General features: G+C 45.7%; 7 protein-coding genes and 2 long non-coding RNA genes across 15 annotated transcripts; 4 read left to right on the top strand and 5 right to left on the bottom strand.

Moving 5' to 3' along the window:
• The first annotated feature begins 9,007 nt into the window (after positions 1 to 9,007).
• On the top strand, positions 9,008 to 12,851 carry LOC131084131 (uncharacterized). The gene is made up of 8 exons (XR_009114514.1): positions 9,008 to 9,083; positions 9,276 to 9,411; positions 10,444 to 10,517; positions 11,445 to 11,502; positions 11,579 to 11,620; positions 11,716 to 11,776; positions 11,861 to 11,904; positions 12,107 to 12,851. It is a non-coding gene; the product is annotated as an uncharacterized LOC131084131 (long non-coding RNA).
• Positions 12,852 to 12,870: 19 nt separating this feature from the next.
• On the top strand, positions 12,871 to 34,972 carry LOC131084130 (uncharacterized). Of its 3 annotated transcripts, none has more exons than XR_009114513.1 (11): positions 12,871 to 13,218; positions 14,243 to 14,335; positions 26,630 to 26,697; positions 27,768 to 27,882; positions 28,506 to 28,643; positions 28,939 to 29,128; positions 30,342 to 30,467; positions 32,084 to 32,236; positions 33,112 to 33,179; positions 33,994 to 34,094; positions 34,852 to 34,972. It is a non-coding gene; the product is annotated as an uncharacterized LOC131084130 (long non-coding RNA). The 3 variants fall into 3 exon arrangements; XR_009114511.1 differs by having other exon boundaries at positions 32,081 to 32,236; XR_009114512.1 differs by having other exon boundaries at positions 28,936 to 29,128; positions 32,081 to 32,236.
• A 3,304-nt stretch (positions 34,973 to 38,276) lies between these two features.
• Positions 38,277 to 39,873, bottom strand: STBD1 (starch binding domain 1). The gene is made up of 2 exons (XM_058024786.1): positions 39,636 to 39,873; positions 38,277 to 39,525 (listed from the first exon to the last, which is right to left on the bottom strand). The coding sequence occupies exons 1-2, from the start codon at positions 39,871 to 39,873 to the stop codon at positions 38,723 to 38,725; spliced, it is 1,041 nt and encodes a 346-aa protein (XP_057880769.1). The 3' UTR covers positions 38,277 to 38,722.
• An 11,408-nt stretch (positions 39,874 to 51,281) lies between these two features.
• SCARB2 (scavenger receptor class B member 2) lies at positions 51,282 to 67,674 on the top strand. Of its 2 annotated transcripts, XM_058024763.1 has the most exons (13): positions 51,282 to 51,465; positions 56,197 to 56,354; positions 59,612 to 59,759; positions 60,745 to 60,933; positions 61,543 to 61,634; positions 61,879 to 61,998; positions 62,789 to 62,967; positions 63,132 to 63,250; positions 63,898 to 63,971; positions 64,742 to 64,793; positions 65,395 to 65,553; positions 65,706 to 65,776; positions 66,818 to 67,674. In XM_058024763.1, exons 1-12 carry the CDS (start codon positions 51,349 to 51,351, stop codon positions 65,733 to 65,735), a joined length of 1,437 nt encoding a protein of 478 aa, XP_057880746.1. In that variant the 5' UTR covers positions 51,282 to 51,348; the 3' UTR covers positions 65,736 to 65,776; positions 66,818 to 67,674. The 2 variants fall into 2 exon arrangements, with proteins under 2 accessions (XP_057880746.1, XP_057880745.1); XM_058024762.1 differs by lacking the exon at positions 65,706 to 65,776.
• Positions 67,675 to 69,148: 1,474 nt separating this feature from the next.
• On the top strand, positions 69,149 to 81,188 carry NUP54 (nucleoporin 54). 3 transcript variants are annotated; one of them, XM_058024759.1, is made up of 13 exons: positions 69,149 to 69,279; positions 70,792 to 70,953; positions 72,907 to 72,990; positions 73,096 to 73,245; positions 73,878 to 74,107; positions 76,179 to 76,366; positions 76,817 to 77,013; positions 77,786 to 77,840; positions 78,421 to 78,514; positions 78,983 to 79,090; positions 79,460 to 79,579; positions 79,924 to 80,034; positions 80,364 to 81,188. In XM_058024759.1, exons 1-13 carry the CDS (start codon positions 69,228 to 69,230, stop codon positions 80,490 to 80,492), a joined length of 1,680 nt encoding a protein of 559 aa, XP_057880742.1. In that variant the 5' UTR covers positions 69,149 to 69,227; the 3' UTR covers positions 80,493 to 81,188. The 3 variants fall into 3 exon arrangements, with proteins under 3 accessions (XP_057880742.1, XP_057880743.1, XP_057880741.1); XM_058024760.1 differs by lacking the exon at positions 70,792 to 70,953; XM_058024758.1 differs by lacking the exon at positions 69,149 to 69,279 and having other exon boundaries at positions 69,684 to 70,953.
• Positions 81,189 to 82,653: 1,465 nt separating this feature from the next.
• PPEF2 (protein phosphatase with EF-hand domain 2) lies at positions 82,654 to 95,583 on the bottom strand. The gene is made up of 16 exons (XM_058024757.1): positions 95,523 to 95,583; positions 92,290 to 92,417; positions 91,692 to 91,749; positions 91,029 to 91,204; positions 89,900 to 90,014; positions 89,014 to 89,060; positions 88,446 to 88,612; positions 88,326 to 88,362; positions 88,096 to 88,245; positions 87,108 to 87,428; positions 86,182 to 86,367; positions 85,417 to 85,559; positions 84,791 to 84,897; positions 83,706 to 83,869; positions 83,066 to 83,153; positions 82,654 to 82,835 (listed from the first exon to the last, which is right to left on the bottom strand). The coding sequence occupies exons 1-16, from the start codon at positions 95,581 to 95,583 to the stop codon at positions 82,654 to 82,656; spliced, it is 2,130 nt and encodes a 709-aa protein (XP_057880740.1).
• A 6,031-nt stretch (positions 95,584 to 101,614) lies between these two features.
• Positions 101,615 to 110,561, bottom strand: NAAA (N-acylethanolamine acid amidase). 2 transcript variants are annotated; one of them, XM_058024765.1, is made up of 11 exons: positions 110,360 to 110,561; positions 110,061 to 110,225; positions 108,432 to 108,558; positions 107,593 to 107,683; positions 105,776 to 105,852; positions 105,149 to 105,321; positions 104,776 to 104,838; positions 104,161 to 104,227; positions 103,647 to 103,675; positions 102,666 to 102,762; positions 101,615 to 101,923 (listed from the first exon to the last, which is right to left on the bottom strand). In XM_058024765.1, the coding sequence occupies exons 1-10, from the start codon at positions 110,527 to 110,529 to the stop codon at positions 102,687 to 102,689; spliced, it is 1,038 nt and encodes a 345-aa protein (XP_057880748.1). In that variant the 5' UTR covers positions 110,530 to 110,561; the 3' UTR covers positions 101,615 to 101,923; positions 102,666 to 102,686. The 2 variants fall into 2 exon arrangements, with proteins under 2 accessions (XP_057880748.1, XP_057880749.1); XM_058024766.1 differs by lacking the exons at positions 101,615 to 101,923; positions 103,647 to 103,675 and having other exon boundaries at positions 102,680 to 102,762.
• Positions 110,562 to 111,325: 764 nt separating this feature from the next.
• SDAD1 (SDA1 domain containing 1) lies at positions 111,326 to 123,956 on the bottom strand. Its single transcript, XM_058024756.1, has 22 exons — positions 123,808 to 123,956; positions 123,613 to 123,717; positions 123,364 to 123,462; positions 123,144 to 123,254; positions 122,552 to 122,623; positions 122,362 to 122,462; positions 122,033 to 122,090; positions 121,095 to 121,169; positions 120,621 to 120,722; positions 120,320 to 120,389; positions 119,821 to 119,924; positions 119,107 to 119,164; positions 118,518 to 118,576; positions 118,131 to 118,207; positions 117,719 to 117,816; positions 117,244 to 117,320; positions 116,753 to 116,885; positions 115,759 to 115,856; positions 115,099 to 115,295; positions 114,513 to 114,597; positions 113,941 to 114,102; positions 111,326 to 112,423 (listed from the first exon to the last, which is right to left on the bottom strand). Exons 1-22 carry the CDS (start codon positions 123,895 to 123,897, stop codon positions 112,373 to 112,375), a joined length of 2,082 nt encoding a protein of 693 aa, XP_057880739.1. The 5' UTR covers positions 123,898 to 123,956; the 3' UTR covers positions 111,326 to 112,372.
• A 3,775-nt stretch (positions 123,957 to 127,731) lies between these two features.
• Positions 127,732 to 132,942, bottom strand: JCHAIN (joining chain of multimeric IgA and IgM). Its single transcript, XM_058024770.1, has 4 exons — positions 132,862 to 132,942; positions 130,305 to 130,440; positions 129,042 to 129,122; positions 127,732 to 128,829 (listed from the first exon to the last, which is right to left on the bottom strand). The coding sequence occupies exons 1-4, from the start codon at positions 132,923 to 132,925 to the stop codon at positions 128,628 to 128,630; spliced, it is 483 nt and encodes a 160-aa protein (XP_057880753.1). The 5' UTR covers positions 132,926 to 132,942; the 3' UTR covers positions 127,732 to 128,627.
• Between the last annotated feature and the right edge of the window lie 2,151 nt (positions 132,943 to 135,093).

Below are 135,093 nucleotides of genomic sequence, written 5' to 3'. Positions count from 1 at the left end.
TGGATTGTAATAGTCTCACAAGTTGTCTGCTGCTGATGTTTTTGTCTCAATGCTGCTTTTCTCTTCAAAAACATCTACAGAGCAGCTGCAGTTTCAAAGGTGGGTCCTAGATCTTGGTGCTTAAACTTACATCTGGCTGTGTGTAGGCTCATCTAGCCCTCCCTAAGCAAAATGCTCTAATGTAAATGCTTTCAAACAAACTAAAAACCCCGAGAAAGATAATTGAACAACAGGTAGGTAATTAGTACCCCCCTAACTTTTCCAGTTTTGTTTTCTGTAGAGTGAAGTAGCCTGGCCTCGGCAGACAATGCTGGGAGCATGGGGGAGAAGCAGCTAGAGAACCTGGCAAGGACAAGGCTGGAGCCTGGATTTCTCTGCTTTCAAGTATGTGGAACATTCCTTGTAGATGTCTCAGCTCTGATTCATATCCTTTGCACTTTAAATGTGTAGAGAGGAGACAGAGGCTTGACTGCTGTGCAGGACTGGGAGCCCTGGTTCCTGACTGGGCTTGTCTGCTCTCGAGGCTGGGCACTCCTATCACAAGGGCAAACCTGTGACTGAGAGTTTGTTTCTATGCTTGTTGTGCATGAGCCTCTGCCACCAGCTTCTCCTCCCCTTTTCAGTGACCAGATACTTGTGGAAGGGAAGAGTGGCTGGGGATCCAAGGAATCCATGAGCTGTCCCAATGGCCCTGCCATTTCTGGCAGGGCTGGGCAAAGAAAATCCCTGACAGTAGTGGCCAAGGGGATAGGTAGCCTGGGTTTTGCTGCTGACAGGTTGGAGATATGGTGGCAGGGAAGCTGCTGGCTTTGTGTCCTGCTCAGGAGATGAGGCAGCTGGGCCCATCTCTGAGCTCCAAATCCTCAGCTTTGTTCTGCTCTCCTGCACCATGGAAAAAACCTTGGGTTTTCCATGGAGATGGCTGCTCATCCTCCTCATCTCCTGTTCCAGCAGATTTCTTGGAGCTGCCCACCACCTAGCAAGCTTAGTGCTTAAGTAACTAATGAATGGTAGTGTAGTATGTTTGTTATTAATTTTATTTTTCTAGTTGGGTTTTGGCCAAACCACCTCTTCCTGTGATCTCCAAGGAGGGAGCACAGAAGGTTTCCTGCTTCCTGCTGTACTGCATGTGTTTTTCTCTGCTCTCTTGAGTGCTGGCTTTCCTTAGCCAATTAGTGTGCCCATGCTTGCGTGACAATAAAAAAGGCATTTGTAAAAGAAAAAGAAGTTCCCGATGAAGCTGTTCTCAACACACACAGGCTCTGTTCCCAAGATTGGGAACAGTGGTGATTCACCTCCAAAGTGTGACTCAGTGATTGCTTGGCATTCCTTGGGGGTGATTCAAGAGCCCTACTAGCCTTCTATGGAAAATAGAATCCTTCTGAAAATACACAAAAGATATTATTAATTTTAGGTGCACGTGACTTGGTGAAAAGAGAGAAGTTCCTTGAGGAATTGATCTCAGCTATCCCATGTGCATCTGGCTGATGTTTGCACAAGCTGAGATCAGTGAGCAAATGGAGAGGAGGGGTCCAGGTGAAAGGACAGTCTTCTTGACATCATTTTTCTTTCCTTGCTGCTGTCTGAGCTCCTGTTGAAAAGCAAAATGATGGAGAACTGTGGTATCAATACAGGGATGCCAAGGACCTTTGGCTGGGCTCTGCAATTGTCATGTAAAATGATGCCAGTTTTCATCTTTGGAAGTAAATGCAGCTTTTATTTTTCACGCTCTGTTACCCTGGTTTCATGGTGCCTTGGTGCCTCAGTAAAGAAACCTGCCAGCCATGGGTTTCCAGATGATGAATGTGCAGTTGGAGAGGGACTGTCACACAGAGCCGGCAGCCAAGCCCCGGGCTGGACTTTCCCCTGGGGTGTGCTCAGTGCAGGCGCTCTGGTTGGGCAGCTGGAGGGGGGCTGCAGGCAGCTCCAGCTCCTGGTGCCATCCAGGCCTGGCCAGAAGCCAGCTGTGCCTGCGTCACGGCCCTGCCGCTTGTGTAAGTGCCCCTGTCACCGCAGTGACCCCGGGCAGCGCTCGGCGGGACTCTGCCCTCTGCCCGGCCCGCACCCTGCCCGTCCCAGGGCCTGTGCTCAGCTCTCACCAGCTCAGCAGGAGCTGGGAAGCCTGAAGTTCAGGCTGGGAAGCTCTTGGTGCTGCTGGAAACGCAAAATTGGAAGCTCCCTCTCGGGCGTCTGGTGGAATGTTCAGCTCCTCGTGCTGTCTGCAGCCACCCTGCCCTCCCGCACCAGGCTGCAGGTGCCTGGGCAGCCCCTGAGCCCCCTGCCCTGGTCCAGCCTGAGGTTTTGCCAGCTCTGAGCCATGGAAACAAGGGCTGGGAACTGGCCACTTGCCAGGTGGCCGGCTGGGCTATGCCCTGTCCCCGGCTGTGTGCTGCTTTGCTGAGGCAATGAAAACAAGCCATGGCAAAGGCCACCTGGGCCGTGCCCGGGTTTATCGCCCTGCAAAAATGAACTGCTTATTCAATAGCAAATTCCTCTGTGAGTTCCCTGCTTGACTTGCGTCAAACATGGATTTAATTATTAAGAGATTTTTGTCCTCCAGGGCAGCTTCAGAAGACAAGGAAAGGTTCTCTTTTCTCCATGGGTGCACCCTGGAGTTTGGGTGAATCTGCTGTTTTACTCACAAAACAGCTGTACTTTCTGCCTTTACTGTGTTCTAGTTTCTTTTTTTGAAAGAACTTCTAGCTTCACCTCTATCCCGGGGATATCAGGGGACTGATTAGGGCTCTCCCAACCGACTTTCTGTAGCTCCAAGTCCAGAAGACAGTTTGCAGAGAGAGTCCAATTGGGAGCTGATCCCTGCAGGGTGGAAACATCTCTCTGCTTGGCAAGGCATGCTTCCTGTTTTCAGGGAGCTGTCAGGGTGTCTTCTGCATCCCTTCACTGCCACGTGTCAGTGTCCCGCAGCTTCTCCCCAGCCTGTTTTGGTGCTTTGCCTCCCTGGGGTTCCCTGTGTCACCACAGCTCAGAGCTGGCTTTTGGAGCAGGTGCCACCTCCATCTCCTGCTCCTGGCTGTGTGGCACGGAGCAGGCAGCCCGTGACTGGCTCTGACTGGTGCCACAGAAGTGCTCCAGGGCAGCAATGGCCTGAAGAAACACTGGTTTCATTATCTCTTGGCTGTTTGGTGTGTTGCCCAGGACCCTTCTGGGATCCTGCTGAAATTGTTTAGATGGTATTTAATCCTTGACCTGCCGACATAAAGCAGGGATGCACTCTGTGATGAACAAGTGAAAGAGTTTTTCAATAGATGATCCACGAATGTGATACTTGAAAAGCCCCAAAGACACTTCTGGGGTAATTTCAGGACTTCTGTCTGTTGGGTGGACAAGGGGCAGTTTTTAATAACTTGTCCTTTGCAAGGGAGCAGAGACTGCCGTATGAAAGACCCTTCATCTCAGGAGATTAGGACCTTGTTCAACACTAAATCCATTTCCCCTCCACTGAGCTGAGTCAAGGTCAGCAGAAAGTTCCTCCTGAGAAGGACAACAAGCCCTGGGCACTAAAATTCACAGTGGGAGGACTGTCTGGGCAGCTCAGAGGCAGCCCAGTAACCCAGTCCAGCAGCAAGGCAGCACAGGGCCAACCTGTGAAACAAAACCCACGCTTGCAAATGCAGTGAAGCCGGGGTGGTTGATCATTAGCAGCTCCAGTGAGGCTTGAATGTGTGTCCTGGAGGGGAAAGGCTGCTTGGCAATCCGTGACCTAACTGAGCATCCCTCCTGTGGTGCCATTCAGGATCCAAAGTCTAGCAAGGCAAAGGTCTGATTTTCACTCCAGCTTGGGCTTTTAGGGCATTGTCAACGGGCAGCATCCTGGGCTGGTGTCAGGATATAGAAATTCTGGAAGCATTTATTCTTTGTACAGTGCAGGGCAGACATATGCAAGAAGAAAAATGCACTCACCACAACTGACTGAAAGCTTGTCTGGCTGCTGGTGGTAGCCAAGCTCACATTATCACCAAACCTTCTGTAATTGCTGTACTGACTGTTCTGGTGAATGTAGGAAATGACCATTTGATTGTCCCCATGAAACAGCGTGGCTGCACCCCTCTCAGTTGTTATGGCCTCTGGCAGAAACTGTGCCTCCTGTGCTGTCACCTTCATTCAAATGGCTGAGAGTCATTATGGAGACCAGCTCCATCTCCAGGTCCTGAGACATGGTTTGGAATGGTGTTCCCCAATCTAATGTTCCCACTGACACACCCCAGACCTTGTGCTGCCTGCTCACTTTCTCTCTGCCGCTCCTGCGATGAAATGGGGAGGAGAATTGAAGGCACAAAAAGCTAAAGATCGCAGGTTGAAATAAAAGCAATTTCCTAGAAATAGCAATGGAATAAAAATATTAAGAGTAGCAACAAGACACTGATAAGAGAGTTAAAAGATAGGCAAACTATTTACATGTGATTGCTCACCACACAATTTGGTGTTCCTGCTGTAGCACCCCAGACCACAAACTGCTCACTTCCTTCCCGTTCCCTGGGCCTCAGGAGAGAGAGGAGAACTGCAGGCACAGCAATCTGAGACAAGAACAATTTACTAGAAAAGGCAAAGAAATAGGAAAAACTGTAACAACAGTACCAATAGCAGAGTGTGCAGATCGGTGCACAATTAACCTGTGACTGCTCACCTCGTGGAATCCAGGGTGATGTGACCATGCACCACCAAAGGAACACCACCACCACCACCCTGTGTCCATGGCATGAGGGGGCATCAAATAATTGCAGGGCCGTGCCCTTCCTGGCTGCTGCAAAAATTAACCCTGAGATTAAAAATTAATAAATTTTTAAAAATAAAATAATAAATAAAATTAAGGATAAAATTAATCCTGAGACAAGCAGGATAAATGAAGTGCCTCTGCATCTCCAGGTGAGGTGTCCAGCAAAGGGCAGAGCTGGCATTGCTTTCAAATACTCTGCATGTATTTATTCCCTCAGCTAGAAACAGTGGAATTTGACAGAAAAATAAACACAGCCCTGGGCCCTGTTCTTCTAAGTTCTTCTAAGCGTTCTGATGTTTACATGTTTGTAATGGAGTTTCTCACACTCTTTTCATGTAAATAACGATCGTTTTGCCTTCCTTTATGGAGGAGGAGAAATTTGATGGACTTGGTTTGACCAGTGTGGCTGGAGAGGTGTCAATTTCATCCTCCAATCCACGGGTGCTTTTGAAAGTCTATAAATATTGGAGTTTGGAAATAAACTTCCTTCTTTTTATCTTGGACGTTTCAGCTTGTGCATGTCATTTATTTTATGTCCTATTTGTGAATGGGAAAAACCTCACAAACTCATATGCCTGATGTTTTCAGGTCATGGATCTGTTTTCCAGTAACTGTCCAGCTGCCAGCTATCTCTGAGACAAAGCTTGAGGCTGCCTTCATTGAGTGCGGAGTGTCGCAGACATCTTCTATGGAAAATCCTTTCCTTAGGATTTTTCCTCCTGAGAAGCTGAGAGGCCTCAGGAACAAAATGTAAACATTGATTATCTATAGTAGGAGTCCCAGTAAAATATCAGTATTGTATTTGAATATCTGTACATTGGCCTTGCCCTGATGAGCCCTGGTTGTTCTTGATGGGCTGCAGCTGTGGCTAGTGAAGATAACTGGGATAAAAGGGGCTTGGCCAGGTAGTGAGGGCCTGATGAGGGAGGAGCAACATGCAGAAGTCTGTGCTGTGAAGAACTGCCCCCAAGAAATATTGCCCAGAGGGTACGGGACTCTACAAATATAATAACAACAATTATCTGCTGCTGTGGAATGCAGACCAAAACCAAGAATAAACCCACTGATTGACATGAAGGAACAATTTTCACCTAGTTTTGGGAGTTTCTTACAAAAAAAATTCTGGGTTGAAGAGAATTTTAATTAACCCTTCAAGCAGGTAGGATGAATAGACTACAAAGCAGTGAAGTGCATATGATGGGTGGTATTTGCTGGCCACATTAACCCTTGTATTTGTGTTGTCTGAGTTGGAAAGAAGAAATATTTCATGTGTGACATCATGTCATTCCTCATCCTCCTTTTGCTCCAGTTTTTTAATCAATTCAAAGGATGCTTCAGCCAGCTGGTTATTGAATGTATGCATAGTGCTTTAGGCAGCATTGAACAAGGTAAATTGGCTTTTGCTCCTTTTTATTTTCATTCTGGTGTGAGTTTAGCTTCACAGGTGTCTTTGAAGTTACAAAATTTGCTTCCTTAAAGATTTTACCTTGGAAGAGAGCATGGACAGCTGGGCTTTGCTACACTGGTGTCAGAGTATGAAATATTATAGCTTATTACTTAAATGTTTCCATGAATGACTTTTAAAACTTCATTACATAAGCTACAGAGAATACCACCACACCCTGAATGGGACTCTGAGAGACCCTATACTGTTCCCTGATGAAAATAAGAGCTTTTATTTATTTGGTTTGTTTGATTGTAGTGTATGTTTTATTGTTATGGATCATTTGGGAGACATTGTTTATGGTTATGTTTGTCTTTAGACTTTGTGTTTGTTTCTAGGCGGTATTTTTATTTTGATAGATTGAGGCACTATGGGTTTATTCAGTTGGGAATAATTTTTTTCTTGTAAATTTAAGTTTATTTGATTTTGGAGACGTTTTTGTTGTTGGTTTTTTTCTTCTTTTTATTTTTTTGTTTTCCTTGTATGTATTTGATTGTTGTTTATCCGGTGTTTTTTTGGGAACATGGGTATTTATATGGTGGGTTTTTAAAGTTTTTTTTTTTAATTGTTTATTATTTGGCTAGTTATTTTCTTAGTTTTTAGTGGTTGAGATTTTTTTCTATTTCGTTAATTAGCTCAGTTTTTAAAGTTATTTTTACAGAGTATTGGTTATTCTTTGAGTTAGTGTAGAGGTAGAATTTTGTTTGGTTTTTTTTTTAGTGACGTTCAGTGGCACTGTTTGGAGTTTATTCATTTTTTTCAGTAGTTTTTGTGATTTGCTGTGTGTGTTTCTATAGGGTTTTCTTTTATTTTGGTTCCATTTTTCTGATGAGAATTGTTATTGAAAAGAGTGTTGTGTGGTTTTTTCGCTGACAGTTGTTTGGCTGGTGGAGGTATCTTGATGTTTTTGGAAGATATTGGTGGGAATTCAATGCTATTTGTTTTGTCATTTTATTTAGGAATTGGATTTTACATGTACAATTATAACTATATTTAAACAAAACAAATACATGTGTAGAAATGGGAGTAAACCACTCTTATTTTTACGTATTCGGTCTATTTTCAAAATGTAACATGTAACATAAGTCATTATATATTATAATAAGGTATTCTATTTTTAATAGAGAGTTGTGTATATTTATAGATATATAAATAGAGAAGCTAAATATACACACAAGCCAAACTGAAATATAAATATAGAAATGTGTTGCAAATATATGCAGATATATAAAAAATTACTAATAATTGTAAATATAAAATAACATAAATCAATACAATACATAATACAAATAAAACTGTATATATCTTATTTAATATATTATAAGAAATAGATATAAAATAGAAATAGATATAGTATATCAATATGATATAGAAAACCAATTGTAGATATGATAAATATAAATATTAAAATATTTTTGAAGTTTAAAATAAAGGATGGTTTTGTTTTTTATTTGGCAAAAGTAGGGGTTTTAGTATAAAAATTATAAATGCAAATAATATAAATGTAGAAATTTAAGTTCGGAAATATATCATAGATACATAAATATTTCTATGAAAATTAAAAATATAAGAAAAATTTGTATAGATAGATATGGTACATAATATAAAATTTATCTAAAATATTTGAATGTGATGCATATTATATATAATTATTCGTATAATGCATCAATATAAACTATAGCTATAAATGTGACTATAGTCATGAAAGCTATAAATATAAAAATATTTCAATATAGCTTAAAAGAAGAGGGTTTTGTATTTATTTCGTTAGAGATGGGATTTTTATTTTAAATAATATAAATGTTATGGAATGTTATTATAAATTTAGAAATATACAATCAATATATAAAAATACTTATAAAACCACAAAAGATAAATAAATATTAATAATGGGAATAGACAGAATATAGTATATAAATTACATACTACATCAATGTCCACTATAAATATGGATGTGAGTATAAATACGGAAAATAGGAATATAAAATTTATTTAAGTATGGTTTCAAAGCAAGGGGGCTTGTTTGGCTCTTGTCGGGTAAGAGGCAGCTTTTTGGCATTTATTTCGGAGCAGTTTTTGGCTGGGGTCGCCCCTGTTCTTTTTTGCCGCCTTCCCTGCCCGCAGCCCCGAGGCGCGCTGCGCCCCGGCTGGGGCGGGCGGCAGTGCTGCCGCCTTGTGGGCACAGCGCGGTACTGCAGCCCTGCGCCGACAGGCGGCCGCGAGGCCGCCATCTTGGGAGTGGCGTGTCGCGGATGTCGCGGACTCGCTTGACCTTCTCAAGATGGCGGCGAAAAGGGCGGGGAAGTCGAGGACCCCAGTGGGTATAACTGGACTGCCTGTATGGAACACCGACGCCAGCGCGGCCCCAGTGGGATTTTCTGTGGCGTTTCAACATGGGCCACATGGGCTGTGGGCTCAGCGAGGCCGCGGGCGGGCGCATTCCGGCAAGTTTCTGACAGGCATCTGAGTAAACGCCTCTTTATGCCGAGGGTCCTCTTTTGGCCGCCATGTTGGGAGTGGCGTGTTGAAGATGTCGAGGATGTCGCGGACTTTCTTTGACCTTCTCAAAATGGCGGCCAAATGGGCGGGAAAATCGCACACCCCGGTAAATCTGCCGCCCTGTGGCCACAGGCGGTACTGCACCCCCCGAGCCAGCGCCCTGCCCCTCGCCGCTGGGTGCCGGGGGCGGGGGAAGGACGCGGCTGCCGAGCGAGGGAAGGGCGAGGGGCGGGAGCGAGCGGCGTCGGAACGGGGCTGCAGCCGCCGAGCCCGCGCACGCCCCGTTCCAGGCGCTGGCAGCGACCGCGGGCCGGCCAATCCCGGCGGGGCGGCCCCGGGCAGGCGGCGCAGGAGGCGGAGCGGGGCCGTGGCGCTCCCCGCCCTTGCTGCCGCCGGCTTTGGAAGGTCGGTCTCTATAAACTCCTTTCTGGCTTCACAGGTCCGTGCTGGAGAGTGGGAGAAAGGGCCCTGCTGGTTGGCGTGTCCTCGGTGGGCGGAGAGCTCTGACCTTGGCCGCTTGGGCTACTGAGTATTGGAACAATGGGGATGCGCTTTTATGTATTTAGTGACCTTTACAGATTTATTCCCCTCCTTCAGGTGAGCGTGCATCATTGCAGGCTTGGGATTGATTGAAATGCGCTGAGGAAATCAGCTCTGGGGAGGGAAATCCTCTCAACATTTACCAATTCTTCTGTCAAACTCATCACGGCAGGACAGCGTGAAGACTGAAAGTGTAAGAACATGTGGAGGGAAACAGAGAATCTGACAGGAGCGGCGAATGCACAAGTGCACGAATTTTGCTTCTTGCTTGGATTTAAACTCAGGAGTTGAAAGGAATTTGGGAATGAGAAGGAGAAGAAGAAGTTGTTGTTACAGCCCTGACAAAATCTTTTGTTCTAGCTAATAAGTTAGTTTAAATAAAAAAAAAGAAAAAAATTGGTTTTTTCCTTTCACTATTATATTCATTGGTGGTATATGGTGTGTTGTTTTATTTCTTGGTATTATTAACTCTGTGTAAGTTGTTTTTTGAGTGAAGCTAACTTTCTGGATGAGTTGGTTTGTATTTGAAGTAGGATTAATTTCAATAGGTTTCTTTCATAGACTTCTGATAGGTATTACTGGGATTTTGGTTTTGTTTGCTGTATGTATAAACAGAGATTTGGTAGGACCAGCTGGGCTGCTGGAGTTTTGGGTGTGGATTTATTAGATGGCTTTTGTTAAACACAGAATAATTATGTAAGTTAACAGCAAATTACCCAATTTATCTAGCTATGCTACCTAAACACAAAGTTTTACGTCTTATCAGCTTTCTGTTGTTCTGCTCCAAGTAGCTGTTGTAAAAAAGAAAGCACTCTTATTTTTCTGAAGAGTTTTCTTCTATAACAAGCCCTTTGCTGCCCTTGAATTCGAGTCAGAGAGGCCAAACAGCTGCAGCTCCTCTGAGGGCTTCATTCCCTCTCTGGGATGTGCTGGGGTAAGAGCTCTCCTCTCATTTCAGTGAAGAGGCTCTTTCAGCTCATCTCAGCTTGTTTTCAGCAGGTGTTTCTGGGCATCTAAAGCAACAGAGACTTGGAAGAGACTGTGGGGAAAACAGTGTGGAATACAGGGAGTATTTAAGTTCATGATTTTGGGTTTTGTGCTTGGGAGTGGTAAAGCTCCTTTGCAATTTCTGGTGCTGTTCTTGTTTTGTTGTTTTATTGTTTTGGGGAGGAGCACAGCTTCCAGAGGTTCCCAGTTGTGTCAATTACAACACTTTTTTCAGCAGATTCATCATGTCACACGAGGTGGCCTTTCTTTGTGCCTGACATGGACCAGCATCCCCAGATGTCTGAGAAGTAAGTAGAGGGCCGGAACCCACAGAGGGGATGAAAGCAGGGTGCTGGTTTGGGAATTACAGGGAGGGGTTTTTGAGTCTGCTTTGGAGGTGGGGGGTGTCCATGAAGTGGCCTCTTAGGCCCCATAAAAGTCAAGTCTCACTTTTGATCACAGAGCTGAGGTGTGCAGGGCAGAGCAGTCCCGGTGTGTCTCGTGTCACTTGTCTATTGTGTATTGTGTGTTGTTTGGATGTGTTATGTCCTTTACCTTAGGCCTTTGAGGGGCCTGTCAGAAACCTTGGCACCATTCTTAGCATCCTTGATCTCAGTGTTCCTTGCCCTGGGACCCAGGCTGTGGACCTTTTGACTGGGGAGCTCAGACAGGTATCAGAATCTCATCTCTCTTTGGAAGCATCCAGTCAGATGTCTTGTCAGGTCTTGTTCTGAGTTGTGTGGACAGCTACGCCCCACCTGGAGCCATCATGGTGGACTAGGACTTGTAAGAATGCAAGGTTAGGGAGAGGATCCTGACTGTAGGATTCTCGGGCATCCATCTTCACAGTTCTTGGAATAAATCATTCAGTTAGCATCTTCTTCCTCCAGGGTTCTCTGAGCCTCATCAGCTCACCATCGGTCTCACCTCGGTCATCTCCTTTTGCATTCTCTCAGTCCTTGCAGCCATTTTCCTTGCCAAGAGATTTCTGTTCCCATTGTGTCCCCTTTGTCTGTCCCATCCTGTCCTGTGTCACGGGTGTCAGCACACATTTGTGCCGCAGCTGCTCTGCCCTGCCGCATAGCCTGGTGCAATGGCAGAAGTCCTGGGGGCTTGGAATTTGTAATGTGGGGTGTAGTTGGACTCTAGATGGGATTTGTAGATGGACATAGGATATCTGGAGCCCATAAGTTATCCTGCAGCCCTTTGACTTTCATCCTAACTTTCTTTTAGTTGCAGAAGGATAAAATCCAGGGCAGAGCCACGCATCCTGGGTGAGGTGATTTCCCCTGTGCAGGTCAGTCACTGTTTGTCTCTGCAGAGGAAGTATAATTGGTGGCTATTACAGCTCTGCTCTTTGTCTTTATTTTTAGGAAGTGAAGGCAGAGAGCAGCTGTCAAGGCTGAGTGGGCAAGGTGAGCATTGAGTAGGGTACCGAAGCTGTTGTTTTTGCTGAGGTCTCAGTTTTTGGTGCAGCTCTAAGTATGTATTATTCTTCTTTTTATTTTAGATGGTCTGCTTGCCATCTATCCTAGCCCAGCATGCCCATGCCAGATGGGTTCAAGCTTAAGGTATTGGTGTGGCATACTTGTCAGGGTTGGGAGGTTGTGTTTTCACAGTATCTCAGCATGCTTTTCTGCTTTGTTTCTTTGCAGGTGCTGTTGCTGCCCTAGGCATGCCCAGGAACGGAGGAGGGCAGGTGAGTCGGGGTTTAGGCAGGCTGACTCATAGGCGAGCGTTATGCAGCAGCATGCTAAGCGTGTCCCTTTTCTTTTTGCCAGTACCTTCTGAGTGGCCTCCGGAGTCAAATCAAGACTTGAGGTGAGCTTGGGCAGGGGTGCGGAGGAGTCCCGGGGATTACTCTTTTTGAGGGCAATAGTCACCTTTTTGTTTTGCCTTAGGTACCTGTGGGAGGCTTGTAGCCACAGCTTGGAAGCGGCAGCACCGAAGCACACACATTGAGAACATCTCAATGTCCACGTCCGACCGACGATGGCTTTTGTCCACTCGTCTTCCAAAAGCTAAGTGTCGGGGCCAGTGGTTGGGAGAAGGGGGAAAGCCTTTACTATCACAGGAGGCAATCTGATGTCAGCTTAGCGGAGAGGGCTGTAGTGGGACGGGCTCTGTTGGTGAGGATGGAACAGGAAAGCCTTATAAATATGATTGCCTGGCAAAAGATTTTGAGAATATAAAAACTATAAGCGAGATTGAAATGAAAGCAAGTTTTGAGATCCCTTAGTTACTGAACAACTGGAAAACAATGGTGTGGCCAGCCGAAGGTAATCCCCTCTTGATGAAACAATACCCTCTGCAAGCAGGCAGGTCCAAGGGTCAGAGCAGACCCTACAGCTTAGCAGATAGGGCCCAAAGAGTAAGATTTAGGGTTTAAAATGTAACACAGTATGGTAATGTAGTGATTCTTATAGGTTGTATGGAAATGTTATAGGATATGCATGCTGTAGTAGATTGGTTGAAGAGAATATGAATATTCAACACTGAAGATGATTTATTGTATTGTAACGGGAACTTTGCCCTTTTTTTTTTTTCTCTTCTCTTCCACTGCTCTTCCTCTTCTCTTTTCGCGCTCACCTCTGCACTTCTTCACCCCCTCCTTTCTACATGCTCTCCACTCTTAAACCTTTGCCGTTGACTCTTTTACACTTTAAGCCTCTCTTGTCTCGGCCCTGCTCCGAGCTGCAGCTGGCAGCTCGCAACAAGGCCCTGCACCCACACCCTTTGTAATAAACCGATAGTTTCACGACTTGGCTGCAGAGATCTCTCATCTCTGTCCGTCCCGACCGTGCGTGACCCCCGTCTCTCCTACAGACACTCCCACAGACGTTCCTACAGGGCTCCCTGGAAGTAAAGGGAGAGGGTTTCTCCTCAGCCTCACCAGAGCCTTTTCCGGGCAGGGCAGTTCCGACCCATCCCCACATTCTCGTGAACTTTGCGTTGTCTGCCTTCCTTGACTCGACGTAGTCATGGCTCTTTTCCCCGAGGAGCTCGCCTTCAGGTCCGGAGCTATAGCCGCGGTCACCCGGCAGTCCGCTTCCTTCTCTAGGCTTGCTGAGCCTCTCAAGCATCCTCCTAACTGCTTTGGCCCTAACTTCCTTTAATGAGCTGCATTTCATCATCACGTGCTGTCATAGGGCTTCCTTTCCCTTGGCCTCATCGGCCTCTGGCTCGTCTTGTGCTAGGACTCTTGGGTGCCTAAGGGGAAAGTGCCAAGCAGTTGCAACTTGTCTCTGTGTTATGTCATCTGTGTCTATGTTATGGTGTCTGTGTCTGTGTTATGTAGTGTGTGTCCATTGTCTTCATTATCTTCCACATCATAGGCCTTTGTTACATCTTGATGCTTTATCGGCACTCTTCTGTGCCATATAGGCCGTGTTCTACTCACATTCCTTTCCGGATATCCCTTATTCCGGCATCTTTACATTTCTACTCTTTGAGACAGGAATGTCTCACAGGGACAAGATGTTCTCGTCCATCTTCCTTCTCACTACCAGCTTTGGTAGTGCCTTTTCTCCATTTTCTTGGACTTCTAGAGTGAGCATCTTACACCCTCCTCACGTGACTGCAGTAGTTCTATAGGTTCCATCTTCTCAAAGGGTATAGGGCTCAAGAATTCATCTTCCAGAGTGTTATCTCCAGTCCTGGCTTGTATTGTATGTACCTATATCGTGTGTACCTATATTGACCTATATTGTATGTACTCACACTGTATGTACCTATGCTGGCTTGTACTGTATGTACTCACATTGTATGTGAGTGCATTGCCCTATATTATGTGTATTTACACTCTGTGTATACTTGCACTGTATGCATCAGCTTATATTGTGTGTACTTACATTGTACCACTTATGATTGGAGCTGCCCTGCCCTGGTACGTAGTCACAGTTAGGTAGAACAGTTATAGAAATTTTACTGTTCATCTGTCTTCTATGGGATTTTGGGTAGAAAATTTATCAGTCCAGAGCGGTGACAAGTCCTAGCTGTCAGATAGCCACTCGTTGACCCTTCCTCTCGTCTCACAGGTCCCCGAGGCTGCTGATTTCCCCAGGATCTGCCATTTACGTCAAGGAGCGACAGCCAGAAGATGTGTCAAAGCACGTTCTTCAGCATCTCAGGTAAGGGCTGCAGCGAGCGTGTAAGTGGAAAGAGTGTGTGGGCGTGTGTGAGAGCACGTGGCTGTGTCTGTCTGTGTCTGCTCGTCTCTGCATGTGTGAGCGCATGCTGACTGGATTTAACCTTGTGTATATGACTTTTGCTTTTCAGGTTTTGCAACTAATTGTTAAGTTTAGAATAAAAAAATCCCCAGCCGCCTTCCCCCCCCTCATCCTGGCTGTTTTTTCTTTTTCTTCGTCCTGGTCGGGTAAAAACCCAGAAAAATACCCCAAGATAGGCTAGAAAAGACCCAAAAAACCCAAGATGGGCAACAAAAAAAACCCCACAAAAACCCAGGGAAAAAAACTCAGGATGGGCAAGAAAAAAATCAAGAAAAAACTAGAACAAGCCCAGGAAAAAAACCTCAAAATGGGCAAGAGCAAACCCAGAAAAAAACCTAAAAAACCCCAAAATGGGCAAGGAAAAAAAAAAAAAAAACAGAAAAAAAAAACCCAGAAAAAAACCCCAAGATGGGCAAGAAAAACCCAGAAAAACCAAGAAAAAAACCCCAAGGTGGGCAAGAAAAAATCAACAAAAAACGCAGGAAAGTCACAGAAAAAAACCCCAAGATGGGGAAGAAAAAACCCAGAAACCACCCACAGAAAACCCAGGAAAAAAACCCCAAGATGGGCAAGAAAAATCCCAGAAAAAAAACCCAAGATGGACCAGAAAAAACCCAGAAGAAACCAAGAAAAAAACCCCGGAAGAATAAAAACGGAAAAAAACCCCAAGATTGGCAAGAATACACCCAGAAAAAAACCTCCAAGACTGGCAAGAAAAAACCAGGAAAAATCACAAGATGGGCAAGAAAAACCTGTTGTAAAAGGTGCCGTAAAGCACAACTGTTGTAAAAAACGGGCGTAAAGCGCACCTATGGCTGAAGTGGACAACTGGCTCCTGAAATGCTGCTATATGCAGGTACGTTCCCAGACCCAAGGTCAGGCTGGTTTGGCAGTGCCAAGTGCCTCCCGCAATCTGCCATCAAGAACCAGAATATGTGTGTTTAGTTTGCCAGGAAAAATTGGCCAGCAGTTCTCTTTGGGGGCCTGTGGCTGAGAGTGGCCAGCTAGTCCCTGCAATTCCACAATACGCATGATGTTTCCCAGACCCAAGTTGGCAGAAGTGCTGTCGGGCAGGTTTGACAATGGCAAGTGACTGCTGCAATCTGACATCAAGAGCCGAGGCTGGTGAGTTTAATTTGCCAGGCAAAACGGACCAGTATTTCTCTTCGGAACTCTGTTGCCGGAGTGGCTTGCTGAAATTTTGCAATATGCAAGATGGTCCCGGATCCAAGGTGACATCAGTACCAAGACGGGCTGGTTTGAAGGCCCTACTGGCTCCTGCCATCTGCCATCAAAAACTGGGGAAGGTGCGTTTAGTTTCCCAGGGAAAAGATCTGAGGTTTGTGTTTGGGTGCTGTTGGTGGCGTGGCCGACTGGCTCCTGCAATTCCGCCATACACAGAGTGGTTCCTAGACCCAAGGTGGCACCAGTGCCAATTTGGGCTGGTTGGACATTGCCAAGTGGCTCCTGCAATCTGCCGTCAAGAACCAGGAGACATGAATTTTCTTTTCAAAGGAAAATGGCCGATGTTTGAGTTCAGGGGCCTCTGGGTGGAGTGGTCGACTGGATGCTGAAATTCCACAATACGCAGGATCGTTCCCAGACCCACGCTGGCACCAGTGTCCAGTCAGGCGGTTTTGACAGTGCCAAGTGGCTCCTGCAATCTGCCATTATGAACCACAGCAGGTGAGTTTAGTTTGCCAGGAAAAACGGGCGAGGTTTTTATTTGTTGGCCTGTGGCCGGACTGGCCCTCTGTCTCCAGATATTCCACATTATGCAGGCTAGTGAGATTAAGAACAGCCATTTTAGACTCTAGGGATTTTTGTAGCTGCCTTTTAAATTTCACCATTTTGCAGCTGCCTTTTCAATTTCTGAGCCACTAATGAAAGAAAGGACACGTATCTACACTGTTTTCAACGTGGAAACCATCCACTACTGCCCATGTGCCCAGATTCAAAGCCTAACAATCCTGTCTGGCCTCATTGGGAGGAATTATTTGCATTCAAAATACTAGACTAGTATTTGATTTCCACCAGCAGAGTCCATTGGGCAGCTTCTATCATCTGCATTTCAATATTTAGTCCTCCTCTATGTTTACAGTGCAAAGCTCTTTCAGAATGATGGTGTGCCCACTGTCTCACCAACTGTGATGTTTGTACCAAGTCTCCCATGAAAAGGAGCTGTACAAAAGGCAAGCCAGGGCAGTGATTTCTGTTGCTCACTTGCAATACCCACAAATCAAAGCTATTTAGACTAATTTAAGACTGAAGAAGAACATGCCTTCAAAGGATTCAAAAAATCATAAGTCAATACCGGTTCAGTTCCGTATTCAGGACAAGAGCACATCCCACAGACTGAGGGAATTGGGGCTGCTTAGCCCGGTGAAGAGAAGGTTGCATGAAGACCTCATAACACCTTCTGGTATCTGAAGGGAAGCAGGAGAGGGACTCTCGTATTAGGAACTACGGAGACAGGACAATGGGCAATGGCTTCAAAGTGAAAGAGGGCAGGCTGAAACTACATCTTAGGAAGAAATTCTTCCCTGTGAGGGTGGTGAGCTGTAGCAGGCGCTGGGCCTGCTAGGGCTCCTGGAGGGCAGAGGCTTAAAGATAGAAAATGCCATGTACTGCTGAAATAGCAAGCCCCTCTCTTCCCCCTTTCAGACCCCAGCTTATGTCTCTGTAACCCCATAGGTCACTTTCCCTTAGCCCCTTCCATTGGCCAATTCTGGGTACCCCTGTACCCTATATATTGGGCCGTTTTATCCCATTCTTGAAAGAGGAGCCATCGCTGGAACCCTTCACAGACCCCCAGTAAAGACATCGCTGTGGAACACCAAGATGGCCTTCTCCTCTTTCTCCAGGACCTGCTGGTCAGCCTGCAGCGCCCTAGCAAGCAAAAGAGCTGAACCCAAAAAGGCTGATAATCAAGAAAGAGCTGATATCCCTTATGATTACTAAAGGCAGCCAGCGACTCAGAGCTGCTTGGTTTTCAGGCAGGCTGTCCCTGTAAGAGAACTGAGCTATCTGGCCCGTGCAGCCTGCTCGGGGGCAAACCTACTCACAACAGGAGGCTGAGATAGTGAGGCACTGGCACAGCTTGCCCAGAGAAGTTACGAACACCCCAACCTGGTGTTCAAGGCCAGGCTGGATGGGGCTCTGAGCAACCTAGGCAAGTAAAAGGTGTCCCTGCCCCTGCCAGAGGGTTGGAACTAGATGGCCTTTAATGTCTTTTTCAACCCCGGTCATTTTATGATCTGTTGAAGTGAGGGGAGAACGACCATCCTGTGATGCATCGAACTCGATTTATTGATCGATCAGTCAGCTTAAATAACAGTGTTAACGAACTTCATGCATATTCCGAAATACAGGTTTATGATAGGCTAACAGAGAAAACTCTAACCACACCTTTTGTTTTACTACACCGTTGATTGTTTACACAAAACAAAACCAGTGTTCTCACTGTGATGCAAACGGTTCCCAAAACTTCCACATCTGTTCTCAGGGTGCCATCTTTTCCCAGAGAGAGTGTTACACTTGTTATGAGAAGACTGCCTGAGAACTTTATTGTTTATACAATGATGCCCGAAAGAGTCTAATTGTTTATAGAAGTCAGGCTGGGAACTGCTTCACAGCTACCTGTTACTTTTCTCTCAATTGTATGGCTTCATGGCCTTTTTCTTTAAGCCATGCTTGAACTAAACTCCCGACAATGATCCTGGGATTCTTCTGTGGTAGCGTTCAGGATGGAGCGTGTTCTGCATGTTGGCCATTTCCAATACACCATTGGTTCCAGGTGCCATACACTAGCTTGCTCCCTGAAAATTCTGTCAGAATGAAAAACATCTCTCTATATATTATATATATAATAAATGAACAAAAGGGTTTACACGTTTGTCCACTAAGTTGTGGATGAGATTGCTGTGAACTTTCATTTGGTTTTCTTGTTTGCTCACGAGGCTGACGGTCCTTGTGTCAGCTGCGTCAAAGGCAGCATTTGCCGCCTCCTCCCTCCTCTCTCCTCCCTCTTGCAATTTCATTCTGTTGACAATTTAATGTCGTTTTCCCTTTCATACCTGAAAAAATCCCTGCATGCTTCTGGGTTTTCTCCTTTTTCATGCAGATCTTCTTCCACCCTTGACAATCCATACTTTTCATAAGATAAGGGCATGCTTGCAGGCATAAAAGACTTTGATTCCTTATTACATCGATGGGAATATAATTATTCACTTCATGCCTTTTCATAGAAACCATAGGGAATTGATAGCTTGCTCCCTGAAGCACATTAGGAAGAGAATGAAACCTTAATCATGTGGAGTGGAAAATTGCTATCTATTTTCTTCCAAGAACTACCCCAAAAGATGCAGGGGGTGATGAAGCCTGGCTAGATGAGTTTCCCTTCAAATGGAAGGAAACAACCATGCCACTTCATACAAGTCAGTCTTATAGAAGAGAGAAATTCACTTCTTGGGACGTTGCAGGATTTGAATGCAGAGTCACACTTATCTTTTGTTTCTTTGTTGTCTGTTTGGAATGGAAAACGCTGCTTTGAAGAGGGAAGTTCCTAACAGACATTCCTCTTTACAAACACATATGCTTCCCTCTTCTTCAGAGCCCTTATTGGCGTGGTACTTCAAGGTAAGAAGGAGCAAGCAGAGAGCACTGCGAACTGACCACGGTTTGCAGGTTGTATAGGAAAGAGGACTGCCCCTTGAATGTGGTGCAAATGCAAACTTCCACCAGTTTCAGGGGTACGCTCCAGCCAAGCTTGTTATCCTGACATATTTTCTCTCTGTGAAATGCTTTGCGGTATGATCTGGACGACAAGAGACGCAGAATACGCAGGGGCTACGTAGTGCTGAGAATGTAAGTGCCTGGCCTGAATGTCTGTTGGCAGAAGCAGTGCTCTAGAGCCCTTGGCTGCTGCCACAATTATCTGAGTGGGAAATAGATGCCTATTCCCCTCTGGAAGAGTAAATGCAGGACTGGTTACAAGAGTCGAACACCACCGGACTGGTGGCTTCGGCATACCAGCTGTAAAAGGAGCATGACTCTTACTGGCCTACCAATCAAACTCACAATGGCTGTGGTAAGGATTAAAGTTCAGTGAGAGCTATTTGTGCTGCTACCTATGGCTCTTCCAACCCTTCTGTGGAAACAACTGTGCCTACCTTTAGGTTCTGAGATCCAGAGAACACAATGGTAGTTGCAGTGGAGAAGGGAAGGACAGAGTGCATTGGTGAGTTTGATGTGGCTTATGTGGGGCAGGCGGAAGGTGTAGCCCAAGGCTCGCTTTCATTTCTAGAGCCTTTTACTATGCAAACAGCTGCTGGATGTTTGCAACAAAGATGTGAGAGTGAAAAAGTGAGGACAGGTCTATGTGGGAAAGAAGATACAGAGCATTCTGCACAGCTTAAAAGTTGTTTAGAAAACAAAAGGAGGTATTTTGAGAACATGACACTTCCACCTGTGTGACCTCTAGCTGCTTGGATATGGCCACAATGAGAGAATGTGAAAGTATTTGCGCTGCCAACATCAGCTTGCACAGGAAAGAGGATAGGTTGGCAAATGCCTTCTGTCCTGGCACATCTGTCAGACAGGCAGCTGAAAATGCTTGGCTGTAGCGATAGTCTCTGTCTCTTTCAGAGGATGTGCTGAAGCTATATATATATGTATATATAATTGAGAAAGAATCTGCAAATTGCTAGTATGTTTCATTTGGTTGACAGACTGCAAAGGGACTGCTGTGGCCAGCACTGCCTTTTTGTTGTAGGACTTTTTCTTTGAGAGCAGCTGCTGGACATTTTGAAGCTGTTTGGGATCTTCAAGCGTTAGAGTGCAAGACAGTATATAGATCTTGAGGGAAAGTGCATATCTCGAGGGAGCTGGATGCAGTTCACTGGGTGAGAGTTAGATGTTGAGCAGCTGATGGCCCAGAAAACGTTTGAAAATGAAGAGACCATGCTGCAATTGCCTTTTATTTTGAAGCTTATAAACTGTGCAGCCAACAGTGAAATGATTCCTCTTCCTTCTCTGCTACACACAGGATCCCATTCTGTCAGTGCCCAAGAGCCTGGATCCACAGCAGAACTCTTGCCCCCACACTGCTCCCACACAAAAGGGCTGGGCTAGAAAAGTGCTTGTCTTTTTCCTGGGCACTGTCAGTATTCACCTAAACAACCACACCACAGCATTGTCAACCCACAAAACAAGGACACGCACCGAGCCCTGCTCGAAACCACCACCAGGACACAGCCAAGTCAGAAATGTCCCTGCTCTCCAATCAACTGTGTCGGGACAAAAAGATTTCACCCATCTTCCCCTTCCAAGTGGATACTCTTCTTTGCCCCACACTCAAAGGCCAACACCGGCTCTTCTGCCCTAACAAACTTTTCTCTCTGGTAGAGTCTGGTAACAAACTTGAAAACATTGGCCGAGCTCGCAACAGAGCTTGCAAAACTGTTGGTGGAGAAAGCTCTTTGCTGCCTAAGATTTCAATTGTATCCATCAAACTATAAACACACAGCCTGCTATCGCCACTTTCCTTCTCAGCTCTAGGTAGCACTGTAAGCCTCCAATCTCTCCAAGTCAGGATCCAAATGGGATTGCACCAGGCACTGCTCACACTTGTCCCTAAGGCTACAAGGGACAAAAACCTGTCCTATAGAGGCCTGGCCTCTGCATTCCCACTGACAGTTCAACAACTCTAACCCAGAGAACTGCCTATTGGGAAATGCCTTTTAATTCACTGAGACCACCCAAAATGCCCATCCAAACTTTGCCAAAGAGAGGAGGAACTAGAAGCCAATCTCACAAGAAATGGCGTCCCCTCCTCCATAATCCAAAACATCCAGGGCCTGATCCTATACCAAGGTGTCAGAACACTGCTATTGGGCATTACCTGCGTGGGGCACTAGCTAGGCTGCACACCAGGACCCAGCGCAGCTCTTTACCTTGTCCAAAAGAAATGTGCTGGCAGAATTTTAAGAAGGCTGCCTCGAGGAAGTGGAAAACACATGCCAAATGTATTCTTTCAGAAAGGAGACTGCCTTCCAAAGATGGACATCGACTCCATGATTGTACACATTGAGTCAGTGCTTCCAAACAAAATATGCCAGGATAGATAGTTGCTGCTGCTATTAAGCTGCAGGACACAGCTTCTTATCTGCACCTCCAACACTGGGGCTAAGTTCTTTCCTTCCCATGAGAAAGCATTGCTGTTCTCCTTCAGGAACTTACCAAGCAAAAGTTGCATACCACGTCCGGTACTGACTTTGTCCAGCAATGGCTCCTACACAGAAGGAGCCAGGACAGAAATGTCTTGCTGGACTATACCTCCCCACGATACCTTATCAGCTGCCCTACCAACATTGCCTGTCACCGTGGTCACAGGGGTTTTCAGGATGAGAGAGAGATGAAAATGTTGACTCCATAATCAGAAGGCTTGATTTATTATTTTATGGTATACATACTACATTATAACTATACTAAAAAGAAATTGAAGTAAAAGGTTCTCAGAAGGCTTGCTAAGGTAAGAATAGAAAAGAATGAATAACAAAGATCTGTGTCTTGGCAGAGAGGGAGAGCAGCTCTGCTGTGAGTGGTCAGTAAATCAAAACATCCACAGGAGACCAATCACGGATCCACCTGCTGCATTCCACAGCAGCAGATAACCATTGTTTATATTTGTTGCTGAAACTTCTCAGCTTCAGCAGGAAAAATCCTAATGAAAGGATTTTAATGAAAAGATGTCTGCCACATGTCACCTTGTCACCTTTTTTTATTTAGTTAAATTAAAAATAAATGTGTTTGTAATTTTCTCTGCTGGGCACATGCAGAGGAAAGAACAAACACTTGACTGGTTATCTGTTGCAAATCAAAACCTCACTCAAGTGCTGGTGTGGAATGAACAGGGAATTTCTTCACCTGTAGAACATAAAATTCTACCAAATCACTAAGATAATCCCACAATATAAGAAAATGCAAAAACAACACAAAGAAAATTCAAGTCCAAGCAGCTGGGTTTCAGGAAAAGTCCATGGACTGAAAATGTTCCTCTTTGCCATCTTTGAAACTCCTTTTTGGTCCTGAAACAGGCTTGCTGCAGAAAAGTCCTTAAATAGTTATCAAAAGTCCATTGGCAGTCACAAAAGAATTTCAAAGAATTTTGAGACAACTTCTGGAATGTCCTGGCCAGAGCCCTTTATTGAACAACTTGGGCTGAAGCCAACCTTAGGCCCTTCAATGTTTCAGAGCTGCTGCCAGCTATTTTTTTGGGGGGTTTTTTTTTGTTTGTTTTTGGTTTTGGTTTTTTGTTTGTTTGTTTTTGGTGGGTTTTTTTTGGAACGACAAGCAGTAGCAGCATTGGAGCCAGAGAAAGGCTCTGTGGAGCCCTGGCCAATGTGGAAGGATCAGGAACCCCAGACCTGGCCCATAGAAAGGTGGCCCAGGACCAGAAGGGGGAAGCAATACCCCCAAACCAAGCAGAAGGCCAAGAGGGGGCCCTGGTCCAGGGTCCCGAGCCCAACAGCCCAGACCCAGCCCGCCAGGCGGACTCTGCATTCCCACAGCCTGGCACCACACTGCCAATGGAATGGCAGAATGGGTGACCAAACACTTCCTTTCCCTAAAATCACTGAGACATGCCAGCAGCAGGGGAATAGAAGCTGTCCCAGCAATCCTCATTTTGGGTCTAGGAATGTTTGTTCCCCACAGCAAACAAGCCATGATCTATTCCCACTGTGCCCTCTGCCTCTGCAATGCAAATAGTGTTCCTCTCATCTGCCTCCCGGCACCACGCCAACCTTCTCCGACCTGGGGACAGGAGGCAGAACTTTCGGACCCACCTGCCCCTTGCCACTCTTACCCCGAAGGAGTTGCAGCTGGGCTAATTATCAAAGACTAGGAACAGGCCTGAGTTTAACAGGCCACAGCTGTAACCAGTGAGAAGAGGAGTCTATAAAAGAGTGGGGTGGCTGGTTGAGAAGGGAATTGGAGTCAGGTGGCTGCTTTGTGAAGAAAAAGGAGTCAGTGCTCTGAGGTACTGCCCATGAGAAAGCACCAAGAAGGTCTGAAACTTTTGCAATAAGGAGATGACAGTATGGAACCCCTGCAGTAAGATGACAACATTTAACCAACTGTGAAGTGGCTGGTAGGTATGGCCCAGCTATGTGAGTAGTCTCTGCTGGCATAAATCCCCAATCCCCTCCTCTGAAGCTCTACCCCCTCAGGGAGGAAGGGATTATTTTAAACACAAGCGGTTGATACTTGCATCTTGATACCTTTTCAGAGGCACTCCCAAATAGGAGGAAAGTTACACAGGAATTTGATCCTAAGAGAGTTATTCTGTAACAAGAATGACAGGGGCTGCTGGGTGCTCCAGACCTGGACTCCTGGGAAAGAAGGGATTAAAAAAAATGCACCTGCAGTCAAGACAAGTGGCATTCTGCAAAAAAAGCACCTTGCCAGGATCCCGATGGGGAAAAGATATCAAGTTTCCCACTAAAGCCAGGCTTTGAATGACACTTGGGGGAGAAATCAAGCCCTGGGTACGGAGTTTATTGGCTCTCCATCATGCACACGATCAGCTGCTGAGGGAGGAGTTTGTTCCCAATGCTGCTGAGGGAGCAGAAGGGTGGAGTAAGGAGCAGGTGGCTCCCAGCAGGGCTTGGGAAGTTGGATTGGCAGCCCACAGGATGGAAAAGCCAGGAGCGAAGGCGGGGTGATGAGTGCCTCCCTTCTTTCCCAGCCCCACAGTGAGGAGCAAAACCTCAGTGTCCCATCCCAAATCCCAGAGAGACAAAGTCCATAAACTGCCTGCCAGAGGTAGGTGCTTGTTCCCTCCCAGGTGAGTGTTTGTGCTTTATTAACACCTGGGACTGTTGGAGGATTAAAATATCATTTCAGGATATCATAGAGCTTCAGGATATTGTAGGGCATAGTATTTACCTAAACACTCATTTATCTCTTATTCCTATAGGTAAGAAAAATCTTTTTGTTGCTGCCTCTTCTGCATGGTGCGATAGAAGTCCTTTCCTTGAGCTGTTTTCTACTTGGGATTGTAGTGCAGCAAGTAGAATGGAGAGCTGAGGTCTGTTTTCAGCTGGATAATTCTTACTTTGTAGTAGTTAATATAAAACTACTTTTCTCCTTTTTATGTCTTTCAGCACCAGGTGGATGGTTTTTTATTTGTAAATGAAAATTGTGTGGTACCCTTGAGGAATAGTTATGTGTTTTAAATCTTAGTGACATATTTAAACAAATTATCATACCTCTCTGTCTTTTGAGTTTTCTTGGTCTTCATCTCTCCAGCTGAGGATTTTGTTTTGGGCTGAGTTCATGCACCTGTCCCTGGAAATTTGTATCAAGGTCGTCTTTTGAATAATCTGAAATAAGTGACAACCTGTGGACACCAGTGTGTTCATTCCTGAAATTGAGATCCAAAATGGCACAGTCAGACAATGTAATTTCCTTTGCTGAAGTGATTACTTGTTGAATCTACACCCTCTCCCTCACCTTGAAAATACCAGGGAAGACGGGAACTTGTCCTCTCTGCTGAGATTTGTGTGAAATTCAAAATATTCTAGTTTGTATTACTGAACTGAATTTAGGGCAAGATGCCTTTCAATCTTTTGCTTCTGACCCTTTATCTTCTCTTTGGCGGGAGAAAGTCTAAGTCCCCTCACACGACTTCTGCCTTCAATCGGCTCACGGTCACCCCTCCAAAATATCCCACCTTACTGGCCAAATATCATATGGGAAATAATCTAAGCCCTACCCTACCCCTGTGAGGGGATTTTTTTTTTTTCAAGCCTCAAGAACCAGCATCGCGAAACCACCTTGGACCCACGACCACAAAATGGTGCCCACGCCGTGAGGGGACAGCGGCCATGTTGGGCCTGAGGGGCTCGGCGCCGTGATCCCTGATGGAGCCAGCGGGTCTTCCAGAAGGAGCCAGCAGCTCGGGATGACTCCCGAGGGGAGGAACTTGGCGGCTCTCCCCGGGGCGGGCTGGGTCGGCAGCAGCGCGGGGAGTCCCTCGAGCGCGGTGTCCCGGCACACTGAGGGGACGGAGCTGCCCGGGTGCCCCTCACGGCCAGAGGCGGGAAGCAGAAGGCGGGAAAACGACGGGGCCCGGCCTGCCTGAGGGCAGGCAGCTCCTGGCGGTGCCTCGGAGCTGCCGTGCCTGCCATGGCGGGGCTGAGGGGCTTTTCTCCTCTGTTCGCCTTTCGGGCCCTTCAGGGCTGGACTCTGGAACCAAGGGCTCCAACTTTTTCCTCAGTGAAGCACCTTCGGGGCGGCTATGTCAGGTTTGTTGAAGGTGTTAAGTTAGCCAGATAGCACAGCAGGTGCTGCTGGGCCTCTTGGCCTGCGGTGTAGTCACCAGTGCTCCAGAGGACGAGTAACTCAGGAAAATCCAAATAAACAGAACAAGAAACCTGTCAATACCATCTGATTTAAAAATGCACTGATTTAAAATTGTCACTAACACGTTCCTCTCCTTTCGTACTCCCTTTCTTTCTGTCTGTCTCTTTTTGTACTCCCTTTCTTTCTCTCTGTCTCTTTCCTCTTTGTTTTCTCTTTTTTCTCTTCTTTTTCTCTTCTGCCTGCATCTGGATCTGTCCTAAGAAAACAAACCAGAGAATTGCGAAAAGGAGAGAAACTTACTTCCCCATAAATACCTTAAAGTCCTCCTGCAGTTTTAAAGTTAGGTGGGCAGAATTAATTTTGTTACATAAAGTTGCCTCTTAATAGATTAAAAAGTAAATGCATATCTTTTCTTTGTAGGTGCTTTTGTTCCAATGAACAAAAATATCCAGGAATTAAGGCAGTACACAGGATTTGTTAGCTATTAAAAAATTCCTATTCCTGCTATGTGTTGTTATTTTTTTTCCCAGAAGATAGTGCTCAAATTTATTGGCTTTCATACACACTTGTATATCTAAGATTTGAAAGCTTCTCCCACAGAAGGGTCGTAAATTAGTTTGAAAATTGATGGCAAACCGTGATTTGATTTACTGATTGACTCAGACTTATGAGTCAAACTGACACCACACCCTCAGGAATGGAGTAAATAATCCACTGCCTGATCAATTCCAGTAAAATAAGACAGTGTGAATTGGCTCAGGTTTCCTTCCTTTTGTAATCAGGGTTTTAGATAACCAAACTTTCCTCTTATTCTACCGTTTCTTTCAGAAAGGTGGAGATGTGCAGAAGGGGCTGCATGAAGTGAGATGAAATTTGGGGCAGCTTCTTAAATTTAGGTGAGTCTTTGTCACTGCTGAGTCTTTGGTCAGTTTCACCAGCACTATTTTGAGCAGCCTCTTTTTGAGTGAAGTCATGCAGCAGCATCATGTGAGGTACCCATTCTCTGTTTTTTTATTCTTAAAGCATAACCAGACATTTTTCACATGTTCCATGGAGAATTTCCTTGGGGTGGGGTGACTAGGAAATAGCAAGCAATGTTTTTGAGGAGTTCAATGATCATTCCAATAAAAGATGTTTATTTGTTCATGACTTTCGGCTGCTCTTTCCTTCCACGCTGATCGTCTCCTGGTTTAGTTACTGCCACAAAAATTCTGTTTTGGAAGAAAATTACTTTTTGAAATGTTGCTTAGGTGGACACGTGGAATTTGTTGGGACATCAGTTCCACCATTAAAAGAAAAGACTGACAGTACTTTTGGTGGTTAAATCAGTTTTTCTTGCTGGTTTCACTAAGAGTTTTGTCCTTTCTTGTTTGTGATGTCCTAATTTTTGCCCCGCCGTCCACTTGAGTTACACAGTAACCCCTTCGAATTTAAAAAAATCCATAGCTTGATATTTAATAACAGAACATCGAAATTGCTGTGTTTGTGACAAGTGAAAGAAGTTACTTTTTGCCAAGAGGAAATAATAGCCAGCGTTTTCTTTCGGGAGGAGAATTGAGCAGCTCAGAAATGACCACGAGGTGGCAGCACCACCTCGTAAAGCTGTCAGTTGCCTGCAGCTTGCAAATAGTAGCCAAAGCCTGCTGGAGACAGGTTGTTAAATCTGGGGTTTGATTGTTGTGTAGGAAATGTTAAAAGTAACATTAGTTTGAGAAAAAGCTTAATCTGCTACTACACTCCACTCTCTGCCCTATTCTTTTGCTTCTTTTGTTTAAGTGAAGCACTGATTGCACAGATGGTGAAATGAAGAGCAAACTGATAAAAACAGAAACCCTACAAAACTACACAATATAGAGGAGAGAGAAAACATCCATGTGTTAGGCAGGCTCGGAATGAGGAGGCTGAGGCTGCTTCTCCTTTGATGGTTCTTACAGCTTCTAATTTTTCCACCTCAAACTTCTCATAGAGAACAAGAAAGGACCCTGAATTTGATGCATCCACATCCCATCTGTCACCTGGAATCCACCGTTTGTCAGCTCTATTCCCAGTTGGGAGAAGTGAAGAGGATCTGTGAAAGCAAGGTATGTATGGATTTGCCTGTTAGCACTGGTGCCAGATCTGAAATGTTCCAGAGACATGAGTGAAGCCTCTTGATGAGGGATTGTTTCAGAAAAACTGTCTGGACAATAGGAAAAATTTCATTAACTTAAACTTGGCACATAAGAGTATCTTTATTTAATAGCCTTATAGACTGGTCCATCATCTCATAAACTGGCAGAAGTTGCCTCCTTTCAGAGAAAGTGAACACTACTTGGTACAAAACATGTTTGCCTGGAGATTTCTGAATGAAGCCATAGTAAAGGAATAGTCCTTGGTGAAAAAAGGACTTTTTTTCCCCAAAGGGTAATTTTACCATTTCAATCAGCATTTATGTTGTAGATAAGGGTCTTCTGAAGAGCTCTGGATCAGGGTGGAAGCCAACTTACTTTCCAGAACCTCAGCTAACTCTGAAATGAAACTGAGCTTGATCACTAAAATAAGGCAACACAATTAGGAGTACACCCAGGGAATAACTCTGCTGGGCCAAAAGATAACATTTGTGCTTCTTTCAAGTAGGACCTGGAAGCAAACTAGAAGAAATGGAATTTACTGTTTAAATAGAATGCTTTAAGATAACTCATCATGAATATTTGCCCTTTTCTAGGTCCAAGACCTTGAGAAGCAGTTCTACCTAGCTCATTCTGAGACAGCAGAAGCTCAGACAGGCAGCACTCAGAATTCCAAACTGAGGACCCGTGTTATTTCTCAGACAAGAAATACGGGACATGGAAGCCCCATGCAGGTCAGCATCTTGAGAAGAAAAATCACTCCAGACAGCATTTAATTCTTCTTGGTGAGAAGGGATTTGAGTGCACATGGCGGGGCTGCTACAAGAGAATGGCAATAATGTTCATAAGCTACACCTGGTAAGATTAGTTATTCTTTCAAGCCATCAGCTATCAACAAGTAGTTGGTCTGTTTCACTCTGGTTTTCTTTCTTGCCCTAAACTGGGATTTTAAGTAGTGACGTCCATACATCTTTGTGGTTATTTTATATAATTACGTATATTACACACACTTGTTTTTTATGTAAGCAGAGTGTCAAGGATGAGAAAGAAGCTAGAATATGTGAAATGGAGGCCAAGCTGAGCAAACTGGAGCTGGAAAAGGTTCAACTGGTTAGCACATGCACCAAGAGGCTCCAGGCACTGATTGATGCAAAACTGGAAAAAGATGATCTCCTGCAGGAACTCTGGGCTGGCCAGAGGGAGCTAGCTGGCCCTGCAGGTAGGGAGCCTCAGCTCAGCTCCCACAGCTGCTAATTTGGGCTCATGTTAAAAATAAAAGAGCAGCCTGCTGGCTGAATCCAAATATGGCTGCTGGTACAGCATGAGGTTCCTGCCAGCCCAGGATGGTCAGATTGTTCCAGGGAGCTATGTGGGATTCTGGCACTGAAGGGGGGGGAACACAATCTTAATGGCCCATCTCACTATGAGCAAAAATATTTAAAACTGGGTGAGTCAGGAGATGAAAAAAGCAGATCTAGTAAATCATAGAATAGCAACCTGACCCTTTTTTCAAGAGTGGTATGTAACAGCAGTACCGGATCCCATTAACTATCTATGGCCACATTATAGTGCAACTTGGTTTTGTTGCAAATTTGCAAGCATGGAAGGATATTGTCCCCTTCTGGGACATTTTGGTGTGCATGTTATGGCTGCCAGGTTTGTATAAGCCGTTGCTTTTGTGAGCCTGTCAGCAAAGGCATCCTGCAGTATTTCTGTGCTGATAGCAGGAGGTGAATACAGCATCCCTGTGTGCACCTTGTTTTTGTCAGAGAGAGGACAGCAAAGAGTGCAATCCCTAGAAGGTTAGCACAGCACATTCATGCCCTTTGTGTGTTCTGTTGCAGGCATCCCTGCAGTTTGCAGAGTGCCAGTGCATTGTGCAATGCCAGGAGCAGGAAGCCATGCAGGCTGCAGCACACCTTGGATGTGAGCGAGTGCCTTCCTGGGAAGTGTGGGCCCAGCCTCAGCTTCATTTGCTTTGGGGCCTGGCTTTAGGTTTAACCTCTTCTGTGCAAACAGCTCTCAAAAGTCTGTATTCTGAAACCCTTTTCTGTGTGGAATTCCTCAGTGCTGCACATGTCCATAATTCCAGGTTTTTGGAGTGCTATTTCCAGTAATGACAACAAAATATTAGATGGAGTCCAATCCCTGTCTATACTCCTTAGATGAATAGAGGATATTTTTTACTTTTGCCTTATTTCTGACCATGGACTCTTCAAGCTGCAGTGAGGCTACTGCTCTAAATGAAGGGTACCTTGAGAGCAGCAGTTTTATCGCAAGAAGTTATCGTTCATTTTAGTGACTCACCCCAGCTGCTGGCTTTGAAAGAGGAACAGAGTGCTATATTCAAAATACAATTCTACATAAGCAATACAAAAAGTGCTTCAGAGGATGAATGACCAAGGTGGGTAACTTTTATTGTTTTTCCCCAGGAGCTGCAGGGCCCAGGCTACTCCTCAGCTTCTGCCTCAGGGGAGCTGCAGCACTCTGTGCCTCGGTCCCACCTGCTCTCTGCTGTCTGGCCACATGCCCTGCACCTGCCCAGCTCTGCCCCCCAGGTGAGTGCCTGCCTCAGCATGGACACCAGCATGTCCCAAACAGCAAAAATAACATGGAATTTCTTCAGGGAAGAGCATCTGCTCAGAACATCTGAGAGCAAATTCCTAACGCCCAAGGTGAAATAATTCCTGTAGCTTCTCATGTGCTGGGTCCTTTCAGATTTTTTTTTTTTTTGTTGCAAAAACAATGTGACAACTATAAAATCCTATAGACTGTGCTAAGTTTATCTTACCTCTACCACAAATAACATTCATGAACGATCAAGTCATGAACTATTAAGTCTGAAGGTAAGTGGTTCAGTTTTCACTTTTTTTTGCTGTTTATCACATTTGACAGTGAAAATAGATTTGTGCTTAGCTGTTGAAACATTTAATCATCTGCTTGATATTTGAATCTTCCTCCAACCTAACTTTTATGATTTTGATCAGTTTTATCCACACCGTTTTTCTTCCTTTTGATTTTGTACGTCTACCTTTAGATTGAAATAAAATACACTGATTTTTCATTACAGAAAACATCAACTTTAACCTCTCATAAAAAAATTTTTTAGCTACTTTCTTCATAGTTTTTGTGTAAATCTCCTGAGGTGACTCAATGTTTCTCCCAGGTATTTTCATTAATTTCAGCCTCAAAACCTATAGGAGGCCACAAGTTAGTGCAGGCAAGTTTCAGGAAGATTTTCTGGTTTGCTTCCTGATGTGGTGGCAAATATTTCCATCAAGGAACAAAGGATAGTTCCTTCTGTGAAATCCCTGCAGCACCAGGCACTCCCATTCTCTCTTCTCAGAGTTAATCAATTTATACTTCTGAAGATAAAGAAGGAAAAAGGACTTAGTTTTAATTTAATACTACAGTGAGGACCCAACAGGTTGCAGGAACACTTGAATCAAAGTCTACTTTAATCTTCTGGTTCCTGCATCATTAGTTATTATAGAAAATGAAGCAGCTGCAACACTTGAGACAGACTCTGCCGGGTGATAGTCTGGTTTCCTAGCTGGAGTGTGGAAAAGGAGAATTTGGTCTGACTCAAAGTCACTTTAACCCATTATGAAGCTGAGGATTTGTTGCCCATATAAGCCCTGCTGAAATCAGTGTATTCACATTAAAAATTACCTTTATTTTAAAATAAAAATAGGGTAGCAAAGTTTTTCCAAAGTTCCAAGTTTTTCCATCTCCCGGTGGAACAAAGGTCAGCGGGAGTAGTGCTTTGAACATGTGAAATGCTGAAAAATCCAGTTCTCAGCAGTGAAAAATCCAGTTTTCACTGAAACAAAGGGTTCTTTGAACCAGGCCTTTGCCTCAAGCCCTGAGCAGTAAAATGAGAATAATTTTGCACTTGATGTCCACGATGGCTGTGGCGATGAAGGGGTTTGTATCTGCAGACAGCTCAGCTGCTGCAGAGTTCGCATGGCAAACATGGAATGAGTTTGCCTGGCAAACACCCCCAGGAGCTCCTGTGTCTCCCTTCAGCCCAGCAGTATCTGGGGTCACAGGTTAAAAAGGACAAAACAAGAGTCAAGGGGGAGAAAATACATGCATTTGGATTAGTTGAGGCAAGAACTGACAACAGAGTGCCTTTGCAAATACTTTTTAACTGAGTTATTTCATGTAGAAGCCTACCAAGCTGGACATTTTGAAGGAAGAACCATTGCAGGATCTGAAGAGGATTTCTTCAAGAATTAACAAGCTCAGACAGTGAACTTCCCTCTGTGGATCTCAGCAGCCATGGTGGGAGAAAATCCCTTTTAACAACCATGAGGAATGCAGGGTAAGAATAATAGGTTTATTTCTGTTGTGTGCTGTGTACTTACAATGCCCTCTGAAACTGGGATCTGGCTCTTGACATGCTTCAGGAGCAGTGTGGGATGTGTTTTTGCAAGGTCAGGTTTACACATAAACTTGAGATAACCTGGAAGCTTCTAAAGCTTCTGTTGTTTGCCAGGTTACTCAGATGCTTTAGGTGGAAGGGAAATAGAAGATGATGACACCATTTACCTTTAGTGCTTCCTTTTATTTTTGTTCAGAGCTCCTTTCTTCTTTTCCTGCCATATGTAAATATCCAAATGCCGGATTTTTTTGTTTTTACCAAACACATGATCATAACATGTGTTTGGTAAAAAAAAAATGAAGTAGATGAAGTTGAAAAATCAATACAGCACACAGTCTGATGCTTCTAATCCAGACCGTATGCATACTTCATTAAAAAAAAATGTAATTCATGATTTTTGATGAAAATCAAAACTGCAGCTGGAGAGGCTGCTGCTGCAAGCACAGTGGAAAAGCACATTTTAGGACAGTGAGAAGTGCTTTGACTTAGCTGAGTAACCTGCCTCTCACAGTACTCCTTTGAGGCTCAGTTTCTAAGGCTTTTTTAATACAGCCCCAATGCTGAGCTTGATTGTATTGTTTTAGTCATAATGCTAAGAGCTTCCTGGAAATTATAAAACAAAGCTTTCATGTCACTTTCATCCCTCTAAGCAAGAGCTCTGAAACATATTTATATTGTTTGCTTTTCATTTCCATGGCTAAGACCTGGAGACTCCATATGAGAGCTTCACATTCTCACTGTGGGTGCTGGCTAGCATGACCACACTTCAGCATAACCCTTCCAGAATGCAGGTTTTGCCCTTATTTTGCTTTCAGGTGTCCTTCCTGCTCACATCCTGCAGATCCTGAGTCCCAGAGTGTTTCCCTGCTCCTGACATCCCTTGGTAAGTTTTCCTGGCAGCACTGATGTCAAACTGGAGCATTACAGAATATTATGAAGAATATGTAGTCCCAATGCAGTATTTTTTCCTAGGAATTTACTCAAATGCCTCTTACCAGGTGCTATTACAAAGACGGTGTTGCACTTCCTACCAAAATCTGTATCTTGTTAGAAAGCAGCTCCTCAGAGGCTGACATAAGCACACCCAAAATTGATAACTTCCAATTACTTGTGTAATTAGCATCCATAGCATTGTCACATTTTTGGAGCCCAAATTTTAGGCTCTTGAGTTCTTTATTTGGATACTTGCTCTTAACCACCCCACCTGATGAGATTGCAGCTGGCCCTGCTGCCTCACCTGAGCCCAGCCCAGTCCCAGGGAAGCTTGGCTCTCCCCAGGGAGCAGCCACAGGAATAGGTATGTCCAATCCCACATCCTGATCAGGGTGCCTTAACCCTTCCCAGTTCTGTTCAGGCAGAAGGTTAATTCTGTGATAAATGAATTTTGAGTAAAGCATAGCAGCTAATTAATCTATTACATAGTCAGAATATAAATTTCATGCACCACTAATTTTAAGGCCTGTTCAGTTGCTTTATTCAAATTAAAATGCTGTAAGGATGCTTGACATCAATACTTGCAGTAAAAAAATGTTTGTAATAGTTGTTGTGGCTCCTGTAACACAGTTAGTCAAGTTCTGGGGTTTACTGAAAATGTTGGTGTAGATTTTATTTCATAAGAACTTCAGTTTAAAGGGAATGTTTAGATAATTTATAATGGGCTTTTTTATTATTACTGATGATAATATTTTTTTCTCTAGTTTCTCAGCCCATGGAACTAGTGAGCCCACATCAAAGAGGCTACAGAACAAGATGGAGAGCCTGCAAAACCTGGTGGAATCATCTCAGATAAAAAACCAAGGTGCCAGTATTTACCAAAAATATTCCTGTTTTATTGAAAAAACAGCCATTCTCCAGAAACTGTTGTTGGTACCTGCTGAAGCACTACCTGTGCTTTTACTAGCACACACTAGTTTAACTTGTGCATTATCCTGCTCCTGGTGGAGTAATTAGATTAACTCCACAATGCCCCTTACCTCTAATAAGCTTCAGGATCCTTAACATGTCAAACATGGCAGCTGCTCAGGGGTGTCCTCGTGTGCTGTCATGGCCAATTACAGGGAATTTTTGACAAGCTGATGATTCTTTCATCAAACTGCAAAATTTCCAAAACTTAGTTGCATGAGCTCCTGGCATGCCAGATGAGATGGGGTTTATTTTCTCTGTGCTTTTTCTTATTGCATGTTCCAGTCTCTTCCCCTTTTCTCCTTTAAGTCTCATTGCACAGTTTTGGGAAATTATTTCCCCTCATCACACAGTGCATTTGTGTCAGGGACATACAAGTGACCTGATGTCGGTAAAACTAATCAAGTTATTTATATAAATAAGTCAGAGCTAAGTGTTCTCATTTTTGTTCTTTGCCATCCATTAATATCCTCAGTGGTTTGTATGTAGTCACATAAAGAATTGCAAACTGAGGCTGCATTTGTAAGGGCTTTATAGGTACAGCATAACTTGTTATGGGAGGACTCTGTGAAGCTTCAGCTGGCTGCACCTGAGACCTCAGCCTTTGGAACATAAGGTGGTGTTCAGCTAATCTGTTCTTCTGCTATTTTCAGCCATGTCTCCAATGATCAGAACTCAGGAGGTGAAGACAAAGAAATGCAAGGAAAAGGAGAAAAAGCTGTTCAAGTGAAGGCACTGTATGCATTAGTGATTGCTTTCATGTAGATCCATTGTGTTTAAGTTGGTTTTAAATATTAATAATAAAAGAATAAAAAGCCCTTACAATTTTAAAATTCTTGTTTATAGCTCTTATTTTAAATTAGCAGGAAGTACAGAGCAGAAAGTAACTTTAAGGGTAATTTAATCTCCTTCCAACCCCTTGCTATGGGCTGGGGCACCTTACACTATCCCAGGTTGCTCCAAGCCCCATCCAAACCAGCCTTGGACACTTCCAGGGATGGGGCAGCCACAGCTTCTTTGGGCATCCTGTGCCAGGGCTCAGCACCCTCAATGGGAAGAATTTCTCCCTGTGTCTAAGCTAAACTCTTCCAGTTGAAGCTTGAATTCCACACTGTACTGTGATTCATTTAAGGAGAATGGACTCACCCAGCTTTAGTTTGCATCTTGTGTGGGGAGAAGAAATTACCGAGTTGTGCTTCAGCTATCCTCAGTTTCTGCCAACAGTATTTTAATTGGAGAAATTTTTTTAGTTTTTCTAATAATTTTTTTGCACTGTTTCAGATACTTTTTGTACCAGTGTTGCAAGCTCGGACAAAAGATTAGTAAACACATCTCCCCTTTCCTAGAAATCAGTTGCATTGAAAATGAAAGAATTGGTTTGATGGCACATGAATCACAGATTGGACTTGCCACGAATATTGGACAAATCTTCCAAAATTTTCTCAAGGGGACAGTCAGATGTAGAGAATAAGAACCCCTAGGAAAGGTCACTGCTAAGTGTACTCTCAGTTGTATTCAAGGAGCCAAGCTAAAAAAGAGTTTCAGAAGCTGCGGCTGTGTGCCAAGGGCAGGGGGCAGATGAAGGGGTCAGAGAGAAGGGAGGGACATCTGCCAGTACAAAACAGCAGCTTAACATCACTTTGCTGGCATCCAGAGAGCTGGGGACAGGTCTGGGCTTCCCCCCGCCACCAGCAGTAGGCAAGGAACAGGCTCATAGACACATGAGCCTTAGAGCAGCTGAATGCATGCAGCCTCACAGCACTTGTTATTCCATGTCCTGCAGGTGGATGGCACAGCAGGACTGTTGGGCCAAGCTTGCCCACAGCAGGGACACCACAGATGGCAACCAACCCCTGGGAGAGAAAATTTAACAGCAGGGCTCATAGGTGCAGAGGCTCCAAAGGGTGAGTTCAACTCCCAGAGACAATGTGAGATGGGTGTGGGTTTTGCAAAGCAAAATAGCTGCAGGGAAGGTTTTAGCAGGGGACTTTAAAATGGCCTATGCCCAGTCCCCTCAGGCTGCTTGCACAGCTCACCATCCAGCTGCAGCATTCAGCATTTGTGCAACAAACTACTTGACAAAAAGGAATAGTTTGTGTTTCACATTAAAGCAATCAAATTCTGTCTAATTTGACAGAAGATGGTTGTCAGGGGTATGAGCAGGTGAACTTTAAAGGTAGCTCTGTGGTTACAGGCTTTGCCGAGCTATGAGTGAGGCAGTTTATTGTTTGCTTGGACATCTCCTGAGCCACTGGCTGTTAGATCCAAACAACAATAAGTTGTTTGTCACATACAGCTGCACTGGTCTCACAGCCAGGACATTGTATTAGACAGCTATCAGCCATTCCAGCAGCATCTTTTTTATGCAGCAAGGCAACTTTGTTTAAATCTGCCTTCACCTTTGAGCAAATATTGTTCAATAATGAGAAAACACACCTGTGAACTTGGAGAAAATACTAATAGGTTCCTCCAGAAAAACTGAAATCCAGACTTCTTTCTTTCACCATACCCAAACCATTTAATTTATGTACCACAGGTCCTGCTGGGACTATCATAATAACTTGGAGGTTTTTTTAGCAAAAGCCCAGTGCAGGTCTTGGTAGAAACCCTAGCTGATCATTCAGCAAGGTGATACAATCATGAGGACTGTGTTGTCTGTGGGATCAAAGTGCAGGGTGCTTAATTAAAAAATTAAGTTGTTCTCAATTTAAAAGAGTTCTTGGGGTTGGTCTGTTTGACATGTTCACCATTGCATTAGAGAATCTATTCTAGCATAGGTTAAGTAGCTTTCTGGTGAATAACTTAATCTAATAGCACAGTTAATCTCCTCAGACAAGCCTCAGGCGTGTGTATAAATACGCTCAGGCGGCAGCTCCAGGGATTTCTGAAGATCACCTTCTATTGCTGCTGAATATTACCTATAGTATCCACTTCAGTTTCTTGTGAGAAAAGCCAAGTGCTAAGAATGCAGCTGAAGTTGTTCTGCTGGATAAAAAATGAAAATTCTAAATTGCGGGTTGGAATTGGCAGTCTCTCTCCCTCCTCACCCTCCCCTCAATACCCTCCCAGGTTTTCCTTGAGCTATTTTGTGGCCAGGTCTGCAGAAGCAGGCAGCTCAACCCTCCCTCACTGAACAGCTGGTATCCAAGTCCCAGTAAGAACTTTGCCAACACTTGTTCTTCCCAACACTGTCCCACCGAGTGGATACCCATTAACCCACCAGATGCAGGAGGTCAGCTCTGAAGTTCATCTTCCAGTCTTTCACCAAAGCCATTCTATTTCACACATCCAGGCTGCTCCACTGCACAGAGCAGGAAGGAATTAGCAGAGGCATTTAGTGATGTGCTTTTTGAAGTACCTCTTCCAAGCTGTAATTTGTATACTTGCAGATCTACAAAACTCTGCTCTCCGAGACCAAGCTCACTCAAGGCAAAGGCTGTTTGCAGGCTTGGTCTTGTAATGCTTGGTTCAGCATTATGGAGAGAGGAGCTTGCTCAAGTGGCAGCATGTATTTGTACCTAAAAATACAAAAGGCAGGGAAGCAGGGCAGGTTTCTGCTTCTATCATATAAAGATACCACCTAGCTGATGCTGGAAGCATACTACTTCATCTGGCTTACTAGAAGGCCACAGCTTAAATTCAAGGTGAAAAGCTTAGGCTTAAAAAAATATTTACAAGTTCAAACCAAGTATTTGCTAACAATACTGTGGTATTGTTAATCAGTATGCCACCCCTCTCTGTTCCAGCCAGAACCCTAATCCCTGGCCATCACAGCATTCCAGGTTTTTTTTAAAAGCCTGCTCACACCCTGACAAAGTAATTCATTAAGCTGTGACAGTCCTTTGTGACCTTTGCTCTCCCCTCAGCAGAAGTGGAGCTGCCTGCCAAGCCTTTCATTTGAGCCGAGATGATTGCTGGACAGTAGGGGGTAGAGAATGAACTATTTTGGGGTTCAACCTTTTGTTACTCCAAGAGGGAGGGCCACTTCTCAGCACTTGCTTAGCACGAAGATTTCAGGTCAAGTGGCTCACTTGGATCAAAGTTACCAAAATGAGTGAGGTCACTGGTCAACTGATAATGAACTGTCAATCTGAAAATGTTTATTGTTTCCTTAATACATTACATAAATTAAAACACTTAAGTTCCTGTTACAGTGTTGGTAGCCACACCTCCCAGTACGCTTCCCAAGCCCAAGCAGTGGGTACCAAGATGCTTCCCATAGCCCCACTCAAAGCAACACTTGAGTCCAGGGTCCAGATCCACCTGGACAAGCAGGTGCTTGGAATGCTGCTCATGCCTTCTTAGCCTACCTTGTGTCTCTTCAGCGTGCACTCAAAGTTGATTCTTCAGGTTGCCAAAAGATTTCCTAAAGAGATCTGCTGCTTACGTGGTTCAATACGGGATTTCCAGAGCTCTGCACTCAAGAGGGTCTCCTAAAGAAGAAGGGGAGCCCCCCTAAGGTTTAGGGGCTTGGTGGTTCACCTAGGCAGGCCTGCCATTAGACCAGCAGCTTCCACCTTCCCATTAATGGTATCCCCACCACTGATGAACAATTTGATCTTCGTGTTCAGTCACTAAGGTCCTGTTACCGCATTCTTCCCAGCGTCTGACCTTGCCGTTCTCCACCAAGATAAATTTCCACTCTACTCTGGTGTCCGCGGGCAGACTGATGGATTCGGACCAGAAGCCATCCTTGTCACACTTGAGGGGGACGTAGCTGTGCCACTGGCCCAGACACTCGTGGTCCCCCGTGACACCGATGAGCTGTGTGTCAGAGTGGGTGATGTAGTGCACTCGGAAAGCCACGTGGATGTTCTGGAACATGGGGGGCACAGCTGCAACTCGCTTTGCTTTTGAATCCCCATCACAGCAGTCTCCTGCTTCCCATTCCTTACTGTCTGAGTCTTCCATGCTGCCATCCTTCCCTTCGACCAGGTGCTCAGAAACAACTTCCCACTCTTCATGGTCCAAGTCCCTCCTCTCAGCTGGCTGACACGGCTGCTCCTCACTTCTGTCCTTACGTTCATTGTAAGAGGCCCCTGCCAAGTTCATCACGCACCATCCGTCACTTGCCTGTCCCACCTGGGCTTCCAGTTCGCCTGCCTGGCTGCCGGCCTTATCAGCTGGATGCTCCCCCGGGTCCGTGGCACCGCGCTTCGGGATCAGCTCCTCCAGCTCCACGGGTTCGCCCAAAACTGCACCGCTCGGGAAGTGGTTAAGCTCTTCCCTTGAAACAGCCGCCAGATCCTCTCCCGGATTCCAAGAGCCGGACGGGGCAGCAGTCGCCACCTCCCGCCACCCCGGCTCCCTGCCCGCCGCAGCATCCTCTGCAAGAGACATTGAGGGAGAACGGGTTAAGCTGAGCGCCGGCAAACCCAAGTCCTCGCAGGCTGGGGCAGCCCGGGACAGCCGCGGCATCGCCTCCCCATCCCGCTACCTGTAGTCACCGGGCTCGTCCGCCGGGGCCCCACTCTGCCGGCCGCCGCCTCCTCGCCGCCCGCCTCGGCTCGCCCGTCGCTGTCGCCGTACCAGAACCAGGCGACGATGGCGGCCAGCAGCCCCACGAGCAGCGCCGGCCAGAGCCCTGCGCCCAGCCAGCCCCAGCCGCGGGGCTCGGCGGGCAGCGCGGCGGCGCGGGGCGGCCGCAGCACGGGCGGGCCGCGGTCGCGGGCCATGGTCGGGCGCTGCTGCAGCGGGACCCCGTCGGCGCCGCCCCCCCGGCGCCGCTTTAAGCCGGGCTTCGGATCCGGGGAGGAGCCGCCGCGGGCCGGGCGGGGCCGGGAGGCGGTGGGAAGGCACGAGCTCCCAAAGTCAGAGCGGAGAAAGTTTTCCAGTCTTCGCGCGCCTGGGTTGCAAGGGACCTCTGGAGAGCATCTAAGCCCAAGCCTGCCTGTTAAGACAGGGTCACATAGGGCAGGTTTAATTCTAGCAGTGCTGGTGGGCTTAGATGCTCCTACAGGGATGTGCTGAGGGGGACTGGTTTGCTGATAATTTTAATGCTTGTGCTGGTAACAATCTTGTCCTGCTCTGGTATCTTTGAAAAGTGAGATGAATTCACTGATTTTGTAACCTCTTCATCATACTCTAATGACTACAAGTGGTTTCCTTAACATTGTCCTGCTCTGCTTCTGCGTTACGCTCAGGAAGCTTTTTGGATTATCAGGAGCTCAGAGTCCATTAATACAGAGGATATGTGATGTTTACCTAAATTTACCTTCATTTTACTACTCTTGACGTGATGATGTCAAACTCCATTTCAGAATTGAGAGGTTATACAGATAAATCTTAGTAGAAACCTGAGAAATTTAGTAAATGCACTTTGGGATTTGTGTTTTGAACTGGCAGTTCTGGAGTGACAAACTCTGAAAATGTTTATAACACCGAAGATTACCAGCAGGGAAGGAGTGGGGGAGGCAGTCCCACTCGGTTCTGTTTGCTGCCTTTTTAAAATCCATTCTCTTTATCTGACCAAAGGTGTGGTCATGACTGGCTCTCTAAAACCCACTGATGAGCTTTTGCCCAGTATCTCATTAGAGAAGAGAATGGCTAAGTGGATGTCGCAGTAAGTCTATTTCCAGTGTGTGAACTTCTTTACTTCTTTATCTTTCAGTGTCAGTTCCAGCAGCGCCCCCTCAGCTTAACGGGACAGTAAATGTCACTCGAATTTATAGAAGCACAAGTGTGCAGCCTCCATGGCTGGCATGGAGGAGGGTGGCTGTGCAGAGAGACAGAATTCATGATCTAAATATCTTCCCTTTCTTTGCTTACCACAGTAGCTGAGGAACCATCTCCTCCAGCAAAGTGCTGAGCTGGTGCTTAAGTCAAAATATCTATTTTGGTACTGGGCTGTCCTGGCATGGGCTGAAAGTGCACTGCTCACATCTCCTGCTCGGTGACACAGGGGAAAGAAAGAGTTGTGGAGCCAGGCACTTTCTCAGTGACTGAGGGATTGAGTGCCCTCTCTTTTACCACTCTTGGTGCTTCAAGGTGCTCCTCAGGCTTGGTGCTGAGAATTAACCCTTGCTGTAATGGCCCATGCTGACTACTGAAACTTTGCAGAGTAGGTGATATTTTTGCTGTTCACTTACATTCTTTTTTTTCCTGGCCTTCAAAACAGCCAGTTCCCTGCTCTGTGTCTGTGCACTACCTTGCTGAGCTGGGATTGCCAGTCTGGGCACCTCCACGCTGCTGTTCTGTAAGTACTATGTGTGCACTGCAATTTAGGCTTCCCTGTCACCTCCCTGCAGCACAGCAGGCAAAACCCATTCATTATTGTACACTATAGCAGTACACTAAAAGGGCATCCCCCTGCCAGCCCTCAGCACAGCTGAACAGGAAAGAACTGGGGGCTGAGGTTCCTCCTCTGAAGCAAATGCACAGACCATGGCAGACAGTAACTTATCCCTTTGAAGGCTTTGGTTCCCTCCCCTCTAGGAATTCTTCAAGTACTCATATCATGTACAGCTTGGAGACTTCTGTCTCCTTAGAGGATTTACAAAGCAGATAAACAGAAATGCTGCAAAATGCAACTGAGATATTTTTTAAGGCTTTCATCAGAATCAAACATGGTGTCTGTTACAACAGAGGGACAAGGAAACAAATTCTCAGAGTCTCAGGGCCATAATTCTGGTTCTAATTAACTCAAGACTTCATTTGTTCTCTCAGTCATTCCTGATGTAACATTATTTTGGAGAGCAGTGTTTTGTGAACAAGGCTCTGTCGCACCATTGTTTGCTCAGCAAGTGGGAGAGCCTTGGGAAAGGAGGAGAGCATTTGGAAAAGCCACACGTGACTTTGTGGAATTCCCAGCTGGCTGGCCCAAGATCAGGAGCCTCAAGCCTGACACCTTTCCACATTTCAGAACCAAAACCAACACAGGAGGGCAGGTATTTGCTCTCCCAGCCCTGTGAGCAAGGCAGCAGCCAGAGGTGGTGTTGGGGAGGGCAGCGTCTCACAGGAGCTCTGTTCCTCTGTCAGCTGTGCCACCTAGCGTGATGACAGGGGATCTCCAGGGAGAAACGGAGAGCCTGCTCAGCCAGACCCGTGTGCTCCTGTCTCACTCTCCTGGCTCTGACAGGGGCACTTGGGGGGATGTATTTGGGGAGCTCCTGTGAGGCTGGCCACCCTCTGATCCCGGGGAGAGAATGCTCTTAAAGCCTTGTGTGTGTAAGATGCTTCCTCCAGTTCTGCAACAGAACAAAACAGAAAGGTGAGTCAGTAAATAAGAAATTCAAATCTGGGAGCTCTGTTGCTCTCTGTGGTTGTGCTGTGGGCTCATCTGGAAGTGCCACAGGCAGCTCTTGCTGGAACAGATGCCAAGTGTCTCTGCTGCACTGCTGATTGTTTCAGTGTGAGGAATTCCTCTCCTAGTTTAACTGGAAACAGTCAGGTGTTAAAAGGAGCAATGTGACGTCACCTTTTCCCATCTGTAACCCCCAGAGCTTGGGCTGAAGTAGCCTCCCTGGGAGCCAGGTTAAAATTTTAAATTCAAGACTGATGTCGTGGATGTTTTCCGGGCTTTTGTTTGATACTTTCTGTGTTGGATCCCCACCCAAGCAGGTACTAAAATGGGAAGGGCAAAGTATTCATGTACTTTGGAGGAAACCATGACCCTGACTGGCATTCTACCCCATCCCTCCCCCATTTGGTTTGGAGTAGTATCCCAGCTGTGAGCACTGGACACTTGTGCAGCGTTGCACTGCAGTCAGTAGGTGGCACAGGAGGAGTATGGCTGGCAGGAAAAGCTCTTCCCTGTTAAACAGAGACGACAGTCTTTCTCTCAGTTGCTAATAACTTCTTGAGAAGTGGTTGGTTAGTAATGAGGACACCCCAGATCCAGACTTGCTTCCCATTATGAGCCATGAAAATCTGGAAGGCAGCTAAAAGGGACCTTGCCAGTCTCTTACTGTATTTCCTATGCTTTCTCTGGATTTCTGTGCTGTGACAGTAGTGTCAATGACAACTTTTCCTACATCCCTTTTCCTCCTTGGTTTGTTTCCCATGAGCCATTATTTGCCAGCTTTTTCAGTTCATTAGTCAGTCTGTGCAAGTCTCACTTTGTAGGTTGTGGTTCTTCATCCTCCATTGCCCCAGCTGGTACAGCTGCATTCCAGGTCCCCTTTCGTGGTTGGTGACTGTTCCTTTTTACATCCTCCCGGGCATAAACCAAAGTACAATACATTTTGCTAAATTGTCTCATCTCAGACTTCACTGAACTTGTGGTACTCAGCAGCTCTTAGAAATTGAATCATAAATGAGATTTCCCACCAAAATCCTGCTGACAGCCTCTCATGGTTGTCGCACATCCTGGAGACATCGTGCTTTGACTTCCATGTGGATTCTTTATGTTGCCAGGCCCATAGGAAATGCAGCATGACAGACAGGTGAAGTGTGGTATTATTTTACATTCTTTCTTTGTTTTAGGCCAAACCTTTTTAGAAATTCTGAATATGGATGTGTATGTCTCCATATTTTAGGTGCTATTTTCCTGAAAGCTGCAAGAAAGTTGTATTGTTTTATAAATCACATTATTTAATTCAAAGTGGGAGTGGTTTTTTTGTTGTTTTCTGTGTTGCCTGGCTGCTTACCCTGTGGAGATTCTTGGGAAAGAACTCTACCAAATGGTTTGTAAGCCCTAATGGTAGTGCTTGTCTTCATGGCCTGAATAAGTTTGATTACTGGTCTGGCATCACAGAGTTGCAGGGAGGTGCCTTCACTGGTGGTTGATATTTTTCCTCCCTGGAATTACAAGCCAGGGATAGAATACAAGACTGCAGCCAGAATTTTCAGTGTGCCCTGAAGTGCTGTTCTGCCATCAAATCTGTGGGTCCTGCTCTGAATCTGTCCCCTCTAGTTCCTCTTTGCTGGCTTCAGTGTGTGAGGGGGATGTCACTGGTCACTGAGTCATGTGCTGCCTGGCTCTGGTGACAGGGGAAAGCAAGAACTCCTTTCCCACACAGTCTTGGCAGAGGGCAGGGCGGGCCCTGAGCCAGCACCTGATGCAGTGGCTCCATCCCGAGGCCTGAGTCACATGCTAGAACTGTGGCAGGGGCACTTTTTTGCTTCCCCAAAGTGCTCCCTTTAGTGCCAAGGGACACAGCTGACCTACACAAGGTATTGCAGACTGTGCTGAAGCCTAGTGGCTCCCATCCTAGGGCCCGGCTCTGCTTTTGGCCTATACTTAGGATTTTAAATACTCAGAATTGAGGTTGGCAGGCGCCCAAGTGCAACAGGGCACTAGGGCTGGTGCCTGAGATCTGGCAGGGAATGGGGACAGAGGAGCTGGGTTCTGGGAGAAGCACAGACCAAGAAACAGCCCAAGGGTGCTGGGTTGCTTGGCTTTGCTGTCAGGCACCGTTTGCCTTCCCTTTCTCCTCAGTGCCCCTCTGTGCTGAGCAGATGACACAAACAGCTGAAGGCAGCTCTGAAGTCAGCAGCTGTGAGCAGCTGTCCTGGAGGGAGCCTGGCCTCCTGCCCACCCAAACAGTCCTGGGATTTTGTTTACTGCACTGGGATAACACCCACATCGTGGGGCCAGAGCTTTGCCTTTGCAGGGATTCAGAGCCACGTGCTGCAGCCTGGCTCTGCACTGTCCTCAGGGGCTGGGGGGTACAGGGAAAACAGATCCTAAGACAGGAGATTGCACAGCCTCCCTGCCAGGATTAGACCCCTAGGATCCCCTTCTTTCCTTTACCCTTTTGCAGAGCGTTCCCCTCATCCTCCTCCCGACCTGTCGCTTGGGAGCTGTGCCTCTGGCACATTTCCAGAGGAGCTGGTGGCTGCCATGCCCTCGGGCAGTGCTGCCCTGGCCCGGGGTGGGAGCTGAGGGCTGTCCCACACACAGCCCCGTTGTTGAGCTGGCAGACAGGAGCTGTTTGTATCCAGGCTGGCATACAAAGCATTTGTTTTCCAGGGGCTGCAGGATAAAGATGACTCATTCCAGGCCTACCAAGTGTGCATTTAAGTGCAGTGGACACTGGGAATCGGGGAGAGGCTTCCAATGTGAGACTTTGGTCTTTCCTCATCTGTCGCAGTGAGTTTGGTGCACTTTAAGAACAGCCACCCCAGGTTTTGTGCATGGGAAGGCTTCAGAGAGCTCAGCTGTGCTGCTCTGGAGCCACTGGTGCTGCTAGCTAGAAGATACTTACACTGCAGATTTTTAATTAGAGTTAGTTGATTGCCTGAATAAATAATAATGTGATGCAGGCTGGCAAGATCATCTAATTGTAGCCTTCAATCCCTGTGTTTACTTTAGGAATGGAGGAAGATCTCTGTCTGTGGCATAAGACAAGCTCAGAACAAAGCAGACTCTGATTGTAGGTTTGCAGCCTCTCTCAAATGCAGTCAGCAGAGACCATGAAAATCCCTGGCTCTCTGTGCAAGAGCTCCCCTTTTCCTCAGTAAAGTTGTGTGCAGAGGTAGTGTGCATCCAGGCTTTAATGCAGCAGCAGACCTTCAGAGGGCTGGAGTCTGCTCTTGAACTCTTTCAGATCAAAAAGCACTTGAGAATAGGCTTTTTGTATTTTGAGAACACAAAAAGGTGAAAATGAGACTCCTAGAGTTTCTGCTACGGACCTTCCCTCACCTCTGCATGTCAGAGTGGCACTTATGTGGGACAGGACTCTCAGAAGAGGGAAACTTGTGTCATTGGTTTGCCCATTTTAAATGTGCCCTCCCTAGAACATGCAGTTCCCTTAAAACTAGGTGCAGGTTGAAATTCCAAGTCCCAAGTGGGGCAAATAAATGTAACGTGTCTCTCTGCCCCCTCCCTTGGGGAAGGTCTGGGCCAGAGGCTGGAGTGTCCATCCCTGGGGGTTGTAGACTGGAATCCTCCCCTTTTTAGGAGGCATGCATGCCATACTGTAGGGGAAAAAATACATGTTCACCGTGGATTGCATTTGAGTGAGAGGTTCTTCATGACATCTGTCATGTCCAGGGTTATCAGGAGAGGTTTTCAGGGCTGGAGGGTCAAGTCTCTGCTCTGCAGTGTCAGACATTGATGGGGAAGTGTGTGACTGATAAAAAGTACCTGGCCTGCATGACTAACCTGACTCTTTTAGTCACATGTGTCAGAAACCTTACCCACTCCTTAGAGCTCTCTTAGAACAAAAACAGAGACACATTTTTATGGTGATTTGGACTTTGTTGTCTGATTGTTTGTAAGGCCAGAGTGAGCACAATCCTGGTCTGGTTTTGCATTTCTCCAGGGTTTTTCTGCCAGGTTCTCCTTTGCTCTGCTGCTGGGAACAGCATAGGCTCCTATCAGCTGTGTTTTTAATTCCTCCCTGGCTGCTTCCACACCTGTGTTTATCCCTTGGTGTGCAGAGGATGTTCCCAGTAGTCCAGGGCTGTTTGCAGCACTCAGCAGCGGCAGAACAAGTAAACCTGGTTCATCCTGGAGCTGCCTCAAGGGCTGTACAGAAAACTGAGGGCTTGGAAAACTGTGTCAGTCTCTGTGGGCAACACTCAAGAGTATCAGATCAAGCACTTGAAAAGACAGCGTTCTTCCTGTTGCAATCTGCATTGCAGAAGGTAAAACCTGAATTAAGGTAGTAAAACTCTGGCAGGGGGAGCTTCACTGATGACATGGGCTTGGCCCTGCAAGCCAGGCCCTCAGCAAACCTGTGTGAGTTACCCAGACAGTGCCATTTGCCAGAGCCTCCCAGTCATCCTTGCCTTCCTTTCCCAGCAAGGTCTCTGTTCCACAGCCACTGGTACCATCCTCCCAGCCCAGAAGGCATTTCCTGCTTCAGCAGGGAGGGCTCCAGCTCTGCTGTGTGCCAGTGCTGGGAAGGAGGTGTTTGGAATGAGGGATTCAGCTTTGGAAAAGGAGGGCAGCAGTCTGGGTGCAGAGGAAAAGGTGGCCTGGAGCAATGCTCGGTGCCACACTGGCAGCACGGCCTGGCACCCCTGAGTCACAGAGCTCTTGCTGCACCAGCAGGTGAGTCAGGGGAGCAGCAGCCCCAGCCAGAAGTAGCTGAGGGGTATGAGTGGCTGCATTGCTAGTTTTGGTACAGCTGAAGTTAGGAAGAATATGTTTGTGTGCATATGAATATAAAATGTGCCTATATCAATTACCAGATGCAGGTGTGTGTGAGTGGCTAACAGTCCATGAGGGCTGTGGTTATTGAGCTGGGGAGTGTCAAAAACATGAGGGACAGGCCCAGATTTTAGAGGGAAAACCACTTTTCTGCTAATCTCACAACAGTTAAAAGTAATAACTTCCTCAAAAGCTAAATTAAGTGCTATTGCAGGCAAATGTCTCATTTCCTGGGAGGTCACTGTCCCAAATCTGGAAATCAAGCAGTTTCTAACCCAAGAGCAAAGGTTGCTCTTACAAAAAGCACCAACTTTAGTCCCAGCCCTTTCCAAGGTCGCTGACGGAGCCAGTAATTGCAGCATAGCTCTGCCCTACAGTGAACTGCTTTCCTGCCAGCAATTAATTTGCTCTTTGGGAAGAAGAAATTGAAGCTTGAGACAGTGAAATGTGATCACTACCCACTTACAAACCTTTCAGACATGTCTCAACTCTCAGCTGAAATCAGGATCTTATAACTAGGTTAAATTAGTAGTAGTAGTAGTAGTAGTAGTAGTATGGATATTATTATGTTGTTTTATTAATTAAGCATAGAGTACTAGATACCCACAGTGTGTGTGAGTTGTTTGGCAGCAAGGACATGTGTGAGCCGTGCAGGGAAAGCAGAAGGGCAAAGCCTCTGGAAAGCTTTTCCTTGTGTGTTACTGATGCACTTGGGTGTTTCCTAAGAGCTGCTCCTCCAGGGCTGGGAGTGTGCCCTGCACGCGAGGCTTGTGCTGTGTCCTTCTTGGCCCTTGCTGTGGAACTGCAGCCAGCACAGGCTCAGTTTGTCAGCAAACTGGGAGAGGGAAGGACCTGCAGGTTCCCTGTTTTATGTTGTGTGGATGAGGTGGGCAGCCAGGTACCACAGAGCCATAGAAGGAAGCAGACTGCAGACATCATGCAACAGCAGGACACGAGTGGACAAGCCTATCCAAACTGGAGATGAGACAGAAACTGGCAGAGTGTTTATCAGCTAAAGCACTTTTCTTGTTACAGCTGCATTTTCAGTGTTGAGGTGAAACTGCTCTGGGTCCTGGAGAGGCTGTTTGGTGTCTGTGTGTGCCCTGAGGTCACAGCTCCTGAGGAAGCAGGGCCTGGGTGTGAAGCAGTCAGACAGGGTGTGAACAGGTCTGTCAGCAGTGGCAGGTGGTTAAGTAAGGGCAAGCACGATTCCTATCTGAGGTAGGAAGCCCAGAGATCCATCAAGTGCCAGGGATGGACACAGAGACACCAGGAGCAGTACCCCACCCTCCTGAGTGCCGTTCCAGCCCTGTTTGGGCAGCATCAAACATCCTCTGGAGAAATGTCTGACAGCTGCTAACCCCCAGGAAGAGGATTAAGGATTTCTGGGATCTGGTCTGATTTGGCTGACACTGTGCTGTGTGATTTCCTAATTCCTTCCCTTACAAGCTTTTCCTGCTTTGCATAGACTCCAAGGAGCCGAGCACCTGGTGTTGCACAAACTGAATGAGCCACATCACAACCTCAGTAAATCTGGCTTTTTATGTTTATTCAAGATATTCCCAGTGCATGGGACAGGACAATTTCACTGTATCCATGCTTTCCAGAATGGGCCTTGTCTGCCTCTTGTCTCAGCAACACCATCATGGTCCTGGAAAAGGAAGATGTGCCTCTGCTTGTTTCAGGGATCTGGAATTATGACACACAACTGTGCCTTGAGCCAGCAGTGCACCCACTGCATTCCCAGGCTGCACTCCAGAGCTGGAGCCACTCCTCAAGGGAGTGTTTGCAGTGTATCATGGTTGCTGAGCACTTCCCTGGCTTCCAAAGGTAAAATGATTTGCCAAAACAAAGAAAATAATTCACACTGAGAATCTAGAAAATCTGTATGGAGAAACAATGTGATTCTATGCATCACATGGGTAGATTTTTATGGAAAAAGCCAAAAAGCTGAGTTAACCAAACCCAAAATTCTGTAGGAGTCTTTGCTTGATCTATAAATATCTGTGCCAGGGTTCAGCTAAAATATTTTACAGTGAAGGGAACGTTTATGGTTTACAGAGAAAGACTCTTCTGTGGGAATTCTTTCTAAAGGGAATATTTTATTGCTCTAGTTAAATTAATCTTCAAAACCAGATTCTAATTATGTACTCTGGTTCTTGGTTTTTGGAGAAATGGTGATGAAACAGGGCTAAGAACACCACTCTGGAATGAGAAGCTAAATGAAAGAATGCTGCCAGAACAACCTTTAAAAAAAAAAAAAAAAAAAAGAAAGAAATTTAACTGTATGGGTGGAACCACAAAAATTCTGGTTTTCCAAACAGCTGTGACATGTGACCTCAGAACCTCTCATAAGCAAAAATATCTAAAAGGGCACACAGTAACATAACACTGTTGCTGCAATCACAATTACAGGAAGAAGCCTTTCTAAGGGAAGATGCTTCAGTCCATCCTAGCAGGAAATCCACCTGATAGGCCACTTGCCCTCCTGCTCGGGAAGGCATTAGTGGGATCAGGCTGGAGCTGGGAGCTGCCAGCCTCGCGGTTTGGACAGGGAGCTGACTTGTGACTGGGGGAACACTGGTGCTGCTGGTGGGGCGTGGGATGGCAGTGCCATGTCGCAGGGCTTGCCTTCCTCTTGTGCCACAGGAAAGCCGTGGGGGACGGGGGCTGGCATGACATCCATCGCTCTGTTGCAGGCAGTGCTGGGTGGGGAAGTGGAGCAGAACATCCCGCTTGTTATGAATAAGAAGCTTGACTAGGCCAATATTCAAGCAGCAATCAATTTATTAATTAATATGGTAAAGTATGAGCAATACAGTGCTGGGTACAGTGGGGGAAGTTTTCTCTCCAACTGCACGCCGATAATTGATGGCTACAGGTATTTATAGGGGTATCCATCAGTTTTTTCCTGCAGTTTCTATTTCCAATCTTTTACTCATCAGCAATTTTTATTCCAAATTATTACATCCCAATTCTATACACTATTGTGATTTTAATTTCTCAGGATGTATCTCAAAGGAGTATCCCCAGATGGTGACGGTCCAGTTTCCGAAAGAAGAAAGACGAATCCCATCTAGTGGGGTCCAGCTCCCCAGATGTGTGTCCACCTTTTAATTGCAGAGACTATAAATCTCATAACAGTGATGTCCAGCTTCCCTTTGGTCGAAACCATAAATCCTTGAGGTAAGGTTCATCTTCCTTTCTCAAGCTGTTTTTCTCTGCTTCAGTAAGGAGTGAGATAAGCATATTTCCTTTAGATATATTCCGAAGCTATAGTTTCAAGGATACAAGTAATATTCTAAAATTATACTCCAAAAGGTTATTATTGCAGAGTTTTTTATGGATTAAATGCAAGCAAAATGCAACATCTTTAACACCTTAACTCCAATGCTCCTAAATCAACCAGGGTTAATTGCAAACAAAAGATAGGTTCGAAGGCCTTTTTCCATGCTTTATTTTCCTCAGTTATTATTATAATTCACAGCTCTCCCATTGTCGGGGTCCACACATTTCGCATTCACAAATACACACGTCGCCTGTTTGTACCTGACACGAAACACAGCTTTGCATCTCACACGCTGGCTTTTGAAAAAGCAGGTACATTGATGTGATTGATTTTTTTCAAGAGCGGTTTAACCTAGTTAAACAACTGAACTGCACACAAGTGTGGCAGAACCCGCTGCCCGCCATGCCTAATTCAGTCTGAAGGGAGCGTGAAGCGCCTCTAAGCTTTGCCGCATTCACCTCGCTGTGGAATTGCTCCGCTTGTTTTGCAGAGCGCCCTTTGGCGCTGCCCGCCGCACCGAGCGGGGCGCTCCAGCACCGCCATCCCCAGCGGGCAGGAGCCTTCCGGCTGTGCCAGGAGTCCTCGCGGGCAGGAACCAGCCCCGTTCCTTTGGGATACGCTGTCCCGGCCCCGGCGAGCCGGGAGAGCATCCCCCGGCACAGCAGAGCACCCCCGGCCGAGCGGCGGCGGCGGCGGCGCCGAGGGCGGGGAGCGGCGGCTGCTCCCGGCGCTGGCGGGCGGGGCCCCGGTGCGCCCGCCCCCGGAGCCCGAGCCCGGCGGAGCCCCGGCGCTCCCTGCTCGGCAGCGGCGGCGACAGCAGCCATGAAGTCGCTGTGTCTGGTCACCGTGGGGGTCCTGGCCATGACGCTGCTCATCGCCAGCATCTCGCTGCTGGTCGCGCACGTCTTCCAGACAGTGGTGGATCTGCAGGTGAAGCAGGTAAAAGCATTGCCGTGTTGCCGGCTCGGTCCTTGTTTGCTGGGTTATTCCTTCTCAAAATAGCCGAGGGAGGGAGGGGGCTGGCTGCCTCCTTGCAGCGGCGGTGGCTGAGTGGGCAGAAGCATCCCTGGGCCGTGGACCCCCCCTGCCCAGCACCACCCGGCCGGGTTGGGGCTCAGAATGGAGCTCAGGCTGCACTGGTCCCTGGGCTGAGTAAAAATCGGGTGAGGATGGGGTAAAAATGTCTCTTCTTGAGGCAGCTGCTGACTGTGGGGCAGCAGCTGTAGCAAGGAGTCCTCTCCAGAGCAGCAGTGCCTGAGACACCTGAAGCACCTCTTCTTTTTGACATCTCTATCATAAATTGCTTGCAGCTTTCATACCTGTTCTGCTGCTCCATTTACGGGTGCCTCTGGAGCAGGGCCAGAGGTGCTGTGGGCTGGAACACGTGGTGTCTGCCAGCCTGTTCCCCAGGCTGGGTGATGGCAGCCAGGCATTTCACCGGGTTGTTCCGCACTCGGGGACACCCATCCTGGTGTTGCTGGGGATGCAGAGGCCTGCACTGCTCCTGCCCTGCCTAAGCTTTTGTTTCTCTCCCAGAGTGGCTCTGTGCATTTATGCAGTGGCCCAGTGGGAAGGGTCAGCTGTGTTAGTAACTCTCTTGGAATTCCTTTGTAATGAGCAATTATTTATCTATCTGAGGAATATTATCTTAGCTCTTATTCTGACAGAGAAGCCAGGAACGCTAACCCATGAAGGGATTTGTCCAGAGCTGTTGTCTAAGTGGTGACCAGATTATCTGTGATCTCCTAACCTACTGTTCTTTCCTCTGGGCTGTTGACAGGGAGCATTTCCTACCATGGAAACTGCATTGCCACAAATCGGTTTGGTTTAGGTTGGCACTGAGCTTACAGCAGGTTGTGCCACTTGGAAGCACAGATCCATCCCCCTGATCTTGGCTCTCCTTGGGAAGGAGTCTGCCCTCCCCTGCATCCCAGAAGTTCTGCTTCCAAGTGTTGTCGCTGCTGTTAGCGGGGTGGGAGCAGTGCTTTGGAGCAGGACTGTCGGGAATTAGGCGTGATCCTCCTTACACACATTATCTCCGGCCGCCTGCTCCTTCCTCGCAGCAACTTATGTAAGAGCCGCTTGCTGTTCGCTCAGCAGACTTGCAGTCATGCAGGATAAAGTTTCCAGAGCTCAGGCCTTTCTTTGCTGCCTGCTGCTGTCCAGCCCGTGCTGGCACACATCTGGATTGCAGGGAATGCGCTGCCCGGCTCCCTGCCAGGGGTGCCAGCTCCCCGGTGCGCCTTCTGCAGCAGCCACACCCCCGAGCTGGGGAAGCACAGCTTTCAGCCCCACAGCACGCTGCTCCCTGTCACTCTGCTGAGCTGGCTCCTCTCCACATTTGCTTCATCCCACGTGAGCTTCCCCTCATTTGTGTGTAGTTGGGAAAGCTGCTGTCTCTTGTGTAACTGCATGTGTGGCTTAGAAAATCTTGTGCAAATCGACAAGTCTAAATTTTCCTTTGGAATGGGCAAGACCTGAGCTTTTGCAAGGAGTCCCTGTTCCTTTGAGGGCTTTCCAGGCGTCCTGGAGCAGGGCTGTCTTTGCAGTCTCAAGTGCAGCTGGAGTGGAGAGCCGTTTTGGAGCATCTGAAGCGCCTGTGTCTCCACAGCCAGCGCCTGGGAACGGCTGAGGATGGTTCTGCTTTCACTGGGGGTTGTGTGCAGCAGCCTTTCCAGCCAAAGACAGGGTCTGGGATACAGAGAAGGTGTGGGAAGAGTGGGAATCCAGCCTGCTGTCAGACTTCACATCCCCTTGGAAATCAGTGGGCAGATGTGTTGTGACAAGAACACTGGCAGCACTTTTCCCAGAAGACATTCAAATCTCATCAACTTATTCTTTGTTTGCAATTTTTTAAAATTTCTGTGAACTAAACGTGCCATCCCAAGCAGAATTCCAAAACCTGCTTGCTATCAGGGCCTAGCACCTGAAACTCTAGAGAGTCATGGGAAAAATCAGTAATGAACAAGGATGAATCTTCCCCAGGAGAAAGGCATTCCAGCTGCCAGTGGTGTTGCTTTGTGCTCTCTGATGGAGAGATGCTGATGTATTTATTGCCATAGGTGTGCAGATTTAGAATACAACCTAATATTATATACATTTATATATATATGTGTATATATATGCACACACACAATCAATCTTGGAGCTATGCTCCTCATTTCAGACTTGGAAGTCAGTCAGTCCTTTGGCCCAGGTGTTTCCTTCACACCACATCCTTTAGGCTGAGAATTTTAGAAAACACTCTTCACACTCCTTGAAATTCCACTGGACTTGTCATCAGCCATCTCTTGAGCTGAGCTGGCAGGAATGTTTCAGGCCCAAAAGGATGAGGAAGATGTTTTCTCCTTTGATTTAGCTGATGTGTTGATAATTTTTTGCTGTTGTTGTTTAATGCAAAACACTGGAGCTCTCAGGAGAGTTTAGTACGAAGGCCTAGCTGAAGGATCCATTGTGGCTCCTTTGGGGCAGGCCATTCCCAGAGAGGTCTGTTCATGCTGGTCTGAACACTTAGCCCACCACCTTAACAAGGTGCAGTTCAACTCTGTCATAGATGAACGCCTGAAAGTGTCTTTGAATTAAAATGTTTAGAGGTTCCAAGAAATAAAATGAAATAAAGGAATTCAATTTTCTGTGTAGGTTTCAGGAATGTTCAGTACCATTTCCTACTCCCACCATCACTGCCAGTAGCTGTTATATTTGGGAGGGAAAGCTCCCTATTTATTTCCAGTGTGTAAAGCACAGTCAAGGCAAGGAAACAGCAGCAAATGAGAGGGCTGTGGGTTCAGGGCTGGCTGATAAATACAGTCAACAGGAAGGCTGCTTTGGAACACTGGAAATGAGCGTGGACTCCGCTTGGAAAGGAGAAGCTCTGATGTCCTTGTAATATCCTGTGATAGACTGAAATACCCCTGGTAACATTTGGTGAAAATCAGAAGAAAAGAGCTTACCATGTTTCGTTTCTTGTCAGTTTTTGGGAGTCTCTCTGAATCCAGCTCGCAAGTTTGCTGTCACTGTATAATAAACAGACACTTAATTTCTGTGTGAGATGCAAATTGTGCTGTGCAATCCAAGAAATAAATCTGGAATGAATATGACCAGTGAATACAGAGATGAGTCTCCTTGGCATAAATCATAAGAAATCAGGATTAAAAGCATCAGCCTGTGTAAGAAATTGTATATATGAGATGCTGGTAGCTCCAGACAAATGCTCCAAGCTCCTCAAGCGTGTCTGAAACACATTAAATTTTGAGGTGCACACAGAATAAATGGGATTTAATCCTATGGGGAAAGCATGCTGCAAGTGCAAAGTGCCACCAGCTGGGCTGACTCTCACTGTTGTTCAGCATTACTGCTGCCATGCCAAGCTCCTGCCAACAAGTTTGTCTTTGAAACAGTCTTCTTTATCTCATCCCTCAGAATTAAAGTCTACATGGAGAGAAAACAGCTCCTTAAGTAGGAAGGCCAAGAATGAGTCCTGAGGCAAGAGTGACTGATAAGAGCCCCTGAACATTGACCTTAAGCTGGCATCTGTCCAGCCTGCTCTGCTTCTGAGCTTCCACTCACAATATTTCACTTGTTTTCTCAGAAGAATAAAAAGAATGAGTGTTGATGAGACCCATTTAATTGCAAATCATTCCCTCCTCCCTTTTTTCCGCCTACAGGTGATGTGGTTTTCAAGATAGAGTTTTCTTTGTGTTTACTCCCGAACATTCCCTCTGCCAGCCAGATTTCTCTGTGTGACCACTGCAGCGGTTTCAGAGTTATAACTACATGAAAAGCCTTTGTTTTGGTGGTGGAGATGTTTTATAAATGGGGTGAATTTAATCCAAAATGGAACAGTAATAAAGTGAGAGATTGAGACCTCCATTGCAGAGCTCTACATGACAGGTGTGGTTGTGACTTTCCATGTAAGGTGTATATACTGATAAGGGGTATCACTGAGGTAAGGGAATTAGTGTTTCATTTCCTAAGTGCTTCTGTTATAAGTAATGGTTTATAGCTTGGTTACCAAATAGACTGACACACTATGGGTCTGAAGATGCAGGTGCTGACACAGCTGTAGGAAAGAAATTAAAGACAGAGGGAGAACAATCTTTCCCCTATTCCAAGACCTTGTAAAGGCACAAATCCTAGAGTGCCTATGTGAAAGCAATTTGACATTCACAGTTTTGCTCGCAGGCCACTGAAAAATAAAGTCTGATTGGTTTGGAGACAGAATCTCACAGCTGTGTTGGAATCTGACATTCTTGGGCAAAGAAATCATCAAGGCCAGGACTCTGTTGGCCTCCCAGCACTGAGTTGTACTTTTATCTGTAATGTTGGCACATTTTGTGGTGTCTTGCACCAGGTGGAGGTTTTTACTGATGCAGGAAAGGAGACAGGATTGCTGAGTAGTAGTTGGTCAGTCTCCCTTCTGAAAAATGCCAGGCACAATTGTGGGGAGGAGTGGAACTACAAACCAAGCAGTGCTGCCCCTGGCCTGTGGCCGGGAGAGCAGGTGCCTGGCTTGGTTGATGTTGAGTGAGCTGCTCCAAAGTAAAGCAGATCTAGAACTGGAGTCTCTCTCGAGTCTTACTGCCTGTGCTTGTTCCCAGGGCATGGAATTCCTCTCTCCATGCCATGCAGCATGATAGCACCAGCAGCTGATGTGCCTTTCTCTTGTTTCAGGGAACAGTCCTGAAGAATGGCACAGAAACCTTTGAGGCCTGGGAGGACCCTCCCCCCCCAGTCTACATGCAGTTCTACTTCTTCAATGTGACAAATCCTTTGGAAGTGCTCCAAGGTGCCACTCCTCTTGTGGAGGAGATAGGACCATACACCTACAGGTAAGACCTTTCAGGAGTTCCACACTCCACAAGAACTCTGCTGTGTGAGGAATCCAGAAGGCTTGGGGTCCCATTCTGGGAGAAAATCTAGGTGTTAATGTGTGTGGGGAGTTTTATGCAGGGGAGCATGGTCACAGCCCACACAGACAGCACTGACACTTGCAGCTGCTTTCAGATGAGGCCAGTGACTTCTGTCAGATTTTGGGCCAAATTTTGCTGCTGTTCTTCACTGCTGGACACAGAGGAAGGTAATGCATCCTGGCCTGCTGTCTTGTGAGCTGGGTGATGTTTGGGAGGCTAGGGAGAGTGGAGTGTTGCACAAAAGTGTGACTCATGCTTGCTCAGGAATTGGTTCCTAGCTGGAGTTGCACCATCCCACATGGGTAAAATGTGGCCAGAAAAACACTTAGGGTGGTACTAAAAGGGTCTTCCTGAGCCAACCCTCACTGGAACACCTGCTTAGCTTTTAAACCTATCTCTCATTTTTACTGATGGATTTACTGAGGCCGTGTGTAATGTTAAATGTCCAGCTCCTAGAGCTGTCCTGTATAGCACGGAGAGATTTGACTCCCTTACAAACGGGTTTTCCTTTAGATCTGTGATGTGCTCAGCTGCCTGCAGCCATGTCAGCCAGGAGCAGGCCTGTGGCAGGAAGGGCTGTGGTCCTGGGAGTCCTGCTGTGATGGGGAACTCGTCCCCACGGCAAGAAGGTGGATTCCTGACTGTCAGCCTCACTTCTGGTCACACAGGCTCATCCAGGCTGGGCATGGGCTCAGTACTGGAAGGAACTGCCTGTACCTAAGCTGCAAAATTATCAGAATCTCTTGGTATTTGAAAAAGGCCTGGAATGAAAGCAGAAGCCTTTGTGGTAGCCTCGATTTCTGTGTTATCTCTTGCCTTTCAGTTTCCTTCTTCCCACAGCTCAGCTTCACTTCTCCCCCTGCCTACTGTCCCTTCCCCTGTCTCCTCTGCATTCTAGACCTGTGTCTGTTTAGTCCTGGCAAACTCCATGTGGTATTTTGGCAAAATCCCTGCTATTACAGGAGCCAGTAGAGCTGGAGGAAAGATGATTCACAAGCTCTCTAGTTCTCAGGCTTTCCTTCAGGTCTGTGTAGTGTAGTGTAATGCTGGGCATCAGTCAGCAATGTGTTCAGTGTCAGGAAGATGAACAGGACCAGCTCCAGGGTTCACACCGGCTGGCATTCAGTCCTCTTTGCCAGCTTCTTTCCCTTTCCTTAGCTCTGAGTGCCTCCTGGGTGTCCCACACAGCCTGCTTTGGGAAGCTGCACCTTGTCCATGGAGGAGCTCAGCAGGGTGGGTGGGGCTGGGGCTGGGCCCTGCCCCAGGGGAGGCCCAGCCTGAGCTTCTGCTTTGCTGGGAAAGCCTTTCCCTGCATCCCACACCAAGGGCTGCCTGCCAGCAGGTCCCTGACACCAGCCCTCCCTCAGGTGTTCTTGGTGGGGACAGAGAGGGAGGGGAAGAGGCTGCACATTCCAGCTGGTTCCACAGGCCCTGTGTGGCAAAGCATGTGGCAAAACTCCCAAAATGCACTAATGTGAAGTCCATGGCTCTGTGTTTTTAGAAAAAAAAAGGCTGGAGAAGGGCTGGGAGTGAACTGGGCCAGACAAGCAGAGAGGAAAAAATCCAGTCAGTGACAGGGAGGGCTCCAGAGAGTCTCATTCTGCAGCTCAGACTTTTCACCAGCATACATTGTAAAGCACTTCAGGCAGATTCTGTAACAAAAACATAGTAGTGCTGGTGTTTTTAAATCCTGGAAGTTGAAGTGGCAGCATGTAAAATAAGTAATAAGTTCAATAAAATAAAAATAAGTTCAAACTGCCTATCTGCCCAAGCCTGCTGAGTCCCAAAGAGCACTGGAATATTGTCTGGTCTTGCACGTATTTACAACTTTTTAACTTCAACATCTTAGTGCCTTAGTAACGTCCTACTCATATCCCTCATCGGGGAGTATTATTTTCCTCTCCAGAGCTGGAGAGGTGTCTCAGATTACTCCTGGCCTATTTTAGGAAGGCATTTCAAAGCTGTCCATTTCCATCCCCTCAGTTCCAGCCCTGGGGTATGAAATAGATTGCTGTCCAAGAGGGTCTTGCCAAATGTTCCTGGGTGGAGGGATGGTGGGGAGTGGTAGAGACATTTAGGGTAAGGAAGATGGGACGTGGCTGGTTTCTGATAGCAGTAGTTTCACAGGCTTTTCCAGTTTGCTTTAGATGTGGAAGCTGAGCCAGAGTAATGCAGCCTGCTGTGAAGCTGCACTGATGGATCCAGTGCAGCCAGGACAGAATTTCAATCCAAACTGGATGCAGAACATCACAGTACATCATCTAGCAGAACAATTCTCCCTCACATCTTGTGACTTGACATTTGCCCAGGCAAATGTGAAAGTCAACAGGCTCCTGAGTCACTGCAGGCTGAGGAAACAGGAGGAGTTTCCCCTCCTGCGTGTGCCAGGCAGTGAGCAGTCTGCTGCCATTTCCCTTTTGGGGTTTGCTGGAGCAACTAGTGTGTCTCAGCAGAGCTGCAGAATCCTGGTTGGTCAAGTGCTAATGGCAATGCAAATTGACTTCTTGTCGGGCCAGCAGGTAGCATTTGATGTTCCTTGCCAATTGGACTGGTCTGTCAGCAATCCTGAGTTTTATCCTGCTGTCTGAGTGCTTAGACAGGAACAGCAGCAACCTTCCAGGCAGTGAAAAGCAAAAGTTCAGTTGAATTTCTGTTGTGCCCAGGATTCCTGCTCAAGAATTAAAGGAGAAGAACTAAAATGAGGCTTGTTCTGTGGTTGTGCCACATGTGAGCCCCATGCTCTGAAGGTAGCAGAAGGATTCTGGTGGGTTCTTGGGTCAGGCCCATGACACGCAGCCTGCGTCTTTCTGGAAGTGGGTTTTGCCTGCAGCAGAGGCAAAAGTTTCATTTTCACACTGGACTTCAGGGCAATCTCATATATGGTGCCTTTAAGTCCTTCTGAGCCATCTGAAATTGTCCTTCCTTTGAGGTTTTTAAAGATGAAGCAAAAATAGAAAGTACAATTAGCACACAGGGTGGCATTTCTGGAAATGCCCCATGAGGTCTGACTCAGCTCATGCAGACACAGCAGGGAGTTTGTGTCAGTGAGGGAATCTGCTTCCAAAGAACTGAAAATGCCACCCTTTCCTGCTTAAAGCAGAAAAACAGCCGTAAGTTAACTGTGACTAATGCTCTATTTGTTTAACTCAGTCAGAGAACAAGCTCTTGTCTTTCAGGGAATACAGGCCAAGAGTGCACATCCAGTTTTTGGACAATGGAACCAAAGTGTCTGCTCTAAACCCAAAGACTTATGTATTTGAACCTGAGAAGTCAGTGGGAGACCCTGAAGTGGACCTGATCAGGACAGTAAATATCCCTGCAGTGGTGAGTTCTCTTTTGTTCCTGCTTGGAATTCATCCTGACACACTTCAAAAGGAGCAGTGTGTTGCTTCATCCTGACTCTCTGTGGTAGATGAATGTGGTGGAAGAACAAGAGAGGCAGCTTGTGTTCTGGGCAGATGCTGGTCTCACTTTGGGGCTGGACTGTTGTGGGGGGCTTATTTTGTTCCTCCCTGTCCTCACATCTCTGCAGTGCCTTCCCCTGGTGCTGCAAGATGACACACTCTCCAGGGACAGGGGGAAATCAGACCTGCCTGATATTCCTGCCTCCAAGTCTGCTTCTCAAACCAGAAACAAAGTACAGTAGAGCAGTTCCAGACAGAGCTGAATGAAATTAAAGTAAAAAATGCACCCCCAGACTGCACTAACTAGGTGACAGAGAATCTCATGGTGATCAAAGGCAGACCATTATTTTGGTCTTATACAGGGATAGCATGAGAACAAGGAGATCCCAAGCTGTCACAGAGGCAGTCAGCCTCTACTCAAATACTTGGGGGTGTCATTCAGCCTTTGCTCTCCATCCTGGTTTAGTTTCATTTGCAGGGTTCCTTCATTTCAACTTTGTCCCTGGCATTTCCAAAAATGCCTTATTTTACGAGTGAATCCAGAAATGCCCTGTATGAGTAGTAGATAGGACTCAGTTTAATGAAAGTTGCAGACAATACAGACCCTGTGTTTTCAATTCCTCCCAGGCATCTCGTGGTGGTAAGGATTATCTCTCATTCAGGTTTTTGGCTGTGATGTACTGTATCAGGCAGTATGAGAAGAACCACAGGTTGGTTAGCCCAAAAGGAATGCCCTCCTTTTGTTATGACCTCTTTAAAGGCCTGTTGTCAGCTGGAAAGGAAATAAACGTTTGAATTTTGGTGAAATGGGTGTGCAGTGGTGGAAAGTGTCTGTGCCTGGATGCAGCTGATGGTTTGTTGCCCAGCAAATGTGACCATTGCTCCCTCATTCCCATGCCCTGCAGACTGCCATGGAGTGGACCAGGTCGACCCCTCTGCAGTTTGCCACGGAGGTGCTGCTGCTGCTGTACCAGGAGTCGCTGTTCACTGTGCGCAGCGTGCACGAGCTGCTCTGGGGCTACAAGGACAGGCTGCTCTCCACCATCCATGTCCTGCACCCCGAGATCGACCCCGTCTTCGGGCTCTTCAGCAAGGTAACCCGTGGCCACACCTGCTGCTGTTGTCCCTGGGGGTGATGGCACTGCATGGGAGGGATGGATAAGCTTTCCAAGGACAGCATCCTCCACTATTGCCTGTGCTCGCTTGAATAACCTGGGCTTTGTGGGGCCACGTGTGCAAACTGCCAGAAAAATGTCCTGATTTCCTTAGTAATTGACTGAAATTGGATGTTAATTCTGTGCTGGAGCCATTCCTGGCTTGCACAGTATTTCTGGTCACTCCATGTCATTTTGTTCTGAGGGGAGTCCTTGCTTCATGGGGATATCTGCATTGCTGAGGTTATTTCTGTGGGGTTATTTTCTTCCTGAAGACTCTTTATTCAGGGGCAGCCCTAAAAGGGAGAAAAGGCTCATCAGGTGTTGTATTTCCTTTGTTTGTGAGGTGTAAGGATCTTTCCCAGTCACTTCCACTTCATTCCTGTTCAGGGTGGAGTTCAATGAACTGCACAGCTCTCAGGGGCAGTCCATCACTCCTGGGGTGGATTTGGAGTGGTGACAGCTTCAAGTCCTGCCACCCCATTGTAGTGAGCAGCCAGGTGCCACAGGAGGAGTGGAGCCACTGAAAGCTCCTGCATCTGTTTGCAGATGAACGGAACTGATGACGGAGAATATGTTTTCCTGAGTGGGGAGACGAACTACCTGAACTTCTCCAGGATTGTGGAGTGGAAAGGAAAAGAGTAAGTTTCTCAGTGTAATGTTGCCTCTGTCACAATCTGCTCCTTGCCTGCCTGGTGCCAGTTTAAAGAGAATGCAAGTGCAACTTAAACCCATTTCAATTGCTTTTGTTGTTAGCAGAGCTGAGGCAGAAGGAATTGGCTCTGTACAGGTCTGATTCCCATTTGCCTGGGCCAGGAGCTGGCATGGCCTGACTGCTGCTGGGACATCTTTTAGCCCTTGCCCTCTTTCCTTCCCTTTCCTCAGGTCCTTGAGCTGGTGGACAACAGAGGCATGTAACATGATCAATGGCACAGATGGGACATCCTTTCACCCGCTGATCAGCAAGGATGAGAACATTTACATCTTTTCTTCAGATTTCTGCAGGTGAGGAGAAGATGGTGGCACTCAGGCTTCAAAGCAGAGTGTTTACATCCAGTCCTCTCAAGGTGTCATGTTAGGCTGGTGCTTCTCCTCCTGTGATTTCATTTAACCCTCACAGTGTTCTGCATTTATTTGTGATGGGAACATGAGAGTTACAAAAAACCCTCCCAATCTGCAGTTAAGGATGTGTTATTTCAAAGTGAAGATTTATGAGGTGAAAACTTGGACAAAAACTGCAAGGACAGACTGGGCTGTAAGGCTAGTAGTGAGAGGAATGGAAGGATTTATATGAGCTTTCCTTAAGCTTCTTTCCTCCAAAGTCTTCCTCTGTGCTGTACTTTTTTAGAGTACCCAGGCTGCCCTCTTCAGAGATTAATGACTTTATGTGATGCTGTCTGAAATGTACCAAGGAAATCTTGGCCTTTCCTTCTTTATGTAACACCTTCTGTCCCCTCTTGCTGATTTCCTAGTGCATGAAGAACAAACCCAAGCTGAAATTATTTAAATCCATACAGACACATGTTAGGGCTAAATTCAGAACCTGTCAGATTGTTCTGTCTTCCACAACTGTGTTCCTTTCCTGGTCCCTCCCAGAAGAGGTGCCAGCACTCACACCACGTGCAGCAGTGATGTGAGGACTGTCTGTTGTGTGCAGCAGCAGGATGCTGGGATGTGTGTTTGCTGCTCAGAGCGTGGTGGGACCGCAACCTGGGGCATCAACAGGGGCACACATGTGGCTGGGCTCAGCGCTGCTGCAGCCTGACAGGCCTGGCCCTGCTCTGCTTCCCCGCAGGTCCCTGTTCCTGGTGTACGACAGCTCGGGATCCGTGGCTGGGGTGCCCACGTTCCGCTTCGTGCCCTCCTCCATGGTGTTTGCCAACACCTCGGTGAACCCAGCCAACGCCGGCTTCTGCGTGCCCGCCGGCAACTGCCCCGGCACCGGCGTGCTCAACGTCAGCGTCTGCAAGCAGGGTACGGCCCAGCCCTGGCTGCCCCACAGCCCCTGGGGCTTGGGGGCTCCACAGGGGCCCCTTCCCCTCTCTGCGAACAGCTCAGAGCTGTGGGGTCCTCCAGGGCTTCCCCACGTCCTGCTCGGCCTTTGGTTTTGGTGGTGACTCAGTGTTCCTGCATTCCAGGTGCTCCAATATTTCTCTCAGCTCCACATTTTTACCAGGCAGATCCAAAGTTTGTAGAGGACATAGAGGGCATGCATCCCAAAAAAGAATACCATGAGACATTTCTGGACATCAATCCCGTAAGTGCAGCCTTTTTTCAAGGGTTCTGTTGGTGAATGGATCCAAGCACCTGCATTCAGGTCACCTCCTTGCATGGTGGGTGTTGGCATAGTCCCACTGACCTCAAGGAATCTGTAGTAGTTCTGTGATGCTGGATGGAGTGGGAGATCCCTTTGGGGGCACTTTGGGTCAGCTCTCCTGTCTCTGTCCCCTCCCAGTGTCTCACACACCCCACCCACCCACTCACTGGCAGGGCAGTGTGAGAAACAGAAAAGGCCTGGAGCTGTGCAAGGGCTGCTCAGCAATCACTGAGCATCCCTGCATTACCCACACTGTTTTCATCAGGGCTCCAAAACACAGCCTGATGCCAGCTGCTGTGGAGAAAATCCATTCTCTCCCAGCTAAAACCAGTACAGCAGTGATGTCTACACCCCCACAGACAAATGTGGGTCAAGGAAAAGAGCACAGTCACGACCTGCCTGGTTTACAGAAACAGTGCTCTGACTCACCGGGCTGTTATGTGCAGCTAAAGCAGGAGGAAATTCCACAGCTGCTCTCAGGCCCGGTGCAGATCCTGCTGCATGGTGTGTACCAGAACAACATTCTCACAGTTCTTGTTCTTTCACCTTCACTGGGTTTTTTAACACTGATCTCTTTTATTCCCCAGCTGACAGGGCTCGTCTTGCAGGCAGCCAAGCGGATGCAGGTCAACGTTCACGTCCGAAAATTACCTGAATTTTTGTGAGTGCTCTCTGCTTCTGGGTGGAGTTTCATATCTAACCTGATGTTCAGCATGATTTGTTCTGCAGTGTTTTGATGGAATATGGGATGGAGAGAGCAAGTGTGAGAGAGGGAAGTGCAATCAAATCTCAGTTCTAAGGGACAGTATGCTCCCATCTCACAGATCAAGCAGATTCTGTAGTTCCACCTGCAGAGTAAAGAATGCTGAATAGCAGCTGCTGCTCCTGATGTTTTCTAGCGCAGCTTGGCTGTAATAACTACAAGTATTTTATCTGCCCATTCCCTTTGGGAGACTCAGGGGTGTCCTTCAGGCTTGTTTCCCAGTGCCCAGAAGCAGTCACAGTAACACAGTTCCTGCCTGAGCTGAGATTCCACGTGTGCCAACTGTTGGGGGATTTTTGCTGCTGTGCCCATGTGGCTCAGACAATAGTTCCTGTGTTTTACAAGTAGGAGTAACCTTCAGTACATCAGCTTAGCTCAATTCCTGCTGCCTGGCACAAATCTGTCACTCAGTTACTAATGAGCCCTGGATGAATCCCTGTCTTTCACTGCCCACCAAATCCCAAAATACACCCTACTCCCGAATCAGAATTTATCCATCTGTGAGATTGAGATTGTCCTACTCCAGCAGGGAGGTGAAAATACACAGCAAAAAGGAACAGCCCCGAGGTTTTTTAGGGACACTTTCCTCTTTCATTGGTTTTGTATAATCTGTCTTCACAACCCTCAGGTGGAAAAGTCCAAACCCATAATTTTTTTTTCCCACACAGTGAAACCGGCAACATCCGAACGCTGATATTCCCAGTGATGTATATAAATGAGGTAAATAGTTTTGCTGTCTTTCCAGCATTGTGGCATGTTAATGCTTGAAGAAATACCCTCTGAGCCAGCCAGAAAAGAAAATGCTGATTTTCTTGTTTGTACAGCAATAGCTAGGAAGCTGTTGCTGTTTCTTAACTAACACCCTCCTGCTGTTTGTTAATTTGTTAATTTTGTTAATGTACTGTTAATTTTAGCCTTCCCTAACACTCTCAGTCAGACACTCCTTTTAAACTGAAGGGAGTTGGCCATGAGGAAAAGGGGTGCTCAGACAGAGGCAGGACTTCAGGAGATCACACCTTTTCCTGAGTCGTCTGCTGTGAATATTCCTGTGCTGTAGTTAGATCACTGAATCAATTGGTGTTAGTCCATTCCTAAACCAAAAGTTAAAAATCCCTATTTTGCTTTGAAATAGACTAGGTAATCCCTGTGCCCCCTGGAAGAATTTTAGGGGGAAAGTGTGTCAGGAAGCAGTGAAACAGTGGTGGAGAATTGTGGGAGTGTATTTTCCCTGCCCTTCACAAAAGTGATCTTATAGAAAGCACAGAAATAAATAAAGATTTGGGGTTTTTTTCAATTTCCTCTTCATCTCTCTCTGCTCCAGAGTGTTCTGATTGATGAAGCATCTGCCAGCAAACTCAGGCATGTCCTGCTGGAAGCCAGTGTTGTGACTGGGATCCCCTTTGTAATCATGGCTCTGGGGATTGTGTTTGGGATTGTTTTCATTGTGGTGGCTTGCAGGTCCCAGAGGATAACTGAAGAGGTAAGCAGCACTTGCATTTGACTTTGCTTGCTGTCCATCTGCCTGCATTTGATTTTTCTTTTTCTTTTTTTTTTTTTTTGTGGTTGATTTTATCTTTTGGTGTCTTTCTGCACGTGTTTTTATCTTGTTTTTGTTGGGAATGACCTTTCTAGGGAGGGGAAGTTTTAATAGACTCAGAATAAACGCGCCAAAGCAAAGGAGCGGAGTTAATCCGAGAAGCCTGGTAAGGCAGGTCCTGTCTCTGTGCCAATTCCCTTGCCAATAGTAGTGAAATAAATCAGCCTGTCTAGAGGACCCTGAAGGAGGATAAGATGCAAAACCTCCACCATATGTGAGGACAGATTTAGTTGGTGTCAGTGTTCTCAGCAGAAGAACTGCATTGTGCCAGTGGGTTATTTTCCAGAATCACAATGCAAATTTGTGGTCAAAGAACAGATAAATTGCACAGACAGCAGTAGCAGCAGGAAGTATTCTCCTCTATTGTCTATTTACAAGACAGCCTGTAAATCTGTTTATGAGCACGCTGGCATTAAGCTGCCTGTCAGGGCGAAAGCTGATGCCAGCATTTCACCATAACAGGGCTCAGATGGCACCAGTGTGGAGCCGTTGGTTAGAGGAATAGCCTGGGTTCTCTAGGAGGCTGTTTTCTCCTCTTAGTTGCTGTGGGCTTACTGTGCTCTTGTGTGTTTGGTGTTCCCTAAATGCTGTCTTACAACTTCCTTCTGTGTCTGGGGAAGCCCTCTGGATCAGTGGGTCCCACTGCCATCCCATCCCCATGCACTTCAGTTTCCTGTGCAGGAGAAGACTGGTCCTTTTTCCTTTCCTTTTCTTCTCAGCCTGCCTGTGCTGTCAGCAGCTCAGCCAGGGTGTCCCAAGGCCTGTCCTGGGAATTCCTGCCCCACCCTGCATGCCCAGCTTCAAACCAGCTCTCCTGGATGTGCTGGAACACTCTGCAGGGGTCAAAGTGACAAAGGACCCCCTGCATTCTGTGCTTCTCCTGCTTTGGTTTTTCTTGCTTTTTCTGCAAGCAGAGTTCATCCAGCAGTCTGCAGCTCTTCTTGTGCTCCCTGGCTGGTTCTGGCCTTCCCTCCTGTGTCAGGGGCTACAGCTGCCACCCACCCTCTGGTGCTTCCTTTGTGCACCCTGGCTCTCTTGAGGGAATTGTCCTTAGAAGTAGGAGCTTTTCCTTTCCCTGCTTGGAGGCTTCCCATGGTGGAAGGTCTCTGATGGCCATGTTTCACTTGCTGTGGTTTTGTTCTTGCAGAGCACGGAAGAAGAGAGGTCCCCACTCATCAGGACGTCTTAGTAGGTTTCATTCCCCCTGTGAGCTTGGAGAGCAAGCGATTAGAGCTGACCTAACACCAGCTGTCCCCTGTGGAGCCACGCTTGTGTCCAGCGCCACTTTTGGTGGGACAGAGGTGGAAGGGAGTCTGCACTGGCAGCCAGGGAGGAGACTTTTCTCTCAGCTGCATTCCAACTTCCAAACTCCATTTGCAAACTGCTCTGGATCCTGCTTTTCTCAGCCCTGCCCTCTGTTTGTACCCACACTGGCTGCCACGGAGGATCAGCACCAGGGGCCAGCCCGGTTCCCTATGGGAGTGACACGGGTGGCAGTGCCAATAGCAGCGGGCTCCTGGATGGCCCTGGGACAGGGACACACAGGCTGTGGGCTGGGTGCTGCTCTGTCCGTGATGTGTCCTCACTGTTGTCACTGGTGTCCTTGCTCCTGTCACAGCACAGTGTGCAGCTGACCTGCCCCAGAGCTGCAGCTCTGCGTGGGACCGAGCCAGCGGCTGGAAGTGCTTCTCCATGCAGAGCACCTCGGTGTTCCCACTCTGCTTGCTAGCCAGGCTTTTATCCTTCGGGTGTGGGCTTTGTTCTGCAGCTTCAGGCACCACAGCTCAGCCGTGCTCGGGGGCTGCAGGAGACACAGCCGCTGGGTGGTGCTGTGGGGGTTTGCTGGGAATAATGCAGACTTGGCATGTGTGGGATGAGAGCGCCCCTCCGTGTTATGGACAGGGTCCTGAGAACTCCTGACACTTTTTTACTTGTCAAGCAGAAACTTGTGTTAAACGTCACCAAGGTTCCTCCCCCCCTTCCCAATTAAAAGAATATTCTCCTCGAGGAATGTTTCCATTAGGTAGTGAGCTGTGTGTTCCAAGTGTGTAACTGTCTTCTAAAGAGGAGCATTGGGGTGTGCATTGCTTGGGTTTGGTTTGGGCTCTTCTTCTTGGCTGCTGCTTTGGTTCCTTCCCTGTGACGGTGGGTAGGCCCTTGAATGGATTCTCCAGAGAGCTCTGGCTGCCCCTGAATCCCTGCAAGTGTCCAAGGCCAGGCTGGATGGGGCTTGGAGCAGCCGGGGATCGTGGAAGATGGCCCTGCCCACTGTGAAAAGCAGAATTCACTGCTTAGAATTTTGAGAAGTTTAATAATAATGGAATTTTAAAAGGACCATATTTCCAGGGCTGGGGTGCTCCTGACCAACAGCCAAAGAACACCCCGGGGTATACAGACAGTGTTATCTTTATACTGTTACATCACTGAGATACACGCATATTCATGTGTTTCCTGCATTATTCAAACATTCTTGTGAACTTTATGATGTTTTGGGAACTCCTTTGTTTGACTTCACCATCCAGCTTATCTGAATGACATCCTGGTTGTCAGGTCAATATATTTTATTTCTCATTGTGCCTCCATCCTGCTCTTTCACATCCCCTGATAAGGATTTAATGTGTGCTCCTTAAATTTAACGTGGTATTCTCTAATTGTCCTCCGGTGCTCTGGTTTGTGTCAGGGTTATCTTATCTCTTGGACAGGTTGGTCAGTGCATGGCCTGACCAACACAAAAGCCCCTTTTTTAAAACATCTTATGTTTTGCTAAGATCTACAGCACAATACATTCATCACACCATTATTTCCATGAGTGATACACAGATACTATATTGATTACACCACTGTTTCTCTAAGCATCACAGTGCAGGCTTAAGTTCATAGATTATATTTTATTAGCATGCAGCTAAAAAGAGTTATTGATGCTATTTCTAAATACTTGTTATCGCTAACAGCATGCATAGGCTAATACGTAAATGCAAAAGCCAGTATTATCTGGTCATTTTCAACACATGGCAGGGAGCAGAGCACGATGGGCTTGAAGGTGCCTTCCAGACCAAGCCCTCCTGGCATTCTGTGACAACACTGTCACCCCAAATCTTGTTTTCTGGGAATAATCCTGGGAAAATGGAGGGAAGCCGTTCCTCCCGGCTGTGGGGTGCCTGTGGGAGCCCTCACTGGGAAGGAATTATGTCATGTCCCCGCCTGCCCGCCAGCTCCTACAGCGGGGACACCCAAAGGAACGGCGGCTCTGTGGTCCCGGGGTTGTGGAATCCCGGGAATGCCCGCCATCCTCACGGAAGAGCTGCTCGGCTTTATTCTTCATTTATTTCCCTTGGGACATTAAGCCTCTCCCGGCACCCCCGTCCCGCTGCCTGCAGTGGTACAGCCCGCTGGCGCGCGCCGATTGCGTCACCGCGCGTCGCCTGCGCCACCCGGAAGCGCTTTGGTGGCGGCGGAAAAGCGGCGCGTGCGGCTGGTTTTGTTTGTGGCCGGACCCGCGCGGGGGCTCGTACGCGCCTCCCGCGGGGGCCTCCGCTCGCCGTCCCACGATCGGCCCCATGGCCTTCAACTTCAGCGCCACGGCGGGAGCCGGGGCCGCCAACCCGACCGGTGAGCGCGGGGGAACCGGGGCGCGGAGGGGCGGGGCGGGGGAAGCCGAGCGGCGGGCAGCGCGTGCCCCCTCGCCAATGAGAACAGCGGCCGCCTCAAAGGGCCGCGCGTGCCCCCCGGCCAATGGGGAATCGTGACGGCGGCTCGCGCGTGTTCCCCACGTACCGCTCCCCCCCCCGCCAATGAGAACCGCGGCGGCCGGCAGCGCGTGCCCCCCCGCCAATGGGAATCACTGCCGCCTCAGGGACCCGCGCGTGACCCCCCACCAATTGAAATCGCGGCCCCGTGAGGGACCCGCGCGTGCTCCCCCGCCAATGAGACCGGCGGCGGCGGCGGCCCGCGCGTGCCCTGCGGCCAATGGGAGCGGCGGTGGCGGGCAGCGCGTGCCCCCCAGCCAATGGGAGCCGCGGCCGCCTCAGAGGCGCCGTCCCGCGCCCCGCGTGGCCCCCGGTGGGTCCGGGAGCGGCTCTTGAGGCGCTTGTGATGAGGTAGTCAGGTCCCTCGGATCAGTATTTTCTTGCAATAAATTCATCGTTTGGACGAGATGCCCTTGGAAGTTCATTTTTGAGCAAGGTAAAAGATAGCGGTTAACTTGTAAAGTTAGACTATTCCCCCTCTGCTTTTGTCACTGTCAGTCATGGTGAAATGTAAGACAGAGCTTTCCTTGCCCTCAGTTAGTAAAATAATTAATTGTTGACTCCAAACTCCTTTGGACGGGACTCATCTTTGCTCTAGTTAGCCTGAATTTTACTGTCTCTTTTACAAACACTCTTTCTGGCCCCATCTGAAAGTAAAACATTGCCTTGTGCTGCCTGTACATTGTGGCGAGGTTTATGACATTCACAGACCAATGTCAGAGGGACATCTGGGATCACTCCTCAGGACTTCCCATTGTCTGTCTAGCATGAAACTGTTTCAGCTGCATCCCAGGGGTGCTGGGTGCATCAGTAAATCCAGCAAGGCTGAGGTGGGCAGATTTTGGCAATAGAACTTGGATAAGTCTGCCCTGGAGTAGCTGAGACTTGTGTGGTGCCTCATCTGCTGGAGCTGAGTTTTGTGGTTATTCTGCTGCCATGTATCTGAGTGTATTACTTGTATGAAGATGATTTACTCTTGCCTTCCTGATAGTTTATGAATTGATTTTGACATTATCTGTTACACTTAACACAGATGCAGCTGTATTGAGCAGTCTTAGGCTGTTAAAAATGACTGTTAATGTGAATATTGAATCACAGACATAAGGCTTTGAAAAAAGGTGGGGAAATGCTGCTGCTTTATGCACGGTATAATTAAAAAATAATATCTTTACAGCAGCAGTGTGTTGAGCTTTTAAGTGTTCTCCTTGTGTCCAATAAATGATGTTTAATGCCAGTTAATACCTTTTACTCTTGTGTCTAACTCTGCCTGTCTTGCTTATGGTGATGGAAAAATGCTTCAGCTTTTCTCTCCTGGGACCTGCCTTTCACTCTCAACTAATGTTGCCTTGCTCTTTTTCTGCTTCCCGCTCGTCAGGATTTGGTGGGCTTGAAACTGCAAACTCCACTGCCAGTGGGTTTAATTTTGGGGGTTTCGGATTAACTGCTAATCCCGCAGTGAATTTTAATATTGGGAATTTCGGTGTTTCCACTACCTCAACTCCAGCTTTCAATTTTGGTAACAGTCTGGCAAGCGCAGGTAGATAATGCGTACATCCGTGTTCTGTGGTAAATGTTACAGCAGGGGTCCAAGAATTGCATCCCTCACTGGGGATCTGTGTCCGCTACTAATCCTCATATCCATAAAAGCTCTGGAAATGGAATGGGAGGGGTTTAGCCCGTTAAATTCTCGAGGAATAGTTTTTGAGGGAAAATAACCCTGTAGGCAAAAGTCTCTAGAATGGGAATGAATCCAGGTGATCCCGAACAATCCCAGAGCTGGTCCCTTTTCCCTGTTTCCTGACATGAGATTCTTGGACTACTGCAGTCATGTTTCCATCTTCCCCCGTGTCTCCTCATCGGCCTTGCGTTGGCTGTCATGAACACACCACACCTCAGTAGTTTCTGTGCAGAAACGAATTGTATACGACCGGCACAAAGTCAGAGCCAGCTGTGGCCTGTTCCCAAAGCCGCCGAGTGTCCCAACACCGCCCTGCTCCAGCTCTCCAGGGGTGCTCCTGCTCCAGGGAGGCCTGCACGGGATGGGGGCACTGGGGTGTGGCCAAGGAAGCCCTTTGTATGGAGATCCATCAGATCTGAGCCATCAGCTGATGTCATTTCACTTCAAATATTTCCCATTCCCTATGAAAACTTTGGGCTGGATGGATTTCTAATGCTTGTGTAGGTGTGGAATTAGCCAAGGGGTCCGGTTGCTGCTGCTCGTATAGGAATTCCGTCCATCCCACAGTGTCATTGCTCTCTGTGTCTGCGCCACTCATCTGTTCTGTGCACTCCAGCGGTCTCATTGGGTTTATTTGCTGTGAACACTCTTCACTGGCTTCATTTGAGAAGACACAGAAGAGACCATGGATAGTCCATTTGATATTTAATTTGATTCTTTGGTACTGAATTTGTAGTCTCAGGCCCTTTTCAAGAAAGAATGACTAAATTTGCAGTGGGTACAAAGGTACCTAAAAATGGTGTTACCTGCTGGTGCTCCTGCCAGCAGGTGTTACATGGGTGTTACAAGGAACATGGGTGTTACAAGGAACAATTTCTTGTGCCCACTCACATCAAAGTGTTTGCTGAATGGAAGTAAAATGCCCTTGCCTATCAGCTTTGATTTATGCTTTTCATTTGATTTGTGGACAGGAGGACTGTGAGTGTAATAGATCTCTTTTTTTTGCTATTGACATGTGAGTGAGGAGAGGCAGCATCTTTGTGACAAATCCTTTGTAGCAGACTGTCTTTTGTCTTTTGAGCACGTGTAAAAGCAGCATGAGACGCAGACACCTTGCTTTCCCAGGCAGGTCAGCGCTCCACAGGCTGCACCTTGGGCCAGTGCCATTGGCAGCACTGGAGCTCAGGTGCTCACTTGGGTCCTCTCCTGCTGGCCAATGGCTGCTTTTCCTGAAAATCTGTGGAAGGCCGATTGCTTCTGCATCCATCTTCCTATACTAGTGGTTGAACCTCTAAATGAGGTGTAACGGGTATGATCATTGGGAAACAAGGCTTAAAAAAAATGACCCTGTAGAAATTTACACGACTGTGTGTATCTGGCCTCGGGTTTCCTGAGGTGTTAGGACTGTTTGTAAAGTTCCCAAAACGTCGAGTTGTTTATTAAACACTTAGTAGTGACATTGAGCAGAAGTATTCCTGAGAACGAATGTAAGAAATAGTCCTGTTAGTTGTGTCTGTCACTAGGGGAAGCACATCCCTCTGGTAAAGGACCGAGATGTCAGTTGACTGCTGCCTTTTTATTTGCTTTCGTGACACACCATACAAGTTGTGGCTTTGTGATCCGTGTTTTCTCCCCCATTTCCTTGGGCGATGAGCTCGGTGCCCATGCTCAGTGTGAACTACATGCTTGTGCCATGTGCCATCCGTCTGTCAGCCCCTGTGGCCGTGACCCCCGAGGCGTGCGGTTGGTTGCGGTGTTGTGCCCAGCTGCGGGGCCGTGTGCCGCTGCCTGACCGCAGTCTGTGTTCGGCAGGTGCCTTTGGAGGCTTTGGGACCACCACCACCAGCGCGGCACCGGCGTTCAGCTTCTCTGCTCCCACCAACACCGGCACCGGCGGTAAGGGACTGAGGGACTGACTGCCCGCAGAGCAGATCCAGGAGTGCTTTGGGTTGCAGGGCTGCTGTGCTCTTCTTCTCGGTAATCATGTACTTGTTTCCGCAGGACTCTTTGGTGGTACCCAGAACAAAGGCTTTGGATTTGGTACCAGTTTTGGCACAGGAACTGGAACTGGCTTGGGCAGTGGGTTGGGAACTGGGCTAGGCTTTGGAGGCTTTGGAACCCAGCAGCAGCAGCAGCAGCAGCAGCAGACCAGTGAGTATGGCCTTGGGATTTACCCATCCCTTAGCAGTGAAAGCACAAGACTGCCATCTTCTGTTGCTGCGGTAGTAGGACAGAAGTGTATTGTAACTGGAGGTGGTTTAACACTTAAACTCTTAAACTAGAGCTCAAGCAAGTCTCTGAGCTTCACCCTTGAGCTTCCAACAATATTTACCCCTTTGGTTTAATGCTGGTAGAATGTAGTTAGAGAATTGATGTTGCAGTCACAGCATTACTAGAAAGGGAAGGAAAAAGGCATTGAGGTTAATTTAAATGGGAGCTGGATAATAAGCAGCTTCAGGCTCTGAGTCCACTGAATTTGTAACAGCCAGCCTGCCTCTCAGATTTCGGTATTGAGGGTGCCAAATAGATGGTGACATGGATCAATACATGTGTCTTGTTAAAAAAAACCCCTAAAGTTCTTCTAATGTATTGTTCAGGAGCTTCAGTGGTAGATGATGAATGGCTGTAAAAAGACACTTAAGAGACATGATCTGATTTTAATTCCTTTATTTGTTTGGTTTTATTTTGCTTCTCAGAGTCTGATAAGAAGTGATGCTAGTGATAGGTGATAGCATGGTCACAGTTGTTCAAGGGGTTCATTTGTTTCTCTTTATCCCACCCAGCATTAGGCACTGGGTTGTTCAACCAGCCTGCCCAGACTCCCGCTCAGTCCAACCAACTCATCAACACAGCCAGCGCCCTCTCGGCCCCGACACTGCTGGGAGATGAGAGGGATGCCATTCTGGCCAAATGGAACCAGCTCCAGGCCTTCTGGGGCACGGGCAAAGGGTACTTCAACAACAACATCGCTCCGGTGGAGTTCACGCAGGAAAACCCCTTCTGCAGGTTTAAGGTATGGCATGGTTCAGCTGCCCGCAGAGGGCGCCAATCCATTACTCTGCTGAGGCTGAGCAGCTCATGGGTGTTAAACCAGACTTTGTCACTGGTTAAGAGTATTCTGAAACAGTATTTTTCCAGGTAATCTGCACAATTCTGATGCATACTCATTAAAAGGTACGAAGATGTTGGAAATCTGGGTGGTGTGGAGGGACTAGATAATGAGCCCAGATGTGGAGCATGAAAGTAACAATTTCATGTACTAGCATTCAGGTTAGTGTGTGTGTACTTCAAACAGATCTATGGAAATTAATTTTAATGTGTGTCTGTGTATGTTACAATAAGACAGAAACAATTCGAAATAACCTTCTTGTCTGAAAGAAACTGTGAACATTTGGAATAAGAGCTTCAGGGTCTTTCTTCCTTGCTTTGTCTAGATTAAAATAACCCTCTATGAACTTGGCCTGTGCCAGGTTTAAAATCCACCAGCCTTTATCCTTGCCAGTGCTCATGCTGACTCCATTCCCTGTGTGGACTCGTCAGCAGTTCCAGATCTTGCTTCTCATGTTGACAAATTTGTGGCTCTCCATCCTCCGCAAATCCTGCCCTTGCTGACTGTCTTGCTAAGCCTCAGGCTTGTAAGGGGATTTGGGGCAGGCGTGGCGACACCTCCAAAGCTGATCCTTTGGAGTGCAAACTTTGTGTCCTGAATGTAGGTTAATACTGAATTAAGTCCAGTGTTGATTATGTACATTATGAGAGTTCTGTAACATTTTTGCAGCAATTGTGCCTGCCTAAAAAATGTTTGGTTTTGTTGCATCACCTTTTTCAGTGTTACCTTGAACATTTTCTTAGCAATGCAACTGAAAGCTTATTTTCTTGTAAGTTGTTGTCTGAATTGCTTTCACTGTTTCTGAGCTTTGGAAAATTGTCCATTATTATAAGTTGTGTGGCGCAAAATCGGTTATTTTAGAGTTTCATTTACTAAAAAGAAGAGTCTTCAGGTTAGAAAATACCAGATACTAGGTTTAGTGTTGTCCCTGTGACTGGAGCATTTCTAATGCCATGAATTCACGTGCCATAAGTGAAATACTGACAAGTTCCATCTGTGCCACCAGTGAAGATGCCTGCAAAAAATAGGGGAGAAGGTGGCACAGGGATAGGAGCAAAGCATCATAAGCTGTTTTGGTTATTGCCACTGAAACACCTTGGCATCAGATAAGAAGGAAGCATTATATGAAGGGTTCCACTTGTACACAATTCCAGCTCTAGGATGCATGAGAAGCATGCAGCTCCAGACCAAGAAATGCATGCTGCTCTATGTGTTACAGGCTGTTGTTTGAAGTACCACAGTGAAGTAAAATACATCTGTTCTAGTTTGAAACTGCTGAGTTGCGTAAAAAGATTGTGGAAGTTACTTATTTAAAACAGAAGTACCAGAGGTGTCATGTGCTTAAAAACAAATTCTTCCTTAGCTGTCACTGTTGTGCTCCATGGCAGGATGGCTGGTTCTGCGAGGCTCACTATGGCAGGGGATTACCCTCTGCTGACAAAATCGAGCTCCTGGGCACATCCCCAACTCATTTCTTTCTTCATGAGGGGAAAGGTGCAGGTCACCCACCCACATGCAGTGTCAGGGCCTCACCAAGCCCTTACTCTCCGCCCTGTCACCAGTGCCAGCGTGGGGTGACAGCTGACAGGCAAGAGGAGGTGAAAGCTGCCACTCTGTTTTTGCTTGTAAAAGGCTGATCCTCTGGTTCCATTTGCAATTTGGAAAAAGGCTCAGTTTGTAAAATGTTCCTGATTGCTGTCAGCTCTGCTGTGTTGGCAACTCCCCTGATGGAAAAAGGATACTTAGGAACTTTTTGTAAAAATCCAAACTGTTTCAAAAGCTGCTGTACTGATGGCTGTGTGAGAGATTGATTTACAAGGGGATTGATTTCATGTTTGTGCAGCTTTGAATAAATTGTGAGTTAAATTTGGAACCAGTTGCTCTAAAAACAGAGGGATTTAGCCCTCCTCTTCATGCCACAAGGATAGGCATTTGCTAAGTAACATACCTTCATTTTTCATGTGTTCCTCGGCAGGCTGTGGGTTACAGTTTAATGCCCAACAACAAAGATGAAGATGGCCTCGTGGTCTTGGTGTTTAACAGAAAAGAAGCAGATATTCGAAGCCAGCAGCAGCAGCTCGTAGAATCGCTACACAAAATTTTGGGAGGAAACCAGACCCTCACCGTCAATGTCGAAGGTGTTAAAACAATGCCCGATGACCAGTACGTGAACTTCCCACAGGGTTGCCCATTTATATTGCATGTTAGAATGGGTTGGTGCCTAAGTCTACTGTCTCCCCTTCTCCTTGATTTTAGATCTCTTCATCCTGAGTTTGATTTGTATCTCTTATTCCTTCATATAGTTTTTCTTACAACATTGAGTCCAGTGCCTTTTCAGAGATTTTAGGCTATTCTTAATGTAGTACTAGTATCACCATAGGATATGGTTGGTAAAACTGGGAGGAGCAGAGAATGTAATGGATTTACAGTTTTTCATTCTCTCTCCCTTGCTGTGTTAAACCCTGCAGCTACTGGTACTTTACATCTCACTTGGTAAAGAAGTTAAAAGTCAGCTGGGAGAAGTGATAGCTTGGATTTTGAGTGGTTGTGTATTGTGTTACCTCCTTCGTGCTGCTGACCTTTTCCTGACGTTCCACATTTTGCCTCGCTCAGGACAGAAGTGATCATTTATATTGTGGAGCGCTCCCCCAATGGCACCTCCAGGAGAGTTCCTGCAACGACCCTCTATGCCCACTTCGAGCAAGCCAACATCAAATCATCCCTGCAGCAGCTGGGGGTCAGCCTGTCCATGGCCAGGACAGAGCTGTCCCCAGCACAAGTCAAGCAGCTCCTGCAGAACCCTCCTGCCGGTGCGTGGGCTGGGCCTTCTGTGCTCTCCAGGAAAAAAGCTGGTGTCAGCTGGAAAACACCTGTGAAAATAATAAGAAAAAAAGAAAAGTTAAAAATCAGAATAATCATGTCCTATACTCACAGTTTTCAGATGGCTCTCTTAGCTTGCCTTTGTGGCCACAGACAGCTTTGCACATATAGCTTTGTTTTAGAGTAGTTATGGGCTTTTCATGTAATTTGATTAGATGACTTACCTTTGTATCTATAGCTTTTATATATGTCCATGTTTAGGATATGAAAGGTTATGAAATCTGGATTGGAAAAGGCATTTGGCCTAGTCTTGCAGAAAAGTCAGAGCTAACTCCTACTGAGATTATTTTGCCAACTGATTTGTTACTTTAATCACTTAGTTACTGATATTTCAAATATTTGTTTGTTTCACACAATAAGCAACTTCAAAAGGACAGATGACCCAAGTGTGGCATAGAATGGGAACAGTAGGAATTTCTGCCTTTAAAGTATGGATTATCCAATGGGAGCACCTATGGGTTATTCCTTTCCCCTGCTTTCAAAACAGTGCTTGACAGCTTTTGGGTCTGAATTTACTGCTACTGCTCAGGACCAGGAGATTTAAAGAACTACCCTAGTTTAATTAACCTTAATTTGTGCAACAGGCATTTGGGTTAGCATAGTTTATAGGGTTTGTGTATTGCAAAGCATTTTTTCCTGGTTAGCAGCTGTAATATCTCTCAGATAGCCCTACGAAAAATCCTTTTTTTTTTTTTTTTTTAGGTGTTGATCCTATTATATGGGAACAAGCCAAAGTTGATAATCCTGATCCTGATAAGTAAGTCAAATAGTATGTTCAAGTATTGAAATATTGCAACAAGGCTTGGACAGGGGAGAAAGAGATAATAATTGCATAGTACCCTTCAGATAACTTGTGAGAAAGTTACCCGAGTACAACTTGGCCAAGTGCTGATCCCCTTGAAAGCAGTGAAGATTACTGGAGGTGCCTGTCTTAATCCCGTTACCCATTTAGGCGCTTAGGAGCTGTCAGGATAGAGAAAGAGTCTTACTTGGGTTCCTTAGAGGAGTGGTGTCCTCCGTTACATGGATTAGTTATTGGGATTTATTTTTTGCAACCCTTATGGTTTTTTCTCTTTTCTGCTGAAGGTGCTGCGCCCTTGTACCCTCCAGTGGTTACAGATAAATTGGGCTGGTTTCTTTATGAAAAAGGAAGAGGTTATGGGGAACAGTTAGGACTCTAAAACTAAGCAAAAGAAGATATGGTTATATATTAATTTATAAAAGATCGGCATAATCTGTGACTTTATGTTAGATTCTGTTTCATAATTATTAACCCTTATCATGTTTGATGTGTCCAGTATAGAAACATGTTGTAAGAAATATTTGTGTTCTCCTAGGCTTATTCCTGTGCCAATGGTGGGTTTCAAGGAACTGCTGAGAAGATTGAAGGTCCAGGATCAGATGACCAAACAGCATCAAACTCGATTAGATGTAAGGTTGCTCATCTTTATCGTGACTTTCTGTTGACAAAGGATGCACTATTAAATGCACCTAGCCCTGTGTGTTCAAAATGGAAACATGAACCATTGTCTTAATATATCCCTTAAATAGATCTTTGCCCAAAAACTGAGCAGAATGGTTTGGCTTTCATTTGTTTGAGGTTCCAGCTTACTGTTTTGTTACAGGCTAATCCACACCCACTCCATTAAGTCCATTGGCAGAAACTTTTAACTTTGGGCAACCAATTTTCCAGTGCCTTCTGAAAATCCCAGTTGTGTATGAAAATAAATACAAAGCAGAACAGTAGAGATAGAAGAAAGCTTTCTAAAATCATCTGGGGCAAGGACACCAAGTTGCTAAGTGGTGTAGTGTCATGAAGCTTCCAGTTTTAAATCAGGCCTACCTTGTTCTGTTATCAAAAACTCTCTGGCTTCTAGTTGACTCCCATCTCCTCTGCAGATAATATCAGAAGATATCAGTGAGCTGCAGAAAAACCAAACGACAACTATGGCAAAAATTGCACAATACAAAAGGAAACTGATGGCGCTTTCGCACAGAACCTTGCAGGTAACAAGGATAATCTAAACAAGTCCTTTGACACGCTTCAGTGCCACAAGCAGTCTCAGAGGGAAGAAGAACCTGTTCCATCTTGTGCAGGCCAGTGCTGAAAATTATTCTGACCTCAGCTAACAGGTGTTCATTTAAGTACCAGGCAGAGCTGTCAGGGAAAGCTCAGGTCTGCTGTACTTGGGAACCTTCTCTCTCACCTACCCAAAACCACAGGACTGCCCTGAGGTCTTAGAGCAGCAGACTAAATGACACAACAAATCCAGTGAGAAACAGGCTGGAGGAGGGGCAAAAAGATGTAGAGATGGGCTGGTGGGGAGAAGGATGGGCCAAGTGTTCTCTAATGAACGTCAAAGGCTTCTTTTGTAGGTGCTAATAAAGCAGGAGATCCAAAGGAAAAGTGGTTATGCCATTCAGGCAGATGAGGAGCAGCTTCGTGTACAGTTGGATACAATTCAGTGTGAACTTAACGCACCCACGCAGTTCAAGGTGAGTGGCTGACAGCATTTGGCTAACACCTCTGGGGTTTCCTCACTGAAAACATGGCAGTTTTCCAAAACACATGTGTATATTAGCTGTGGAAGGCTTTCAGTCTCGGTGTGATAGGTTGTAGCATTGTGCTCTTTGCTGAATAGCCAATAGGTATTTCAGTAGTTTTGAGTTCTTGGAAATCATGGAGTCGCTTACCCTTTGCATGTCTTCCAGAACATCTAAAAATTGAATGAGCAGCAATGTTTCCAGCCCTGGAGACTGAGACTCAAGGAATGGTAGATGCTGGAACTGTGGCAGCTGTAAATGAGTTGTGTTTGATTTAAGCCTGTTTTTCTTCCCAGGGCAGACTGAATGAGCTCATGTCCCAGATTAGGATGCAAAACCACTTTGGAGCAGTACGGGCTGAAGAGCGCTATTACATAGATGCTGACCTCTTAAGGGAAATCAAGCAAGTGAGTGTTACTTGGTAGAACCCTGGCCTACTCTTTGAGCTTGATCATTTAAGCCAGACACACACTGACTGGATCTAGAATGTCATGTTGTCATGTTTGATCAAGTCTTCCTTGTAATCGGTCTCAGTGCTGGGGCACCAAGCTATTGTACAAAACCACTCTGTGGAGACAGGCTGTTAGCACAGAAAATGCTGTTATTCCTTCCTCAGAGAAATGATGCCAGGATTATCAATGTGCCAATGCCACCAGTCGTGACACTTCTGAGAAATATTACCTAGTAAGTTTGTGAAGTTGAACAATACTCACACTGGTTTCTGAACTGTCTGCAGCACCTGAAGCAGCAGCAAGAAGGGCTGAGTCACCTAATCAGCATCATCAAAGATGATTTGGAGGACATCAAGCTAATAGAACATGGGTTGAACGAGAGCATTCCCATCCGAGGGGGAGTCTTCAGTTGACTGGTGGAGGTTTACACAGAACATGGTAGTGGAGTTCATGGCTCACCTTCCAAGGCTAAAACTGTTGAGGTAAAATAAAACACATGTCTTGTAGGAGCAAAATGGTATTTTGTCTGTTACTTTTAGAATTAGCAAAGCCTCTTCTAAGCTTTTAAAATTGACCTTTGGAAGGTTTATATTTTATAAAGCTGTATATGCTTTAACAAAAGAAGGAAAACTGAATCTGTTCAGATACCATTTTACTACAAAACTATATGTACTATTGTACATTTGTTTTCCTTTTTTCTTCTTTTTTTACAACAACATTGTCCTAAAAAATGCAGTGCTGAGGGGATTGTTTCGCTAATGACTCGGTTTGTGGAAAGCTTAGCCTGCTTCCATGTTTCTGTCAGAACAATCAAGTAGCACCATTGTGTAAACAGCTAACTTAAATCATTAGAGAGATACTTGTTGCTGTAACTATGTTGTTCTCTGCAATACCAGTCAGTTACTGGGGCAAGCTGCAGAAAGTTCATGTTTCCAGTTTCTGTCCTTCCTTTGGAGTGCAAGGATCTGAAGGTTATGTTTTGATCACTTTACATATATGAGTTATACAAAGCTTTGCTGCCCCTCTAAGTAACAGTATGTCTGGATGTTGTCTTCTGCCTTTTTTAAAAATCACCCAAAAGTAATAAATTCAGTCTGAATTTGTAATAAGCGGTGTGTGGTGTTGGCTCTCAGTGACATCAGCAAAGCAATGACGCTGCTCCCAGCTCCAGGTAATGCACTTCACTCTGCTCCAGGCACTCCAAGGTAGCAGGCTGTCACACCCAGTGTCACAGAGCTGCATGGCAGCCTCAGTCCCCAAACCAAAGTGAAAGGTGTGGCTCCTAGATCCTACCGGGCAGCAAGCGCTGCAGAGCAGGTACCTACTCACCCCATGTCATGGAGAGAGACCCGCTTTTCCCCTCAGTGCCAAAGTCACCAAAAATAACTGAAACAAAAAACAGTGTTCTGCAGTAGGAGTTTGTACAGCAGAAAAAAACGTGGAAGGGGCAAAATCAGTTTGTTCATTAGTCATCAAAATTAATTCCATTAATTAAATTTGAAGGATGGAAAAATAGAAATACAGCTGCAATATGCTGGGACCCCTATTGTGCATTTGAGAGTGTTTGTGGAAGCATGATTCCATTACAATTGAAAAAGCATATGTGGAGCTCTAGCTAAGGGGGAACAGGATTAGTTTCCTTTTGGAAGCATAGTTCCAGTTAATAAACTGTCTGCACTGGGCAATGAGCTCTGTAAGAAATTGAGTGAGGCTAGAATTCTGTTTTGGAGGCTGGGGTAGCAGTCTTGAGTCTTTTGCCATGGGGCCCCTGCTAGACTGTGCTGCTTGTATTTGAGAACCACATTGTTTCTTGTTTTGCTAACTCTTCACATTCCACCCCACTTTACAAGCTGGATCCCACCATGCTTTGAAAATAACAAACCTGCAGCATAGGCTCCCTAGCAGGGAGCTACTTGATCTACTGCCCTGGGCTTTGAAAATGAAATTATCTCAATAGATTTTTTAAACAAGTCCCCCTGCTAGAGACAATTTTACACATTAGAGGTATTTTTCTAACATTCTGCTCTACTGTGTGTACTTAGTAGCTCCAAACTTCCAGAGCAAGCTTACCACAGCAGAGGAACACCAGCAGGGAAGTAGGTGTCATCACTGGAACAGCACTGCTGCTCACAGAGTTAACTAGAGAAAAAATAAACAGCCAAGCAACAGCAGTCTGGAAAAATGGTTTATTAAAAGGAAAGCTGCAATCAAACAGGTGCTACCTCATTAAAATGCTGCCTACATGTAATACATTGACTTCCACTTTACTGCTCTTCAATACACCCGTAATATCCTCTCACATTGACAAGAGAAGCTAAGTTGCATTTTCCCTTTGAGCGGGAAACTATTTAAAACACAGCTTCTTTTAAAAGCAGTCTGAATTGAAGTGCAATTCATCTATTTCACCTGTTAGCCTCCCCAGATGGGTCACAGCTATCACCTACAGTGATGTCTGTTTTGGCCACCTGCCTCCCCTTTCCCTGCTTGCCATCTGCAGGCACACTCTAGGTTAGGTGGGACAGTCCTGGCTTTGTAGAAATCAAGGCATGGGACAGGGCGGCTCCCGGCAGGTTCTCACGACGGGCACTGTCTGACCAGGCGGAAGGCTTCCAGGAACTCGTTGAAGTCAATGTTCCCATCCTTGTTGAAGTCAATGCTGCGAACCAAGTCGTTAATGCCATCATCCGTGAGTTCAATGTTCATGTGGGAGCTGAACAGTTTCCAGGTTTGCTGGAATTCCTCAAAGGAGATGAGACCTGCAGAGGAGCATTTAACGTGCTGCAGTTACATCTCCTAATGTGGAGAACACTGACTAAAACACAGCTCAGAGCAGCAGAGGCATAATACAAATGGACATTGCAGAAGTGTGGGAGGGAGCAGGACCACCCAAGCCTAAATAAAAACACCTCTGTACATACTAAAGCAAACTCCAAAGCAGAAGGGATCACAGAAGGCAGTGATCAACAGCCCCTGCACACCTGCTTACCTGAATGGTCTCTGTCTATGATCCTGAATATGGTCTCTAAGTTGGATCTGTTTCGATAAATGACTTCCAGCAAGCTGGACTGGATGTGCTGAAAGACATGATCACAGTTTTTATCCTGACAACACCTCTCCTGTCTCTGAGTTGTTACTGCAGATGTCTCCACAAGCAAGAATATTTTTTGCTCTCAAGAACTTGCCAGCAGTGCTTTATCAACCAGGAGTGTGATGACTGGAGCCTCTGTGCATCTGCAGAACAGATCATCAGCAACTTGTCCCTTCCCATTGGCGCTCTTCTGGGCTAACAGTGAACCAGGCTGCATTTTATAACCACTGCAGAGCTGCATTTGCTGGGTGTAATTAAGAAACTGCCACTTGGAGAGTGAAATACAGTTTTCCTACTCACCAGCCTGCATCCAAACTATCCCTAAATTTTGATTTCACATCCGTCATCTCTTTGTAAAAATGGGCTGGGTGCCTCAGGACTATTTGAGCTCAGGCAAAACTTCCTATCAACTTCAGTGTGATTTCAGGTTATGCAGGGAGAATCCACTGTCCTTTTGTACTGCAATTGATTTGTATGCACCAGGGATCTGGTGAGAGCTGCTCACATCATGCTTTGATGGAAGGGGCTGAGTGCTTACCTCTTGGCTCCTCTGCTCCATGGCCAGGTCATCCAGCCAGGATTTGTACTCCAGCATGCCGTCCTCGGTGCTGCGCACCAGCTGCGGCCTCAGCATTCGCCAGGGCAGTCCCAGCCGCAGCACTGACTCCACTGCTGTCGCCCAGTTGCTCAGAGTGATCTTTCCTGTACACAAAAGGGAGACACCTCTGGGACACAGGCGGCGGAAAGCACGTGAAGGCAAAGACAAAGCCTAAAACAGTGACACACAGTCTAGGTGCTGCTGACAGCACAGCATTATTTTGCAGTGCAGGCACTTCCTACCCAAGCCTCAGCAAGGTTTTTATCATTGCAACATATCAAGGCTTATGATGCTGCAAGCATCTGAACAAATGCAGGACACTAACTTTCGGTATTTCATTAGAAATTTGCAGCCCACTGCCCATTTTAGCAGCAGCTGTAACAACCGAGCTGGATTCCTATGAACAGTTTTACTACCAGGGAAGAAAGCAAGAAAGCAGTTCTCTCCATGAGCAGATCTGCCAGCCACCATATCCCTTTTCTCCCCTGCCCACCAGTGGACAGTTCTCAGCAACATCTCTTGGTCACTGCATCAACACAGCACTCCTGTCTGCCACAGAGGTCAGAACTCTCAGCTCCTTCCTTAAGGTCTGACAAAGACAACTGCCATTGAAGACATCCCTTGCTTTCCTCTTCCCGGTGATTTTAGACTTCAGGGATGAAGGGGCTCTAGAGACCACCCAGCCCTTCTCAACTGACACAACAGACACGTTCCAGGTCGTCTTTCCCCAGGCTTCATCAGTACTTCAGCTGCAAGGAGTTCTTCTAGGACCAGTCTCCATTACTGCGCCTCAGGCTGATGACGTCCTGCTTTTTCAGCATCCCCACTTTGTGGTGTCACTCCAAGGCATCCACAGAGACTGAGTAACACGCAAATGACCTCTGGCAAGGTCTGATACAGCCTCCCCATGACAGCTGGTGACACCTGTCAGTGAGCAGTCTCCGAGCCAGCCACAAACTCAATGTAGTCTCTTCAGCCCTATCCGACCAGGCAATGAACTCGCACGTCCCTCAGCTCTGGGTTACCTGTATTGTCCCTGTCATAGGACTTGAAGGCACTGATGAGGGCTGAGGTGTGAGCAAAGAGCTTTTCCCGCAAGGCTCGAAAGGCGGACTCCTCTACTCTGCTGATTCTGGAGGATGCAGAACAGAGAGAAGCACTTGAAGGACTTGCCCTGAATCACAAGAAAAACTGCACCTTCCCTCCCAGTGCTCTACCTGGCTTGTCCATGGATTGCCCACACAACTGCTCTGCACAGCTACAGCTGCATCTCAGTGCTTGTGACAAGGCACTGCATGCCCAGGGCACAGTTCCCTGCAGCTGATGCCACAAGTCCCTGCATTCATTTGTGAAGTAACAACCCAAAAGAGAGCTTCAGCAAAGGTCAAAAGTTAAAACCTGACATGGAAAAGAGGAGCTGAAAAAAATCAGCAAGCTTTAGAAAAATCCCCTTGGAATTTTGTTAATAATCCCTTCTCAACCCTCGAGCTTTCCTCAGTAACTTCAAGTACAAAGTGTAATCCCTCCTGTAGAGCTTTTTAGAAAAATCAAGCTGTGAAACTTCATCTCCAGAGTCAAACTTTCTAAAAGCTCACAAATTTTTCCCTTAGGGAATTTTGACTTGGCAAATAGAGCAACTAGAAAGCCTTGCCTTTGGGTCATGGTGAGCAAATGGGCTGTCTTGTTTGCTTGGTACTGAACAAAGTGGGGAATGAGGTCTGGTCCCAGCTTCACATAGGCTCCCCTGTTACTGCCAATCTCATAGTAGTTTGAGGCTGAAAAGATGGTCAGCACCTAATCCCAAAAAAAGGGCATTTGCAGTCAGTACATTCATCCTGTAATATTGATATACATGTAAACAATACACCCAATCCCCTCCAGAGTCCACAGACTGTGAGAGCATCTATGTTATAGGGAGAAGAGGTAGAGCCAGGTGGCAGCTGGCCTGGAAGCCATGCAGGTGTGAGTTCCTTGTGGGTGGCACTGGTCACATGTGGATCTGGCCACATGTTGGGCTTCTGCAATTTTCCTGTGCTCTTTCCCAACAGTTCTGCTCTCCAGAATCCGAGTGCCCTGATGAAGCCACAGATCTGACTGCATCTTCTGAAAACAGAACTTGGCTGCAGCAGCTCAGTAGCACCCTTTTGTAGCTCATCTGCAGGAGCAGCTGCACTAAGTGGGGGCCATGGCACAAGTGGGTTCAGATATTTTCTCAAGCACCACACACAAGGACACAGTTTGCCTGTGCATCCATGTCCCCACACTTCAGTTAACTCCCAATAGGCCTGTTCAAGGATTTTGCACATGCTTAAAGCCCCACTGGAAGAAATGCAGAACTGAGACAGCCACCCCCCCCCAGAAACCCCATTGTGGCAGGATGGAAACCCAAGTGCCCTTCACACCACCCCCAGCTGACCTTGCGGCTGTGACAGAACTCGTAGCCCTCCTGCTTGCACTCGTGAGAGCGGATCAGGAACTGCAAGCTGTACTTTTCAAGGAACTTCTCTGTCACATCAGGCCCAAAGTAGCAGCCACCACCTCGCACCTTATTTTCTCTGCAGCCCTCCTGAGGCATGGGGTCACTCCAGAGGATGTCTAAAACCTGAAAGGATTGGCAAAGTTCACTAAGAAAATACAGCTCAGTCTCGGAATCCCTCCCTACACTGCTGCTGTAACCAGAGTGCAAGGGAACAGACATTTTTCCTGCATTCCAGCTGAAGACTGTCACAGACCTGGGCCACCTCAGAACTGGCAATATTGTTGGCCATGAGCTACAGGCACATCCAAAGTGTCTGGGGAAAGAGGGATGTGCATTAGTCAAGCCTGATACAAGCTTTGCCTCTGCTAGCATTAAGATGTCCAAGAGCCTTCCCTGTCTTTCTCCATCCCAAAACACAAGTCCCAGGGCAAGAACAACCAGCAGATTCTGAGATCCAGATTAGTAGGCTTAGTATAAAATGCCTTTGTTCTCTAGCCAGGTCCTTCCATAGCCTGCAGAAATACAAGTGCTAACTCAGTAACCACTGTGTGGATTAAGGCCTAATCCCTTTAACTCTGACTTCAGCGTACAGTGCTACAGAGAAAAGGTGTGCAGCACTGGAAGGTCACATGTAATGTCAACCAACTAACAGTGGTTTCAGAGTGCACAGAAGAGACTCCCAGTCTGGAAAAACAAGGAAAGGAAGTTCCCAGCTGCTCCTCCCAGGAGGTAACAAAGGTACCAACAAAACATCCCCACGGTCTCACAGAGCAGCCCTTCCTGGCCACCTACCACTGAATGACCAACTGCTGCAGGAGGCACCCACAGCACATCCAGCTCAGGACCCTGCTAAGACTCTTCACCTGCTTCCACTCCTCCTGGCGAGTCCAGCATGGCTCATCCGCATCCTTCAAGGAGACCATGCTGGAATAGGTGAGCTCCTCTGGCTCTGACTCGCTGATGTCCACCAGCCGGCGGCACGTGTCGATTTGCTCCTGCACCGTCTGCCGGAGCCACCTGGAGAACTCCCGCCTGTTGGCTGTGCTAGGAGCCTGGGCTGACTGGGGCTGCAGAGATAACCTGGGAGCTGCATCAGTGCCTGATTCGCTCTCCCCATTTATGGCCTGGATTTGTGGTTTTCCACTCGATTCCTTCCTTTTCTTCAGCCTTAACACAGAAACAAACTGAAAGATATGAGAGAAATGGAGCTGATAACACAGCATGAAACCCAGACCTTCAGCTCTAATGTCTTCCATTGGCAGACTTCAAGTGATCCAAGCCTCACTCCCTTCTTTCCATCAACTGCTCCTTGACTATGGGGAACTATTAGTGCCATTCTCTTAGACAAGCCATCCTGGGTCTGCAGCTGGGCCTCATGCACATCACATCTCACTCTTCCTCATTGATTTCCTGCATACAGATTTCATCTGCAATGGGAACTATGCAGCAAAGGAAGCATGAATGACTAATGCAAGAGTTGTGATTTTATTTGAAGAAGGAAAGGGGTATTTCCTAACTGAGTGAGTGAGGCAGAGGCAAGTTAAATGATTTATTAAACTCCTTCTGGAAGTCTAAGGGGTAAAAACAGGCTAAGCAACTGTGGGACAATGTCTCATCATCACTGCATTTTTACTTCAGCAGCAGCACATATTCCAGAAACCAGCAGTGCTCCATCGCTTCACAGCTCCTGCACGCACACTAACCAAAGCCTATACCTAAACACAATCTTGTCTAGGAAGACCATCTGTTAGATTTGTCTTGTCAACAGCTAAGCTGGCATGTAGAAATCAGCTTCTCACCACAAATCAGCAACACTGTTGTCTCTTGAAATAACTGGAAAATAAAACCTACTCTGTTCCTTTGAATTTTCTCAAGCATGTCCAAGTCAGTGGTGTCAGAGATGCCCCCGTGAATAATGAGGACTTTCTGATCAATCAGGGTGGCCAGGGGCAGCCAGCAGAAGACATTCTGAAACATCCTCAAGATTTTCTTCCCATGCACCTGAGAGAAAGAAGAGATAAAGCATCCAGTCTTCTAAAGGCATATCTCACATGGTAAAGAAGACACAAACATAGGCCTACCTTGTATTTCTGCATCACTTCCTTGGTGAAACCATAGCTAAAGGAACAAGAGAAAGGAAGCTCAGTGGGATTTTGCACAAGGCCCTTGATATGGTGTTCAGCCCTGCACAGAAGCCGTACCGTAAGTTCACCATGTGGTCCTCGTGGTTCCCGCGGTTGAGATGAACCTCCTTGGGATAGATCAGGAGGAAGGTAAAGAGGATAACAAGGATCTCAAGGGACTGCTTGCCTCTGTCTACAAAGTCCCCATTGAACACGTAGGACTTGGAAGGGGAAGGAAGGCCATTCTGTAAAAGCAAGGAACAGGTGGATGTCACCAGAGAGGCCTCTCCAAGGTGTCCATATGCCCTCCCCCCAGTTGCAGCCTCTCACTTCTGTCCTAGGTTACAACAGACCCTTGCTCATCTTTATACTGTGGGCCCCAGCAGTGAAATTGGCAGTCGCAAAGAGTTGTCATTGGTATAAGCACTAGAAAAACACCCATTGGCACTAATAAAATGGACGTGGATATCAGATTTTCTAGTCAGCAAGGGAATAAGCTACTGATTTGTTAAGCTATTTAAAACCAATCCAATTGACTTGCAGAATTGCACATGAATGGCCCAATTCTGCAAACACTTCTCAACATGACCCATGGGATACCCATTGCAATGCCTGGACATCCTCCCTCTCTAAGTGTGGTGCCTACCTTGTAAAAGATGAGGAACAGGTCATCCAGCTGGCCGTGTAAGTCTCCTGACAGGCACAAAGAGATGCTTCACAATATGTTTACCTTGGACTTTAAAAAAACACCCAATACCTAACTTGCTACGAACTAGGTCCTTTATAAATTAATCAGCACAGAAATACTTTGGGAAGCACAAGCCTAGAGGAAAAGGACATGATGTAAGGCTTGAGCAGAAATCTGAGAAGGACAATAAAAAAAACCTACACCATCTGCTGAAGATTGATTTAGAAGCTTTGGTCATTTATCTCTTGTGATGGCACATCCTGGCACAAGATTGTCATTATGTGGGAGAAAGCTTAGCATTCAAAATTACCATCTAATTGTCATTTAACATAATATTGGAGAGAGGGGTTTGTTTTCCAGAGGCTGACTGCATGCAAAAGTCTGTACTATGTATTTTCAGAAATATCTCAACATTTTAACATTAGAGTAGGAAAAAAGTAAAAAGCTTTGTCTCAAATTTACTTATACGATGCAAAGATGCATTGACATTCTGGATCTGGATGCACGCGCTGGTGCTCACCGAGAAAGGCTCCAGGATTTTGTTTTCAAATAATCCCAGACCACAGAATAGGTCAGATCACTACCAAGTGCTGTGACCAGTCCTCAGCTGGATGTGATTTCCGTGGTTTAGTAAAACAACTCCAAGTTTGGGGTGGGACAAAAAAAGACCACCTGGGTATTTCAGACAGACCCAGCTGCCTCTCAAGGCACCACACACTTTGCTTATAGAGAGCATTGTGTTCCACGTTCAGTACAGAGGGGGGCATCGTGCTCTCACTATCACTCTCTTTCTGCCCCACCCTCCCATAGGAGCATTCCACCCCGGGGGCTGCAAGGGACCCACCACACACAGTGATCTCCTCGATGTAGCAGGTGGAGACATGACTGATGTTTGGCAACTGCTTGAGGTGCTTCCTGGTCTCATGCAGGAGGTTTAAGACATAGCGAGCATGGAGCTGCTACTAGGAGAAAGTAAAAGGATTAAAGCAGGAAATCAGTGGCCTCTGAGCAGCACCACTGTGGCTGTAAAGACTCCCCCAGGATAGCCTGGGTGGTAGAAATTCTCCCTGGAATGCCAGTCTGTACTGACCTATGGGCTTACAAACAAGATGAGGGATATATTGGGAAACAGAAGGATGGCAGACACTTGCACAAGGCAGCCCAGCCTCAGCACTGAGAGGGCTGGCAAAGCAACCCTAAAACCTCAGCACCTTGTGGACAAGGCTATACCCACTAGGCCACACCACCTCCAGAAGCAGCAGAAATTCCAGTCCAACATCACAGGTAACAAAGTTGCTCCTCTAGATCTTTCTTAGCTTTTCCACATTGAACCAGTCTATGAGTTTCCACTTGTCCTGCAGTGATAGATATGCTCAAAGCCAGGGCATAGGCCTTTAATACAGCAGGGACATGAGACACCTTTGGGTTAGAAGTTCTCTTTGGAGTAAGGATGTTTTGGCCTATTTTGCAGTTCAGCATATCAGCTGAGGGATGGCAGCAGAACACTGCAATTGTATGAAGGCTTGTTAGTTCTGGAGTGGTACTCAACTTCCTTATCAAAAAACTCACAATTTACATTTTAAACCAGAGTCCAAGTTGCATAACACAAAACATTGTAATTGGCTGTTTTCCTCTGGGCCATCCTATACCTATTTACAAATTGAGAAATTTGAACAAAAAATTATGAAAAGTCTCAACATGAGCTGTTGCTGATTTCTCCCTTTAAAAATGAAATTCAGGTAAATATTGGTACACCTCTACTTAAAGTGTTCCATTTTGTCAGGAGTACATTATCAGGAAGAACATTTCTATGGCATTAGGAAATACCATATAGTTTCCAACCCCATTTTGTTTAACAGCCTGATTGTTATACTCCAGTCAACTGAGCTTGGTAAGAAAGTTAAGACCAAATTATCTATCCTACAACCCTGTTCAGAGAAGGGGAGAGCATGGTACCTTTTTGGGATCCTTACCTGTTTCTGTTGGAAAGCTTCCAGCAAGGCCGTGGCATGGTCAGGGAGGAGTGGGAAAGAGAGATGGGGTCCGGTGTAGGAGTCTGGCACCTCTATGGATTCATAGTCACAGTATTTTTCCAGCTCTGCCTCTTTGTAACTTTCCCCACTTACAAACATGCGACTGATAAAATCCCCTGGACAGCAGATTTATGGGGTTGATTTAAAAAATTTAAAAAAAAAAGAGAAACACAGAAAAAAGTAGTTAATTGGCTCCAGCTACCATGCTAGTAATTTGTTACAGAAGAGCTGTTTAGTTAGGCTGGCACTCAGGAGCAATTGCAGCCATGGATGCTGGGTACTGCTTGGCACTGCTACAAAACTTGCAGTGGGGGAAAGGCTGCAGGAGACAAATGTTCATGTGCAGTGTGCACCGTTCTGCCACTCTGTGACAACATACTGAACCTTTATGCCTCCTTCCAGCTCCTAAGAGCAGGCATTGCCCCACATCCCTTACACAGCTCATAGTCTCCAGACAATTCACTCTCTAATCCTGATGCTTTCAGTCTTGGGACTTGGCCACATGTGCCATCCTGAAGATTGCCCAGCACTGGGCAATGAATTATACAAGGTTCAGCCTTCAGAGCTGCAGGTGCCACATCTACAAAGAGCACACAAACTTACTCTCTTTGCTGCTGCTTGGTGTGAACTGGTCCATGAGGTAACTGAAGAAGTTGTGAAGCTGCCGGAAGAGGGAAAGCCCGTCATTCACCCCGGAATGAAATCGAACAGAGTAGCAACCTATCATAATCATCTTTCTGGAAGTTTTACCTCTGCCTTCCTCACACTGTCTGGTACATACAGCAACTCTCACTGTACCAATTTAAGTTTTGACTTTCTTGAGATGAAGTCAAAACAGTGGCTTTACCTTCAGCCACAGGCAGAAGTATGCTATGAACCCTTCCTCTCCCTGCAAAGCAGCCATGTAAGAGAATTTTAATCAAAGTTAAAGCATAAGAAACCAAATAGACTTGCCTGTTGTGTTCAGACTCCAGAAAAGCTCTGTTAAATGGCTCTTGGGGCTTGCTTTTGGGGTTCATTACTTTGTTTTATGCAACACAAGTAGCCAGGGAATTAATAGGTTAAAAAGGGGCAGGAAACCCAGTCCCTGGCCCACTGAAGCACTTAGAGGGTGACCAACTAGCACCCAAAAAGGCAGAGTCTGGCACAGAAACCACATTGCTATGCGTTTTCCTACCTGCTCTTTTCCTCAGCACCATACCTTGATCTGATCCTGCTCGCAGGAATACTCAATGGATTGAAAGATTCTCCAGGTGCAGCGGCGGCGCATTTCCAGCCGAGCCACATGGCGCCGATACCACTGCTGGATCAAGACAGCTGCCTTGAAAGCTGGGAGACAAGAACAGAACCAAGCTTCTGAGCAGCACTGCCTGCAGCTGAGGCACCTGCAGCAGCTCCTTCCCCACCTCTGAACATGGAGGAGAACCTTTCCTTTTCAGGAAAAAGTTACCAGGAATTGTATTCTTGTGCCTAAGGGCAAAAAATCTCTTTTTGCCTTCTTTGTTGCAAGAGGTTGACCTGACCCTGCCTGCCCAGAGACCTCTGAAGCACTTCCAACCATTGCTGCTGGTTCCTTCAGCACCAGTGTTAACAACAAATTACTAAGGTCTGTAACATATTCTTCCATATTATTAGACAATATCCTCCCTTTCTACCTACCTTGATCATTTTTATGTCACTCTTACCATCTCTAGGTGCTGGGTCTTCAGGAAACCAGAAATTTAACTGAGGCCATGCAAAGAGTTGGGGGAAGACTGGATACCAAGTTTCCTTCTAGAGCCTTAAAAATGTGGGGATTTTCTATCTCTCTTTATGCCAAATAAATACCTCCGCTTTTGCAGTTGTGGAAAAGCTTTAGAAGGACTCTACACTAACATAAATATCAACATACCATTACCTTACAATAAAATAAAGACAAAACTACACCCACAGTGAAAAAGGGGAGGCAGAACTTTGGCCATTAATGGCACAGAATTAATGAGATGCCAAAATTTCCAGGTACCTATTTCATGTTCAAGCCACAGCCAGTGCTGACATCAGATGCTTCCCACCAAATTATGGCTATCTGCCCTTTGATCTTTTAAACACAGCCTCTGTATTCTCCCAGTTCCAGTGTGTTCCCTTCAAAAATTATTTCAGATGGGGTGAGTGCATATTTCAAGTGAAGTACATTGGTGTACTTTCACATTTTGTTTTTCAAGTTCTGCTGCAAAATTTTATCTCTAGAATCTCTCATCCTCCTTAGCTGTCCTTGATCCCACTCGGACCAGCTCTGCTTCTTGACATCTCTCTTTGGATTACACTGCATCCCTTCCTGTTCCTTTCTGGGGCCCCACCCGTGAGCCCTACACTTAAAACATCTTCTAACACTGCTTCTCTGTCATCTTTAGCTGAGGTGGGAAGGGATGACTGCTGTATCCACAAGCTGGCTTCAAAACCCAAGGGAAACAACACAGGTAGGGAACTAGGCCTGCTCACCAAAGGCGGGAGAGCAATGGGAGGTGTGTGGGAAAATCTTCATTAAAAAAAGAAAAATCCTCACCCCCTACCCAAAGGCTTCTATACTGAGAAATAATATTAATTCAGTCAGCTTGCATTAATTACATAACAAATGGCCCTCCAAGTACTTCAGCAGGAGACAGCGACCTTTGCCTAATGAAGGTATCTCAATGGATTATACACTGAAAATAATAATCCTTTTAAATCATTATTCACTTTCAGCACTGGGAATTGCAGAGCACAAAGAAGGAAGACCTACAGCTGCTCTTCAGCAGAGGTGTGAGAGAACCTCAAGTTGTGGTCAAGAAGGTAAGATTTGGCAAGCCTTAACTCGGGAATAACTTCTGTATTCTTTGCCTTCTCTCTTGCTGAGAAAATGCTTACTGATCTGCTGGGCTGTGAAAAAATTCCTTGTGATAACTCTACACATACCAATGAAAACCAAAATCTTAGAAACAGTAAAAACTTACACCTATGAGAGACATCTTACCAAGTGCACAGTTAACATAAATACCACCATTAACAGCATTTAAGCCCCAGATAGGCAAGGCACTGGTTTTTACTCTGCTTTTATGGAGACTGACTGCAATTGAAAAAGCCAGGTATTCTAATTTAGCATTTTACCTGGGTGAGTTATATCTGGCAGTGTTTGTATCATTTTGGAAAAAAGAAATGAACAGAGAAGAGAAAGACTTATCCACATTTTATGATGATCTAAACCATGTATCATATAAGCTGCTGAAAGCATAGCAAAGTGGCAGCGCTTAAACCAGACTACACTCCAAGGCAGGGCCAGTTGAACAGCTCTGCTCCAACACTGTCCTTTGAAAACAGCTTTCAAAGACCTTGGACAGGGGGGACAGGGATGAGATCTGGCACGCTGCATTTGGGCACCAAGTCCTAAGCAGCTGCCCTACTGCAAGTGGCCAAATCTGAGGCATGTTGAGAGCCAAAGTCTACAAATTCAGAGAGGCTTTACTGCTGTGGGAAACTGTTGCTCTGCTATCAGATGTAATATAAAGTCTCAAATAAGTAACTAGTGTTGTGTTACACTTGCTCATCTTAAAATAACCCTGAATTTGTTGGGAAAGTCCATGGACCTCTGGTGCTATGGGTGACAGGTAAGTCTAACTTAAATAAAAAGAGTTTTTCAATAGTGGATAGTAGCAAACAAAAGTGTGAGTCACAACCTTATCTCCACTTCCAATCCTTATTCTCCAAATACTTGCAATCAGTTTGCCCCATGCTGCTGTTCTGCCAGTGCTCATGACTGCATGATTCAAACAAGGAAAAGACTGTTTATTTACTTTTTAGCTCTTCCTTATATCTAAGGTCTTCCTCATCAACTCCCTTTCCTCTGCAGCAGACACAGGCACACACCCACAAAATTAATCCCATTACAGAGGGCTTCAAAACATAAATCACCACAACTTTGAGAGCCGTCTGGATTATTAAAAGAGATTAAGAGCACTTTGCTGATGTAATTTGACAAAGTGCACACTTTTTGCTTGACAGCTTTACATAGCCACACCATCTCACCTTCTTTGGGACTAGATTTATTTTGGCTGTACTAGCAAGAGCCTTGGAAAATAATCCAGGAGAAGCAGCAGGGGACATCTGTCTCACTGTCAGCACACATAACAGCTGCATTACCCAGCAAGTGTTTCATCCAGCAGGTGTTGGTGCTAACTGTAGCTTTCTTCTCTAGTTAGGCTTGGGTGGATTTTAACCCACTCATTGTCTAAATAGCTATTATTTCCTCAAGCCTGTTGTCTTCTGCCTGACACCTAAGAATCCTTGTCACAGGATACTCAAAGACAGAGCCTCACTTCAATGATATGAAGAACACTCAGAGGAGAAACACATTCAATGCAACCTCCCAACAGCACATGCAGGAGAAAACAGGATAAGATTGCTTTTCTAAGAATCACTCACCATTTTCAGACTTCTGCAGGGAGTGCTTGTACTGGACATTTACAGAACTACCAGATCCCATGTTGTCCAACCAATGCTCCAACGTTGCAGAATGGCCCAGTGTCACCAAAAACACAAAAGAGATGCAGGGAAGACCATTTGGTCAGAATCAAAACAGCTGCAACATGTCTCACAGTGCCAAGAATCTACAATTAAATATATTAACACTTAATATCAATGATCAGAGGACCTCTCTTATGCCCAAGTACATTTTACACTACCAGATTTCTGCAGCTACTCCCAGACATTCAGATGTGGATTTCTGTCTCACTACTTCACATTGCAAGTGAGCTTTATAAACAGGAATCAGTTCAGCACCTTTAGCTACCTGCATAAAAATAGGTATTGTGATTGTTTGGCAAACATATAAAAAGCTTTTCAATAATGATCAGGAACTACTAAAAAGTCATTAAGAAGCAGTATGTGCAGACAGACATTCTGTAGTGTAGACAAATATTCATAAAGTGCGCTGTAAAGGATAGCTCATTATGAGGGATGAACACAAACCTGATATTTAATCTAATCATAACTAGCAGGAAGCTAAGTCTAAAATAGCAATTAGCTATCAGAAGAAAATAGCCAGCTTTGTTAAACACTGCTTGCCTTCATTCACATGCATCTGTTTGAGTGTGGGGGTGTATTATGCCGTCAGTTGCCAGTATAAAACAACAGACATCCAGACTTTAGTAAGCTCACTGCTGTGGAAGCTCTGGTCAGGGTAGACAGATCCTAATGGAAGACTAGGTCAAACTCTGAAGTCTCTCACTTTGAGGGTAACCAGAATGTCATTCACAGACATTTTCCCTCTGGAAAATAAACAGTCACTGCCAAAGCAGCCCCAGGCTGTATCACTGAAGAATTCAACAGATTTTTATTTTCCCCTGAAATTCAGGGAAGACAAAGCTGAGAAATGGAGGGAAAGAAATAAACACTTGTAGAAATATTAAGGCTGGTGTTGGCAGGAGAACATAGCTCAAAGTATTTTGGAGGGTCAGGACAGAGTCACTACAGAGGCACCTCTGCCCAGGGGAAGGAAAAGTCCTCCTTTCCTCACTTCCTGCAATCCTTTTGCCTCCTTCAATCTCTTTCCACCTCACCCACGTCTTTCCTCTCAAAATAGCTCAGATCCGCACAAACAGTAATTGAAGGAGCGTGTCCGGTGTTGTGTAAGGTGAGTGATCCACGTTGGCTCAGGAAGGTGAGCCCTGCTCAGCCACACCGCAGCACCAGGAGGTTCTAAAGCACAGCAAAGCCTGCAACTCTCTCTCCCTTGCCCAGGATGCCCAGCTGTACAATGGCATCCTCACAGTGCCATAAGCAGGTGACGCAACAGGGCACATCACAATGCTCTTAGCAAAATACCTACACTCTTGTTTTATTCTAACAGCATCATTTTATATCAATGGCACAGATTGCCTGAAATCACTGCCAATGACACCCAGTTTTACCTAGCTCCTTACCTTCTTTGTGCTCAAACAGTGCAAATACTCTGACAGTTTTCCAGATTATTAACTACTCCAAGGGACAATTGCACACAAAACTCACCAGTTATAGCTCTTGTTTGTAACCTCCAATGCCAGGAACACCAGAGTTCAGGAAGAAGTTCAGAACTTCTGAACATAGGCCCATCTGGCCTATACAAAAATTTCACTTAATAACACAGATCTGAGGATTTCAACAAGTTTTAGGTTTCCAGAGAAGCAACGGTAAAAATTATTAATTCTGCATTGGCCCCTTCCCCAAGAACTAGAACACGTCTATGTAACTTTGAAAACAATGGAGAACAAACCTGAAGCAAACACTCAAGTATGGTGTTTAGTACTTTGCCTGCTGAGGATGTGTTCAGGGTACCACCTGCCTGCTTTGATAAAACGTGACCATGGATTTGAAGTCACCTTTGGGAATAATTTTTCTCTTATTTCCTTCTCTCCCTGCAAAACAAACAGGCATTTATTATTTGGGCAGGCCTACTTTAAACACATTTTTGCCATCCATAGCAAGGGATAGCCTAGTGTTAGTGTGCCCTAATTATCATATCATAAAAAGGCTTATCAACAGCTCCCTCCCAAGCAGTTGCTGGAGCCATGAACTTCATGTGTTGCCCTCAGATTTTTGTCAGGGCCACAACCTGAGCAAAGGAGCGCACAGGAATAAATCAGGCTCCAATGGAATCAAATCTGTTCCAGGGCTGGAAGGACTGAGGAAGAAACAGAACCAGTCCAACTGCTCAGCATCTTGGACCCTTCCTCATCCCCCCAGCAGTGACATGCACCTGTCCCTTCCTAAATACCTACACCTAAGAAACGGAAGAGAAACAGAGACCAATCAAAGGACAGACTCAAAGAGTGGATGAACTGAACATAAGCACCACTTCAGGTACAGGTTGTCTTAACTTACAGGAGAGAAACATAATTCATCCAGGAAACAGCCAGCTACCAAGCACTCCTTCCTCATCCTGCTCTTGCCTGCCACTCCTCTCCTACAGAAGTACTTCCTTTTCTCTGGTGTAATCAGGAGGCCTCTGCAACAGGTTTTCCTCACACCTCCTTTGCACTGGGCTGTCCCTGACACATGCCATGGCACAGAGCACCTGCCAGCGAACACCCACATTCTAAAGCCAGGTGACAAAAGCCACCACACACACTTAAACCACCACTAAAGAGGCACAGACTTGAGAGCTCCACATGGACAACCAGTGGAACACCAAGTACAGGGCCTCAGGAGAAGGCCACGCACACATAGAGAAGATACACATTCCCTACCACAGGAGGTAATGTTTCACAGGCAAGAGAGAGACATAGCAGCCAGAATCCATGCACTTCCTGAGCCACTGGGGAACACCGTTCTTGCAACTCTTCAAACACAAACAGAGGACTTGCTCAATAACACCATCTGGTACCCCATGAAATTCAGGCAAGGAAACCTTGCACAAATCCACTTGAGTCAAATGCCCCAAAACCCAAACTACAAAAGCCTAGGTACATTTCCTGGCTTAGCCTAATTATTTTAACATCTCCAAAACCAAAGCAAGGGACAGCATTCTGAACCAAATTCAACACACTGGGTATTTGTGCACCTCATAGATCTCTGCAGAATGTGGTGCTCATCCCACAAGACCTGCCAGAAATAACTCAGCTAATGTGAAGCCTGCTCCTAGGAAAGGTGACATTTCATGCATCATGAACACAATGCCCACTAACCTGACAGTTCTATAGACATTCCAGCAATGGAAGGAATAGGTGGGCAGAAAATGGAAGGCAACAGGAGGACATAACAGACTAAAAAGTTTACTAGGGAAAAAGCTAAAAGAGATGTTGGAGGGAAATCAATTTTAAGTTCTGCTAAAAGAAAAACAGTAAGAGTTTAAGTGCTACAGATTATTTAAAAACCAAATACTTCTCCCAAGGATAACAATGCACTAGGGAATGTGATGATCCTGCCTTGCCTCAGAGTAAATACCTCTGTATGGCCCACGTGCACATCAGACCTGGAACCACTCGTAGCTGCAAGCAAGATGGTGAAGTGTGTTTTATTTCAAACACACAACCACACAGTTACTGCAGTGCCAAAAAGGGGAATTGCAGATACCAAACTCCCAAATGCAGCTTTATACACAGCTTGGCATACAAAAAGGATATTTTATCTTAAACTTTAAGCTACTTCTGAACACAAAACCCTGTTGCCAAGAATTAAAAAGAAAAATGCAACTTACCTTGCCAAGTCCTAATTTATGGATTTGTTGAGACAAACACAACTGAAGCTTCTTCACTCGATAAATTTTGGTTGTGTTCAGTACCCAAATGATCGCTGATTTCTGATGCTATTTTTTAGTTACAGATGCAAAATCTCCTCCTCAGAATCCAGATAGGAAAGTAAGATGTTCCCTTGGGCAGGCAGCACAACACAGGCCATGTCTCTATGCACGTGCGACCCAGAGTTGGTGCAGACACTTTGATTTATTTACTGCCCAGTTATGAACAGACTTAAGAACCCTCTACCACGTGACACTTAATAAAGGCTACAGATCTCAACTGGATTAGGATTACTCAAGGGATTATGAATGAGAACTACAGCGTGTTGGCCTCTCATCTTCGGAGTCAGCTCTTACACACTTGCAAGCTGCCTTCTGCTAAATGCAAGCTTCTGGAGGAAAAATAATTCCAAGTTTCACCCCTTATTTGTGTTGGGCTAAACAAGTATTTGGTGCTTCGTAGCTAGGGAATCTATAGAGCAGAAAGGAAAGGATGTGGAAAAAGCAATGATAATTTTTCTTGTTTTATTACTTCACAATTCCAGGGCTTGAGAAAACTGGAAAATCACTGTTCTTTCCAGTCTTTAAAAAGTGCACACACAGAGCAGATGAAATCTCACACAGATATATGACCAGCAATCTATTCAAATACCTATAAATGATCCACTTCTTTTTTTTTATTTTTGAAAAAGCAATGTCCACAAAATCATAGAAGACCAGGCAACAGAAATACTTCCAGGATGTTTCAGTCCAGTCTTTCTTGGTTAAAGACTCCCACAAAACATCCAAACCTACCAAAAAAACCCAATCACTGCTACATTTTAATGTTTCCAGCATTAAGATGGTTTTGTTTAAAGTATTAACACATCTCTGCATTTTTATCAAACTTCAGTTCTTATCACAAGTACCTTAGCTACTCACAGGGTAAGTATCTTACAACTTAGGGTTAGGGTTAGATATATCACTCAGCAGTTGATCAGTATTTATATTTTTAGCTTGTCATTAAACTAAAACCAGGAAGTTATATATCCTGTGGGTTAGCAGAAAAGCATTCAAGGTGACAGAAAGGCTTTATTTGGTTGGCAGTCAGCCTCTTGGAGTGTTGGTTACCACAGAAAATGCAAGGCTTTCAAGAAAGTAATTTATAAGGAAAATAAAACAAACTACATTCCTTGCTTGTTTAAACCACATAACCCCAAACAGCTGCTCAGCCACAGACACAACAGTGGAAGCAAATTGCTTCTTGAATACTCCTAGGTGCTAACTTAGACATTCCATATTGTACACATTGAAACAAACACTGGGCCAAATTTATATACCAGAGCATCTGGGCACACCCCTGTCAGAGGATCATCAGCCTAATGCTGTGGAGGTCAGAATGACTACACAAAGCCACGCCTGTAAGGATCCTGTAACTGTGGGCAGCTGTTATTTAAAAGAAAACCTGGTGGGATCACAAATCAGTGCCTACTCAGTGAATTAAAGCAATAGCATTTTCTGGAATCGCAAAGATAGCGAGCATTTTAAAATCCTGCTCCAGGAACTCTTCTTCAGCTTTTTCATTGCCTGCTGTACATCTCTGTCTAAACTGGGTCAAGGCACAGCTTGCAGCACTTTTATCTGGGCAAGGGAAGGGTATGCAGGTAAGTAGGTTATAAGGCTCAGCACAAGGAGATAAAGGGCCCTCAGCTCCAGAAGGTGCTCTCAGAGCAGTTTGCATAACCAGTGCACACCCACCACAGCCAGCATGGCATGGATCTGCAAGTGGTGCTGTCACCTTCATACAGGTGACATTTTATCCAGTGAACAAGGCACTTGCCAGCTTTACTTGAAGGTATCCACTCACCTTGATCTTCAATTCCCTCGGTATCTCTGGAACACACTTAAGTGTCTAAACTCAATATACAGTCAGCACAACCTGACAAAAGCCCCACTGCTCTGCACCGTAAAACAAAATGTTAACTTTTACTGCAGGTAATTTGATCTGAATGTACAAAAACAAATGTAACTGGTTTTTAACCTCCCTGCTACCCAACACAACCTCCTCTCATCTACCAAGGAGAAAAGTGCATTACCACTGTTCCTGAAATAGCTCCTGATTTCTGATTAAAAAAAAAATACCTGTAGTCTACAGTTGTGTATGCTGCTGACTGCTGCATCTGCCCCTGCTAGGCCCAGGATCAACAACTCCTCACAGATGAGGGAAAAGGATGAGGACCTAGAAGTAAAATCCCACAAGGCTTCATACATCAAGCTATGAGCTGAATATTTTTATTTAATTACTTCAGACTTTCAGGCTATGTAATTTACAAAATGTATTTATTAGTCAGCACAGAAGTACATCGCAGTTGCACAACTCATACCAAAAATAGTACAAGCCATTTTTACCCATCAACATCTACTAGAGCATCAATTAAATTACAGGAAATTTCAAACTTCCATTACAGGTCATCAACAGGATCACCTGCAACACTTTGAAGAGTTAACAAATCACTGTTTCCTGAATGGCGCACATCATTCATGAACCAAAGCCACTGTACTGCTCCCAGGGGTGATTTTAAAAGCATGTGTTAGTCTTGCACAGCTTCAGCTTCTCACTCAGGGTGTTGAACTAGAAAAACAGGCAAGAGAGCACAGGTTTGTCCAGAGTTAAGTGAAAAACAAGTTCTACACAATGGCTAGAAAGAATTATTCTTGCTAAAATAAGATCTGACAGAACTGCCGCAAATATAATAGCAATAGTATTTTTTAAAACCTCTTTAAACTGAAATACAGCTTCTTGTGCTCTTGCCAAGGCCATGCAACCAGTTTCTTGGCATAGAAATTCTCATAGTATCTCTCTGAAGCTGTCCCCATGAGGCACCTTGTGAGCTCAAGAACTTCAGCTTATTCTGTACATTCACAGGACAGAGCCCCCAAAGGATGCTGCTCACATGTAGTCACTGGTGAGCAGCCATTACCAACCAAGTTCAATTTTTCTTATAGCTAAGTGCACCATCCCCTCCTGCTGGGATTTAGTTCCCTCTGGCAGGGCTTCCTGTCATCATCCACCTGATGACAAGCAAGTTTCATAGTGGGGCTGGTAAAAATAGGCTAAACATTCCCAGAGGCAACCTCTACCTTTAGGTTGCAGCTTCCATCCCTTCCTCTCTGATCAAAACCCTAATATATTCTCCAAGAGTTTCACTAGGAGAGTCAATATTTAACTCCCTCTAAAACAATGGAAGGTATTTATCCAAGGGCAATAAACAAGCAGCATCAGGAATTCAGACTGGGCCAGCATGCCAGTGCAATGCTTTGGCCCTCAGTGACTCTGGAGCTGCAATTGTTGTGCAAGTACAGATGCCACTTACACCTCTGCCACTTCCATCTCTTCACTGCCCGGCTCTCATCCATGTCTGGTACCGATCTGGAAGTGCAGCACTCATGACTGTAGTGTACACTGTGTTACTGGCAGGGAAAGAGCAACAGAGAGAGTGAGTGACATCCCAAAGGCAGGAGGGGGAATCCATCTAGCTAGCAAGGCAGCAGGACAGGTATTTATGGAAACAAATATTCGGCTTAGGTACAGAAGGATTTAGGAAAAGAGACTGATTAAATTAAAGACTGTTGGCATCAATTTTTAGTGTTCTTTCCCCCACACAGCACAAGAGAGGAACTGTATTAAACAATTGATACTGTATCTATGTCACAATAGCTGAGATGAACCTTTTCCTTTCCCCATTACCTCACATTGACAAGGCAGAGCAGAGGTAGAGGAAGCCACTGCCAAGCTCCAATGACAACGACGGATACAGAGAATATGATTGAGCTCCACGTAAAAGTAAAACTTGATAACATGATAACTTGCAAAAGTGCAATTTCTGGAACAGCACAGAAGAATGGTGTACTGAAACGTATCTCTTGAAAATGTAGTAAATGGCATCTAAAAGCTTTATCCCACTTCCTTTATTACAAATTAATCAGAGCTCCATCAGAATATGCAGAAAAAGCTACTGTCAGTGTTATCACAAAGTCCAAATTTCCAAAAATGGGCAAAGGAGTCCATGTGACATCTAGCTGCTTCTCCAAAGGAGCCATTTGTTTCACTACTCCAATGCAATTTTCCATTACCAGACTGAGCCCAAATAAGTGCAGTTCCCTAACTGAAGTGGTAGACCCAAAAGGAACAATGTTGTGGAAGTAGAGGGTCATGAGCACAAGCCAGAATCTAGGCTGGGAAACCACAGGACTCATACACATAAGGAAGATCCTAAAGAAGTTTGTGGTGTGCTTTCAAGTGGCCTGAGGCACAGCAGGAGGCACCAATCAACATCTCTCAATCTAATACTTACTTGTTTAAGACTGGCTTCACTGACAACACCTGTACAGAAAGTTGGAAGAGTTGTCATTTGGGGAGATAAAGAGGGAAGTAAATGGCTATTTAGAAACAGCAGTAGGATGAAGTTATGTAAGGAATAATATAAAGTCAAGAACTTCCCACCTTTTTTAAACATCAGACCATTTTACTGAAGTACTTTCAAAACAAGCCCTCTGAAAGACATTGCAATTCCCAAAGGTCACCATGTCTAACACTAAGTGCCTGTGCTTGAAATAAGAAACTGCACAAAGATGATGGGATTCATCTCCCACACTTTCCACGTGAATTGGTAAACTGTTACAAAATGCCTAAATAGGAGTCCAGAAGCATTTGGAACAACTTTCAGTCTTCAACCCCCCCTAGAGACAGCTGTGCAGTAAACCTTGTTCCCCACAATAAAGCACAGCTTCTACATCCCTGATGAAAGAACACTTGTGTTTTGTCAAAGAACTTGAAGAGCAACTCATAAAGCAGAATTTGAGAACTACCTTAAAGAGTGTATCAAAGTTGATGTTGTGCTGTCCAGTAGCATTGAGAGCTTTGATAGCTGCAGTTCTGTGGGAAAGCAACACATTATCAATTAAACACACTTGTCTGTTTCAAAGGCTACAAAGCACCAACACAAACACCTTCTTACTAAAGGCCTTCACACTGAAATGCCTGCTTTGGTCTAAAATAACCCCAAGTTGTGTGACTGGATCTCATCTCACAGTATTGAAGTTCCTGTTACTATTCCATTGAGCACATATCAAGAAGCAATCTGCCGATCCCTTTTTGCACACTACACAACCTAAAAATCCCATACAAACACCCTCCTAGTGCCATCCACTTTGGCACTGTTGATCTAAGTCATTTACCTCCTACTAAATTTTGCTTTCTGAGCAAGTTTGTGGCCTAAGCATTATCTTTGCAGTTTCTCTTTATGCTAATCACTGTCTCACACCCTTTCATCTGTGAGTATTGCTCTACACCATATGTACTCCCTTCAGAGTGGCTTTACAGGAGCTGAATGAGCTGCCTGCTGCAGGAGCAAACAGCTACCCATACCTCTAGCCACTTTGAAAACACATGTTCTCTCCCCACAGAGCTTCCAATCAATTTACCTGCGATCATCAAAAGGAGGAGGGGTAGTCCAGTGATCGTAGTTTGTCTCCACACGGAACCACCTGCAACAAGCACATAAGCAAACAAAAGGTGACTCAGTAGGTAATTCATAAAGTCCAACAATCTTTATCCTTATATTGCCAAAAGGAGAAAACTCCCTCAAAAGGCAACTCCCTCCACTTCTGCAAGCCCAAGGGCCCCATGCTGGTAGCTGTAACAGCCTTGACCATGAACTATGGCACACAGGAGGGAATCCCCTGCTGTAACCATGACCAAGAGGTGCCCTGGCTCTCTCCAGGAAGTTGTGCCCCTAAGCCAGTCACTCAGATGGGAACATGAGAAGCAAAAACCAAGCAGTTTTTTCCTACTTACGCTCCACTTAAGGGATCGAGAGGCCAGAGATCTGCTGGTCCTCTTCTATTCCTCGTTATGACCATGCCTTCTTTGGGTGAGACACCTCCCACAATATAGTAAACCTCAGCAATGATGGGAATGTCAGCCAGTCTGAGAACAGCAGCCTGGAAGTCCTCTGCTTGGCTCAGGGTCTAACACAAAAAGGAGATGAGTGAGCTTAAGCACAAAAACGAGTACTGGGACATCTTCAAAATATGAAGGTCCAGCTAATTGACTCTGAAGTGCTACTTGAAAATATTAATATAACAACATAACAAATAGCATAAGATAACCCCTGGCACAGATATTCACCATCTAGGAGTACAGCTGTCTTAACTGGTTATGACACAAGTTACAGCTAGTTGAAACACTCCCTAGGAAGGAAGCCTTGGCACAGCTTCTCCAGGACCTTTGGCACTGGAGGCTGCCCTCCAAAAGGGCTGGAATTGCCTCACTTCTAAATACAGGTACACACTTAGTTTCTCCTGAGAAATTCATTTGCTTATCAAGCTGTTAAGTCTTCTGTGCCACTGATTTTAATCTACTAGATGTTTAAGGACAAATGTGGCACAGCTGTGAAATGTAAGATCAACTCACTGCACTTACATCTCTCACAAGCCAGCTGACCGGGTAATTCCTATTGAAGAAAGCAGCTATAGCATTTTCCCACCATCTACCACCATCTGGGGAGAAAAAAAATTACTATACATGTAATTTATATACAGTGAAACAGGGTAGGTGCCTATCAGCACTAAGTACCAACATTTTACGGGAGAAGTGCCAACAAGGAGCACAACCTTCAGGTGAAATATATATAGACAACACAATTCCAACTGACAGTCAGCCACAGCAGCTTCGCAGAAACCATCTCAGACCTGTCACAACAGGAATGATAATAATCATCTCATTACTCACCTTCCTGAAATATTAGAACAGGAAGAATTTCACAGAAATAATAAAACAGCTAAAAAAGAGGTAGTGATAGTGCTTGTGTTACTGGGAATAATAAGCAAAGTGCAAAAACCAGAAGGCCAAGTTTGTTGCTATTTAAACACACTTCACAAAGCACAAAAAAAAAAAAAAAAAAAAAAAATCAGTCTGCTTGTCACTTGATAGACCCTGATCCTGATTTAGTCATCCTGGTTCCCCAAGAGCCACATGCTCACTTCCCTCAATTCATAGTTCAGTTGGAATTAACTGAAAACATCTTTCACTTCAGATAAGCCAGCAAGCAGTCAGCAGCAGCCCATGGACAGAACTGCAGCATGTGTGGAGTGAACATAGGATGTGGAGAAACACAGGACTTTGGTACACAAGCTTTCCTCAATCAGGCCTTTCAAGAGACTCAATAAACATGTAACACTTGCCTTTAAGCTGAACTAAAAGCGGTTTTCCCCAGTAACTAACAGCCCAGGACACCCCAGTTTTGAAAGCATTAACTAACTACTCTGGAATCAGAAGCAGTGTGCATGTAAACTATGGAAAGAATTTAGTGAATCCAACAAGGCAGCATGAGCAACGCGAACAGGAAGCAAGAGGTGCAAGTGCTCCATAACAGAATCCCTACTCAGAGAGAATGTACCAGTGGAACACAGAGTGAATATTGTTTGCATAGCTAAGGAGTTGAAGAACAGATTGTTCAAGATTTTAAAAAAAAAAGCTTATCACCATCACAAGGGAAAAATAAACGCTTTAGATGTTGGTTCTGAGAATACATCATTGCCAGTTCTAACAGTCACCTAATAAAGAAGAGCACAGTATCAGCTTCTTAAAAGGAATAGAGAGAAGAGAAATGGAGACAATTTCCCAAGCTTTGAGTTGGACATAACTGTCATTACTTGTGAAACTGAAGCCCTTATGAACAAGGCAGTGATCTTCCCCCTGCCTTCCCCACTGCTACAAACTTTAGTTCTCAGTAGTGGCATCTCTCAACTCTGCTCTACTACTGACCTTGCTTAACTGCCTTTCTGGTGTCTCCTGGCATTCCCTCGAGGTCTGCTGCCTTTCCCCTAGATCTTCCCCCTCTTTCCAACTGCCTCATGAGGCCAGGCAAGAATGGAATACAGCAGAACCAGCAAAGGAGCAGTTTCTTCACTGTCCAAACTGCATCTTGCTATCTCAACCCCCACTTCTGCCACCTCTAATGCTGGCTCTTGACCAGACCACATCTTTTACAGCATTGCCAAGGCTTTCCCCATCCTTTGACACTTTCAGCTCAGGTGACACTGCTGACAAATACCTTCCCCTACACAGTATCCAAAACCAGGCATGTGTGCTTTCACTCCCTGAGGGCAAGGCAAGGCATTCCACTTCAGGTCCTTTTTGGCAACCTTAACTGCATTGCTCCCTTTGGGAGAAAAAGGCCAAGGCAGGTGACAATCAACAAAACACACAACATCTACTGTGGAAGACACTCCCTTTACCTCGTTCATCTCCGGAGATGGTGAACTTGTGTGGACTCTGCCCAGTCCATAAGCCGACGTAACCAAGAAATGTGGTGCCTTGGTACGCAACCTGAAACCAGGAAGGAGAGCAGTTGAGCATTCCAGAACAGCGCTCAGATGGAACCTGCAGCCTGTACTTCTTTCTATAGCTTTCACACCTACGTTACTATAGTACACTGTGCCTTCAGTTACAAGAAAACACGCCGAGTAAATTGTAAAGTGACTCTGAGGCCTCAAACTCACAGCATTCCAGTTGTTTGTGACCACTGAGAGCTACAAGACTTTTGCTCAGGTTAAACTGCCAAGCAACAAACAACTTTTCTGTTTAAAAAACGGACTAATGAGCATTAAAAGAAAAAAAAAATCAGACTCACAAAACTGCACTAACAGCTAGTTCTTTTTTGAAAATCTTTGTCTAAAGACACACTTGTTGGTCACAGAAATTCACAAGGTCTAAAGAAAAAAAGCACCTTAGAATTGGTTCCTACCAAAACTGATCTCTTTGCCATATTCCCTAATACCTCTTTTCTTCTTTAGCATCTTGACATTTCCTTCTTTCAGCATCTCTTGGAAATAATATCTTGAATACCAGATTAAGCTGTTCTACTTTGTCCAATCCATCACCATAAACTGGATGCCCAGAAAGGAAAGAGAATCAGCATTCATCCCACACTGCTGGAGTATAACTGTGCTGCTCTAACAATTCAGTAGAATTGGGATGAGAACCCCATTCCTACATTAAACCCCCCATCTAAGCAGATATGGGGCTGTCCCATTCTTCACAGAACACCATCCAGCCATGCCAACCGAGACCATACCTGCCCACCCTTGATAAACTGCACATCCAGTGTGATCTTGCTCAATATATCAACAAAAGCGTAATCCAGGTTCCGACCATGGTAAATGTTGCCTTTGTCATCCTGAGCCACAATGCTGGTACAGAACCTGCAAACAGAACAGGACAAGGAATGACTGAAGGCACAGCTCTGGCACTGCTTGCAATATCCTAGCTGCAGGAGCTCAACCTTTCAGAAGTAACTGAGTTGATGCTCTGCTAAGTGTTTTATTCATGTTACCATACAAAGAGGAGTCCAATACCATTCCACAGTCCACAGCAGGTCAGAAATTAAAGGGCATGCAGAAAGCAGCACTTCCACTTGGGAAAAACCATTATTTCATTTCACTTCTGTAAGCCATAACGAAAAGCTAACATCTGAAAGCATCCATAAGTGTCACACTTCCTGCAGTTAATTCTGATGATTTCATTTCCATTTGGACTGTCTATAATTTTAATCATGAGTAGATACATTCAAATTAAGTCCCAGCAATAAAAATGAAGAAAATTGGTACATGTATCAGCCATTTCAATAACAGACTACTCTCTAGAACAAGAAGAATGCTCTAATTCCTTGTGTAGCAAGTTCAGTTTCATTAAAACAGGGGGTTTTTTTGTAAAGTATATTGCATTGGCAAGGAATTAGCTTATATTCTCTGTAGTTTTGAGTTGGTCATTTCAGTGATGCATAACTCTGCCTCTCAAAAATAAAGGTAAACAATTCTTCACATAAGTAGGCTATTCTCAGTTGATGGGGGTTTTCTAGTATCCAAGCCAAGAAACTGAATTTCAGGGGCCTCACCAGGGCAAAGTATGGCAAGTATCCTCTGTGAAACACTAAAAGAGCCAGCAGTTAAATATATCATATTCAATATTAGTCCTTATTAAAAAAAATATCACTGAGTACTACACATTAAGAAAAAAATGATCGAAATGCAAACAAGGAGCCATATGCCTTGATATTGGCTAAAATGTATATGGAGAAATATTTTAGGCTCCCCAGAGGCAACACCAAGTGTTGATTATTCTTCTGCACCCTGTTTCTAGGGCAAAGAGACAAAAAAGTCAGTATTTTTTCACTGAGATTTTGTTTGCTGCCATAAATATACTAAAGTCATTTTCCACTGTTCAAATGGAGAAGTGAGATTATGCAGCCATGGTGACCTTTCATCCAGAAAGTAGTTTAGTAGTAACTTTATCTCAGATTAATGAGAGAGCACCTAATTACTCTAGCCTCCTTTTTGGCCATTTTTAAGTGTCAGAGAACATTACATCCCCTTCAAACATAAATGGTCTACTTTTGGATGGATATACCTTACCAGCAAAAATGATTTTTGTATTTTAATACGTTTATATATATATGTACATATGCTTGTATGTATGTACATACACAAAACTACGACAGATAGGAGTTGTGCTTCCCAATAGAAAACATGACCATTTCTCGTTCCATTGAGCATTCCATCTGCCAAAAGAGAAGGAAGCCTTCTGGCTGAACAGATGAAGTGGTCTCAGAACCAAGAGTGCAAATAACCCAACACGTGCCTTCCCCCACGCTGAACTGAAGCTCTCTGCTCACCTGTACGAGACCATGTAAGTACTCAACACTTACGCAGTGGATTCGTAGGCGAAGTTCAGCAGGATTCCATCTCCGAGCTTGATTCCAAGTGCTTTGCACATCCCCGCAATCTCTCCCGCGAAAGGCTGGGGCATGAAAAGCTCCAGTTCGGCTGCTATGGGCTGGATGACCTGGTGAACCCATTCGGGTACGCTCTCGCTGCAAGGCACAGCCGAGGAGGGTTCAGCCGAGAGCGGGCCAGCGGCTCGCAGCTGGCAGCCCTGCGCTGCTCCACCAGCCCTCCCGGCGCTGCCCCGCTCGTCCCCCCTCCCCGCCCGCCCGGCCGCACGCACTCGATGATCCGCTGGACGGCGGCGCGCAGGAAGGCGGGCTCGAAGTGCCGCAGCACGGGCAGCCAGCGCTGCTCGGCCGGGCTGTCCAGGCTCACGTTGCAGCGCAGGGGGGCCGCCGCCCCCGCCACCCCGCACAGCAGCGCCAGAAGCGCCCACGGCCCGCAGCCCATGGCGCAGGATGGAGCGGCAGCGGCGCCCCGGGGCCAACCCACCCTTCCCCGCGCCGCAGGGCCCGCCCCGGCCCTGCCCGCCCCAAGGCGTCACGGCCCGCCCGCAGCCTGCGAGCCCGCTTCGTCCCGTGAGACACGGGACCGAGCAGCAGGTACATGGTACAGGGTAGCCTGTGCATTGACCCGGCTCTGCTGCTGCTGTTGGGCCACATTGATCAAAGCCGGTCCAACACTGTCGTTTCCATACTGAGGGCAGAGGGGACAAACCCACGCTTGGCAGAGCTGTCGGCATGCTGGCTGACACAGCAAAGCTGTAAACAAGAGGGAAACCGGGAAAGAGGAGACTAGACCGTGGTCCTCTACCGCAGGGGCAAAAAATGACCACTCTCTTTCAGTGTCAGAGAGTATTAGTTTCTGGACACATGCACAAGAAAAACTGCTCACCAGAAAAAACGCCCCTAGCAATACAACTGTGGTGTACAGATTGTACTTGCCTTCTCCCCCCCTCCGCTACCTTTGGCTCCAGCCCCTGCTCCACACTCCATCCCAACAGCACTCTGGTTTCCAGCTATAGGTGGCTCCTCCACCTGAGAGCTCACTGTGCTCCCTGCTGAGTACCAATCCCTGCCCTCCCTCAGCAGGAACGTACAATTGGAATAAAACACAGCTGTAAAAATAAAAAAAAAACTCACCAAAAAACCCCACCCTACTCTGTCCTTCTTTCCCTTAAGCTTCTCTAAGGTTTTTTTGCTCTAGGAAGTAGTGTGACAAAACAAACAAAATCCATACAAAAGAATTAAAGTTATTACAAATACATATTAAACCAATACCTAAGTTAAGTGAATTCCTACATGGTATAAGAACATGAATCTGGCTTCCTAAAAAGACAGGAAAAAAGCATCCCACCAAATGCATTGCCATTGTACTGTGCCTGTGGCACCTGTTTCTGCATCACAAAGAAATCAATCTCTAACAGACTTGGAAAAAGGACAGTATAAATAACTCCATCAAGTTATAAATACTTGATCAACTCCATTAGAACAGGTGGCTGGGGAAGGTACAAAGAATCCATTAATGGTCCCAACAGAGGTCAAGGCTAAAGCACAAGTTCAACCTTAGACAAAGAATTCAGACACCAATGTGATTTTTGCATGTACTTGCCAAGAGTCACTGGCAAGTCCCACCAGAAGGCACACCACAATAGAAAAACATTCCTTTTTTCTCTGGTATGTGATTTCTTTTGTATTTAAATAGCAACAAAAAACTCTTATCTCTCAATACACTACTTGTATTTTTCTTTTCTTAGTAAGCTATAATGAACTGTTCTTCCCCACAATGCTTGAATTAATTTTAGCTGCATCACAGTTGAACTTGGTATTATTAAAATGGTCAAAGCCAGCTACTCAGACAACAGCTCACTCCATCTGTACAGACAGTCCCCTAAGACAGGCACAGACACTAAACCCACATGCTTTACAGACTGACCAGAATATTTTTGCTTTCTGTGTCTTAGTAATTGCCTCAGGTAGAATTTTTACCTTACCGTTGTGTATTTTAATACTTACACATACAAAACCCACTGTAAGTAAATTACATGAAATAAAAATATAATTGCCTTCTTCCCTAGAACACTTTAAAACAAAATTAAAATCCTCCAAGGATTAAGGCCTGTGTCCTATTGATGCAGCATCCACCAGCTAGCAGGAGTTCCATTTGCATTTCCAAACAGATCAGAGCTAAATCCATAAGGCACCACAGTCCTCCTTTCCCCCAGGGTGATGGTAGGTGCAAATCAGCATCTCCAGGGCAACTTCTCCAAGGGTGATGAAGCTCTCTCCAGCATTTATTTTAGCAGCTGTTTTCTCTTTTTCAGAAGTGCATCTCTAAGAGCCAGCTAACCACAAAACAAGAGGGGAATATTCAGGTAAGGAGCATAACTGAGAAAGCAACACTACCACATTAGAACTCTTTTCAATTTCTTTAACCTCTGATAAAAACACTAGGAGCTCATCAGCTCAGACAGGGAGCAATGCAAATGCTAACAATTAGAATGGCAGAAACACTGGGGTTATGTACCTAAACTCCACAGCACAATTAAAGAGCTAGGCATGACCAGATCCTACACAATGAAGATGAGAACAAACTACTCTGACTCACTTTGAGCAAAAGATATCTAGAAAGTTACAGTTCAGCTGAGACGTTAAGTAAAATTGGTGTTTCGTGAAGTATTACAAAATTACTTTTCAAGGGGGAAGGAGAAATTTTTACAAGTGTCATTATCACCCTAAAGAGATCTTACTGTACATACAACTTGTTTTAAGTAATAGCTTCAAACATATAGTAATGTGATGTAGTACTTAAAACACAGTAGTACTGTGATGCAGTAGTAGCTCCTAGTAGAGAAGCTAGCTCTGGACTATAGCAAGCCGGCCATTTTATCTTAGCACCAAAAAGCACAGCAGAATGCAGTGCCATACAACTAAAATCCTCCTACCCACCCAAAACACTCATGATTAACAGACTGGTGCTGCAGCCTAACTTTCATGGGGGAAAAAAAGTATGAATAAATGCTGTTTAGGCATTACATTTGAATTTAAAACTTCAGTGAGGACAAAATGCTTCAAGATGTTTTTTTAGAATAACTGAGCCAAGTATAACTGTAAACAGCAGGTTTTTGAAGTGCCTGGATTGTTCATTTGCAGCCTATTGTGTGTGTTTTGAGAGCTGGTTTCAATGTTGTCAGCCTTAATTGAAGTGAGGCAGAATGATGCCAAATAAACATGTACAGAGGACATGTAACTAGTATTAGACTACATGTTCCTGATCAACAGAAAAGCTTCAGATATTCTCTACTGAGTCTACTAATAGTTCCTGCCCTGCCCTTCCTAAGGCAAGAAATTGCAGACAAATATCATTTGGATAAAGTGTATGATCTTGGAAACAACTCTAAGTTCAAGTTGCATGTAAACACTTGCACAAAACACCATCTGGGAAGAAAAAACAACTGGACCACTGGATTATTGTAAAGTTCCTTGAACGCATTTGGATGAGTTGAATAAGCAACACCTTGTAAAACCCTAGACTGGCAGGGGCTTCACCACTGAGAGCAGCATTAGTGTCAAACTACTGCTTAACTGAACAGCATTTTCTTCTATTCCTCAGGAACATTTATGACAAGCTATTAGATGACCTCTATGCCAGGACAGATGAGTCTGTGATAGGTCAGACTATGGAGAGTGAATAACAATCTGCAAAGCAGCTCTTCCTCTGGGGCAGGAGTGGGGCAAGCCAAGCCACAGGCTTTCTCAGAGTTACAGGAACAGCACCTCAGGCCAGAAAGTAGGGAACACCACACCTGTACCACAAATCACTGCTCACACTGCCCCATCCATATCCATCACGAAACATTACCTGTTTCTCCCTAAAGGAACGCTTGTTCTTGGTCCGGACACTATGGCTGTACCTCATCATCATGAAGTTCTTGTTCTTCTGCTTTTCTTTATTGGAAGAGCTGGCAAATGGGTTAATTTTCGTTTTCTTTTTCACAAATTCTTTTCTGTCTGTTTTTCCAGCCTAGAATAGACAGCGCAATAGAGTAACAAGGGGTAATTTTCCTTCACCTACTATCAACATCACCTGCCTGATGGTAACAGGTTCTATGGCAATAACAACAAATTGGGTTCCGCATGACTGTGTTCATACATAGCTTCTCCCATACTGGCTTCTCCCATACTGGCTCCCATACTCACTTTCTTAAGTCACAGTGAAAATTGCATCTGTTTGCACTTTCATGGTCACATGTGACCACCAGGACACCGTATTTGTCACAGCCAAGATGCAACAGCAAAGAACCAAACAAATCACCTCTCAAAACCCACATGGCAGCTTGGCACCTACCTTTGATATGCAGCCTCAGCATTTCCTCCTGCAGAAGACAAACCCAGACCCAGAAGGACAGGATACAGGACACACCAGTACCTCACCTTTGCAGTTGCCAATCTGGTCTCCTTGTCTGACTTGGGCTTCTTATGCAGATGTTCAATATCTCTGAGTGAAAGCAACTCCCCCCTACACACAAATCCAATAAATGTCACCACACAAAGCTTCAGCTGGCAAGGAAAACAAGATGCCCGCTTCACCCTTTGTCTCTCACCCATCCTAGGCCACTGTCTCACCATCAGTTTAGACACAAATACTTCTTGTTCCCTTCAGGATGCTCCTCATGCTTGGGATATCCATTACAAAAATCACCCACTTATATTTCAAATCCTACTTTTTTTCACCAGGTGTGAGAAACACTGGAGCTATAACCAGGCAGCTACTGCTACAAAACACCCCCTCTCACACCTCTAGGTGTGAAAAAGTCAAACAAAACAGTCTCAGACTTTCCACAAGCTCCTCATGATGTTTTACCTAGGTACAAGCCAACCCCCAAGCCCAGGATCCACTCTAGGCTCTGGCTGTTACCAGGGAACACTGATCAGCAGCAGAGCTCTGTGCCCTACTGCAATGAACAGCTGCATCAGGAGAGGATAAGTAAGAAAAAGCACTCAACAGCCCATATCCTACCTGCCCTCCTCCTCCTCTTCATCATCTATTTCAATATATTTCCGCTTTGCAGCTTTGCCAGGTGCAGAATTAAGTTCTTTGGAAAGCTGGGCAAGACGTATTTTCTTGAAGTCTTCCTGAGTTAGCAGCCTGCTTGTACTGACTGCTGCAGCTTTGGCTTTTCGTTCCTCTATGGGCATGCTTTTCACTTTTTCTGTCTTTGGAAAAGAAAATGGTACAAAACAATCAGCTTTGCATCCCACTCCTGTGCCGCAATCCATGAGCCTTGCCTCCCAAATACAGAGCATGCAATGGCAATATTGTTGGGAAGTGCTACAACCGGATGTCAGGATTTTTCCTTGTCTCATATCCAACATCTAGTGTCTGAATGGAGTGCATGCATACCAGATTTTGGGAGTACAAGCTCTCAGCTGATTATCACAGCTCTGAAGGCATTGAGCCCTAAGATATAATTCCTCCTTCTCCCCTCCCACCCTTAACAGCATGTGTACTTCAGCAGCACTGCTGAACAGCACTTCAGCCTCACTGCTTCAGGACAGCTTGCTCTGAAGGCCTGGGTAGGTATTTAAGAGCAGCTCCATGAGGGTGAAGAGCAAGAGGATCTGCTCGGTAATCAACAAGACTCATATGTACTTGACATAGAAGACACTTGGAACTCACTAATTGTTGCTGCTCCTCATCCGAGGAGTGATGCACATCAATCCATTCTCCATCGTCATTGTCCTCCTCCTCACTCAGGCTAGCACTTTCCCAGCCATCTGCTCACAGAACAAGTAAAGAGCTGTTAACACAAATTCACCTTCACTACCCTGACTGGCAATAATTGATGCTGCCATCAGTTATCAGCCTGTTCTCATTGCCTTTCATATATTTCACTTATCTCCCAACTTCATTTTGTCCTGGGACAAAAATCATACTATGCTCTGCAAAGCTCAGTTGTCATCTCCAGGGCAAGATCCTGAAAACAAGGTGCATTTGGGACAGCCTGAAGCACCACAGGAATTAACAGGCTGATTACCTCATAAACAATACTGTTCCCCACTCCTAGCCACCTAAACCAACCCAACAAGAGAAGCACTGCGGTTTATAGCTGGCTTAGTTCAGACAGTCAAAGCATGGCTCTTCACTGCCGTGCCAGCTGTAGTGCCGCAGTTCGCAGCTGCAGCAGCCAAGCCCAGTGTTACAGTGATCACTACACAGCCTACATTCCTCCAGCCCCTGCAGCATCTTCAAGGCACTCAGACTTCATTCACCAAACTCTGCTTTGCTTTTAAAGACTCTTCCATCTCTTTTCCAACTCAGGCACGGGTTCCAGGGTGTGTAAAGCATTTACACAGGAACTGAACTCAATAAGCCAAATATAATACCCAACTACTGTTTTGGTGTTCTACAATATTCAGAAGGTTTTATTTAGGAGAAGCTGAACACAAAGTTCACAGCTGTACTGTCTGTCCCTCTGCTTCCCATCTCAGTGTGTATCATAAAAAGCAACATAGTACCAAACCCCACTGGCAAACTGCACTTACCCAAGGACAGACATGTGCAAGACAAAGCAGAGCAGGAAATGAAATGCACAAACACCAGGTTCCATGTCCACATAAAATCTTAGTGACAGTGATGCCCAAACCAGAATTTTTAAAGAAAAAAAGCCAACCTTCCTCTTGGGTTCCTCCCTTTTCCTTTTGATCCTCCACCTCTAGTACTTCTGCTCCTGGAATGTAGTCTTTGGCATCCAGTTCTCCATATTCATGAATCCTGGCTTCCACTGAGGCTTCTGTAGGCTTACCCTGTACATTAACAAAACACACATTGAGCAGGCTGCTATTGTAATATCCATCCATCCATGAAAATACCTAGAAGAATAGGAGGGTGTGGCGCCAAAGACCTTCCCTTTCTCCATGTGGCAGAGTTTAATAACTGAAGGTCAATGTGTCTTGGAAAACAGCTCAACTTCAGGAGCATGACCTAACCATGAGTTAGATGAATGTGAACTAAGAAAACATGGATAGCACACCATGTCCAAAGGCAGCAGGCAGAGGAACAACACAGACTTGACTCCACCTTCTCAAAAGGATACTGAGACCAATTCTCATCATTTTTGAGCACATCGGTTTTTAGCGAGTGCAGAACACATGAAACACTTACCCTGAACTTCTTCTGCAGCATCTCTGGATTCAGAGAGCGGAACAGGTGTATCAGAGTTCTTGCGGACATCATTACATCTGCCCAAGAAATGAGACAGTCAGGAAAAAAAACCAGAACTCTGAGCAAACCAAAAGCCCACACAGATCTCCAGCTGTGTGGAGATTTTACAACTGACTCAAGTCTTCTCTGAACTTATGGTTCCCTCTGATTTCTCTGGTATAGAACACAGCACTTCCTCAGGGCTAACTGTTCTTAACAATCCCTTGCTTTATTTTTGTCAATTAGTTCCTCTACCCTTGGACTGTTTTGTCTCCCATGGCTACACACTCCAAATAGAGAGATGGACCCCAACCACTCAAAGTGGTCTGAGCCCATAAAAAACAATTAGGACAGCACTTCCATGAAGGCTGTAACTGAAGATCACATAAGACAGAAAAAAAGAAAGAGTTTAAAGTGGTATCCATGTAATATTTACTTTTATTTTTATGCGTCTTGTACTGAACAAGGTCTTGGAGCAGATCTTCAGTCATGGCTAAGGGACACCTTGCAGTGATTTCTTTTATTGCGTTGATCCTAAAAATAAGGAAAATCAGTTATTTTCTCAACACCAGTTAGGAGAAAGCACCATTTACAGAATTAATTACCTGAAATTTGAAGAACCTTATACAGCATTTATACAACATACAGTGTAAGAGGAGAAAACCATCAAATACTCCCAGCAAAAAAAACAGAACATTGAAGCTAACATACTTTTAACTCAAGCAGCTTCTTGAAAGCATAGCACAAGTAACATAGCACAGTAACAAGGAATAAGCAGCAATTGGTTAAAAAACCCATGTATTTTATCACATCTGGAGTTTGACATACTCATACAATTCTGCACCCACCCTACAGTCATGACCTCTCCAGAATTCTTGTCTGTGACAAAGTTGTTGGCAATGGTCATCAACACTGACTGGATAATCTGAAAATAAAAAAAACCCCATATATTTAATCAAAACACACTTTGGTGTTATTAACAGACACATCCTTTTTCATAGAAAGACATTAGGATGTGTCAGTACAGCCCACAAGTATTTTCTAAAATTTTCTTGCAGAAAATCAACTTTTTTCCCCCCTTTTATGAAACAATGCCTTAGAACTTGCAAAAATTGCTGTAATTACCGTAAGCTTTTCCAACCAATCTGAGCAATTCCCCTTCCCCCTCCCCACACACACACTCAGTTGCATTTCCATGCTGCCCATTTAATATCCATCACAGGGAGAACACTGACCTCAGGTGGTACCAGCTGATGTGAAGCCTGTGCAGCAAACAGAAGAATCTTTGTCACTTCTGGAAGAAAAGGAGGAAGAAGATACCAAAACATATTGCTGCAGCTTGCTCCAGCCAATAAACACATCCTTTAAAACTCAACAAGCTGCTCAGTCAGGCCCAAAACCATTCAGCCTGGACTTCTTTGGGACAGTTGTTTCTCCTCTCCTACCAAGCATTAGGAACTCCTGTGGCCTCCACAACAGCCAGCTGAAGCAAAAGGAAATGCTCCAGAACTGCAGTCAAACCCCAGTAAAAGGAAGCATCATAAGGCAACCATGCTTAGCTTAGCTGGTCAGGATTAGGGACTCAGATTGCTTTTATTCCTTTGCTCAAATCCTCAGGTAAGGAGCCCTGAGTGCACACAGCCTCCACAGAAGTCCAAATCACTTGGCACTTCTCGCAGTCAGGGACTTGTACTTCCTTTGTCCACACTGGACTACTCCTGCTTCCCACCAAACCACTGCTACCTGTCCACTTCCACTGCCACTTCTATCAACTGCCTGTACATGAGACATGAGGGATCAGCAGTACCTGGAGTAGCTACTTACCCCTCTGATGGGGCTGGAGGAACCTCTGAACAAAGGGGTAGAAATTAAAAAGAAACAGCTGCAAGGCAAATTGCAACATATTATCTTCTTGTCTTAGAACTCGAGATCACCTTCATAAGCTGATACATGGTAAAACCATCTCATTCTAGTGTACTCCCCAAATGCCTCAGATTTTAGAGCAAAATGTTGTCTCCTATGTTGAGTTTCATATTTGTGGGACAAGGAAATGAACTGCACCAAGGTAAATACAGCAGCAGTCCCTTTGCACCTAGCCCTTATCACTTAAATCCTTAAATGCCCAACTTGCACTGGATTACTCTTCACTTAATTCAGTGCTAATACTTTATTACTAGGTAGTCCACATAGAATCCTCCAAGTGCAGTTTCCTTCTTGTTCAGCACCACCTGAAAACTCCGTGGTCAGCATGAGCAGCTTCCCCGGAAGGTCTTGAAGCACCAAGTTCTCCTCTATTTTTTAGGTTCAGCTCCTCTATTCCAGACCAATAGCTTTTTCTATGAGTGCTTACTTAGTCCCACAAGGTCTGTACCACTACCATTGCATTATGCCTCCTGGCAATTCCCTGACCATCCCTACACACTTTTGGACATAGAGAAAAATTAAAGCTTACTTTCCAGAGGCACAAGACCAGAGCATTGCCACAACCACACCAGGCTGGCTACCAACAGACCACCCTAGAATTATCCAAGTACATACCTCATGTATTCCAACAAGCCTGGATATTAGGTCCATGAGCATCATCTTCACTTCAAATCGCTCCTTGCAGTTCTCCAGCTGCTTCAGCAGTTTCTCAGCAAAGTCTGGAAGAGGCAAAAATGGTTTCGCAGAAAACTGAATGAACACAACTCACAACTCAAATGGAATTACAGTCACAAGAGGCAGTTTGATTTGTTCTTATTTTCAAGGCCCAGCGCCCTTTCACAGAAATTCAAGGTGACCAAAGCACTTATTCCAATAGGTTATTTCCCTTCTCATATGCCTAAAAGGCCGGCTGTGCACAGGTTCAGCAGAGAGAACCAGCAGATGTTCTCCAACACCATAAGCACTGGGTCAGCATTGAAAACTGAATGTTTAGATGCATTTTGGGTTGACCTGAGAACATGAGATCCCCAGAGGTTCACTGGAACAGATGACAACCAAATCAAGTGCTGTTAGATTAACCAAATTGCACTAAGAGAATTCACTGCGCACTCACCTTGGGGATCATGAATCAAGTGAATGGCAGAGAAGTTGAATACCTCTGGCTTGCTCTTCTTTTTCTGCTTCTGCATGGAAACAAGAGTAAAATACATTTCTCTTTTTGTGAGTAAAGTCCTAAAGTTTCAAGGTTGCTGTCAAAAGACTGTTGCCTCTTGAAGAAGATTTTAAAAACTATCCCTATTTTCAACCATAAGCACTATCTGCCATCTGCAGCTAAACAAGCAGGGCAACAACAGGACTTCCATACTAGAAGGATTAATCCAAGGTGATGGGAAGTCAGACAGCCCTCTCCTCACCTTGAGGACCTTCATGGCTTTCTCCAGTTTCTTCTTGCGCTTGGTGGTTTTCTTGTTGGTGGCATAGCGCATCATCAGATCCCTGGCCGTGGGGCCATCATCCTTGGGGAAGGAACACAACACTCAGGTGACCCAGGCTCCAAATGGCAAGCACAGAAGCAAACTACAAATATTTTTCAGTACCACATACTCTGAAAACTATCCCCCTTACTAAGCTTCAGAACACATAGGTACCAGCATCTAAAAAAAAAAGAGCTTAGTGTTTCTCTTTTAACAGAGAGACAGACAGACATCCTGGGGCCAGATGTCAGACACTGAAATTGTTTGTCAATCACAGAAACATCTGGTGACAGCTAGACAGGACAGTGAGTAGCAGCAAGGCAGACAGATTGGCAAAGCCAGAGTCACCAAGATAACAGAACCAATAACAGGTCTGAAAATCAGAGAAGGGAAATATTTGGTCACAACACCCACCTCAGACTCCGACTCGCTGCCCTGTTTCTCATCCTCATCTTTCCCAAGGAAGAACTTCAAACTAGCAACTAACACCTGAAAAGTAAAATGAGATCATGTGGGACAAGCCGACCCACATGATCAGAATTTATAACCACCCAACATCCACACCTTAAGCCATGCAAAGACTTAACCAGTTTTTTTTAATAGGCATAGATCTGAAAATAAAGATCAGAAAATAAACCAAGTTACAGCCTGAGAGCCACAAGCGTCTTACAAACCCAGACAACCTGAGCTGCCCATCATTGCTCAGAGGCAATCAGAACCAAAGAGCACCTGAGTTGCCACAAGGCAAAATTCAATGCTGCCAATTGTCTTATCATCCTGCAAAATCATTTCAATGCAGTTGCTCCATGTCAACACTGTCAGGAGGCCCTACACAGGCAAGAGCCAAGGTGATGCTCAGAGCTCTCATCCTGCATTAATTCAGGTAATTTTGCTGGTTAGGTTTTTAGTCTTGGTTGGCTGACTGTTATTGAATGGAACCACTTTTGGACCTTCACAGGTTCAAAAGTGGTTTAAAAACTTTAAAAACTTGTCTCCAGCCATAGGACAAGTTTTTAAAGCCTCCAGAGCCAATGCACAAGGCCCAATATTCAATCAGGTCAGCTACTCTCCTCAGTTAACCATAGGCTCACAGTGCTCGTATTAAGGAGGTGATATCCTGATAGTCTGTCCTGAAGAGCAGTGAAAAGAACATCCACACTCCCTGCACCAGGCTACACTTGTTACAAGATAAGCTGCCAAGCTCCACCTCCTCCTATGAGGGTTATTTTGAGAACTAAACAAGCAACAGACGAATCAATTAAGTTTGTTTGCTATAACAGCATATTAAGTTACATTCACATGAAGAAGGTAGCCAAGGTAACATCCAGTGTATGAGTGATTTCTGTCCTCACCTTGGTCACTTTGGAAAAGCAGGCAGTTGTGATTACATTGACTGTTTTGGCATCATTCCTGGAAAAAAAACAAGCCATATCTTATTTCAAGTCTGGCAATTTTATCTTCTCAGAAAATTAGTTCTCAGCAAATATTTAAGTAACTCATTTCACACAAGACATTATTTCTTCTCAGCTAAATTCTTTGGTACAAGTTACAACTCCACTGGGGTACAAGTAGGAAACCTGTTTAAGTCACTGTGACTTGCATTGTGTTGTGCTATGTGCCACAAAGGACACCCGTGTGCCCCACATTAAGTGGCAAATGGACACAAGCCTGCCAGACCCACCAAATATTCCTTCTGTAAAGCTCTATCATCACATCCAGAGATATCTTGGCAGCAGTGGGATTGCTGTCTCTCAACATGGTGTACATGAAGTTCTGCAGTGCCTACAGAACAAGTTGAAAACATGTCTTTAGAGGTCTTCCACAACAGCAGCAGCTCAGTTCAAAGTACACAAGAAAGCCAAGGCACCTACTGTGTTCACTTTATTGTTCTTGTGTTTGGCGTTGACATTCTTGATGTCTGTCACAATGTGAGTGTACAAGGTCTGCAAGTGGAGAAATGACAGGGAGTAACACACACGAACACACACCCTGTGCCCAAGCACTGACATAACCCAGCTGATCACCTCTGAGCACATCACTGGCTTACAACAGGAAAACGCACAGGAAGGCATCCTGTGGAGACTCGTGGATTTCAAAATCATACTGAATTCACAGTACAGCAAGGCAGGACAATGAACAGCATCAAATACTGCTTCAAGTCCTGCCCCTGCCTCATTCAAGCCTGTTCTGACAGCCAGGTTTTCCAGCTGCAGACACAACCAAACTGCTCAATCCCAAACAGGATGAACCTACAACCTACAACAGCAAGGTGTTTACAGCAGCAAAACTGTTATTACTCCAACACAGAGCTGGAGCCCTGCCTCCAGCACTGACTGCTCCAACAGCTGAGCTATTTTAAACTTGACTTTCCCAACCAAGCAGAGAAGAACTGCCTATTCTGCCATTACCCCACAAGCTGGTCAAAACCCACTGGAGATGCAGGTTTTTGTCAGCACACCTTACCTTCCGTAGCAGTTTATCGTGGCACCGCAGCAATTGAAAGAAGAGCTCCAGCAGACTCGTGGGATTTATTAGATTCTTGTTTCTCAACAAGATCAGAGCCTTACAGAAAGTCTGCAAGAGAAACCAAATTTCACATCCCTCTCCAGCTTCTCTTCATTGACAAACAAACCCCAAGCTCTCAGCTCACACCAAGAGCAGGGCGAGCCCAAGTCGGTCTCACCATGCGCAGGTCGGGGTCCAGGACTGTGTGGTGGTAGGAGAGTAGCTCCTTCAGCTGCTGCGGGAAGCTGGCCATGTGCTCAGGGTAGCAGTGGGCAACCTGCAAGGGACAGGGCAAGAGAAAGCTCTACAGCACACCTGCGCTTCCCTCACAGGGCTGGCAAGGGGCACGCAAGCTGTACATTTAATTGTATTTCACCAAGCACAGGCTGTCACAGCGCCTATTGCGAGGCTAGGGCCCGGGGCTCACCTGCGCCAGGAACATCAGCAGCTCGGCCAGCTCCTTACTAGGCTTGTCCGGCTGGAAGGTGAAGATCTCCACATGGGACTGGTAGTGGTGGTACTGCTGCAGGAACTGCACACACAGAACAGAGGCAGCTGAGCAACACCCGCCCGTACCCCGTGCCCGTCCCGCAGCCCGCCCCAGCCACTCCCTTGTCCGCACCTCCTCGGTGTAGGAGGTGGGGTCGCGCTTGATGAGGTTCTGCAGCTGGGGCAGGTTGCTGGGCAGCTTGTTGCCCTGACGGCCCGACATGGCTGCGGGCACCGGCACAGGGAGCGTAGCACACGAGGGCTCAGCAGGCCGCCGCCATCTGATCCCGCCCTCGACGGCCGCCGCCGAGGGACAAACCTGTGCGGGAGGCGCGCTCCGTCAAAGCGCCCCCTGGCGGCAGAGCGGTCAGAGGGGAGAAGCGGCTCCTGGGCGGCTCCGCTTCCCTCAGACCGGAGCCTGGGCAGCCCTGAGGGGTTAACCACGGAGCGGGGCCCGGCCCGGACCGCAGCTGCCCCCGCTGCAGCCTCCCCGGGCAGTTAGCCGCAGCACCCTGGTCTTACTGCTCCAGCGCAGCGCTGGCTCTCCTCCCCTCTCAGCTACTTGGAGGGAAAACGCTTCTCAGTACGTCTCAAATGGTCACTAAAGAAGCAGCATTAGAAAGTAATTCTCATTGAGGAGAAAGGGTTAATCCGTGTTTAGTCTTTTTTAAGTTTAGCTTTTGATCAAGAGAATAGAAAGCAGACCTCTTCATTTGCATAGCTTATACTTTCTTTAGACACCTAATTACTTACACTGCATAATTGTGATTTACACAGAATAGTTGTCATTCCTCGATACAGTTTACTTAGCAAACAGTAGTAAATAAATTTGGTTCAATAAATGCTCTTAGGTTCAGCCAGACAACATCTACCAGAGTAGCACTAAGGCATAAATGGGGTACAGTATGGACAAAACTGCCCATTTAAGTCTCCAGCACTTCTCTCACTGGCAAGCTTTTCACCTTGTTGGCCAGAATCTGAGAGCCAGCTGCAGCCACCTAAGCACGTCTGCTACTGTGGAGCAGCTCAGGTGAGTTTGGGCTTTCCTGTACCTTTTAAAGCAAGTAAAGCACATCCCCTTCAACATACCTACACAGCCCACAAAAAAAAAAAAAAAAAAAAAAAAAAAAAAAACCAAACAAACAAAAAAACAAAAACAAAAACAAAAAAAAAAAACCAAAAAAAAACCCGTTTAGCATCACCTAGAGAGCAAAATGACTGCAAATGTAAGAGAAAAACCTGTTACCACATACATAGAACAACAGCAAGCCCTCCATCACCAAAAGAGTTAAATTAACATTTAATACATTTACATTGCCAGCTATTCATTTGGTTCATTTGCTTTAGCCTCTACTTTGAGGCAGCTTTACTTTACTGAGCCCTCCAGCACAGCCCTTAAATGACCCAGCCAAGGAACCCACTTGAGCCTATAACCTCCATGGGCCATCCCTATTTCAGCACCCAGAGCTCAAAGTTTTGCAAAACCTAAACACCACTACATAGGCTTAATTCCACCTAAAGAGCAGAAAGAGTGCTCAGCTTCACACTCCACTGCTCCAACACAGTTATGTCACTGACTGAGTACAACACATTTCCAGTTAAAGTGAGGAACAGCCACACTACTTAAGAAAGGCAGGGAGCAAAATAGCCTTATCCACACTCCAAAGCAAAACAATAAATACTCATTATCCCTACAGGAGCAAGGCTATTGCTTGGATTTCTACGAAGGCAATTAACAAGGTTAGACAAACAAATTAATTCAGTCTCATTACATACAAATAGAGCAGAAATAAAAATCATCTTCCTAAACAATTTTTACTCTTTTAATATTAAAAGATGCATTATTAAACAAACAGCATATAAGAGATTATTCTCTGTAGTGCTTTTAATGAAAAAAAAATCCCAATTTTATGGGCTTTTAATAAAAGTTTTTTACTTACGAAGTCACAAAACTCAAATACCTATAAATATTTACAATTCTTATATAAAATCAATTTATAAAACTAGACTTCATAATTAATTTGGCTTCTAGCCAGCATCTTTGGCTTCTAACCACCCAATAGCAAACAAACAATTCCTATTAAACAAAAATACTAAAAGTTAACTCACCACCACATTTATTGATCCTAAGTGAAAAAATGGGGGCCCTGGTGTGAGCCCCAAGCCTGTTATCTCTGGCACACTGGGCTGATTTTCATTACTAATTGTTTTCCAGTATGGAGTTATTGCCTTTTGTAGGGACTTTTTCTGTGAGAGTGTATTAGAAGGTTTTCCTTTTGTTGCCCAGTTGATACATGGGTTAAGCATGCTCTAAAAGAAGCAAAACAGAGAACCAACACACTCAAACTTAAAAGAATGGGGTTTGTTCTTAAGGTAAATTAGGCTCTCTTAGAAAGTGAAAAAAAAGGGCAAGGTGTTACTGAAGTTGCTATTAGGGCACTAAGGTGTTTCTCTGCTCTGTATTTCTATTTTTTGTCGATCAGTTAAGCAGTAGTTGGACCTGCACAGTTCATGGATGGAGTAGAATTGCACGTGATGGTAGCCTGGGAGTTTGGAGTTGGGCAGCTTTTGCTTTTGCTGTAATCAGCCCCAGCTTTTTATCCCATTAAGAACTGTAGAGCTGGAGTTTTTATAATGTTTGGGAGGCTTTATTTGAACATGTTTAATGTATTTGATTGCCAGCATTTCATTTAAGCTCCATGTCAGTTCCTGGCCCTTAATGGCTGTAGGGAATTTGTCTTCCTGGAGTTAATATTTGTAATTCTGTAATTGAGAACAGGGTCAATGCTCTTTTCCTTAAAAAAAAAGCTCGAAATTTAAAAAAATCAAATCTTTAAGTCCAACAGAAATCTTTATTTCTGGGTCATGGCTCATAAATTTTTTGCAGATTTGAGACACAGGAGCTGTGTCGTTCTGTTCAAGGGAACAGGGGGATGGATGTTCCTGTAATGGCTTGAGAAATGCACAGTCACTTGCAGCTCCAGGGGGAGAAGAACAGTCCAGCTGATGGTGTGATGGTCCTGATGTGAGGTATTTGTGTGGAACCAGAGGCTTTTCAGCCTCACCTTTGCTTGCTGTGGCATCTCTTTCCCTGCAGCACAAATGTTTCTTTCTCTGAGGGGAGGAATTGTTGCACATCATTATTCAAAGGTCGAACCCAGCACGTGTATAGCAGTAACTGAATAGCAGAGGTTTGTTTGAAAAGACAGACTGGTTTCCTAAGCGTTGCTTGAGTACCCCCAAACTATTAGTTTTGAATGAAAACCTTTTAATGTCTTTTCATGTCTTAGGAGGAGTAAAGAGGTGGCATGGAAAAGACCTTTAATTTCTCCCTCTGAGATGTTCCTTCATAGCTGTGATCTAATAGCTTGTAACATCACAGCATTCTGAGACTGGGGAATGGTTTTGAAAATGAAAATGTCTTTGAGACATATTTTGGTGGGTTATACATACCCACTGCAATACTTAGGCTGCCAAAAGGCCCTTTGCTCCTGGTGTTTCTTTGGATTGGCTTATTTTTGCATGAAGGAGAGGGGGAGATGGTGTTTTTGCAAGTTTGTTTTTCATAACTGTGATATAACATCAGAATAATTTGTGTCAATCCTTCTTTATATCTTTGCTCTTCAAAATTTGGCCCCACATGATTTTATTTCTTTAGGACAGACACCTCGCACATGAATGAATATCCTCCAGATTACCTGTCTTAAAAGTACTCTATTCAGGAGTGGTGAAAACTTCTGATCTGTGGATTGCACTTTCAAGAGTTAATTTAGGTGATATTTGGATTTTGAGACTCAGATCCTGCACTGATTGGGAATCAAAGCAGCTCAGTGATGCAGATCTGATCGTAAAATGATAAACCAGTTCAGCCTCAATCTGTCAGAGGTTCTGCAAGTGCATGGAAATATTTCTATTCTGGTATTTTGGGAGTCTTTGCTTGTAAATATAAATAGTTATTTAGGGAGAGTTTGATTAATTGTGAAAGAGAAAAGAATATTATTATAGGTTTGGCTTCCTTTTATGCCTTCTTATTGAATTGAATACAACACACAGCTTGATTGCAGAAAAAAGTTTATTGAATGTTTGACTAACAATCCTACAGTTGTGGGGATAAGGTTTTGCTGTTTCATCACTCCAATTCTGAACCCTGGACGAGGGTCCTGCTCTAGCAATTTGTGTTGCGTTTATAGAATTTTTTGAGGATTTAAATGCAAGATGAGGAAGGAACAAGTAAATAAATTTGAGCCTACTTGATTTTTTTTCCTTTCACCACTTGAACCAGGAGCAGGGGTGGAAGAAGGCAGCAGTAACAGTAAAGCAGCGGGGAAAGTAAAATGCCCAACATCTCCCAGAAGAGTTGAGTATTCCTGGCACAGCTGAGGGCTTGGCAACTTTGCAAAACACTTCAGGGTAGCTGCATCTTTTGATCTTCTCTGAATCTGGGAGAACTGGAAGCTTGCAGATGTCCAAGTGCTAGAAGGGTCCCTCATCTTTTCTCTCAACTATGGTTTTACAACTGTCTTCTAAGGGCATAAATGCTGCTAATGTCATCAAAGGCCTTGTGTGAAGGTCACTTCAGATTGCTCAAGGAGGGAAGGGCACAGACACTCCTGCTGATGTCTGGGGGAGGCACGCAGGAGCCTGAAAAGGACAGCTTCCCCAGAGCTGTAAATCAGTGTAATTCCCTTGACATCAGGGGAATGCCTTATATCTGCTGGGGGTCTGGTCTGTGTGGTGTGAGACACAGCATGGCATTGCAGCATGCCAGGGAGACTGAAAGCCAGGAGCTGCTCTTGGGAGATGGCACGAGGCTGAGGTTGGAAATGGGGAGACAAGTTGGGTTACTGCAGGGGCCAGCATTTGGGGTGCTGCCATCCAGGTGCTGTGGTGCTCTACATACATTAGGGATAGGAACAGGGGTGCTCTGAGGCTCTGGCACAGCAGAGGGCCGAGCTACTGGGCGAAGCAGGAGTCTGGGGTCAGAGCTGCTGGCACCTGCATCACCTCCCCGTGGTACAGCAGGGGCACAGGGGAGCTGTAGCACTCATTCCTGTCATAGGTGTAGCATGTCTGAGGTTCTTCACAGGAGTTGCCCTGCTGGGCCTGGTGGATGGCCCCGCCCAGATCAATTTCTATGGGTTCACAATTTTTGCATCTGGAAGAGATGGAAAATGGAACAAGTGTGAGGAGTTAGGTGAAAATATGCCCCTGCTGAACCCCCAATCTTTCTTGCTCATCTGCATGTAGAGCCAGGAGAGTGCTGTGCCATTTGTAGGTGTTCCAGGGGAACATCTGGCCCTCTGACATCTTTTAGAGCTGCTGAGGGTTAAGTCTTGGCAAGTGAAGTTAGGAACTAAAACTACTTACAGTTCACTCAGGCGGTAGACAAAAGTGGTCCTGAGTGGGGACAAGGGGTCCGAGATGTTCTCCCGAGCCTTCAGGGGGACTCTGCAAAGGTGGGGAGAGAGTCACTCGCATGAAAGCTGCTTTTTAAACAGTCTGCCCTCTTTTGAGCAAATCTAAACTTTCATCTTCTTCAGGTTATTTACATTCTGACCCTTCTCCAAATCTTGGTCCTCTGCACCCTCAAAGGCAACAACCCTCCCCGACAGGACTGCAGCAATTGATAATAAGTGCTACTTGCAAGTGACAGGGCTGAGAAGGTTAATTTTTGTTAAACTCTGTGCTAGCAGATGCTTGAGGCTGATGGACAGGGATGTTTAATTAGTGGTTCTCCTGTTGTGAGCTCTACAGCACTCCTGCAGCTGTTTCCCAGAGATACACACATTTCTGTTAGGTTTGTGTGAGTGGAGAGTGTGGTATTCACATGCCCTCTGAACAGAGAGAGTCAGAGAGATGAATGACCAAAACAATTCTTGTCTCATTTGCTCCTCCTGTGTTTTTGAACATGTGGAATGTGTTGGAAGATGATTTACCTGAAGGTGATTGCTTGATTGGATTGTGGTGGACATTGTTTATGTTAATTAGCCTAGCAGGTCCAAGCTGTGTTGACTGGTCATCAGACAGTCACGAGTTCTTGAGTTTAGTATAGTTCTTGTTAGTGTAATGCAGTATAAAATAGTTATGGTATAATAAAGTAATTATTTAGCCTTCTGATACTGTGGAGTCAGATGCATCATTCTTCCTGCTTGGGGTTGCCTTGTAAGTACTATAGGAGAGGACAGAACTAAGTCCTGGTCTTGAACTGAGCTCTATCTCATGGGAGACAGTTTAGGCATTAATTGATAGTTGATCAGTTTAGGCATTAACTATTTTCCCAGGCTTTCTGTCAGGTCAGAAGGTAAATCCAGTGTCATGGGCTCAATCTGGTTTCAGGTTAGATCAACTTCTGACAGGTCATTATCTACTTCCCCAGCCTATTTTGTGAAGTTACTACTGGTCTGCGTAAAACATGGAGATTTTTTTTGTATCTGAAGTGACAAACACCAGAGAGGTTCATGAGAGGCAGAAAAGCACCTAGCAAAGTGAAATACTCAGGATACCAAAGAAAGCAGCCCACATGAAAAGCTATTCACTTCACCAGTGCTGGGACATCAGAAACAATGCAAAGAAAACTGGTATAACACTGCATCTCCTGCTCACCATCTCTGTGAAATACCTGCCACTTACATGATGCGGATGTTTCTCTCCAGGACTTCTTCCTGAGGATTTTCTTGAGAGGGGACAAACTTTGAGGTCACTGTTACACACTGACACTTATTATTGACCAGCACGTACTCCTCATCGCTGGGACCAACTGGATAACCTGCAAGGATAGGCAATCCCAGAATCAATAGCAAAATCCTTGAAAGCTGCTCTAGAAGATAGCCAAGGGATGAAAATGCCAGCAATGCACCATTACAGCACCTGGATTGGTTTAAGTTGAGGTTGCAGCAGGTACAAGTGAGTCTCTTAACAAAGATGTGTTCAGCTGTCTTCCTGCTCAGCTCAGTGTGCTGCTGTGTGTACAGGTGGTGGGACTGGTGACTGAAGGGCTCATTTACTAGGAATTGGTTATGTGATTCCTCTGTCATGCACCAGAACTGCTCGAGCATTCCAAACCCCAGTTTGGATCTGATCGCTAAACAAATGTCCCTGACCTTGCCAATGTGGCCGATGTGTCAGTTTTCGTTGCGTGGTATCCTGTCCTTCAGGTTCCTGGGGGAACAGCTGCCAAAAAGCAGGAGGACCCAGAAAGAAGGCGGTCCCCTGACGTGGCAGGGAAGAGCAGGTGGCCCTGATGATGCTTGTGGTTTGCAGGGAAAACTCCAGTCCTGATTTACCCCTCCAAACTGCTTCTTCTAGCATGCTACTCGATATGAAACTCAGTCAAAGCAAGCTGAAACATGCCAGGTGTCATTCAGAGGCTTTTGGCATGTTTCTGATGTTGCATCATTCTTGCTACAGCACCTTCAGCCTGCTTACAAGTACCAGACCCAGTGATTTTTGTCATATGAGAACAGTTTGTTTTGGACTCAAGTGGATCTCAGTTCTTGCCTGCTCTGCTTGTCTCTTGGTTTAATCAGAGAGAGAAAGAAGAAATAGGCTGAAAAAACCTGGGTTAATCATGTCTATAAAGGATTTTGGAGTTACTTGGACTTAAAAGCCTTGGTCCTTCCTTCCCCTGTAATATCCTGGTCTCATCTGCTTCCATTCCAGGGTTTCTGAGATTGTTACAGGCACCCTAACTGTGAAAAAGGTTCCAATACTGTGTAAAATTATGCCTCAGTGACCCTAGAGTTCACCTGCTGGTTACAAGTGCTGCTTCTGTGGCCTTGGGCAGCAGTAGACCTGCTGGATATGATTCTCTATGGACTTCTTAGCTTGGGAAGGAAATCACTTTCCTAACTTGTTCTCCAAGCTTCTTCTCTGCCAACTCATCATTCCACATGAGCTCTTTGCTCTGATGCAGAAGCCTCCCAGAAAAGCCTCTCTAGTCCTTGGCTCCTTGTCTTGGCCTCTCTTTTAGCTCAAGGGAAGTCTCTGGCTTTTTGTCCATCACACAGCTCTTCCTCTGCTGTCTGTGCTGCATTCCACTTAACATCGTGTGCAGTTCTTTCCCAACCCTTCATCCAAAGCCAATGTTCAAGTCAGATCCTATTGGCTTTTGGGTTGTCCCAAAACCTCTCAGAGCAGGCTTTAATTCTAAAATTAGATTAGCACAATCTTATGCATATGCAGGTCTTGCTGACTGCTCTAAAAATACTGCCCTGATTTAATTCCTTGTGTTATGCTCTTGGCTTCACTGTTAAAGTTACTGGTGCTCCATCAATTTTTTATTTAAGATTACAATGCTAAAAAAAGTGATTTTACCTGCAGTATCTCCATGTGTCACCCAGTGAAGTCTCTTGGGGAGAAAGTATTTAAATGCAAGATTTGCTAATGCTGTTCTAAATGTCCTCAGGTTGGATTTCCTGATGCCTGAGTTACTGCACTGAGCTGTTCCCTCCCTCCTCAATACTTATGTGACTGCGTTTTGGACAAAATTTCTCAGCATCCACTATTGCTTTGTCCTTTGATACATTGTGAAGCCCAACAGAACTGCCTGGGGTAAGCAGCAAGATGCCCTCTTGCAAAAGCTGCAGGAAATGCAGGGATGCAGCTGTCTGTGCTGTTGGGATGATTATCCCTGAACATTGACTCCATCCTGCAGGCCAGATCCACCATGTGCAGCATGATGGATTCACACTCTCCAGAGACCTGAGAGCCACACTGAGCAGTGTGCTGGAAGGACAGGCTGAGCTCAGTTGAAATCAAGGGTTTCCAAGAAATTCAGTGGAGTCACATGATAAGCTACAGTTTAATCAGAATAAGTTGGCTGTAGCTGTATGGCAGGATTACTAGGAAGATTTTGGAAGCCTTTAGATCTAGCAGCTAAGCTCCCTAGGACTGCAGAAAAACAAGCATGCACATTTGCAGTTTATTGCTTCAAGAACCTGAGAGAAAAATGCCTAATTATCAAGTCTTAAATTTGGAGCTAGTCATCAAGTTATCCTCCAGGCAGCAATTAAAATCCCACTGCTCTGATGCAGAAACATCCTGAGCAGTCCAAGCACCACTGAAGCACAGCTGCTTGAGTGGGTTTTGAGATTTGACTCCTGACTGTTAGAATAATTCAGGGTAAATGACACAAAACCTGCCATTGATATCTTAATCCCAGTTTTCCATTTTTTCATTGTTCACCTACCTGCCACAAGGATGATCCCCAAGGAGACAGCCAAGGCAACACACAGCGACCAAGTGCTCTTCATCTTGCCTTCCCTTCTTTTGAAGAATAGCAGTGGAGAGCCTGACTCTGCCTATAAGGGCGTGTGCAAATGGGTTTCCTAAAATAAACAGCCTGGCCAACACTGGAAAATGTGGCTGGGAACTGAAAGCAGGTGTGTTAATGCACCAAGACCTCTGGCTTTCGGAGAGGAAGGGTGCATGGGGTTGCACTTTTATTGTGCTTTTTTCGGTTTTTCACCAGCAGGCAACAGAGCTGCTGAGTACAAGGACATCTTGCCATCAGGGCTAATGGAAGGTAAGAAAGTCCAAGAGTCACAGCTCTGGTTCCTAATTTTGAGACATCAGATTAAAAATCCCTTGAGTCCTATTAAAAAAACACTTCAGGCTTCATAATCACAGTTGTGTTTAGACCAGCTGTGTGCAAACCTGAATTAAGGGCTGGACCTGCCCCCAGAGAGCCTTCAGTCAAAGCAAGAAAGGTGACAGGGCAAGGCTGAAAGAGGTACAGCCACTGCAGCTCTGCCCACTGCATTGAGGAGTTCATCTTCTTGTGATTGGACAAGGGACTCCATGGGATTTGTGGTTTACAAGTGGTCCTGAGTCAGGTGCCAGGAAAACCCTGGAGTAATGAGCATGCAGACTTTTCCTGAAGGAGGCTGGTACTGGAGAGGGCCTGGGATTTTTTTTTTTTTTTTTTTTTTTTGGTCCCAGATTTGGGATCATTTGTGTAACTTCTGAAGAGCAAATGTAGCCTATAATGGCCAGAGCTGTCTCTGTAGCATTTGCATGTGACTTGTACAGAAAAAGCCACTTTTTAAGGGAAACCCAAGCTTAGCAAGGGCCTCTTCAAGAGGCTGAGCTCTTCTGGCAATGCTGCCAAGCATCCTAGCTCCTGTCACCTTGCAGGATATCTCCCTTTTTCCAGACCCTGCTGGCTGGGTCCATAATGCCAGAACTGTTCCAAGTCCCTGGTTGTTTGCCCTGAGCTTTTTCCCCAAGCACAAACCCCTCACCCTGCAGCTGCATGACGCAATGCGCTTTCAGGTTACATCAGCAGTGCTCGTGCAAGCAGAGCGTGGGACTGGGGGAGGGGGGAAAGATAGATCACAGCCAACCCCTCGCAGGGCATTGGGCTCTTCCACAGTTCTTTACAAACCTTGTGTTTGCCTTAGGAAGCTGTCTGTAGCAGAGAAAAGATGTGGGGTTGTTTCCCTTCCCCATCCCAGAAAGCATTGCTAACAGTTTTATGCAGCCCTCTCTCTGAGACAGGAGCAAGGTGTTCCCTGTGCCCCATTTTTAAATAAACCTAGCTCACCAGTTTTGGTAGGGATATCTGTCTAAAGTACTGTTTGTTTCAGTCACTCTTTTTTGCAAGAATTCTGCTAGGATTATACAAGAAGGGAGGATGCCAGCACCAGAAAAAACAACATGCAAGGGAGGCTGGTGCTGATCTGTTTGCCTAGCTGCAATAACAAAAATATGGCACTGGGAACATGCAAGGAGAGTATTTTCAAATGTCAAGGCAGAGACTGAGCAGAATTCTATCTGTGTTTTTCTGTTAACTTTGGTGGTTTTCCCTGGCTGCCGGCACTCAGCATATCTGGATTTCGGTTGCTAAATGTACACCTGTGTGTACAGCCCCTTGGTCTGGATATGATGACTGGAGAGCTATTTTCAGCCCCTTCAGCCACCTGCATGTCTCTGGGGATTTCTAGCTAGATCTTGAGAGTAAGGCTTATGTTCTAGACTGTTATTTGCATGGATTACCCCTGTTTTAGTGGATGCCTTCTGGAATTTTATCTGGGTGAGCAGGTGTTTGGCAATGGGCTGCATGGCGAACTGGACTCCCAACCTCCCTGCAGGACAAAAGCTAGAGGTGGAATAATTTGGAATTGGAAAAGAATTTGGAACCAGCCCTGTGGTTTCAGTCTCTGTTCACATGTCCTGTGTTTCCAGGTGCCCTTGGATGCGCTGAACTAGGATTTTCCAGGTAAGAAGATGGGCAGGTGCCTAAGTGAAGTGGGTTGAAATTGTTGTTGCTGCACAGGGGGAGTTGGACAGCACCAAGGTTCAGGGCCTCTCTCTCCACATAAAACACCATCCACAAGCAGTCTGCCCTGGGCTTCTGTTTGCCCCTCCTTTCTCACTTGGAAGCCAACAGAATGGTGCATAAACAGACCAGCAGCAGCCC

Source organism: Melospiza georgiana, chromosome 5 (assembly GCF_028018845.1).
Source record: "Melospiza georgiana isolate bMelGeo1 chromosome 5, bMelGeo1.pri, whole genome shotgun sequence".
Taxonomy (NCBI): Eukaryota; Metazoa; Chordata; class Aves; order Passeriformes; family Passerellidae; genus Melospiza; species Melospiza georgiana.
Note: the sequence above shows the minus strand (reverse complement) of the source record. Positions and strands in the feature narration are given on the sequence as shown.

What these genes read in the sequence shown, in the direction of transcription:
- STBD1 (XM_058024786.1), bottom strand. Translation starts at nt 39,873, where the DNA reads ATGGCCCGCGACCGCGGCCCGCCCGTGCTGCGGCCGCCCCGCGCCGCC. An exon ending in GACGAGCCCGGTGACTACAG is followed by an intron (nt 39,526 to 39,635) that starts GTAGCGGGATGG and finishes TGTCTCTTGCAG; the next exon opens with AGGATGCTGCGGCGGGCAGG.
- SCARB2 (XM_058024762.1), top strand. Translation starts at nt 51,349, where the DNA reads ATGAAGTCGCTGTGTCTGGTCACCGTGGGGGTCCTGGCCATGACGCTG. An exon ending in GTGGAGTGGAAAGGAAAAGA is followed by an intron (nt 61,635 to 61,878) that starts GTAAGTTTCTCA and finishes CCCTTTCCTCAG; the next exon opens with GTCCTTGAGCTGGTGGACAA. An exon ending in CATTTCTGGACATCAATCCC is followed by an intron (nt 63,251 to 63,897) that starts GTAAGTGCAGCC and finishes TTTATTCCCCAG; the next exon opens with CTGACAGGGCTCGTCTTGCA.
- NUP54 (XM_058024758.1), top strand. Translation starts at nt 70,695, where the DNA reads ATGGTGATGGAAAAATGCTTCAGCTTTTCTCTCCTGGGACCTGCCTTT. An exon ending in AAAACAATGCCCGATGACCA is followed by an intron (nt 76,367 to 76,816) that starts GTACGTGAACTT and finishes TGCCTCGCTCAG; the next exon opens with GACAGAAGTGATCATTTATA. An exon ending in AGCATCAAACTCGATTAGAT is followed by an intron (nt 78,515 to 78,982) that starts GTAAGGTTGCTC and finishes TCTCCTCTGCAG; the next exon opens with ATAATATCAGAAGATATCAG.
- PPEF2 (XM_058024757.1), bottom strand. Translation starts at nt 95,583, where the DNA reads ATGGGATCTGGTAGTTCTGTAAATGTCCAGTACAAGCACTCCCTGCAG. An exon ending in TGTTCCTCATCTTTTACAAG is followed by an intron (nt 88,613 to 89,013) that starts GTAGGCACCACA and finishes TTGCTTTTACAG; the next exon opens with AATGGCCTTCCTTCCCCTTC. An exon ending in AAGTGATGCAGAAATACAAG is followed by an intron (nt 88,246 to 88,325) that starts GTAGGCCTATGT and finishes TCTTTCTCTCAG; the next exon opens with GTGCATGGGAAGAAAATCTT.
- NAAA (XM_058024765.1), bottom strand. Translation starts at nt 110,529, where the DNA reads ATGGGCTGCGGGCCGTGGGCGCTTCTGGCGCTGCTGTGCGGGGTGGCG. An exon ending in TCAGCTGGCTTGTGAGAGAT is followed by an intron (nt 105,322 to 105,775) that starts GTAAGTGCAGTG and finishes TTTTTGTGTTAG; the next exon opens with ACCCTGAGCCAAGCAGAGGA. An exon ending in GTGAAGCCAGTCTTAAACAA is followed by an intron (nt 102,763 to 103,646) that starts GTAAGTATTAGA and finishes TTTCCCTGCCAG; the next exon opens with TAACACAGTGTACACTACAG.
- SDAD1 (XM_058024756.1), bottom strand. Translation starts at nt 123,897, where the DNA reads ATGTCGGGCCGTCAGGGCAACAAGCTGCCCAGCAACCTGCCCCAGCTG. An exon ending in AAGCCATGAAGGTCCTCAAG is followed by an intron (nt 120,390 to 120,620) that starts GTGAGGAGAGGG and finishes GTTTCCATGCAG; the next exon opens with AAGCAGAAAAAGAAGAGCAA. An exon ending in ATGAGGAGCAGCAACAATTA is followed by an intron (nt 115,296 to 115,758) that starts GTGAGTTCCAAG and finishes TCTTTTCCAAAG; the next exon opens with ACAGAAAAAGTGAAAAGCAT.
- JCHAIN (XM_058024770.1), bottom strand. Translation starts at nt 132,925, where the DNA reads ATGAAGAGCACTTGGTCGCTGTGTGTTGCCTTGGCTGTCTCCTTGGGG. An exon ending in GGGGATCATCCTTGTGGCAG is followed by an intron (nt 130,441 to 132,861) that starts GTAGGTGAACAA and finishes CTATCCTTGCAG; the next exon opens with GTTATCCAGTTGGTCCCAGC. An exon ending in GTCTACCGCCTGAGTGAACT is followed by an intron (nt 128,830 to 129,041) that starts GTAAGTAGTTTT and finishes CATCTCTTCCAG; the next exon opens with ATGCAAAAATTGTGAACCCA.